At 39.0% G+C, this 144,179-nt stretch overlaps 2 protein-coding genes and 4 long non-coding RNA genes across 7 annotated transcripts; 4 read left to right on the forward strand and 2 right to left on the reverse strand.

The window, feature by feature from the left end:
- The first annotated feature begins 1,075 nt into the window (after positions 1-1,075).
- Positions 1,076-116,452, forward strand: LOC309477005 (uncharacterized protein). The gene is made up of 4 exons (XM_082140162.1): positions 1,076-1,088; positions 10,420-10,484; positions 10,704-10,872; positions 116,214-116,452. The coding sequence occupies exons 2-4, from the start codon at positions 10,470-10,472 to the stop codon at positions 116,348-116,350; spliced, it is 321 nt and encodes a 106-aa protein (XP_081996288.1). The 5' UTR covers positions 1,076-1,088; positions 10,420-10,469; the 3' UTR covers positions 116,351-116,452.
- On the reverse strand, positions 54,475-107,957 carry LOC309476997 (uncharacterized protein). Of its 2 annotated transcripts, XM_082140153.1 has the most exons (6): positions 107,808-107,957; positions 107,168-107,279; positions 105,383-105,515; positions 56,157-56,221; positions 55,757-55,937; positions 54,475-55,492 (listed from the first exon to the last, which is right to left on the reverse strand). In XM_082140153.1, exons 3-6 carry the CDS (start codon positions 105,498-105,500, stop codon positions 55,377-55,379), a joined length of 480 nt encoding a protein of 159 aa, XP_081996279.1. In that variant the 5' UTR covers positions 105,501-105,515; positions 107,168-107,279; positions 107,808-107,957; the 3' UTR covers positions 54,475-55,376. The 2 variants fall into 2 exon arrangements, 1 of the variants encoding a protein (XP_081996279.1); XR_014198450.1 differs by lacking the exons at positions 56,157-56,221; positions 105,383-105,515; positions 107,168-107,279; positions 107,808-107,957 and adding an exon at positions 56,431-56,651 and having other exon boundaries at positions 54,477-55,492.
- On the reverse strand, positions 58,410-60,247 carry LOC309477055. Its single transcript, XR_014198507.1, has 3 exons — positions 60,143-60,247; positions 59,188-59,301; positions 58,410-59,103 (listed from the first exon to the last, which is right to left on the reverse strand). It is a non-coding gene; the product is annotated as an uncharacterized lncRNA (long non-coding RNA).
- LOC309478492 lies at positions 94,787-95,111 on the forward strand. The gene is made up of 3 exons (XR_014199014.1): positions 94,787-94,820; positions 94,913-94,971; positions 95,055-95,111. It is a non-coding gene; the product is annotated as an uncharacterized lncRNA (long non-coding RNA).
- LOC309477035 lies at positions 96,521-98,999 on the forward strand. Its single transcript, XR_014198486.1, has 3 exons — positions 96,521-96,586; positions 98,056-98,224; positions 98,387-98,999. It is a non-coding gene; the product is annotated as an uncharacterized lncRNA (long non-coding RNA).
- Positions 114,987-116,174, forward strand: LOC309477026. The gene is made up of 3 exons (XR_014198475.1): positions 114,987-115,206; positions 115,357-115,452; positions 115,804-116,174. It is a non-coding gene; the product is annotated as an uncharacterized lncRNA (long non-coding RNA).
- Positions 116,453-144,179: the final 27,727 nt, after the last annotated feature.

The raw sequence follows: 144,179 nt of genomic DNA on the forward strand, positions 1-144,179 counted from the left end.
AAATAGATACTAGTACTTATTCATTAGATACAAGTACTTATTCCAATAGTGACTAGTAACTATTCTTTTGTTACTAGTACATTTTTTATTTATTTTTTGCCATTGACTTCTACGGGGATCTGTCATTCAGATATCAACTATTCAGTTCTGACTAGTGTGTATTCCAATTGTGACTAGTACGTTTTTATTAGATACTAGTAGTTATTCATTAGGTACTAGTACTTATTTTTTAGATACTAGTACTTATTAATTAGCTACTAGTACTTATTAAATAGATACTAGTACTTATAAATTAGCTACTAGTACTTATTCATTAGATACTAGTACTTATTCTTTAGATACTAGTACTTATTCTTTAGATACTAGTACCTATTAATTAGATACTAGTACTTATAAATTAGCTACTAGTACTTATTCAATAGATACTAGTACCTATTTATTAGATACTAGTATTTATTCCGAATGTTACTAGTAAGATTTTTGTATTTTACTAGTCACAACTGCGTTTTTACTCGTCTTATGTTATGACTAGTCAGAACGGCCACTGGAGAGTTCAATTAAAAATCTTACTAGTAAAATAAAAAATCGTACTAGTAACATTTGGAATAAATACTAGTATCTAATAAATAGGTACTAGTATCTATTGAATAAGTACTAGTAGCTAATTTATAAGTACTAGTATCTAATTAATAGGTACTAGTATCTAAAGAATAAGTACTAGTATCTAAAGAATAAGTACTAGTATCTAATGAATAAGTACTAGTAGCTAATTTATAAGTACTAGTATCTATTTAATAAGTACTAGTATCTAATTAATAAGCACTAGTATCTAAATAATAGGCACTAGTACCTAAAGAATAAGCACTAGTAGCTAATGAATAAGTACTAGTAGCATGAAAATAGAGACTAGTCGGTTTAAATGATTAAATGTTAAAACGGCTTGCCATAGTCAGGAATCCTTGTTCCTGTCTCTGCCACTATAAGAGCAGAGCAGACTCTGTATTCAGTGTGTTCTCCTGTATCTACTGATGACACTGGGATTCTCACTGCATGACTTTATTTTATAGTCATCTCTCTTCTTCTCACAGGTGAGGAACATGTTTCTAAATGCATAATTTAATTATTCATTCAAGCTTACTTTACTGAGGAGCTTTATTTTCGGACTGGATTATTTGCTATTTTACAATAAATACTTTGATAGCTGGTACTTGTAAATTATTGAATGTTTGTAAAATTGTAATTATTGTTTGTCTCTATTCCTTGTTTCATTGTTTAAATTAGATGTAAATCAGGAAGAAACACATGAAGACATAAAGAGTGAAAACATGAATACAGATCAGACTGTGAGTAGACTAATATCAGTCATTATATATATATATGTATGTATGTATGTATGTATAAGACTAATGCAGTGCAAAATATGAAAAGACAATGCAGAAAAGCAGAGCGCATGTGGCGGAAGACAAAACTTGTAGTCCATTATAACATCTACAAAGACAGCATCCATGCTTTCAATATGGAACTAGGCAAAGCTAGACAGACTTTCTTCTCAAATATTATAAACAGTAATTTAAACAACACACGCACTCTTTTTGCTACTGTAGAGAGACTGACAAACCCCCCAAGCCAGATTCCCAGTGAAATGCTCTCAGACAACAAGTGCAGTGAGTTTGCTTCTTTCTTCTCTGAGAAAATCAATAATATCAGAAAGGTGATCAGCACATCCTTGAGTTACGCTGGGGTCAGACAGATCAGACCACCTGAGAAAGTAGTTACTATATCTGATTTCAAAGAAATTGATGGCAACATTTTGGAAGACACCGTACAGCACCTTAAAACATCAACATGCGCTCTTGACACACTTCCCACATCATTTTTCAAAAGTGTGTTAAACAGTTTAGAAGCAGATCTTCTAGAAGTGGTAAATGCCTCACTTCTCTCTGGGAGTTTTCCAAACTCCCTGAAAACTGCAGTTGTCAAGCCCCTCCTGAAAAAGAGTAATCTGGATAAGACCATATTAAGCAACTATAGGCCGATCTCAAATCTTCCTTTCATAGGCAAGATCATTGAAAAAGTTGTCTTCAATCAGCTGAACAAATTCTTATGCTCGAACGGATACTTTGACAATTTTCAATCTGGTTTCCGACCGCACCACAGCACAGAGACAGCGCTCATAAAGATAATAAACGATATTTGCTTAAATACTGATTCAGGCAAATTATCAGTGCTGGTACTACTCGACCTCAGTGCTGCATTTGACACTGTCGATCATAACATACCACATGACAGGCTGGAAAACTGGGTGGGGCTTTCTGGGATAGTCTTAAAATGGTTCAGGTCATACTTAGATGGGAGAGGTTATTATGTGAGTATAGGAGACCATAAGTCTGAGTGGACATCCATGACATGCGGAGTCCCTCAAGGCTCAATTCTTGCGCCACTCCTGTTCAACCTGTATATGCTCCCAATGAGCCAAATAATGAGAAAGAACCAGATCTCTTACCACAGCTATGCAGACGACACACAGCTCTACTTAGCCCTATCACCTAACGATTACAGCCCCATTGACTCCCTGTGCCAATGCATCGATGAAGTCAACAGTTGGATGTGTCAAAACTTTCTTCAGTTAAACAAAGACAAAACTGAAGTCATTGCATTTGGAAACATACCTTCACTCTAGGGGTCAAACAACTAAACATCAAGTCAGGAATCTTGGTGTGACACTAGAGTCACTAGATCTTGGTATTTCTTGCTGATATGATCCTAGTGATCTGAGTGATCTGTTGGGTTTATATTCAGTGAGCATATCTGCGATATATTGAGGTCCTAGACCATTGAATGATTTATATACCGAAGGCTATATAAAGGCTAACATGTGAAGGCTATGTGATGATGTGGGGCTATTTTAATTACAAAGGCCAAGGGAACTTTATCATGATGCATAATATCCTGGATCCATGAAGTAACTGGCCTTTAAAAATAAAAAAGACCTCAGTTCTGCCAGAAAGACTCGGGAGAATAAATACTTGTAACAGTTATGCATTTATTGACAGCCCAGCAAGCAATGTATGCAATTAAGTTCTTTGGCGTAGGCCCCGTCCGTAACTCGCAATCCGAGGGTACGGATTCAGCATTTCCTGCCTGAAGAATAAGGCAGGGGCGCAGCCGACCCCCTGTGAGGTATTGGAAGGGACCATCCTGGTGGTGGTGGGGAGGTTGATGGGGAAGGGACCATCATAGGTGATGAGGAGATTAGAGGGAAGAACCCGTCTTGGTGGAGGGCAGAACCATCTTGGTGGTGGTGGGGTGGATGGTGGCGAGTGAAAGCGTCAGCATCTGCGAACTCAGACAAGTGTAAGTACGGGTCTTTTATACTTCTAGTATTAGAACGTGATTGGATAGATGAGAAGGTAGTAAGTGACGCAACAATTGAGTCTTCCTGACAGAACTTTACGCTAAGCTTTCATTTTCAGTAGTCATGTCAAAGCAATAACTAACTCAGCATACTATCATCTCAAAAATATTGCAAGAATTAGATGCTTTGTTTCCAGACAAGACTTAGAGAAACTTGTGCATGCTTTCATCACCAGCAGGGTGGATTACTGTAATGGACTCCTCACTGGCCTTCCCAAAAAGACCATAAGACAGTTGCAGCTCATACAGAACGCTGCCGCCAGGATTCTGAGCAGAACCAGAAAATATGAACATATCACACCAGTCCTCAGGTCTTTACACTGGCTCCCAGTTAAATTTAGGATTGCTTTTAAAGTATTATTACTGGTATATAAATCATTCAATGGTCTAGGACCTCAATATATCGCAGATATGCTCACTGAATATAAACCCAACAGATCACTCAGATCACTAGGATCATATCAGCTAGAAATACCCAGGGTTCACTCTAAACATGGCGAGTCCGCTTTTAGCTATTATGCTGGAACCAGCTTCCAGAGGGGATCAGGCGTGCTCCTACTGTAGTCACTTTCAAATCCAGACTCAAAACACATCTGTTTAGCTATGCATTTAATGAATGAGCACTGTGCCAATGTTAGTCCGACTGTACTGTACTGTATTATTTTTATTATTTTTATTTCTTCTATGTAAAGCACTTTGAATTGTCATTGTGTATGAAATGTGCTATATAAATAAACTTGCCTTGCCTTGCCTAATGTCAGTATAATTAAATCATGTGAAACCAAGCTTGAATTATTTTTTATGCGTTTTGCATGAAGGGCTTTAATAGCTGACACATATAACATTTTACAACTATAACATGAGTGAATCTATTATCTGAATCTATATTATCAGTTCAGTCTCTGTATTATAATTATAATAATAATAATGCGTTTATTTTATATAGCGCCTTTCAGGAAACTCAAGGTCGCTTTACAATAAAGTACAATATACACTCACCTAAAGGATTATTAGGAACACCTGTTCAATTTCTCATTAATGCAATTATCTAATCAACCAATCACATGGCAGTTGCTTCAATGCATTTAGGGGTGTGGTTCTGGTCAAGACAATCTCCTGAACTCCAAACTGAATGTCAGAATGGGAAAGAAAGGTGATTTAAGCAATTTTGAGCGTGGCATGGTTGTTGGTGCCAGACGGGCCAGTCTGAGTATTTCACAATCTGCTCAGTTACTGGGATTTTCACGCACAACCATTTCTAGGGTTTACAAAGAATGGTCTGAAAAGGGAAAAACATCCAGTATGCGGCAGTCCTGTGGGCGAAAATGCCTTGTTGATGCTAGAGGTCAGAGGAGAATGGGCCGACTGAGTCAAGCTGATAGAAGAGCAACTTTGACTGAAATAACCACTCGTTACAACCGAGGCATGCAGCAAAGCATTTGTGAAGCCACAACACGCACAACCTTGAGGCGGATGGGCTACAACAGCAGAAGACCCCACCGGGTACCACTCATCTCCGCTACAAATAGGAAAAAGAGGCTACAATTTGCACGAGCTCACCAAAATTGGACAGTTGAAGACTAGAAAATGTTGCCTGGTCTGATGAGTATCGATTTCTGTTGAGACATTCAGATGGTAGAGTCAGAATTTGGCGTAAACAGAATGAGAACATGGATCCATCATGCCTTGTTACCACTGTGCAGGCTGGTGGTGGTGGTGTAATGGTGTGGGGGATGTTTTCTTGGCACACTTTAGGCCCCTTAGTGCCAATTGGGCATCGTTTAAATGCCACGGCCTACCTGAGCATTGTTTCTGACCATGTCCATCCCTTTATGACCACCATGTACCCATCCTCTGATGGCTACTTCCAGCAGGATAATGCACCATGTCACAAAGCTTGAATCATTTCAAATTGGTTTCTTGAACATGACAATGAGTTCACTGTACTAAAATGGCCCCCACAGTCACCAGATCTCAACCCAATAGAGCATCTTTGGGATGTGGTGGAACGGGAGCTTCGTGCCCTGGAGTGCTTTGAATGTGATAAGGAATATCTTGTATTGAATACGGAAGCGTACCGGTAGCCAGTGAAGAAAGAATTGCAGTAGACAAGCCGTGAAGTGATGAAAGCGTGAACTAGGGTCTCAGCATCACTGATATTCAGAAATAGACGTAAGCGAGCGATATTGCGTAGGTGAAAGAAGGAAGACTTAGTGAGTGAGGAGATGTGTGGAAGGAAGGAAAGAGAGGAATCAAAGATTATACCAAGGTTTTTGACAGTGGTGGAGGGTTGAACCAAAACTCCAGCAATGTTAACATTGTCAACAGAAACGGGATGTAATTTGAGGTGAACTAATAAGAAGTAGATCTGTTTTATCAGTGTTGAGTTTGAGAAAATTACTGGTCATCCAAGAATTTATATGATCAATACAAGCTGATATGGAATTACTGAGGAAAGGAGCAATGGAAGTTAAAGCCATGATGACGGATGATGTTACCTAGTGGGAGCATGTAGATGATGAAGAGGAGAGGCCCAAGAACAGAACCCTGGGGAACACCGTGTGGGACAGAGGCAGGAGTGGACTTAGCCTGGCGGATAGAGATGTAATGCTGGCGACCAGACAGGTAGGAGGTAAACCAGGTGAACCAGGATAGGTCTGCTGAGTTACTTATGACAGGTGCTGGAGAGTTGGTGAGTTTATTGACTAAAGAGAAAAGTGCTTTGGGTCGAGAAGATGCATTATTAATAATAGTAGAGTAGTAACTAGAGCGTGCAGTGTTTATAGCAGATTTGTACAACTGGATATGGTCAGTGTAAGCAGTAAGGTGAACAGTCAAACCAGTTTTCTTGTAAAGGCGTTCAAGACGACGACCAGCTGTTTTTAGATTGCGAAGTGCAGGGGTAAACCAGGGAGCCGTGTGTGTAGAAGGTACAACTCTACTTATAAGAGGTGCTCCACTTTTTAAAACATCTCGTGGCACGAATGTCCCAATTCTACAAATATATTAAACATCTCCAGTTAACTGGCAGAGCATTCATTTCGTTCGTTTTTTAAATAAGAGACGATCTAGTGCTGAAATGTGTTTTTTAAATCAAGTGATCAAAGTGCTCGTTGCCACTACGATCAGTGGCACGGATACAGTGTTTTCTCGTGTGGCTCGCACACACGCCGCACTGTCTTCACTCGGACGCGCGCTTCAATCCGTTGCGTTGCGGATACTCTCTAGTCGTTCTGATGAAATCGCAAAACATAATACACACAAACGTGTCCCTGCTTGATATACAACCACTGATGAACATAATTGGTTTTGATGAGAAAAAAAAAAACTATACGTGTGCGGATTAGAACCCAGAAACTCTGACACGGTTGGCGAAGGTTCTACCACTGGACCTTTAAGGTATACATTGTTCAAAGAGGCGGATCTATGTATTTATTCACACGAAAATTCTCGGCACTGACAACATATATTAGGCTACATCTCATTAAATGACAAATTAAACCATGTAGCCTACTATTTAAATCGATTGCTGGACATGGTAATGTTATTGTACATATATCTGATTTAGCAAAGTTACGCCACTCGGCGTGTATATAAGATTAAAAAACTGAGGCCCCTCCGTATATTCACCAGGCCCACCTATTAATGACGTTCTGTAATTTAATACTGTGAAGCTGCTTTGATACAATCTGTATTGTGAAAAGCGCTATACAAATATACTTGACTTGACTTGACTTGACTTGACTTGACTTGACTTGTATCCGCCACTGGATCAGACAGTCCAATTTGAGAACCAAGCACGAAAACATTGAGTAGACCAGCAGTGCAGACCAGATCCAGTGTGTGACCTTTTGAGTGTGTAGCAAAATCGACATGTTGTACAAGATTGAAATATTCAAACACTGACAAGAGTTCACATGATTCTGCACAAACAGTATCAACATGTATGTTGAAATCACCAAGTAATACAGTGCTATGCATAAGTTTAGACACCCATGCTAAAGTTGACTAAAAAGAGGAATTAAAAAAAATCCATCCATCCATCCATCTTCGACAGCTTATCCGGGGCCGGGTCGCGGGGGCAGCAGTCTAAGCAGGGATGCCCAGACTTCCCTCTCCCTAGACACTTCCTCCAGCTCTTCCGGGGGGACACCGAGGCGTTCCCAGGCCAGCCGGGAGACATAGTCTCTCCAGCGTGTCCTAGGTCTTCCCCGGGGTCTCCTCCCGGTGGGACATGCCCGGAACACCTTCCCGGGAAGGCGTCCAGGAGGCATCCGGAAAAGATGCCCGAGCCACCTCAACTGACCCCTCTCGATGTGGAGGAGCAGCGGCTCTAATCTGAGCTCCTCCCGAGTGACCGAGCTTCTCACCCTATCTCTAAGGGATCGCCCAGCCACCCTGCGGAGAAAGCTCATTTCGGCCGCTTGTATCCGGGATCTTGTCCTTTCGGTCATGACCCACAGCTCATGACCATAGGTGAGAGTAGGAACGTAGATTGACTGGTAAATCGAGAGCTTCGCCTTGTGGCTCAGCTCCTTCTTCACCACGACAGACCGGTACAGGGACCGCATTACTGCAGAAGCTGCACCGATCCGCCTGTCAATCTCCCGTTCCATCCTTCCCTCACTCGTGAACAAGACCCCAAGATACTTGAACTCCTCCACTTGAGGCAGGAGCTCTCCACCAACCTGAAGCGGGCAAACCACCCTTTTCCGACTGAGAACCATGGCCTCGGACTTGGAGGTGCTGATTTTCATCCCAGCCGCTTCACACTCGGCTGCAAACCGTCCCAGTGCATGCTGGAGGTCCTGGTCCGATGAGGCCAACACGACAACATCATCCGCAAAGAGCAGAGATGAAATCGTGTGGTCCCCAAACCTGACCCCCTCCGGCCCCTGGCTGCGCCTAGAAATTCTGTCCATAAAAATTATGAACAGAACCGGTGACAAAGGGCAGCCCTGCCGGAGTCCAACACGCACCGGGAACAAGTCTGACTTACTGCTGGCAATACGAACCAAGCTCCTGCTCCGGTCGTACAGGGACCGGATAGCCCTTAGCAAAGGGCCCCGGACCCCATACTCCCGGAGCAAAAAATCATCTTTTGGAAATTGAACTTAATGCCTTAATTAAAAAAATTTGGAAAAAGCCAACCTTTAAGGACACCAATTTTCTTTGTGAATGAATAATGTATCGTAAATAAATAAATGTTCTTCCTTAAAATACAGGGTGCATAAGTGTGGACACCCCTATGTTAAATTCCCATAGAGGCAGGCAGATTTTTATTTTTAAAGGCCAGTTACTTCATGGATCCAGGATACTATGCATCATGATAAAGTTCCCTTGGCCTTGGGAATTAAAATAGCCCCACATCATCACATAGCCTTCACCATACCTAGAGATTGGCATGGTTTTATTTCAGTTAGCCTAATAGCTGGTTTGATTTGCATTGAGAGATGATCTTATGGAAAGTACTCCACACTTATGCACCCTGTATTTTAAGGAAGAACATTTATTTATTTACGATAGGCTTAAAGGTCCTTAAAGGTTGGATATTTCCAAAAAAATTTAATTAAGGCATTAAGTTCAATTTCCAAAAGATGATTTTTTATTCCTCTTTTTAGTCAACTTTAGCATGGGTGTCTAAACTTATGCATAGCACTGTATAACACAAGGGGATAAGGCAGAGGGTTAACAGTTCATGCAGTTCACTGAAGAAATTTGAGAAAGATTTAGGTGGACGATAGAGGAGAATCAAGAGCATTGGAGATGTACCAGAAACTTTGAGAATTAAATATTCAAAGGTTGAAGTCACATGAAAGTCAATAGTTTTGACTGGAATGCTGCTGCGGTAAACAGCAGCCAGGCCACCACCCCTTGATGTCAAACGAGGTTTGGCCAGGTAGCTGTATCCAGAGGGAGTGAGAAGATTTTGGTGGAAATAGTCATTAGGAGTTTGCCATGTTTCAGTGAGGAGCAATAAGTCGACGTTTTTCTCAGTTAGTAGCCTAGAGCACAAAGCACAGTAGCCTTATCTGTGAGAAACCGACAGTTAAACAGCGCAACTGCAGGATGAAACGCGCAGACATTGCGTGTAAGTAGATTAGTCAGAGACAGATCACAGGAAACAGTTTTTAATGAGGTAAGATTTATTCCACGGTGAGTAGACGGCAGCATAGAATAGCGGGTATCCGAGCGGTTCGACCAGATGGAAGGAATGGCTGAAGACGACGGGGAGCGCGATAAGAAATGGAGGCGACAGGAACGATGGACATAGCGCGGTCGCCTAGCAATCCCGAGCTCCGTGCAGAGCCTGTATGTAGTCGCGTCGAGGATGAGTTTTCATGTAACGCAGTTGGAGTAGCGAGTAGTTAAGCGCCATAGGTATGGCACAACAGAGTAGCCCAGAGTTAAAACTCTAAGCAGTGCAGGGACTGGGACGTTGCGTGCAGTATGCATAATTAGACCGCGGACACGTAGAAACAACACGACATCACTGGCAATTGAAGAACGCACTTCTCTTGCAATAAAGTGCAAGAAAGCAGCAACACTAATAAAAACGCAAATTTTGCACGATCAACGCAGCATGAAGACCTTATCAGAATAATTAAATGATAGGGGGTAACCTACCATTCAACAAACTGTCCACGATTGATAAGCAAAGGAGTGGAGACTCACCGGCCACCTACGTAGAAGGTACAATGGAGTAGCGCGAAGATCGGCAGATAGCAGCAGAGTAGTGTGAGTTGTGCGAGTTGAATGAGTACCAGTGATAAGTTGGGAAGTTGTCAGTGTCCGCGTTATATCCACAGTAAAATCCACAGGGAAATGACAGTAATAAAGTCCAAGCATATGTCCAGTTCAGCAAGAAAAGAGATGACACGGTAGACGCGAAACAAACAAACAAAACAAAAGTTCCAGCGTGAAGCGGCAGCCAGGCGTGCACAGCGCACTCACACAGGAAGAGGAAGAATTATGATGATAACGGGTTGTTTTCTTCATTTCCAGTCTCTGTTGATCCAGTCGGAGCTGTAAAGTGTCGTTCTGATGAATCAAATATGATCAAACATGAGGTGAGAAGAGAAAGATGTTTATGATCAGGACTCACACATAAACTCACATTTCTATATTTGTCATTTCTCATCATCATTGATTATTGTGAATATTGTAGAGTTAATCTGAGATGCTGTAATAACACTGAGCTCATGCAGATGTTGATCAGGAGTTGATCTGATGTCTCGTGATATGATGTTATATCGCTTTAATGAAACTCTGTCTGTGTGATTGAACAGATTCAAATGAAGAGGAGAAAGAAAATCAGCAGAAATCACAGATCAGCAGAAAACAAGAAGACTGAGAGAAAAATGGAGGACAGAAATGAGACACAAACCAGTGGATCACCAGAGAAAAGAGGACAGAGACTTGATAGATGTGACAGTATGGAGAAACTAAATCCAAACTGTGAGTGTTTGATTATTACTGAACTTCAGTCCTTAGTTTTACTGTCAGATTTACTGTTGTTTTCTCTCCTGTCATAAAGTGTCACATTCAGACAAATTCATCAGACTGACTTTCTGCAGTTATTAAACATTTACAGATTGTGTTTAATTGACAGAAAAGTTATTGATTAAGAACATATTAAATGAATAAATTCAAAGCAATGTATTTGATGATAATCTAATATGTATATTTCTAGTCTAATGATCCAGGCGAGCCTGTAAAGTTTGATTCTGATGTCAAAACTGAGGAGAGATTCTCATCAAACCCTTCATCATGTTCTCAAGATCATCATCATCATCATCATCATCATTGGTCTATTCACTCCTGTCTTCTGGAATCTTCTACACACTCTTCTGAACACAAACACACTCATCAAGATCTTCTTTCTCAGTCTGAACTCGCAATGTTCTCCATTAGTAATCTATAGTATTGATCTACTGTAAATATTTCACACACACTGTTTCTCTTCCTCTGATGACAGTGACTGATGAAGCTTTCTCTCTCACACACACACACACACACACACACACACACACACACACACACACACACACACACACACACACACACATACACACACACACACACACACACACACACATACACACACACACACACACATACACACACACACACACACACACACACACACACACACACACACACACACAGCTCAGTGTGTTCAGTTGATGGATCAGCATGTGTTTTGATTGTGTGAAACTGAAGAAACCTGCACTAAAACACCAGGAGAACAAGCAAACGCCACACACACACACGCACGCATGCACGCACGCACGCACGCACGCACACACACACACACACACACACACACTTTAGGACTTAAACTAGGACTTTCTGACTGTGAGGAAACAGTGTTACTCTCAGACACCCGTTAGTTTTCATGTATATAGTTGATAATTATTTACACTATATTTATTTTATATATTGTACATATTTTTAATAATAGCTAGAAGCAAGTAATATTCACCTCATATTAAAGGCAACATTATATTTGATAGTGTTTGGATGTTGTCTTTAATGCATATTGTAAAGAGTTCTGCTGGACTGACTCGAGCCAATCACCTGAGCTGGAAATGTCACATGACCGACTCTAGAGCTGCAGGAAATTACATCATGTCATCACTGATTGGCCGATGAATAAACACATCATCATATATATACTGTAATCTGAACAATACTGTATAACACTGTAAGATAATTTACTGTAATCATCTTTAATGTGTTCATTGTTTCTGCCATAATGAATATGTGCCGTTAACCACTGTAACTCATGACTGTATTATCTGTATATTTCTGATGTATGGACGTTACTTTGTCACAGTATGTATAAGCACTAAATAAACATTATTAAAATAAAACTAAACCTGTGAAATAAAGCGGCTCCAGATTGCCCTTTGACCCTGTCCTGCAGTCTCGTGTCTCCCTCTACAGGAGATCATCAGAATCACAGCAGAGTTAAAGAAGCTACAGATGAAAATGTGTTTTACAGCAACAAATGAAAACACTTCCAGATTTCAGTTCATCAGGGAATATGAAAATCAACAAGTTGTAATTTGAAGGGAATCATTATTGAAGTCAAACACAAAGATGTCAAATGTGCGTCACTATAAAATATGACTTCTGCTGTTTTGATATTATTCTGAAGGTTTGAATGGTTTGATCAGAATCAAGATCTCTTTAGTTCCAGTGAATTCTGTGACGCTTCCAGCTTTAATATCATAAAGCAGCCTGTGATTATGATGATGAGTTTATGACAGAATCACTTTTATTCTCCGCTTTCTCCATCATGTGCTTCATCTGTCGTTTCACACAGAAGATCTCTCTGTTTCTCTTTCTGATAGAGTTAGAAACAGGGAATAATTGATGTTCTTCCCAGAGACTGTGTTTCTGGATTCTTCTGTTAGCAGAAGCTGATGATGATGTTTCATATCAGGCAAATCTCCATCAGCTCCTGATTCAACAATATGACAAACTCATATCACTCATACATGCATTACAATCATGAGTCTCAGTGTAATGTGTTTTCCTCATTTAAAAGCGACTGAAAGATGTCATTTCTCTAGAAGATGAAAATAAATCAACACATTCACTCACACAGAACATACCTTAGTACTTCTTCAGATCAATATCTCCTCTGAATATCTGATGTGAGACGCAGCCGTATTGTTTCCTGAAGAGTTTCAAGAGTCTGAATGTTAAATGTAAAACTCAGATCTGATAAACTCCATCAGCTGCTCATTTAATCATCTCTGATTTATTAACACTGATTTCCATCAGCAGAACATTAGTGACTTTAACAGACGAACTGAAGCTGTTCAGAACAACAACAGATCAACACTTACTCAATACTCAATATCTACTGTTCACAAACACATCATAGTATACATTAAAGCAGAAGTTAGAAGTTCAGTCATTCACACAAAATGTAAAATCACATTATTATTTGTGAGTTGATAATGAATGACATTCAGTGAATTAAACTGAGAGAATGTCACTTGTTTAAAATAGAAATGAAGGCATTGTAAATAAATCTGTATGAGTGTGTGTTTTCTATTCCTCCTAACACACAGAATATGATCTGCAGTTTTCATCTTTGTCCACTAGATGTCAGAAGTAGATTTGAGGTGAAACTCAAAGGCCTTTAGTTTCAGGATCAGAGACAGTGAAGAGAAATCAGAGAATCTGATCTGAAGCTCAATGAGGATCATCATGTGTCCAGTGCTGGAGAGTGAACTGAGAAATATACTCTAGTAAAAGTACCATTACACTCCAGAAAATGTAGTGTGGGTGAGTAAAAAGTACTTGTTCACAAAACTACTTGAGTAAGAGTAAAAAGTAGCTTAATTTACTCATGAGTATTGAGCTGCGGATCCTTATAATAAACACTGTACACTACAATTAATAATAATAGAAAACATTGTGTACAGTGTAATTTACATTAGCTTTAGTTGTTTGTCAGAAAGATTGAAGAATACAGTATCTATCATCCATCTTTTTAAAATGCATTAAAGGAGTCATAACCTGCAATTTTCACATTTCCACGAGAATCAATGTATGTTATGATCGACTAACGATTATACACTGGCCGGGAAGCCGATATTTAAAAGTGAAGCGTTTGTTTACCTCAGGGTAAATAAACCAGCGCGCGTGCACGCCCACTCAAATACGAGATTTTGATTTCAGCTCCCTCTTGACGTCATGAGGTAGTAGGATATACCATATATGGACACCGCAGCAGGAAGCCCCCCTTCCCCTCTCCCCCTCATATTCAGTTCAGTCGAGAAAGATGGAGAAACCGAGTGCACACCGGACTTGCTCTGTGGTTGATTGCCATAAAAAACATGTAAATGTGTTTTATCTCCCAACATCGGACGAAACTATCAGGGACCAGTTGATGAAATTCATTTTTAATGACGCTGTCCCAACAACCCTTTCAACTGGCGTATCGTTATGTGTGTGCGCTAAACATAGAACATAGAAAATAGCAACAAACGTTTTTGCTCGTTACTGATGTTAATGTATGTCTCAGTCAAAATGATTGTCTTTACCATTCAGAGACATCTTGATGTAGACGTCCATCCATCGACTCTACATCTTCCCTTTCCAGCTCTGGTTCAGAGTCCGGCTCAAACATGTAGGGTTGAATCCCGTAGGTCGCGGCCGGGTCGGGTTCATTCACCACTTGCGCCATGATGTCAGTTTGTAATGATGCTGAAGTTACCTGCGTGTCAACCCCCCTCCTTCCTTCAACCAATCAACGCGCCCCTCATTTGCATTATTAAAATGAGCGTCCTAGACAGCCAAAACATCGCATTGATCTTGCGAGACAATAATGCCTTCAGAAATAAGGGTAAAAGTAGGTCTGTGTTTATTTTTTTTCCACTTTTCTTTTTTAGAAGGGCCTGAAAGACTATACTACAGCAGTAGGTATCCAATGTAATACTAGGTTATGACTCCTTTAAAACATCACAGAAGCTCAGGTGAGCGGATGCCTCAGAAGAACGAGTATCTGTAGTGAGAGGAGGACAAACAGGAGCATCTTAAAGACATCTATAATACATCTCATCACTGCAGAGAGAAACACCTTCATATCTCTGTCTAGCTGGAGCTCTACTGTACAAATACAGTATTCAAACAGCAAAAGCACAAAAGATCAATGAAAACTGTAAGACTGCAAAATTAAAGTGTGTGAGAGATTGATGATCAGCGTCACGTCTTCATGTTGGTCCTCAGGACTCGCTCCACAATGTCACGAATGACACACAACGGCTCAAAAGTGTTCACACTTGATTCTAATGATGTGATCAAACCAATATGAGCCGTCCAGAAAAGTGGGATGATAAAGTGTTCTCAGGCAACAGAGGAATATCTGTGGAAGAGTTGAACAAAGGCTCAGGCTGAAACGGATAAAGTGCTGGTTCACTATAATGAACAGAAACCCTTGGCAGTGTTTGAGACTCTTGGGCTTCAGGCTTTATTCCACATGGATCTTGATGGATGAATTATGCCATATTGATAATGAAGCTTTGGTGAATGTTTTTGCTGTCAGGAAGTTTCATCAGTATCTCTCAGGCGCATTTCGTGATTTTATGAACTACAAACTACTATTCCCAGCCAATGCCATCCTTTCACACTAGAGTTTGATCACTTAAGACTATATGTTTCCATCACCCTGTTTTCAAGCTCATTCTGAAGTATCGCATCAGAAACAAGTGATGCAAATGCCAAATTTTAGGAAAAAAAATTTAATCAGCAAAAAAAGTTTTTACGTGTTGACTTGTGTAAAAAAGAGTTAATGTGAATAATGGGAGATGGAAACGCATTTGCCGAATAAATTCTGATAACGGATAGCCGGTTCAGACTCTTCCTCTCAAGTATCTTACAATGCCAACCCTAGTATACAGACAATATATTTTACAACAATTTATAACCCTCATTTTTTATTCATAACCAGCCTTCCACTCAAACTGTGTAGAACAGTGACGGCTGCTGGTCTTTCAAAGAGGGGAAGCTCATTTTTGGCCTACATCATAAAAAAATTTCATTTATACGTAAATTCTGCTCTATGTTCCTTTTCAAGAAAATGCTCTGTGACCCTGGCGTACAACTAGGCGTCTTTTCCAGTGACTTGACCAGTGTCCTCTCAATGGCCAGCAGAGTAAGGTATATTTGTATAAATGTAATAATATAATAAAAGTATCAATAATAATATAATAAAGTATAATAATACTACTACTAATAATATATATTTTTCATTATTTTAATAATATATTTTTTTATTATTACTACTAATAATATAAAATAAAAAAAGTAATAATATAATAAAGGTATAAATGTATAATTGTGTGAAATGTATTATGAAAATTGGCTAGCAGCAATTTCGACAAGCAAATACCAAGAAATAAGTTGCAGCAGTTTGTCTTTCGACTACACTTAAGAAATCCGCGATGGGCCTGAGCTCGAACAGCTTCCGCGTCAGCGACTTTTAATTGTATGAAGTAGCTGTCAATCAACAGGAGACGCAGCCTTTCGACAAACCCTCCAATCATCACGCAGAAGCCCAGAGTCCGGGCCGCGAACTTTTTTTTCCCAGGATGGTAGGGGAAGACTCATGAATATTCATTAGGGAAGTCATCCCTGATTGGTCTGATGACCTACCCCTAACCCCGCCCCTAAACCTACCCGCCACTGGGGGTCTGATGACCTACCCCTAACCCCGCCCCTAAACCTACCCGCCACTTGGGGTCTGATGACCTACCCTAACCCCGCCCCTTAACCTACCCGTCACTGGGGTTAAGCATAGACAGTATATAAACTGGACACAGCGACCCCATTGGATTCAATGGAGAAAAGTGAAGTAAATTAGAAGCACTCACTTCCTGATGGCTGAGCGACTGCGCAGACTCACCGTGACGACGTAGATGTGACGTGAGCAACCCGTCTGTCTTCTAGTAGCTGTGCCAAGCGAAATCTGAATCATTCCCTTCTGAATCTTGCAGAGACGGAGATCGTGAGTAGGAGCTATCCATGAGCTGGAGCAGGAGAAACTTTTACTAAGTATTCTGATTAATTATTTTGTCATTTTGCCTCCACATCCCCCCGATTGCGCGCGAGCTTCTCCTCCTGTCCATACGGTAATCTCTCTACTGTGCGACAGAGAGTCGCGTGGTTATGACGCAATCGTTTGCCTACTTTTACAAAAACTGCTTCTACGGGGCCATAACGTAAGACACAAGGTAATGGAGCCTTTTATACATTTTCGTGTTTCTTTAGAAATAAATAATGGACAAATGGAGTCTTTAAACGCCTCAGATGTAAAGTTATTCGCTGTCAAAGTGACGCCAAAATGAATGGGAGTCAATGGGATGCTAACAGCAGGTGATGGTCTGATAGCCAATGGCGGCGCCCGGGGAAGCTTCAACATAATATGAAACGCTGCCCCCCTGGGGTTAAGACTAATCAGGGATGACTTCCCTAATGAATATTCATGAGTCTGCGACACACGTCCCCCCGATTGCCCGTGAGCTTCTCCTCGTGTCCATACGGTAATCTCTCGACTGTGCGACAGAGAGTCGCGTGTTATGACGCAATCGTTAGCCTATTTTGAAATATTCTGAAGCCCGGGGAAGCTTCAGTGTTATTTTAAGCCCCTTATTTTCCTATAAAGAACCACAGTTGTCCCTTATTTTCCTTTCCATAAGTTGGCAAATAGTTCTAAATCCACTGTAAAACACGGCTTCAAGGGGCTTATTATTGCTTTTATCAAACAGTTACTCCATAAAAGTATTCATTTTAATATTTATTTTATTCATAAAATAAACACCTGCAACAAAAAAAATATAACGTTATAACACATTTATTCCTCCGCCAAGCAATGTAGTTCCACAGAGGTTGCCAAGCAACACACACAGCAACAAAGAATCACAAAGGGCAGTTGCGTAATGCGTAATACTAATGTAATGCCTCACAGGTGTGTGTTTGTGCAGTCGATAGGCTTGTTCAACTTGAACTGACGCTGCACCAAGGGGGTAATCCAGTACCCAGAAAGCGTAGCATAGCTCTATGAGGGCAGCCATTGGGTAGCAAGCCATCACCTACTGTTAGCATTCCATTGACTCCCATGCATTCATTCAATCGTGGAGGGAGGCAAAATGACAAGTAATTAATCAGAATACTTAGCAAAAGTTTCTCCTGCTCCTGCTCATGGACAGCTCCTACTCACACTCTCCGTCTCTGCAAGTTTCAGAAGGGAATGATTCAGATTTCTCTGCGCAGTACGCTCAGCCATCAGGAAGTGAGAGCTTCTAATTGACTTCACTTTTCTACGTTGAATCAAATATTTTCAAAGGAAAGTAGCAAATGCCTTCCCTAAAAGTCGCTAAATGTCGCTAGATGACGTCATACGTCAATTAGCATATTCATGACGTCATCGGGTTGTACTTGCGCTCTGCCTGCCAAATGTGTTTTCTCTCTAAATTAATGCTCACATACTGTATTTAATATAATATATTATATATATTATAGATTATGCTGATCTGCACTATAAAGAGAAGCAGTTATTAAAATAATAATAATACACTTGTGGTGTAATGTGTTCAGGGTTTGAGACGAGAATGTTACGGGTTACAAAAAGGAATAAATCTGTTGAGTGTGAACACTGTGAAAGGTTGGTGTTTAAGACCAGACACACTAAAATAAAGCAGAACAAATAATAAAATACTGCACAGACTGCATAAAGGTCACGGTGATTGTGATGATTTGAGGATACAGTGACTGTATGAAATAATGACTGATAAATCAACTGATATTTAACTATTAATTTACATATATAGCCACTCTGGAGTAAACCGTGATGTCATCGTCCAGCTCAGTTCTCATATAATGGTGTCAGTGCAGGCAAGAATACAGTATGAAGAAAATGTTTGTCAATCCATAAGGGTGTTTATGAGTGTTTGTGCCAAAGATTTTTTGCCTGATAATATCTTCTACAGTAAGTTGAATGTTTAATAAATACCATTTATGGAAACCTTACACAATCTTTCTGTTTAGTGCAGATATATTTAATTTTATTTCAATGGTTGTAAATATTCAGGTAGACTTGATTTTCTCTTGCTTAAGTAACTCTGAAGTGTAGCAACTTGCCTGAGGTTTGGAAGTTTGAAACACATCTCTCCTGATAAACTGAACAGGTAACAATGACAGAAATCACACAGACACAACAGGAACTAAAACATCTGGTGGATAACAGGAATACACCTGAACCACCCCCGTTTCCGGTTTCAAGTTACATTTACCGAATGACGACGAGTCAACAGACAGAAGAGACTGTACAATGGGCAAAAAAGTGAACTGGGTGTGGAAGGGCGGCCGCTGCTGTTCCTCCCCCAACATATCCAACCCTACAACCATAGTTCGAATTATAGGGGGTACTGGGGGGTACTATACCCCCCAATGAAGACAGAAATATCAGTTTTGGGGGTGTCAGATAATTTTTCTGATATTGTAAAAAATATATAATTACAGTTACAATACAAGTCAACTCCTATTTTCACTGTAGGAACATTTTAATGTACAGCGATTTCAAACACCCCTATTGTGGACCGTACCATTTTTAACCACCGTGGCTGGCTAGAAGCAACGGAGATAGAGAACGACTTCAACTTCTCAAGCAAGTGTCAACGTTTAATGACAAAACGCTAGTTTCATAAAGTATCATTCTTTTCAACATTCCTTAGTTGTATATTCAAAAATATTTCAAATAATCTAATTTAATACAGTTATAATTTTTCAATGTAAATTATTTAATTTTATTGGTAACAGCCTAGTGTCTAATTATTTTAAATGAATATATTTATCAAATTTAAGAATTTGAAATGAAAGATGGAGCATACATTTAATAAAATTAGGGGAAAATGCCCTTTATAAAGGTACAAAAAATTATTCTGAGTGTTTTCAAACAGTGATGTAATGAAACATTGACAATTTAAGTTTGAAGGGAATAAAGCCTCTGTTTAGGCTATTAAGGACATGTAATTTTGACAAAAGAAGAACTTTTATTTTAAATAAATGTTCATTTTCAATCAGCCTACTTCAGTGTGATATGTTACCATATTATCATGCTTAACACTAAGAATTTGACTAATTGTAATGTGATCAGATGCAGATATCTAAATCAAAGAATATAGGCGGTTGGCGGGTGGATTATTTATTTTTAACAGTGGATTCGGGTGACTCAAAGTGCACCAGATTAATGAATTTATCTTTAAAATGTAGGCCTACAAATTTTTCTTCCAGGGGGGCATGCCCCCAGACCCCCCTAGAGGTACCATGCTCCACCAACAAAAAAATGTGGGAAACACATTAGTCTATATGATGATCTACAAAACAAATACACATTTAATTATCTTATTATTAAAATACATTATTATGATTTACCACCTCCGCCTCATTTTGAGCCAGGAAAAACCCTGAAATAGGCCATAGGCTTATTGTAAAGGTATTACTTTTACCAGTAATTAGAAAGGTATTTCAGTGCACTTAACTTCTAACTTTTGGGAGTTGATCAAAACAGTTCTCTTTTGGATATATAATAACAATGAGATATTCTGTAGCCTACTGATTATCAGTTTGTCGCATGTTTAGACCTTGTATGTGGCGATCACAGTGGGGATTGATATGGTAGTGGACCATGATGGTCATAGAAGAAGTGAAGGAGCAGTACCCCCCAATAATGGTAGGGTAATTCGCACTCTGCCTACAACCCAACCATATCTCACGTCAAAATTGACAAATTTGAAAGAATCACATGAGTCATACTTCCAGTATCTTTGAGCACATATTATCTCCTGTTACACTTCTGAGAGTTGGTTTTAAACCGATCTATGCGAGATCCCAGAGGAAAAATGTATTGCTCAGTGGTTGCTTTCCCAAAGCTCAGGATACTTAGTTGTGATTCTCATATATCTCTAATTTTAGTATCATCAGCATTTCAGATGTTTCTCCTAAAATCCCTTAAGAGAAATAAAAATATACACAAATGAGACATAATATTCGACAGAATAAGAGGCAGAAACTGAGACTGTGGCGGAAGAAACATCTCTTCTTTACTGCGATCTCTTTCAAGACTCCATTATAGGAGTATTTTATTGCTCAGACGTTGCTCTTTTTAAGCTTATAGGAGACTTAGTTGTGATTCTCAAATATCTCTCATTTTAGAATCAGCAGTGTCTTTAGGAGAAATAAAAGTAGGCACAAATGAGACATGAGAAAGTTCTGAGAGAAAGAAGTACAAAATGAGAATTGGCTGTGAGAAACATGGGAGATCTCTTTATTGCCTTGCAAAGGTTGCTCTTTTTTATTATTATTGTTATTTTTTATGACATTTGGGTTTTTCACCTTTAATGGACAGGACAGTATGAGGAGAGGTGAGGTGGGAACGTCCCTTTAAATGGGACTCGAACTCGTGCTGTCTATATATATATATATATATATATATATATATATATATATATAATATTGTAAATACTGAAAATATCATTTAAAAACCATTATTTCAGAATTATTATATTAAGGATTAATATAATATTATTATATTAAATATTAAGGATTATTAATTTAAATTTATATTTAATGCCTAGCATTGTATATGCAGCACATTTTCCAAACACACTAAAAACACAACTCTCCAATTACACGTGAACTGCTCTTAAACACAACTTTCCAATGAACTTTCATTGAGGCAAATAGGTTTTTTAGTATCTGACTCCAATAGAATAAACCTGACTGCATTAAAGTTGTTATTCTTTTACCTCTTATCTAAAGGTAAAAGTGTTTCTTAAAGCTGGGACAGAGATGGGTCTTGTGCATGTTGCCCACTTGGATCCCACCTAGTACCAAGTTCAATCCTACATGAAATTCATCTGGGCAATTAACATGGGTCCATTATGGAACCCGCGGACAATCCTACATGGGGCCCATTTTCAGCCCATTTCATACCCATATAGGCCCCACATACAAATGTTGGCTGGGTCAGAGCTGATAGGAGAACAGAATGTTTAAATGATGACAGTAACAGGACACCTGTGTGGTGGTAAGGAGTGAGTTGTGAGGGTGAAGGCATGGGGGGCGGGCCCAGTTGTGAGGGTGGAGGCATGTAACAGTAATAGACAGTAACAGGACACCTGTGTGGTGGTAAGGAGTGAGTTGTGAGGGTGAAGGCATGGGGGGCGGGCCCAGTTGTGAGGGTGAAGGCATGGGGGGCGGGCCCAGTTGTGAGGGTGGAGGCATGTAACAGTAATAAACAGTAACAGGACACCTGTGTGGTGGTAAGGAGTGAGTTGTGTGGGTGAAGGCATGGGGGGCGGGCCCAGTTGTGAGGGTGAAGGCATGGGGGGCGGGCCCAGTTGTGAGGGTGAAGGCATGGGGGGCGGGCCCAGTTGTGAGGGTGGAGGCATGTAACAGTAATAAACAGTAACAGGACACCTGTGTGGTGGTAAGGAGTGAGTTGTGTGGGTGAAGGCATGGGGGGCGGGCCCAGTTGTGAGGGTGGAGGCATGTAACAGTAATAGACAGTAACAGGACACCTGTGTGGTGGTAAGGATGAGAAAGACTTCGGCCTGGGTGTGTCTGATCCTTCATAAACCTGATTGGAATGCAGGAATGTTGCCCCTGTCGTTGTTGCCATGAGTCTTGTGTATCAGATAAACATTACTGTGAGGATGAAGACTGTTGTTAGGGTGTTTAATGTGTGTGTGTAAGCCTGTGTGTCAGTTTGACTCCGCCCCTCCGTTGTCAGTATAAAGAGCGGAGAAGACTCTGTATTCAGTGTATTTTCCTGTATCTACTGTTGACACTAGGACTCTCACTGCATGACTTTATCTTTATAGTCATCTCTCTTCTTCTCACAGGTTAGAAACATGTTTCTACTCATCAAAACTAGGCTACTGATTATTTTTGCACAAAATCCATCCTTATTTCTTTCCTTCAATTACTCTGTTGTAAGCTACAGGATATCTGTGCGTTTCAGTTCCAACAATGACTTTTTGACTTTTGCCTTCAAAATCAGACATGGCATACACTACAGTCAGTTCATTCTGTTTTTACCCGGACAGTGGTGTTCTGTGACTCTGCGTTAAGATGGATTTTTTTCCCGGTAGGTTTAAAACTGCTTGGGGGTCTAGGTGGGAGAGAAACATTAATTTGTGGTTTGAAAAACTATTAAATCAACAGTGATATATTTTAGTTTATGCAGTTCGCTATATATGTGTTTTGCTAGCTCTGACTACTAGTAATAGTACATGCTCCTCTGACCATCCAATCAAAGGATGTGAAAATGCCGATGTTATTGTACATCTGTTAGATGGACATGGACTTGTTGCAGTCAAATTGAAATTTGATTGGCTGATTAAATCTAACTGATTATCTGATTGGTTAAAGCAACAGTTTAATTAATTTTAAGCTACAGGCGCCCGCACTATTGATTCTGAAGGCTTCAAGGCACATTTCTGATGACTGAAATATGATTGGATAATAGCTCTAACATAAATATACACTAGCCTACTGGAACCAGCTCAACCAAGAGAAAAGCTATGAAATTAACGAGAATGTACTATAGGAAATAATTGAAAACACATTAATGGAAAAAAAATGAGTGAATCTATTATCTGAGTCTATTTCATCAGTTCAGTCTCTGTATTATGATGATAACGGGTTGTTTTCTTCATTTTCAGTCTCTGTTGATCCAGTCGGAGCTGTAAAGTGTCGTTCTGATGAATCAAATATGGTCAACAGATCATCAACAGATTCTGTCATCGACAGAAATGAGACACAAACCAGAGAATCACCAGCGAAAAGAAGACAGAGACGTGATAGATCGAGCAGTATGGAGAGAATAAAGCCACGCTGTGAGTGTTTGATTATTATGGGACTTCATTTAATCTTTCATCACATTTTAGTCTGTTTTAAATTGAGAACATAATATAAATTATGATAATCTGATATATATTTGTGATTTCTGGTCTCCTGTGATCCAGACGAGCCTGTAAAGTTTGATTCTGATGTCAAAACTGAGGAGAGATTCTCATCAAACCCTTCATCATGTTCTCAAGATCATCATCATCATCACAGACATCCATCAGCAGCTGAAGACCAGGGGCCGTATTCACAAAGCATTTTATCTTACCACTAGGAGAACTTCATCAGATTATAGACTCATGAACAGTGTATTTCTCAGATTCTCCTGATGTTACTGATAAACTTCACTGACAACAGTTTCACACCATGAACATTTGATCATCTTCATCTTCATCTTCATCACACACAGGCTCATTTCACACAATATTTTGCTCTGCTCATTTTTTTAAGACTGCAAAATTTGCATTTCTATTGCACATTTCATTCATCTTTGTTTATTTAAGATTAATGTATATTTTGTATATATTTCTGTATATATTTTTATATAAAAATTTTGTACGACAAAGCTAGACAGAAATCTGCCGTTGTATTTTGAATTCTTCAGTATATTTCATCTGGACAGTTTACATATTTAGAAATGTTTACAAATGTATACAATTACAAGCAAGTATTATTCACTTCATATTGAAGAGAGCATTAAATGTTACAGTGTTTGGCCAAATCTTGTGTTTGACTTCTTGTACTTGTGTATATTTTTTCTGGCTTTAGTCACATGATAGTTATACTGTAGTTCAGAGACTGACTGAATCTAAAGGGTCAGTGGGCCTTTAATAAAATTAATATTATGTATAATAACATAATATAGCCTGCATTCTTGCTGGAGAGATAATATACATTCTCAAATTCGGTCATAAATCCATTTCAAATAAATACACATAATAGCCTACTTCTTCCTTTATAAAAAGCATCTGAAAGATTATATTTATTTGATGATAATTATTTCTGTATGGAAGATGTTTTAGAAAATTTCAGAGATGAAAATACAAATAATGGTTAAAGAATAGAGTTTGGTTTGACTTTGATCTTCAGATGAAATAGATCAGTAATGTCATGTAACTGGAGATCAGCTGAACCTGTGACTAAACCGTTCTGTGACTATCTATGAACTGTAATCTGATTGTTTAAAGCACTTTTTTCAGGCATGTTGATCTACAGGTTTTGTAAACTCAGTGTGGAAGGCGTTGGCTGTGGATGATCAGTACATCTTTCATGTATATCACACTTTCAGTTAATAACAGAAACATTAATTATGACCCAAAACCTTGAGCTGAAACTGTCTTGCTTTAGGCCTCTATATGTATAGATTACAAAATGTAAAAATACAATAAAATGTATTTAAAACTAAATTAAAGATCATCTGTGAATACAAACGTATGTAGATTATCCTGATCATTATCAATGAACAAACTACAGTTATAGTGCAAAATACAGCAGCTAGAGTTATTACCAGATCAAGACAATGTCATCATATAACACCAGTTTACCATCTCTACACTGGGAATCTGTTACTGACTTGATTATTTGTGAAATAAGCTAATTTATAGATAAAAAAACATGTTCAACAACACAGAGAATGAAACCAGTCTAACTCACATGTGAGAGATGAACAGTTTTAGCTCCACCTTCTTCTTTCTAAAAAAAAGGGACTGTGTTCCTGACGCAATGTATTCAGTTTACATTCCTGGACTTATTTCCCAGGGTGAGAGACACAGAGAGTGTACATGTCAAAAGTCCGCCCCTCATTGCATTACAGTCAAGTGAACAGTATGCCGTGACTCCGCCCCTGTTGTCAAGTGAGACTCCGCCTTTTGTAGTAGACTCCTCTATAAGAGCAGAGCAGACTCTGTACTCAGTGTGTTCTCCTGTATCTACTGTTGACACTAGGATTCTCACTGCATGACTGTATCTTAATAGTCATCTCTCTTCTTCTCACAGGTGGGAAACATGTTTCTAAACGCATAATTTAATTATTTATTCAAGCCTACTTTACTGAGGAGCTTTATTTTCTGACTGGATTATTTGCTATTTTACCATAAATACTTTGATAGCTGCTACTAGTAAATTATTGAATGTTTGTAAAATTGTAATCATTGTTTGTCTCTATATTCCTTTTTTAAATTAGATGTAAATCAGGAAGAAACACATGAAGACATAAAGAGTGAAAACATGAATCTTGTGAAGTTCATCAGACGGAGCAGCAGGACTGAACACAGATCAGACTGTGAGGAGATCACTCATTATATATATATATATATAAGACTAATGTCAGTATAATTAAATCATGTGAAACCAATCTTGAATTATTTTTTATGTGTTTTGCATGACTTAACCTAACTTTACTAGCTGACACACACAATATTATACAACTATAACACGAGTGAATCTATGATCTGAGTCTATATCATCAGTTCAGTCTCTGTATTATAATTATGATGATAACGGGTTGTTTTCTTCATTTCCAGTCTCTGTTGATCCAGTCGGAGCTGTAAAGTGTCGTTCTGATGAATCTAATATGATCAAACATGAGGTGAGAAGAGAAAGATGTTTATGATCAGGACTCACACATAAACTCACATTTCTATATTTGTCATTTCTCCTCATCATTGATTATTGTGAATATTGTAGAGTTAATCTGAGATGCTGTAATAACACTGAGCTCATGCAGATGTTGATCAGGAGTTGATCTGATGTCTCGTGATATGATGTTATATCGCTTTAATGAAACTCTGTCTGTGTGATTGAACAGATTCAAATGAAGAGGAGAAAGAAAATCAGCAGAAATCACAGATCAGCAGAAAACAAGAAGACTGAGAGAAAAATGGAGGACAGAAATGAGACACAAACCAGTGAATCTCCAGAGGAAAGAGGACAGAGACGTGTTAGACGTGAGAGTATAGAAATAAAGCCAAATTGTGAGTGTTTGATAATTATGGGACTTTTTGAATTTAATCTTTCATCACATTTTAGTCTGTTTAAATGAGAACATAATCCAAAGCAATGAGGATAATCTGATATATATTTGTGATTTCTAGTCTCCTGTGACCCAGACGAGCCTGTAAAGTTTGATTCTGATGTCAAAACTGAGAAGAGATTCTCATCAAACCCTTCATCATGTTCTCAAGAACATCTTCATCATCATCATCATCACTGACGTCCATCAGCAACTGAAGACCTGAACATCTTCATCATCATTACTATCATCATCATCATCAACACAGACTCATGAACAGTGTATTTCTCAGAGTCTCCTGATGTTGTTCTGCTGATAAACTTCACTGAGGTCTACACGGGTCCAACAATTCGTGCCCAAACTCGAAGAGGCCCGTAATGTGCAACACCGAACCGACCCGGACCGGTCTATTATTTCAAAAGCTGGACCCGGTGTGGTGAACAAATGAGTCCGACTGAAGAGATGAGTCTGAGCTTAGGACCCAAGCAATCCGATTGGTTCAAAGCAGGTTTTATGGGTAATCGCTTTAGTGCCTGGTTACAAATCATACAAAATCACTTTATTATAGAAGACGTTTGCACTACGTTATAACGAGTCATTAATGTATTTTAACTTAGAGCTTAAGCTATAGATTGTGAAATTAAACATTTCTTGTTGTTAGTGTGTTTTTAGTTAGCTTAGATAGTAGCATAGCATACAGCTAACGTTATCTGATGATCATGCTAGCTGAGCTTTACCTGAGCTTATACTGCACTGATACTGCCTTACCGTATTCACAGCAATTCGTAATGCAATTATAAATGTGTCATTATGTTTTATTAAAAGAACCATAAAATAATGTTTATTTGTGTATATTACTATTTTTCTTATTAACAGTTTAGACATTTAAATGCATGGCAGAATGCTAGCTGTTTTGTGGGTACTTGACTAAAGAACAGTATAATAAAATTACGAAATCACAAATCTTAATGTAATCAATCAAACCCCTTAATTCATATAATAATCTTTTATTTTTATCCTGATTAATGAAAGAAATAACATTTTTAGGTATGTTTGTGTGACAAAGTTATTTGTTATTACGCAATAGGGCATAATATACAGTACTTTTCTTTATTACAAGCATGTCATTTGTGTACTAATGCATATGATTTATGTCATAATTAATTCTTAAAACAGAACATTATACAATACAATAACATTTAAAGTAATACAATTTAAAGTAACAAAACTTAATTAAATTACACAATAATTACATAATGAATTCAACTGAATTATGAGATGTAATATATTTCATTTTTATTAACACAAAACTACAAGCAAAATGCACATTGTTTTAGGACATTTATAGAGCTTTTTAAAATACACAACAACACAAAGCAGCTTTAAATAGACATACTCTAGTATATCTTTACTTTCCTAAAGTCAAATCTTTAGTTTGAAGTAAATTCATGTTGTATGCAGTCAATTCTTAAGGCCTAGATGATGCAGTCAGTTGAGATGTGCTGAGGCATGGTGGGGTCGAGGAACTCTGCAAAACGTCTCAGGTTACGACTGTAACCCTAGTTCCCTGAGAAGGGAACGAGACGATGCGTCGATGACGCTTTGGGAACGCCTCCGCGTGATTACGTCTGAAGCACGTATGTCAACTAGTCCAATGGAAAGAATGAGCGTCACGGGCGGGTGACGTCATGACCAGGAAGAGATAAAAGCACATCCGGTGCAACTCGCGTTAGCTTGTAAAGCCGAAGCAAAGTCGATCACTGGGATGCAGGAAGTATGGCAGGGCGACGCATCGTCTCGTTCCCTTCTCAGGGAACTAGGGTTACAGTCGTAACCTGAGACGTTCCCTTTCGAGGGAACTCGCGATGCGTCGATGACGCTTTGGGAACGAGAATACCCAATACGCCAGACTTACAAAATGCCAGATAACAAACTGTCGGCAAACTAAGTAAGAAGCACCTGGGAACCTGGGGCAGCTTCCAGGTCCAGGCTATAAAACCTCACAAATGTGAGAGGCGAAGACCATCCCGCCGCATCACAAACCTCCTGAAGGGAAACCCCCGATAATAAGGCTTTAGAGGCCGCCATACTCCTAGTAGAATGAGCTCTGACCGCCAAAGGGCACGGCTGGCCAGAGGACTCATATGCAAGAGAGATAGCCTCGACTATCCACTTGCTAATAGTCTGTTTAGAAGCTTGAAGACCTTTCTTAGGTGAACCAAAGCAGACAAACAACTGATCTGATCTTCTCCACTGGGCAGCTCTGTGGACATAAGTATCCAGTGCTCGCACTGGACACAAGAGATTCAGTTTTTCCTGGTCCGAAGATGCAAATGGAGGAGGATAGAAGGCCTGCAGTACAATAGGCCTCGGAATATTGGTTGGCACTTTAGGGACGTATCCCTGTTTAGGGTATAAGAATGCCTTGACCATCCCAGGTGCAAACTCAAGACAGGTGGGAGAAACCGACAGGGCCTGAAGGTCTCCGACTCTCTTTAGGGATGAAATAGCTAGAAGAAAAATGGTCTTGAATGTCAGAAACTTCTCTGAAACCGACTCTAGGGGCTCGAAGGGAGCCCCTGAAAGGCCTTCCAAAACTATTGCCAGATCCCAAGCCGGCACCCTAGTACGTGTTGCAGGCCTCAGCCTCAAGGTGCCACGAAGGAAACGTATAATCAGGGGGTCTCGTCCCAAAGACGTACTACCCACCGGGGCGTGGAAAGCCGCAATGGCCGCCACGTAGACCTTTAAGGTAGAAGGACATGAACCTGATGAAAAGCGATACTGGAGAAACTCAAGTACTGTATTAACTGAACAGTTGACTGGATCCCGCTGATGCTGGTGACACCAAGACGTGAAAACTCTCCACTTAAGTGTATATAATTTCCTCGTAGCTGGAGCTCTGGAGCTAAGAATGGTCTCAACAACCTCAGTTGAGAGACCACTCTCTATAAGTTGGGCCCCCTCAGAGGCCAAACCCATAGTTTCCAAATCTCCGGCCGGGGGTGAAATATTGTGCCCCCTGCCTGAGACAGAAGGTCTCTCCTGATTGGGATCTCCAAGGGAGGGCCGTCGAGGAGATGAATTAGGTCCGCAAACCAGATTCGACTCGGCCAACGTGGTGCTACTAGCAGTAGACTTATTCCGTCCTGGCGGACTCTCTCCAGAACTCCTGGGAGCAGAGCAACAGGGGGAAACGCGTACAGACGTAGCCTCGGCCACGTCTGCACCATAGCGTCCAGCCCCAAGGGGGCTGGCTGAGTGAGGGAAAACCAAAGTGGACAGTGCGTCGTATGCTGAGACGCAAACAGATCCACTTCTGCTCGGCCGTAGAAGTCCCATATGAGCTCCACCGCCTCGGGGTGGAGTCTCCAGTCCCCTGGCCTCAGCCCCTGCCTCGACAGGGTGTCTGCTCCTATATTCACGCTCCCTGGTATATACACTGCCCTCAGGGAGCGTAATTTGCCCAGAGACCACAGGAGGATCTGGTGCGCCAGTTTGCAGAGTGGACGCGAGCGCAGACCCCCCTGACGATTTATGTAAGAAACCACCGATGTGTTGTCTGTGCGGACAAGCACATGATGGCCCCTCAGGTCTGGAAGGAAATGCTTCAACGCATTGAAGACAGCCATCATCTCCAGGCAATTTATGTGCCACGAGAGATGATGACTCCTCCACAGACCCTGAGCTGAGCGGCCTTCCATTACCGCTCCCCAGCCGGTGAGGGAAGCATCTGTCGAGATAGCGACTCGATGGCAAAGAGCTCCCAACACCGGACCTTGGGATAGGAACCAGTGTTTCCTCCATATAACCAAGGCACGGAGACACCGCCGTGTGATCTTGATCATACGAAGTGGGTTTCCCCTCGGGGAGAACCCTCTGGTTCTGAGCCACCACTGCAAGGGTCTCATGTACAGTAGGCCAAAGGGGATCACATTGGACGCTGCTGCCATGAGACCCAACAGTCTCTCGAACTGTCTCACAGTGCGTGACTGGCCTAGCTTCAACTCTTTCGTGGCTACGAGGATAGCAGCTACACGAACGGGCGATAGTGTGGCCCGCATCGTGACTGAATCCCATACCACACCAAGGAAAGTGGTTCTCTGTAATGGAGACAGCACACTCTTCTTGGTATTGAGTCTCAACCCCAATTTCTTCATGTGAGCGAGAACGACATCTCGATGCCGAACCGCTAACTGCTCTGATTCCGCCAGAATAAGCCAGTCGTCGATATAGTTCAGAATGCGTATGCCCTGCAGCCTGAGCGGGGCCAGAGCTGCATCTACGCATTTCGTGAACGTGCGGGGTGATAGAGCTAGGCCGAATGGAAGCACCCGATATTGGTATTCTTTGCCCCCGAAAGAAAACCTCAGGAACTTCCTGTGTTGAGGGAGGATGGAGACATGGAAGTAAGCGTCCTTTAAATCTATCGTGACAAACCAGTCCTCGGATCTGATTTGAGTCACGATCTGTTTGAGTGTGAGCATCTTGAACTTGAGTTTCATGACTGCACGATTCAACAGACGAAGATCTAAAATGGGACGCAACCCCCCATCCTTTTTTGGAACAATGAAGTATCGGCTGTAAAACCCCGATTCTCTGTCGGGCGAGTACACCTGCTCTATAGCTCCTTTCGCTAAAAGAGATTCTACTTCTTGCTCCATTACCAGAGCCTGCTCGGGGTGTACTAACGTGAGTAACACCCCGTTGTAACGAGGCGGAGGAGAACCAAACTGGATTCTGTAACCTTTCTCTATTGTCTGCAGGACCCATGGAGATATATTTGTCAGATTCTTCCACTCTGTCAGAAAATCTACTAAGGGTACCAGTCTCTCGAGACTGGCCTCTGGTATTAAAGGAACAGCCACCTCGGCGACCTGAAGCATACTGGCAGGAAACAACCGAACTGACTGTTTCTGAACCCCCCTCAGAGGGCGCGAGTCTGACGCAATGTCGAGTTGACACTGAGCCGAGAGCTCGCTGGAAACCGTTGCGCCCCGAGGCACCAAGGGTGGCGGGGTTGGCAAAACGGTCCCCTGAGGACCCCGAAATGGAACGGGCACCGTATAATGAGGTGAACACCGCTCCACTCCGGCTGGGGCTGTCCTCAACGGTCTGACAGCCGTAGCGTCAGGACCTTTTTTGAGCCGAAGCCTTCTTCGCCATAAGAACGGTCCTCAGATCCGGCTTTGACTTAGAAGACTTCGGCTGAGAGTGTTGGCTCGGGCCCCACGATTTAGTAGGAGGAGCGCGAGACGCAACACTCATTTTCTGTACCACACGGTGTGAGGAGCTTGGCTGGGGATGCTCACGCCCAGCATCCCCAGGGGGATGGACTCTACGAGGGAGGAATTTTTTAAAAGCCTCTGATTGTTTCTTTGTTTCTTGAAACCTCTCAACAACTGTGTTCACCGAGTCACCGAAAAGACCAGAGGGAGAAATAGGGGCATCCAACAGAAAAGCCCGATCTTTTTCTTTTATTTCAGCTAAGTTTAGCCAAAGGTGTCTCTCAGTAGCTACGAGGGCTGCCATAGACCGCCCAATAGCGCGAGCGGTCTCCTTCGTAGCCCTGAGAGAAAGATCAGTGGCCCGACGAAGTTCTCGAATTTCGTCTGGACTAACTCCCTCACTTCTATCAATATCCCCCAACAGGTCTGCCTGATAAGCCTGGAGCACTGCCATCGTGTGCAGACAGGCTCCAGCTTGACCTGCTGCCGTATAAGCCTTACCCACTAAATTAGATGTAATTTTCAGGGGTTTATTAGGCAACACGGGCGCCTTCAGGGACGATGCTGACCCAGGAGACAGATAGCTCGCGAGCGTCTGTTCCGCCGGGGGCATCGACCCATAACCATATTCCTTCAGCCCCCTTATATCTGAATATGTATGTACTTGGGGACTGAAGAGACGTGATGAATAGGGTTTATCCCATGATCTACATAGCTCACTATGCAGATCAGGAAAAAATGGAAGGGCCCGTGATGAGGATGATAAATTTGATGATAAAAAGCGCTCGTCTAATTTGCTTTTAGGACGAGCATCTTTTTTCTCTGCTGGCCAGTCAATATTTAATTTTTCAACAGCACGAGTTATCACCTCGATAAGCTCCTCATATGCAGGGGAAAGGGATGGCGAACCCTCTTCCCTAATAATGTTTGTGTTTGTGTCACTCTCACCAACACTCAGTACATCTACCTCCTCAGAGGTAGAGCACCGAAGCATCGGGCTCTCTTCCCGGGCGGAAGAAGCCGCAGCGCGGGCTTCCGACACCGGCAAGAGAGCAATGGATCCCTCGGGTAAAGGAGGAGATAAGGCCGGGCCCGTCTCCAACCCCGCCGAGAGATCCATTTGCGAACCCCAGGTAAGCCTTCTCCGTGCTGCCTCGGCAGCAGCGGGTCCAGCGCCCTGAGGCTCGCGAGCCTGTCCATCATCCTCGAATGTGGACAAGCGGGAGCGGAGCGTGCGTAGCGGGAGACGCTCACAATGCTGACAGTCAGCCCCCTCGAAGGCTGACATAGCATGCTCCACTCCCAAACAAACTACACAAAGCTCATGTGTATCCCCACCCGTGAGATAACGAGGGCAAGGAGAAGCACAAGCTTTGAATAATTGTTTCGCCATTGATATATATATATATGAGAGACAGACAACAATAAATATTCACAGACAGTTTGACATAGAGCGCTTTGCTGAGGCACAAAAGCTAACGCGAGTTGCACCGGATGTGCTTTTATCTCTTCCTGGTCATGACGTCACCCGCCCGTGACGCTCATTCTTTCCATTGGACTAGTTGACATACGTGCTTCAGACGTAATCACGCGGAGGCGTTCCCAAAGCGTCATCGACGCATCGCGAGTTCCCTCGAAAGGGAACACACAAACATGCTGCAACACGTCACTGTACACTCGCAAAGTCTGTTGTGCTCACTCAATGTTTTTACTTTGATGGGCAAACTAGAAGGCACAACGCAGCAGACATAGTTAGCTCACTGAACCTTGTTGTCATGGACTGGCTTGAGGGAACTCTGCAAAATGACACATATTTTACACATACCTTTTATACGTCATATGCTGAACATAGATGATGCGCGATATCTTCTCAGATGCCACAGATCTTTCTGCCTGTATCACCTCGTTTTTCATAGAGGTCCATTTGTCCCTCACCTCCATTTCTGCCATGCCCTGTTTACAGATCGTTTCTGATGAAATAGAACGGTTAAGATGAAAATTTTGGACAAATGCTGCTGTCCCGAGAATTTTAGGTTTCTTTCGCTCTGTAAACGATGTGTAAACAGGGCTTTAAGTGTAAACAACTTGTCCTTTAAAGTCCGCGTGAACCGGAAGTTGCAAACGACTTTTCTCCAGTGCTGTGACGTATTTCCCAGTGAAAAGGAATATTGAACAGAGGGCAGGGTTTTACTCTAGCGCTCCTCCTCTCCATCTCTCGCTCATTACAGACTAACGGTTTGAGGGGAGTGGTTAAGCGTTTCCCAACCCAAGTCCTCAAACCTACGTCATCAGAGAAGGTCCTCCAAGGCAGAGGGGAGGGGCATTTTCAGATTTTGATTAAAGATTACAAAGTCAAAAAAAAAATTTCTGTGTTTTAACTTGCACGGATTAATTGTTCACCACAAGACTAGTAATATGCGCTAACAAAGTAAATAGGGTCCATTTTGATTTCATGCCGACTTTAACTTACTGTACAAACCAAACCCAAGTGGAGTCAGCCTTCACTGTTCTGGGAACTCAACAGTCCATTTTCCCAAAGCCCCTAGTATTTCGGAAGGCATTGCTTTTGTACAAAAGAAAAAAGAAATTAAGAAATGTACATTAGTAAATAAAGATAACAATTTTGTCATTTACAAAGCACAAAATACCATAGTATAGCCAGGTCCATCGCAAAAAATTGACTTGTTGCCAGTGGGGTCGTACACTCGAATATGATTCAACAAAGCATTCAAGACCTTTACAACATAAACAGAAATCGCTGTAACCAGAGTAACAACTGTTGAGCAAAAATAAAAAAAATGTATCCACACATACCCACAAAATCAAGTGGTTTCCCTTTTCAGGGCTCTGTCCACCAACACTTCTTGGAATAAGGACTGTGTCATTCTCATCAAGGTCCTTTAAAATATTTTTAAGTAAATAAGTAAATGTGTCCCCTGCCCCTGAAATTTATTTCATACATTTTAATTTACCTTCAGACAAGAAATGTGAGTGTCATCCACACGTTTCTTGATAGTGAAGGATCGCCACCAGAGAACGAAAGTGTGCACCTGTAAAGCACTTCCACCATGTGCTTTACAGAGCTGTGCAATCCTTGTGTCAAGAATCTAAAAGAAATAGTAGATTCCAATAAAATGTTGTTGAATAATATAAGAAGTACATATAGGAGGTTCGTGTACAAACGCCCATACAAATAAGCTGCCATTGGACGCATATGGAGGGCTCGCCCCAAAGTTTCATCCCAAAATTCCTCCAATCATGCAATCATGTCTATGTCTCAGCACCCTCTAACAGAATACAAGGTTTCGAGAATATCAGAGAAACTTTATTTTTCGGCCCACAAAATCTATAAGGTTATAGATATTTTGGGTTGAAAAATAAATTTTCTCTGATATTCTCGAAACCTTGGATTCTGTTAGAGGTGCTGAGACATAGACATGATTGCATGATTGGAGGCTCTAGAGCCTTCCAGAGCTGGGATATGGAGATCCCACAAAGCATTTATTCCATTGTGGCAAATAGAGACTCGCAGACAGTGAAATTTAGGGATGAAACTTGGCACTTTTGCAGCTTTTTGTTTGGATGTTTTCTGGAAACTTTTCTTCTGTGTCTCGAAATCTTCAACTGTGGCCTGGCATCTCCAAAACTGAATGAGTGGCCGCTTTCTGTCGGTTTCCTCACTCAAAAAATTCTCATATACATTTTCCTAGAAAAAATTATGCTTTGTAATTGTCTTACATATACAGTATTATATAATATATAACAGACTTTCATTTATTTGACATCTTACCTCTTCTAACTGTTTGCCCTAACTTGAAATGACCAATTCACTGACCTAGTTTAATGAATGAATGAGTTTCAGTGGTGCAGGGCTTGAGCTCCACACCTCTCCCTCTTATCTGTCACAGACTATAATGGACTGAATGAATAATTATTAATGAATCAACTATCGTTATTGAACGAATAAGTGTTTCGAAAAAAACTTGGTTAATTGAATAATTAGAAAATATCAGTTACTTTTGAATAAATTCAACAGAATAAATGATTCAATATCTCACTATAAAACAGTCACAAGCTCCTCCGGTCTCCTTTTACTATCACCTCTGCGGTCTCTCTCTATACACACTTCTCCTCTGCGGTCTCTCTCTATACACACTTCTCCTCTGCGGTCTCTGGATACGTCTCCCACTAAGCACTTCCCTTAAAGCAACTCTTTGTTCCATCTGTGCACCCAGCCTTGATAATGCACTCCCTCATGGCAGCTAAAGTAACTGAACAAGAATTAGGCAAGTCCCTTTCCACTCCCTCTGCTGGAACGAGCTGCTAACTCCACCTGAACTGTTGAGATCATCACATCTTTCAGAAGCAGCTGAAGCGAAACCTCTTCTGCAAGCACTCAACCACCCCACAACCCCTAAAGGGATAGTTCTTAATTTGTGTTCTGAAGATAAAATGAAAGTCTTGCGTGTTTGGAACGACATGAGGGAGAGTAATAAATGACATTTTTGGGTGAATTATCCCTTTAAATTGTAAATGTAAAAAACGTTCTTGCATCAGTATATTGAATGAATCAGTTGAATGAAAGATTCATACCCTGCGTCTCAATGTCCATACTATCCATCCTAAACAGTATGTGAGATTGGAATAAGTGTGTCCCAAAGCATATTATGTTAAAAAGTATAGCCTATGTCAGAAGTCCCCAGATGGTCTACTATTTCCGCTGGATTTCCGCAGTGTGGATCCGTGCTCACTATAAAAGCTAATATTACCCACAACTCATTGCGCTCCTCTGCCAGAAATTCCCCCCTGGCTGTTCCAGATGCCATCAGTAGATTTCAACCTTCAATACAAGCTCAAAAACAAGATAATGCAGGGAGAAACTGGAATAATAGTACAAAGGTATATTGAACAGAATTATGCAAATGAAATAGTAATATTTACAGATGGATCAAAAGAGCCAGAAAAGGGGCGCACCGGTGCTGCGGTTTACATCCCAGAGCTCAAAGTGGCAATTAAGAAGAGAGCAACAGACCATGCATCAGTATTCACAGTTGAACTCCTGGCTATCACACTTGCACTAAAATGGTTAGGGGGACAAAATAGGGCCAATGCACTTATTGCATCAGATAGCTGGGCAGCCCTCTGTAGTATCAAGACCATGAAATCATGCAGGCAAGATCTAATCATGGAGATTCATCAAATGCTGTATGACCTTCATAGCAGGGGGAGGACAGTTTGCTTTTTGTGGGTTCCTGCTCATGCAGGGGTTGAGGGTAATGAAGAGGCAGACATACTCGCAAAACAAGCACTTAGTTTACAGATAGTCAGAGCCGGACAGTAACTGAGTACATTTACTTGAGTACAGTACTTAAGTACAATTTTGAGGGATCTGTACTTTACTCGAGTATCATTTTTGGGGAGTACTCATGACTTTACTCAAGTACATTTGAGAGGCAAATATTGTACTCTTTACTCCACTACATTTCTATCCATAACTGTGAGTACCCGTTACTTCTTCTAAAAAAAAAAGAAACATTTCGGAAACCCTCTCAAATGTGATTGGATTGTGCAGATGCCACTGATTGGGACAGCCTATCAGCAATCACCTTCAGCTTTCCGCCAAAGTCAACTCCATGGTCAGATTTAGATAAGAGAAGAAACCATGGACGAAACAATGGATGAATACGCAGCAGGTCCATCCTGGGAGCGATATTTTTTTTCCCAGGATGGTAGGGGAAGACTCATGAATATTCATTAGGGAAGTCATCCCTGATTGGTCTTAACCCCAGTGACGGGTAGGTTTAGGGGCGGGGTTATGGAGGTCATAAGACCCCCAGTGACGGGTAGGTTTAGGGGTGGGGTTAGGGGTAGGTCATCAGACCAATCAGGGATGACTTCCCTAATGAATATTCATGAGTCTTCCCCTACCATCCTGGGGAAAAAAATATCGCATCCCGTGAATGTGCCAACCCGTGGCCCCACCTCGCCAGACTATTTCAATTTTCTGAACAAGTTAATGATAGTTTTCGCTTCAAGTGTTTGCTTTGTTTACCAATGTAAGCACTGTGGCAGTAGTAATGCAATATTTAGAAAATGTACTCTTGTACTCTTGATACTCAAGTACTTTTAAAAACAAGTACTTTAGTACTTTTACTTAAGTAGACATCTGACTGTAGTACTTTTACTTGTACTTGAGTAAAATTTAGCAAGGGGTATCTGTACTTTTACTCAAGTAATGAAGCTGTGTACTCTGTCCGCCTCTGCAGATAGTGAACAATATCCCACTGGGGAAAACAGAAGGGAAGGCAATTATTAAAATACAAATGCAAAAAGTTTGGCAGGAGTATTGGGATATAAATGAGACAGGAAGACACTTTTATAGCATACAAAAACAGGTGGGGAAGGGAGGAGTGGTGGGCGGAAGCAGGAAGGAGGAGGTGGTCATCACCCGGCTTAGATTAGGACACACGGAGCTTATCAGCACGTTACAAAGAATTGGGAAACATCCTACAGGGAAATGTAGATCATGTGAACAATCTGAGTCTGTACAGCATGTTCTTATGGAATGTAAGGAATATGAGAGAGAGAGGAGAGAACTAAGAGCCGCACTGCAAAAGGAAAGTGTTAGTTTCACAGTAGGAAACATGTTGCAAAGATCGGGAAACATTAGGAGGCATGTATATAAATACTTGAGGGAAACAGGGTTAATGTATAGGATTTAAGGTTTTTTTTTTTTTGTTTTTTTTTTCTCCTCTGTCATCGAATGTACCACACTCCAGTCCGGTAAGTGGCGGCAATGCACCTATAAGCTGGTGCCAGCCGCCAATCAAATCTAAAAGAAGAAGAAGAAGAAGAACTCATTGCGCTTTGGAGGAGGAACTACACACATGGTGGATTTGCACGTCTGACGGTGAGAGTTTTAGATAAATGTTTGAGTGACTAATCAAAGTTTAACCTGAAAGAAAAAATATATTTAATGTTCCGTGTTATATTTCATCTGCAATAACAATGTGGACTTTTCTAAAGATCCGTTTAACTTTAAATGCATCATTATGCATTAATTTAAGGAGAGTTCTCCGCATGAAAGACCCGTGACTGGCAGATCAACGTGCTTTGCATTTCTCTCCAATACGGTAGGAAGTAAAATTAAATTAAATGTGGAGGATTTTAACTGTGACAAGATGATTGACAGGCCAGTTTGTGTCAGGATGCGACAGAGAGCAATCGTTACAGACAGTAGCCTATGTCCCAAAGCTTGTCTACTTTTTGTTACAGTCAGTATCTACTTTTTATTCACAAAAGAGTACATACTTTTAGAGCGTAGGCCTAGTATAAGTAGGCGAATAGAGATGCAGAAATAGTCTCATTTTAAAAATAAAAAAAACCTTTGAATGTGCTTTGTGTCAGAGACAATTTCTGACTTTGTTTGTGTTCACTAGTTCAGCGTGGCGTTCTCGAGATGCCGAGAGCTAGCGTCCGCGACTAACTTCTCGACAGAGACGCGTAAATGTAGAGGTGAGCAAATGTACATAAAACTAATCAATGTTATAAAGCTCAATATGATGAAGTGTTCAGTGTGTTATGCTAATGTTGATCTCGCTCACTGCTAGTCTCACACAGACAAACTCACACATCATACATGTAGTAATTCAGCACTAGCGTTCTGTAGAATTAAATGTCCTTATTCCTTTATATCCGCGGGACTCGCGTGTGGCTTTACATTCATGATGCAGATTCAGTGTTAATTGTCTTTGTGTCATATTCAGCTTTTCGTTCTTCTAATGTCTTCAGATTCTTCTATGGTGTAATCCGTGAGTATAAAGCTCACTGTACAACATGTTTCCAGCAGATTCGTGTTCGGAAAGCTCATGTCTGATCTTTAACTCTCACCATGACAATCATAACAGATCTCAGCGTTCAGTCGAGACACATTTCTCTCTATTGCTGATTTATATCATTTGAAAGATGAACAATGTGAAAATAAACAAAGAAGCAATTTAAGTGAATAGTTATCAAGAATATATTAGTAAAGAATGTCCAGTAGACGAGTTGAGCTGAACCCAAGTGCAGATTTACTGAATCCAAAAGTGAACAGACACAAAGTAAAGAGCCGACTTGGTTTGACTTGATTTAGAAATATGAACTCATGAACATGATAAAAATTAAAACATGAACTCATGGACATATGAAAACATGAACAATGAAACATGGGGCTGTTGATACTCAAAAAGCTGCACTGAAACTCACAGTTGGACCTTCAACCCGCTGGACCCCATTGAAGATCCTGGAATGTTTTCCTCAAAAACCTTCATTTATTTTCCACTGAAGAATAAAGACATGAACATCTTGGATGACGAGGAAGAGAGGAAATTATCAGGACATTATAATTCTGGAGTGAACTAATGCTTTAAGTAGGGGCCATTTTATGCAATGCTATATTTGTCCATTGGGTGGCGCTCTCACGTGGTGTATTAGGGCACGTGTGTGTGTGTGTGTGTGTGTGTGTGTGTGTGTGTGTGTGTGTGTGTGTGTGTGTGTGTGTGTGTGTGTGTGTGTGTGTGTGTGTGTGTGTGTGTGTGTGTGTGTGTGTGTGTGTGTTGGACTGAGCTGGACATGCTGGATCTACAAGGTATGAACTGAGATTTATATTCTGTCTGTGAACTTGAAAGAATGACACCATAGGAAGTGAATTGTAAGCGATGTTTATTAACTGAAGCCCAATAAAGAAAGACACTGTTTGCATCTTACATCTGTTAGTACGCCGTCTAAACCTTCCTCACGCTATTACCAATACCAGCGGATTAAAGATGCTACAGATCTTCTGTGTGTTTTACTGAAATAACAGAGAAAATCAACCTGAGAATAAACATGATTCTGTCAGAAACACAAACTCAGTTAATTCAGATCTTGAACACTGACCAGAGGCTTTAAATGAAGCTCTAAACACAGAGTTCACTGGAACAACAGATCTAGATCCTGATGAAATGACTGAGAGCTTCAATATAACACAGAAACAGCAGGACTGATCTGATATAATGAGCCGTTTGACTTTTACATTCGACTGTAATGCTGGTAATCTCCTGCAGAGGGCGACACTGCACTGTCACAGGGCTCAAGGGACATTCTGATGTGTGTGTGTGTGTGTGTGTGTGTGTGTGTGTGTGTGTGTGTGTGTGTGTGTGTGTGTGTGTGTGTGTGTGTGTGTGTGTGTGTGTGTGTGTGTGTGTGTGTGTGTGTGTGACCTTTCATTTCTTTCATACATGTTTTTCATCACCTTAAAATCATCAAATTTGTCTAAAGTGCTTTAGATTGTTATTCCACTCCACTTCGTCTCAGAGGCAAATATTGTATGAAAAACTGACTTTTTACACATGGATATTAGATTTTTGATATGATAAAATATGAACAGTATATAATAGAAACACAAAATATAAAAAAAAAATATAAAATTGAAAATTGAAAAAATATAATATGTCTCATAGATACATAGGAAACATTGGTCCTGGAGAGCCGCTGTCCTGCAGAGTTTAGCGCTAAATGGTTTTGCATGTTACAATATTTTATGGTTAGATTTTTGAAGATGTGAGTTAATTTAATTTATTCTTCCCTCTTTCTGAGAACATGTCAGTGACTGGCAGCCGTCGCCTGAGTCCGCCCTGCAAACCTGTAAGTGGACAGTGGAAACATGCCCTGATCCCAGATGATGTCCCGCCGGCAGAGGCTTTACCAGCGTCTCTATAGTGCAGCTCATCAGATCTGCTCAGCTCAACAACAGTCGACACAAAACATCACTTATCTTGGAAAATAGTTGTAAAAATGTATGGAACAATGTATTTTCTATAATTTACAAATTAATTGACATGACAAAAATAAATGTACAGAATAATTTCTTTATTACATTTACAAGTTATAACTTTACATAAATAATTTTTTGTTTCATTTACAAATTATAATTCAGTAGATAAAAATAATGTAGGCCTATACAATTGTTTCATTTACATTAATTTTACTTCACATAACCAAAACTTTATTTCTCTACCAATCTGTCAGGAAGAGAAAACACTCTGTCCATTCTCTCTGAGATCTCCTCTCCTCTGTCTCTGAACCCTCATGTCCTCTCACTGGGCTGAGATGCGGTCGAGAGAAGAGAGAGACTCAGGAGGAGAGAAAGAGCAAACCGGACAGATTCTCTGATTTCTCTTCACTGTCTCTGATCCTGTAATATAATCTGATCAGATGAGAGTCTCTTTCTGCTTCATATGAGACACATGATGATCCTCATTGAGCTTCAGATCAGATTCTCTGATTTCTCTTCACTGTCTCTGATCCTGAAATTAAAGGTCCCGTTCTATGTGATCCCATGTTTCAAACTTTAGTTAGTGTAATGTTGTTGTTAGAGTATAAATAATATCTGTAAAATTATAAAGCTCAAAGTTCAGTGCCAAGCGAGATATTTTATTTAACAGAAGTTGACTACAAAAAACGGCTGGATTGGACTACACCCCTCTACATCCTGCTTTAATGATGTCACTAGAACCGTAACCTCCGCCCACAGGAACACAGGCGTATTGATGGCGAAATGTCAACAGACGTGGTTGATGTTTATCTATAATCGGATACCGAAAAAGTTTAATTCGAAGTTGTTAGTTTGCTCTGTCCATTTCACCACGGACTGTTTTTCTAACCTGGAATAATATCAAGCAGGCTTCTCTCAGCGTTTCATACTGACGAAGGGGACTATTTCAACTATATTCCAGCAAGCGGTAAGTAGTGATTTAATATGGAAGTAGCGATCACTCTTCTCATCGTTCGTTTCTCTTAGTAGGATGAAAATAATCTTACTTAAACTGTGATTAATATACAGAAAGCGATCAAAGAACAATCCCTTTCCAATCGCCCAAGCTGTCAATCACACAGCGCGAGTTTATCTGGACACTTGCCAAAACTCGTTATGAAATCAATGACGCTGTTCCACTGCACAACGAAGCTCTTACTGTATTTATATACTTCATGTTTGCATTGGTGAAATCATTAGTGATAGTGCAGAAACTGCGTTGCAATAAGATCTTTCACGCGATCAACAGACTGTCATCTGCTCAGTGCTCATCACTGCAACCTTTTATGTGATGGGAATAGATCTAAATACTTAAAAAACTTCTCATGATTCGTTAATCCAGATAGCTGTAATAGTAAAAACGTATAATAGCTGTAATAGTAAAAGTTTTCCAGATAGTTCCACATGTAATGCCAGATATTTCATATGCAAGCATGTCAGCCAATCACAGCAGAGGGCGTTTACACTGAAGTCTCACAGCAGACACGCCCCTTCAAACAGAGTGTTCAAACCAGGGAATGAAATCAGGCTAGGAAATATGCCTTTTATTTCTAAATTATAACAATTTTTGATCTAAAAAACATACTAACATTATAAGGGCACCCCTGGAAACATTATAAAATAATAAAAATAATCCATGGAATGGGACCTTTAAAGGCCTTTGAGTTTCACCTCAAATCTACTTCTGACATCTAGTGGACAAAGATGAAAACTGCAGATCATATTCTGTGTGTTAGGAGGAATAGAAAACACACACTCATACAGATTTATTTACAATGCCTTCATTTCTATTTTAAACAAGTGACATTCTCTCAGTTTAATTCACTGAATGTCATTCATTATCAACTCACAAATAATAATGTGATTTTACATTTTGTGTGAATGACTGAACTTCTAGCAACTTCTGCTTTAATGTATACTATGATGTGTTTGTGAACAGTAGATATTGAGTATTGAGTAAGTGTTGATCTGTTGTTGTTCTGAACAGCTTCAGTTCGTCTGTTAAAGTCACTAATGTTCTGCTGATGGAAATCAGTGTTAATAAATCAGAGATGATTAAATGAGCAGCTGATGGAGTTTATCAGATCTGAGTTTTACATTTAACATTCAGACTCTTGAAACTCTTCAGGAAACAATACGGCTGCGTCTCACATCAGATATTCAGAGGAGATATTGATCTGAAGAAGTACTAAGGTATGTTCTGTGTGAATGAATGTGTGGATTTATTTTCATCTTCTAGAGAAATGACATCTTTCAGGAGCTTTTAAATGAGGAAAACACATTATACTGAGACTCATGATTGTAATGCATGTATGAGTGATCTGAGTTTGTCATATTGTTGAATCAGGAGCTGATGGAGATTTGCCTGATATGAAACATCATCATCAGCTTCTGCTAACAGAAGAATCCAGAAACACAGTCTCTGGGAAGAACATCAATTATTCCCTGTTTCTAACTCTATCAGAAAGAGAAACAGAGAGATCTTCTGTGTGAAACGACAGATGAAGCACATGATGGAGAAAGCGGAGAATAAAAGTGATTCTGTCATAAACTCATCATCATAATCACAGGCTGCTTTATGATATTAAAGCTGGAAGCGTCACAGAATTCACTGGAACTAAAGAGATCTTGATTCTGATCAAACCATTCAAACCTTCAGAATAATATCAAAACAGCAGAAGTCATATTTTATAGTGACGCACATTTGACATCTTTGTGTTTGACTTCAATAATGATTCCCTTCAAATTACAACTTGTTGATTTTCATATTCCCTGATGAACTGAAATCTGGAAGTGTTTTCATTTGTTGCTGTAAAACACATTTTCATCTGTAGCTTCTTTAACTCTGCTGTGATTCTGATGATCTCCTGTAGAGGGAGACACGAGACTGCAGGACAGGGTCAAAGGGCAATCTGGAGCCGCTTTATTTTTATTTTCACTTTTACGTTCATTTAGTGCTTATACATACTGTGACAAAGTAACGTCCATACATCAGAAATACACAGATAATACAATCATGAGTTACAGTGGTTAACAGCACATATATATTAAGGCAGAAACAATGAACACATTAAAGATGATTACAGTATATTATCTTACAGTGTAGAAGATCTTGATGAGTGTGGAGTGAACAGGAGTGAACAGACCGATGATGATGATGTAAATGTAAATGTAAATGATGATGATGATGATGAGATCATGATGAAGGGTTTGATGAGAATCTCTCCTCAGTTTTGACATCAGAATCAAATTTTACAGGCTCGTCTGGATCACAGGAGACTAGAAATATACATATCAGATTATCCTCGTATACTTTGCTGTGAATTTATACATTTAATATGTTCTTAATCAATAACTTTTCTGTCAGTTAAATATGGAAGCAGATTAGTCTCAAATATAATTCACGCAAAAAACATGATTCACAAATGCGTAGACAATTTCACATGCATGAAACCTAATTCACGTGCACACAAAAAGCAATTCACATGCGCAAAATAAAATTGTATACTCATAAAATACATTTCACAAATGCAAAACACAATTCGTAGATATACAACTGTGCACAATAACCTTTGAATGTTTAAAACGTACGAGTGTATTCTTGCATTTGAATGTGCAAATCGTCATTCACGTACGAATCGCCTTAGATATGTGTGTGTGTGAGTGTGTGTGTGTGTGTGTGTGTGTGTGTGTGTTTTTGAGACTTTCCTGGCAGCATAACACTCCTAACACAGAGCAGTCGTACTCTACTCTTTAGCCAATCAGATTTAAGCTTATCAATCGACCAATCAGTATCACGTGAGGGCGGGCCTACCTACATGTTACGTCATCAGCTTTCGACCAGTTCATGGCTGAGCAGAGGTAAGTGCAGTTAATCGTTCATTTCTGTGTTAACTGAAGTTAAAGAAGTTAGAGATCAGTTGAAGCAATAGTTTATTAACTGCTGTTTAGTCCACCTGTGAATATAAACATTTATTTTTAGTATTGATGGATTTTCATGTCCTGTCCACCACACTTCCAACTTATGATAATGTATGTAATGACGTGCATATATAGGAGACATGTTTTAATCTGCATATATTATGTAGTTTTATTGTTTCAGATTTCCAAGACAGATGATGTATGAAGTTGCAGACAACCAGTACTGTGATCTTACCATTTCTACTGTAATTCTTTGAAAACAGTCAGGTTGCAAGCCATCCATTTTGACAGTTGTTTCAACAAGTGGTTGAAAGTGATGCATTGTTACTGTATTAATTTGTCTCCTGTGGACTATATGTACACGCTTTAGGAATAAAGCCTTGCCATGCATGCATTATTAAATGTTCTTGTAAGAATTAAAAGATTCAGACATAGTTCAATTTGATGTACACGTTTTATTAATTTGAAAGTTTCTGAATCCTTTGGGAATAAAATATATAAAATGACTTGATCATGATTAATGTTCCTGTTACATATGAAGATCATGAACTGACAGTCTAAACTGTGAAGCACAATATTCAGTACAGATAAATATACGTCTCTTCAGGAGTTGTGAGATCCAGTCAGAGTGTACTATTCTTTTAGAGTATATAAATATAAGTGCAATACATCAAGTGAAAAGTTAACAAATGAATTGTGTTCAGTTCGGTCATCAGTAGACCTCTCTGTTAGGACATATAAGATTTTGTCCTGATATTTAAAGTACTAAAACCCTATAGTACAAGAGGTGCAGACAGAGGACGTGGGAAATTAAGTGATTTGAATAGAGTTTACTGAGTAATCTTAGTCACATAATCTTAATTGCCTCTCTATGATAAGTACCTTTGTCTCATCAGCATAAAATCAGATTTGCCTATTTTACTAGGCAAAGTCAAATTAATGCTTCACAATATTGTCCTGAGATCTTAAGATGACAATAAAAAAACCTTATTTAAAAACCTTGCGATGACAATACAGCACAAAACATAAGGAAATGCATGTTGAATATATTGCTAACACTCTACAATAAGGTATAATAACTTAGTTAACATTAGTTCATGTATTAAATAACCATGAGCAATACATTTGTTGCTGTGTTTGTTAATCTTTATTAACGTTAGTTAAAAATACAGCTGTTCATTGTTAGTTTACAGTGCATTTACTAATGTTAACAAGATTTTAATGAAGTATTAGTAAATGTTAACATTAACAAAAAATAATAAAGGCTGTTCACGTGCAGTTCATTATTAGTTCATGTTAACTAATGAAACGTTTTAATAAAGTGTTACCAATTAAGACATAAATACAAAAAAAAAAAAAAGTATAAAAGAGAATTAAGAAACAACATGAATTAAGATGTTCGTGACTGCTGTCCAGATGTCACACCAAAGGAGAGTAATCCTGATAAAATGCAGGGAAACAAGTGTTAATAATAATTTAACATCATACACAAATGGCAAAAAACACTGGGTGCTCATTAAAATAGGTCTATTCACTATTTAAAGGAGTCATAACCTGGTCTTAATTTGGATACCTACTGCTGTATTATAGTCTTTAATGCCCTTCTAAAAAAGAAAAGTGACACCGCAGGTAACTTCAGCATCATTACAAACTGACATCATGGCGCAAGTTGTCAATGAACCCGACCCGGCCGCGACCTACGGGATTCAACCGTATGAGCCAGACTCTGAACCAGAGCTGGAAAGGGAAGATGTGGAGTCGATGGAAGGACGTCTACATCAAGATGTCTCTGAATGGTAAAGACAATCATTTTGACTAACGAGCTAAAACATTTGTTGCTAATTTCTCCCAAATAGGTTTACCTTTTATTTAATGTAGATTACATTAACGGAGATGTAGTCGAATTTTTTTATCAGCTTACAGTGGTTATTGAGATCAACGTTTGCTATCATGTGGTGTTTTTGCCTTGTTTCACGTTCTGGTTTTTTAGACATTTAATATTTTTCTTCTACAGACATGTAACGTGATGTTTTTCTGTAAGTTTCTTATTACTTGACTGTTTGTTTTATTTATCTATCCTTATCTATTCTATAAAAAAAATCCAACCTAAAAACAACAACAACAACAAAAAACCTATATGTACTTCTTTAATCCTATCCATTAACTCTGTGTCTTTGAGATATTTAAATAGAATATTAAACACTTTTACATTTGTTTCTTTGCTTAAACTCTGCATTGAAATCTGGTTAACTCCTATATCTCTAAGTGCTTCTATAAGTCATAGTCTGTCAATGTCATAACATTTACACTTTATTAAAACAATAAAAATTCTGAGACGTGATATTATGCTGTCTTGTTGCAGAGGTTCTGTTGGAATATTGGAAAAGATTCTAGAATTATTTAATGAAGTATGGAATAAGGGCAAAATGCCAAAGATATGGAAAAGGGCAATTATTCTTCCATTTTCTAAGCCAGGAAAAGACCCAAGCAATCCAGGGAATTAGAGGCCTATAGTGCTGACTTCACATTTAGGGAAATTAATGGAGAAAATGATAGTGGGCCGACTAAATTATATTTAGAGAAGAAATGTTTCCTTAAAGATTTCCAAACTGGTTTCAGAAAAAGTAGATCGCTTTGGTAAAATTGTATAATGAAGTGGAGAAAACATTGATTATAAAGGAGGTAATGGTGGCTGTATTTTTAGATATAGAAAAAGCATACGATATGTGGAGAGAAGGGCTATTGATCAAACTGGATAGAATGGGAATTGGTGGGAAAATGTACAATTTTATACTGGACTTCCTTTCACAGTGTACTTTTGGAGTTAGAGTAGGCTCAAACAATTCAGATGAATTTACAGTAGAGGGAATTCCTCAAGGAAGTGTAATCAGTCCCATTTTATTTAATTTGATGATTCATGATATATTTGTAAAACTAGGACACAAAAGTGAAGGGTTAATGTATGCAGATGGCTGTAATGTGGAAAAGAGGTAGAAATATTCCATACATAATAATCATGCAAAAGAGAATTAAGTCATTAGAGCAATGGGGAATTGACTGGGAATTTAAAATTTCCACACAAAAAATCAAATTGTTATGTTCTTTGCAAGAAAGAAAGTTGATGATAACCACAAACTGTTTATTTATAACCAAACTCTAAAGAAAGTCATGAAATTTAAATATTTGGATGGAAATGTCGGGTAACACTACAATACGTGTGCACTAATCTGCATTAATTCATGCTTAACTAATGCACAGATTATCATGTGTTAGTGTATTACTCATGAAGAACTAAACCATTAATTACAGTTTTTCTCAATTGCTAAAACACAATATCTGAAACCTTGCTCCATTTTCTGAAAACATTAGACACAAAACCTCATCTTCAAGCACTATTCACAAAACCTCTTTTTTTTTTACCTGTGTTCAAAATCAAACACTGCTCTCAAATCATAAACAAAGTGATCAAAATGATATATGTGACAGATGGAAATAATGTGTTTTACCAGTAAGTCATAGCAAGCATTTGAGTAAGCAGTAGAGTAACAATTAATGGGTTCATATTAAAGTAATTTTGCCATTCTCATAGTTAAATGGTATATCATATATTATGGTTAAAGTTGTTACTGTTAGTTGCAGCAGTTACAGTACAGTACTTTTCTTATGTCTTATTTTTCATGTGCAAAATGTCATTCTAACAACAGCAGCAGTAAGTGTGAACAAGAGTGTTGTAGTTACTAGAGGGCTCCAGCAGGGGGATCGTGTGAGCTACTGTATGTTACGGTGCACCTCGCTTCCTCCCTTCAGTCATTACACACACGATCTGAGGAAAGTTTGTGTCTGTGCATCTTTCATTCAACTAACATTCAGACTCTTGAAACTCTTCAGGAAACAATACGGCTGCGTCTCACATCAGATATTCAGAGGAGATATTGTTTTTAAGAAGTTATTACTTCACAACTGTTAAAGGTACGTTCTATAGACTGAGAATGTGTTGATTTATTTACATCTTAGATTGAAATTCTTACACATCTTCTGTACAGAATGTAATTTAAAATAATTTCCATTATTTTGCTGAAGTGCAACAAGGCAATATGGGATTGGATCAAATGCCACGTGTTCTTCCTCCTCATGGTGATCCCCTGCTTGAAGTCTTAAAAAGTCTTAAAAATTAACATCTGATCACACTCAACAGCAAAGACATCCTCGTATCTTACCAGAAAGAGAAATCCCAGTCTTTGATGGTGACCCATTGCAGCCTGGATCTACAAGGTATGGACTGAGATTTATATTCTGTTAACTTGAAAGAATGACACCATAGGAAGTGAAATGTAAGCGATGTTTATTAACTGAAGCTCAATAAAGAAAGACACTGTTTGCATCTTACATCTGTTAGTACGCCGTCTAAAACTTGCTCACGCTATTACCAATACCAGCGGCTTAAAGATGCTACAGATCTTCTGTGTGTTTTACTGAAATAACAGAGAAAATCAACCTGAGAATAAACATGATTCTGTCAGAAACACAAACTCAGTTAATTCAGATCTTGAACACTGACCAGAGGCTTTAAATGAAGCTCTAAACACAGAAATCACTGGAACAGCAGATCTGGATTGTGACTAAATGACTGAAAGCTTCAGTATAACACAGAAACAGCAGGACTGATCTGATATAATGAGCTGTTTGACTTTTACATTCGACATCCTTGAGTTTGACTTCAGTAATGCTTCCCTTAAAATACAATTACAGTTCCTTTAAAACTCGTTTAACTGTAATCCTGGTAATCTCCTGCAGAGGGCGACACTCCACTGTCACAGGGCTGAAGGTTAACCATTATTATTGTGTTCTGCTGGAGAAAAAGCGATACCTAGAGGCTGAGGTTGAGTATTTGTTGATAAATGGGTTAGCAGAGTCTTCTTATTCCAGCTGGGCGTCTCCGAGTATTCTGGTTAGAAAAGACAACGGCTCTCATAGATTTTGTACAGACTACAGGAAGGTAAATGCACTAACCAAACCTGATTTCTTTCCTTTGCCACGAATCGAAGATTGCATTGATCAAGTTGGGTCTGCCACTTATGTTAGCAGATTTGATTTGCTAAAGGGTTATTGGCAGATGCCTCTAACAGCTGGAGCCCAAGAGATCTCTGCATTTGTCACTCCGTCAGGCCTATTTTCCTATAAGGTTATGAGTTTTGGCCTGAGAAACGCTCCAGCTACGTTTCAACGATTAATGAATCAAGTTATTTCTGGCTTGGAAGGTTGTGCAGTTTATTTAGACGATGTAGTCGTCTATAGTGACACATGGTCAGAACATCTAAGTCGGATTAGAGCTTTGTTTGATCGTCTGGTTGCGGCGAATCTTACTGTTAACTTGAGCAAATGTGAATTTGCTAAGGCCACTGTAATCTATCTTGGCAAGGTCGTAGGTCAGGGTCATGTGTGTCCTGTTCAAGCTAAAGTGGTCAGTTCCCTACCCCTACAACTAAAAAAAAAATGTAATGAGGTTACTTGGGATGTTTGGTTTTATAGGGAGTTCTGGCAGAACTTTTCTACGGTGGCAGCTCCTCTCACCAACCTTCCTCAAGATAAGATCAGATCTGAGTGGACCTCTGTGTGTCAGCATTAGAGGACGTTAAGTCTCTTCTCACCGTGTCTCCAACTTTGGTTGCACCGAGACTGGATAAACCTTTTAAATCTCGAGTTGAGGCCAGTAATGTGGGAGCTGGAGCTGTTCAGACCTCAGAAGATGGTGTATGTGTGGTGGGGCACTTCTCTAGAAAGTTTAATGCTTCTCAACTATTCAGTTATTGAGAAAGAAGCATTAGCTCTAAATTGGTCACTAATCCATTTTGAGGTTTATGTTAGCCTGGGAAAACCCAGACAAACTTCCGGCAAATTTATTTGCTCTGCAAGTAGTCTGGCAAAGAGCTCATTCAAGCCCATTTCTAATCCGTCCAAATTGAGGCACCAATCAGAAACGTTGAGGCGGGCTTTACAAGATGACGATCGCTCTGATTGGTTTTAGGTCTATCCAATTGCGCCCAGAGGCATTTGAGCGACGTCCGTTCAACTTTTAAATGCATTATTATATTCAAATGGCAAACACATGAGGACAGTCTCCATGAAAGACCCACTGGCAGATGAACGTGCTACTACATTTCTCTCCGAAACGGTAGGAAATTAAATGAGATTTAATAGAGGATTTTAACTGTGACAAGATGATTGACAGGGCAGTTTACGTGACAGGACGCACGTGACAGATCCGTCCGAAAAAGATGACGAAGTAGTATGTCCCAAAGCTTGCCTACTTTTTTGCTACACATTAGCTACACCTTTTCTTCACAAAAAGAGTACATACTTTTATGGCGTAGTGTAACTTAGGCAAATTGGGACGCAGCATATGGCTTTACACGGTGCTTTATTATACATAAAAAAGCGTACATTACATGTAGGCCCTACTGATATTATAATACATAACCACATTATACGTCATCAATAGCGGTTCATTTCCGCGATTTGGTACGATTGCATTCAAATAAGCGGACTCGAGTACGGTTTGCGGTTCCGGTTCGGAAGACAGAGTTCACATCATCCAAATGAACCGACCTCTGACGTCATTCGAACCCCGGTGCGCACCAAAAGTGCTAGTGTGAATCTGGTTTAGTCAGTCACGTGCGCCAGGAACATACAAGATGATTTTTTACAGGAATATTACCGTTTAATGAAAACTGCTGCACGATCATAGCCTAGAAATCTAGACGCACCCTAGCGGCAGCAAAATGTATTTCGCAGCCAGGTGGGTCTAGCAACTCTCAATCAACCTTCTAGCTGCAAAAACCCAAATTGGGTCAGGCCAATCACGTCGTGTATAGAGTAGGCGGGGCGGGCTTAACATATGACGACAGAGTTGCGACGGTTACCTGCTGCTGCTTGAAAACAAAGAATGGCAGCTGCTGATGGAGAACAACGGTCTTTCGAATCGGCTTTGGCCGCGACTCTGGAGGACTTGGAGTTATTTTTTTCTTTGAGAAAAGAGCAAAGAACGGCACTGAAGTCATTCTTAAAAAAGGGAGATGTGTTTGTCGTTTTGCCGGCCAGATATGGCAAAAGTTGAATCTATCAACTAGCTCCGCTGTTGGGAAAACGCTCTGGCTGGTTGAAGCGCTGTCCTATTGCGTGCAGAGGGAATTTGAAAGACAACCGTTTTTCCCGCCCCTCGGAGTGAGCCGTGACTATGGTAAGTTTCCAGACCTAACATCTTGATGTAGGTCTGGCTTGCCAGGCTAGCACGATCATATTTCTGCTGCAACTGTTCCTCAGCAGAACTCCCTGTCAGTTACAATAACATTCAACTAGCGTTTCTGCATGCATTCATGTATAACCACGACGTTAGTCAGAGGTTTGAAGTGGTTGTTCATGTTCAATGAAAGCTGTCGCCTCATGCAGACACACACACACATCAGTTTAGTTCTCTCTGTGGCAAAGCTTGTGGTTGTAGCAGACAAGCATTATAATATCATCCTGTGAGCCAGCATTTCATTCTCATCTAATGTAGGTCATTTGTTTTATACATCCCAATCTTAAGAGACATACTGAACTTTACCGTGAGAGCAAATGTGAACAGATGCTTAAAGTTTCCATTGTTGAGATGATAAATTCAGAAGATGCAGCGCTAGTGTGTGTGTTGTGTTCTGGTGGTTCCATCAGTGTTTTCATGATGTTTTGACATCTTCACTAAATTCAGCTCACATTTCCAGACAATCTACACAGAAGTTATCGAATGGCTTTTATTTTTATAAAATAATCTTCTGTCCTGAACAGCCTCAGTTCTCACTAAAGTCACTGATGATCTGCTGATGTAATCAGGTTTGTTAATAAATCAGAGTTCAGGTTTAAACACTTTATAAGTGGTGTGAATTTAACCTGTAGATCAAAACCTGAAATGCTTTAGGAAATAAAGCATATAAACGAATATTCAGGAAAAAAGTATATGCTCTAGATCGTGACAGTGAGATTTACCTTACTGGTTATTGTTGACTTCAGCTATTTTCTATTTTTAGATCCCTTAAACTCTGCTGTGATCATGATGATCTCCTGTAGAGGGCGACACTTGTACAACACACAAAGAGTATTGACAAAGAGCAGGTTTTCAGCATTTAATATCCAAATGCAGTTAGTGATTTTGCTTTTGTGATAAATGAAAATGAATGAAATGTATGAGGCAATGCAAAAATGAAACAAACATTTTATCAAACAAAACGTGTGTCTGTTTGGGTATTAAAGGTCCCGTATTATGCCCCTTTTCACAAGATGTAAAATGAGTCTCTGATGTCCCCAGAGTGTGTATGTGAAGTTTTAGCTCAAAATACCCAACACATAATTTTTTACAGAATGTTTATATTGTCATTTTTTGGGGCTCAGAAAAACGAGCTGTTTTAGTGTGTGCCCTTTAAATGCAAATGAGCTGCTGCTGGACGACACAGGGGGCGGAGCTTCATGAGCTCGCGCTCAGTCTCTCAGGACAATCTCATCTCACGGAATGATGATAATGTCAGAAACTCTCAGTAACTTATAAGTTTAATTACGGTTATTATAACGTATTTGTCATCTGCTTGTATGTAGCCTATCCATTATTAATAGCCTACAAGTCTGCTGTCCGAATGATGATCAAACATATACTGATGAGTTTAATAAAGTTTATTGTACATCACACAAAAGATGAAGCGTCAGTTTTACTTCAGAAAATCACCGTAAGAGCTGAGTAAACACATTAAGTTATAAGAAAGTGCGCAAGTACATAAACGAATTTCAGTAGAGTTGAGGGAGCATTTTCTTTAAAAACAAAATAATTCCACCTCGTCTTCAGCGGCTGCCTCAGATTTCGGGAGTAAATAGAGAGAGCTATGTGGATTAATACATCCAGCCACACAACACCTACAACGAGGAGACATGGCTGTGAACTCATCTATGGCTGTGAATTCGATCACGGCGGGTCAAAACAAAGGTGATTGGACTCCGGGATGAAAATAACAGCGTCTCGACGACATGGCGACAAACACACTCTACAAACGCAACTCTTCCTCTTCTCCGTGGGAGCGCAACAAGACCACGCCCCCTTTTTTGTGTATTCCTGTGGGCGGAGCTTAGTCAAAAAATGTTCTAGTGACATCATTAAAGAAGGAAGTAGAGGGGTGTAGTCCATACCGGCCGTTCGATGTAGGCGACTTCTGTTAAATAAAATATCTCGCTTGGCATTGAACTTTGAGCTTTATAATTTTACAGATATTATTTATGCTCTAACAGCAACATTACACACTAACTAAAGTTTGAAACATGGGATCACGAAGAGCGGGACCTTTAATGATTGTGGTGTAAAAAAGGTTTGCAGTATCAGAGAATGTTGCACTGATTCCTAAGTGTGTTTGTGCTCAGATGATTCTGATAAAGCTTCCAGAAGACAGGAGATGAACAGACTGTAGTCTGATGATGATCAAGATGATGATGATGATGAAGATGATGATGATCAGGTCTTCAGAAGTCAATGATGATGATGATGATGATGATGTTCTTGAGAACATGATGAAGGGTTTGATGAGTATCTCTGAGTTTTGACATCAGAATCAAACTTTACAGGCTCGTCTGGATCACAGGACACTAGAAATCCCAAATATACATATATCAGATTATCATCATAGTCTATACATTGATTTAAATTTATACATTTAATATGTTCTTAATCAATAACTTTTCTGTCAATTAAACACAATCTGTAAATGTTTCATAACTGCAGAAAGTCAGTCTGATGGATTTGTCTGAATGTGACACTTTATAACAGGAGAGAAAACAACAGTAAATCTGACAGTAAAACTAAAATATGATGAAGGATTAAATTAAGTCCCATAATGATCAAACACTCACAGTGTGGCTTTATTCTTTCCATACTGCTCGATCTAACATGTACTGTCCTCCTCTCCTCTCCTCTTTCCTCTGGAGATTCACTGGTTTGTGTCTCATTTCTGTCCTCCATTTTTCTCTCAGTCTTCTTGTTTTCTGCTGATCTGTGATTTCTGCTGATTTTCTTTCTCCTCTTCATTTGAATCTGTTCAATCACACAGACAGAGTTTCATTAAAGCGATATAACATCATATCACGAGACATCAGATCAACTCCTGATCAACATCTGCATGAGCTCAGTGTTATTACAGCATCTCAGATTAACTCTACAATATTCAGAATAATCAATGATGATGACAAATGACAAATATATCAATGTGAGTTTATGTGTGAGTCCTGATAATAAACATCTTTCTCTTCTCACCTCATGTTTGATCATATTTGATTCATCAGAACGACACTTTACAGCTCCGACTGGATCAACAGAGACTGTAAATGAAGAAAACAACCCGTTATCATCATAATTATAATACAGTGACTGAACTGATGATATAGACTCAGATCATCTAACAGAGAACATGCACTTAAAATATAGAATTTAAAACATTTGTGATAAAATAGCAAATAATCCAGTCATCCATATGAAGATAAAGCTCCTCAGTAAAGATGAGAAATGAAATATGAAACATGTTTCTCGCCTGTGAGAAGAAGAGAGATGTAGAATAATCCAGAGTTTATTAAATCACACTGAATATATAAAGATAAAGTCCTTCTTCTGTAGTTTGTGATAGTCCAGATATATTCCTGTCATGCATTCATTTCTCTTGTGTTCAGATTCTGCACAATTTTTAATATATATTTATCTTTCAGTTTCACTACAATACTTTGTACACTAACATCTCTGTTCATAATTAATATCTAAAAAATACTCTTACAAAATGTTTAAAGATTATTATTATAATTACCTTGTGATGATCTGGACAGAGAGAAGCTCCAGTGTTACTGAGAGTCTGAGGAGCAAAACTGACTTTACACACTAACACGCCACACCTCCTGAAATAATTTTCCTACCACCCACACAACACCTCATATCTTTTTTACATATTCTTAGCCACACACACATCAAAGGCTCTGCGTTCACACTTGTTGTTTCAGTTCTCTGTGTTGCACATTGTTTTGGGTGTTTCTGAGGTGAATAACGCTGAAGGATCAGCCAGATCTTTAACTGTACATGATGAAGAAACACACACTGATGCAGATTGTTTACAAGAGATTCTGTGGACAGGATTATGGCCAATCAATAATATCATGTTATTCATGATTATCAACATTTATTATAAGAACATTACTGGTCATCCATATCTTTAACACACTCTGGCAACTTGGATAATATACAAATGTCATTTTGTCTGTAAGAAATATATAGCTGATCATTAATAAGCATAACAGTGGAAACTAATCTCATGTTTTGTAATAATTTTACAGACCCACATTTGACACACAATAACACTTTACACTCAAACACAAGCTCTTCTTTCTGCTCAATCTTTATCAGCAGTAAATATTTACACATCATAGTTGTAAGTTGTAAGTTGTTACTGTATTATTCAGTTTCCTGTAATAGATTTATGTATCTTGTGACAAATAACATCTCTAGGGTTTACAGAGTAAAGGAAGTGTCATGATGTGTGCTGACATTCTGTAACTGTCTTGAACCCCTAACGTACAGGAATGAGTCAATGTGATTGCAGTGCTTTTCCACAGAGACATGACACACATCTCAGTGCCACAGGAACCTCTTTAGCATGACATGTAACCTGATAATACAAACATGAAAATAAGTCTTTGCTGCTCAACAATTTTACATTTTATAGGAGTAATTGAACAAAGTTAAGGATTAAAGTAAGTCTATTAACTTTGAACACCAACTTTATTTTAACTTATCACACAGAATATTTCTCAGGCTTCATTGTCCCCAAACGACCTCTTCTGTTCTTAAATGTAAGGTTGTCATCTAGAGTTCAGCGCCACACACTCATTGACATCAGGCTGAGAAACACATTGAACCACAGTGGACTTTACAAACTCTCTGCAACCGCAGCAGAACATGAACATCAGGAACACCTGAAGGCCACGAGCCTCCTCTTTCTAAACATATTAAAGTCATGCAGAAAGATTAGAAATAAATATCCACAGTGAGTCTCAGTGAGTTTTGCTGGATGGTCGAGCGCTTCATCTCTTCTGGATAAACAGGTTTTCTCACACAAGCTTCAGAGACTTTGTTTTCTAACCATAAATGTCTTAGAAATCTCTGCAGTCCTGAATGCATTACACATTATTATTATTTTAATGCTTGGCCTCTGATTAGTCTCAGTCTTTTCTGCAGCGCATGAACAATAGTCTGATCAGAAACCTCTCAGATTTCATCAACAATATCTTCACTTCTGATCTGAAGATGAATGAATATCTTACAGGTTTGGAAGGACATGATGGAGAGTAATTACTGACAGAAACTTCATTAATGGGTGAACACACACTTTAAATAATCTGCTGTGTGAGATTAGACTGTAAGTTATACTCAGATCTGTTATTTTACTGTAAAAGATGATCTTGTGTGTGTCAGGAGAATAAAGGTCATGAGTGTAACCGGCACTGAATGAGCCGTGGAGAAAATGAGTTCAGAAAGTGTTCAGTACAAACACACAACTGATCATTTTATGCTTTTTATTTATAATAGTGTGTTTGTATCTGGACTTTTATTGCCATGATTAATTCAGTCTTTAGTTTACTGTTACAGTATATGTGTCAAAGAAATGAAAAACTTGATTTAGACAAAGAATCTTAAACAGGGAAAACACAATGACACACAATGCAGATAAAGACAGAAAACAGCAGGAGTAAATGATGCAAACATGTGTGTGTGTGTGTGTGTGTGTGTGTGTGTGTGTGTGTGTGTGTGTGTGTGTGTGTGTGTGTGTGTGTGTGTGTGTGTGTGTGTGTGTGTCAGAGAACCTCACATGAGGAGGATCATATTTAACATGGAAAACACAATATTGTCAACCAGATGAACATGCAGTATTTCACTGATAACTGACATACAGAGAATTTTAGATTCAGAACAAAAAACTATACAACTATATTAAAATATAACAGCATTTACACACTTACACTATTTACACTTATTCCAAAGCCTAATAAACGGACACAGTTGATTCTCCCGCTGGTTTGTTCTCTGATGAAGATTGAAGGTCTGGAAACATTAGTTCATCATGTTCTGTTATGAATGAAGATGCTGTCCGGATCTCCAGAGTCCAGAATACACTTTATAAAGAGACACATGCCGTGTTCATCATCATCTTCATCAATATTCACTGAAATATAAATAAAATACTGATCATCTGATCATCAGAGCTGCAGTGTATGATCTCAGAAATGATGGGCAAACATGATCTTACATTAGTTTCAGGCGTCCTCACATCATTTATTCAGATATCATGATCTCAGCTCATGTTAGATCTTCTCTGATGATTCAGATCCACTCTTTACAGGAGTGTGTGGATCCACAGAAACTGTCCATGAAGAAACATAATATTATCTTCAGTTTAAAGAGAGACAGAACACACACATACAACACTAAAACTGCACAAGATAATAATAATGATGATGATAAAGCTGATAATCTGTTGATGACAGGCAAATGAAGTTTTACTTCTGATGAGACGAGACACTGACACTGTTTTCATCTTTAATACTGTAAAGCTGCTATAAAATAATAGTGACGTGTTCAGATGCTTTTCTTCTGGTTTATTAAAACAACTTGCAGTTTCCTCATTTTTATTGTGTGTTTATTCAGTTATTGAGAGGAAAGCACAGCACATATTCACATATTCATCTACACATCACTCTCAGCAGTCTGGATGTTGTGAACTGTACAAAAGGCCCTCACTGAGTCGAGTATATAGTTTAGTAAATTAAGGTGCTATTGGTTTCTTTGCAGTTATCCGAAATCCAGAAATCCACAGTATTATCAACGTGAAACAGTATGTTAGAGGCGCTATGTATTTGTAATAATACTACACTTTACAAATTATGTATACTATATTATTTTGCATGTTCGTTTTTATTTTCAGACCATTAGTATTATATGTTCTGGCATCTGGCCATTATGTGTCCTCGCCACTGGTTTATCATATCAACCATTATTATTACAAGTCAGTTTAATGAAACTCAAGGAATTGTCATATATCAGGAGAACACAAATGAAATCATTAATCACAATATTAATCAGAGCAACTTCCATTTACAGAATTAACACAAATATGGACACATTCAATGGCATATATAGTTCAGAAACACAGATGATTCCCTCAAACATTTACTGATTGAATTATGAGTGATTGTTTTACTCACAGGTTGGTCTAAAATCATTCAAGCTGCTCCATCTGACAATCTTCATGTTTTCAGTGGTTTGTGTCTTCATCTCTCTCTCTCTCTCTCTTCATGTGTTTACTCATAGTTTCCATCTACTGGCATTTAAACATTCAAAATAAAACAAATGAAAAGAAAAACGATCAATATTAAAATGATAAATTAAACATAAAATAACCCAGTAAATTTAAATTAATAACTCCAAATCATGATAATTTTATTTGCACTATATCTATTAGTAGACATCAGATTATATATATTGTGTGTGAGATTATATATTCACGAAATTGCTTACTTAATGATGAACGTCGCGCATGATCAGAAGCCTGTAACCTGTGGCTCAGTGTTGTGTTTCAGCGGGTTAGAGAGGATCTGGCATAAAAGATCCTCGAGCGCGTCCTCGGCTCCTCCCACTCTTGCTGCTCATTGGTTTAAGGCCGAGTTTCTGAGAAAGTCGAGCGCGTCCGCGGCTCGCGGCTCCTCCCACTCAAAGAGAATCCAGTCTCATAGAAAAAAATCAAAAGTTTCAAATTCTTACACGGGTACTACCCAGTAAATAATTTTCTTGCTGAATTTAAAAAGGATTTTGATCTGAACTGTTCTTTTTGTAATACATTGGCTGAAACCCTGTTTCATTTATTTTGCCATTGTGCTCATGTAGCCTAAGACAATTTTTGAAAGATTTGTCTAGATTTATAATTGACAGCATTGACCCCACTTTTTCTTTGTTTAGAAAATGTTATATTTGGTTTTAATAATATTCCCGCAAATAAAAGGAAAGAGTATATTATATATATATATATATATATATATATATATATATATATATATATATATATATATAGCCTATATTTTTTTTTTTTTGTTTGTTTTTTTGCTAAATTCTATACATAAATGTAAGTTCAATAAAACCCTACCTTTGTTTTTGGTTCTTGAAAAAGAAATGCAATTATATATCAAGACTATCTTTCATTCCCACAAAAAGAAAGCAATTAATACTATTTCTGAATCTGATTGTGAATCATTTGATCTTTTTATATAATGTTTAGCCTCCACGATGAACAGGGACTTCTGTGAAGCTGACCACAAAACAAGATCTGGCCTGAGATTGTTGCTGATCTAGGTCCACTTGCACTTTCCAGTCCCGTGTGGCGTCCAAGAGGGAGCGAAAGAAACAAATCACACATAGAGACAGATGGACTTTAAAAATCCACCCAGTCCATATCTCATCTGAATCAGACAAAAACGCTTGAGACAACTTCACAACATGATGCCAGTTTCTTGCCTATTGTCATGCACTGATATGCACAGATCACTTATTCTATTTCTGATTCTGAAAAATTATTTAGGCCTTAAATATATGTAAAATATAAAGTCATTTATTTTTTCTAGCTGTGATTTCATAATTAGTCCCATTTGGTTTAATCTAAATATATAGCATAGTTCCTGTTTTGTTTTGTTTTTTCACTTTAACTTTATTTTTTAACATCCATTATGTCATTGACCATGTATGTTAAAAAATATATATAAGAAAAATGAACTCGTATAAAAATATTTTCACATCATTTGTTACACTGAACCTGTGTGTGATGCGCCATCGTGTGGTGAACAAGAAAACTACAGGGAAGTTTATCAAGACATAGTGCACATGTATTAATCTAAAAGTCTACATATAATCTAAAATGTTCGAAAAGTATTCATTTACATAAGACAATTTAGAGAATCGGATCTTTAGAGATGTAGTGCCACTTTCAACCACTAGATGGCAGCAGCGGACTTTATTTTAACTTTATTCAACCATAGACTGTAAAAAGATTTCAACTTTATTAAATTTAACATACTTATGATAGCAACATGAGGTATTACTGATCATTGATCACTTAGTGAAGCTTTTTTTTATACTACAAACAGTAATTTAATTTGCTTTCATTCACAGTCAGAGGAGAAACGGAGGAGACTGGAGGACAAGAACAACGCTGCTGGAAATCTGCGGTTTCAAACTTTAGTACATTGTATTAATTATCAGATAAATTATAAATCACAAATGTTCGGTCAAACTCTGAATAAACCCGATTCAGAGTTTGTAATCTAAATTATTACTTTCGTCATATCCGATTTAAAATGAAGCGTCGTAAATCTGCTCGTAAAACTCAGCTCGTGGATGATCACCTGACAAATTGTGAAGGTTATGAATTGTGTTGAGCGATATTTTCATGTAATAAATTGATGAAACCTGGTAGACACAATATGAGCAACTGAAGAATACATTATTTCAGAAATACCATATAACAAAGACATTTTGAGTTCAAGAATGTATTGTTCTATTTTTGTATGTTGATCTAACAGTTAATGATCTGAAATCTTCTCAAAGGCTGAATCTAAAGCTGTTGATCTGAGAGAGAAACAAGAACAACAGGAGAATTACAGGAGCTGCTGTTAGATGATCGTGTGTGTTTGGTATTTACTCAGATATCATCATTCCAGTGCAAGTTTATGAGGAGCATTATGTGAATGTTTGGCTAAAGAAATATGACTTTAATCTTGATTCAAACAGAGAGTGTGTGTTTCTGTGCAACAAACATAAGAACAGAGGCAAATGTGAGATGCTTTAATGTCTTCAAGTGGTTATGAGTTATAATTATTATTATAGGTAGCAGTAACAGTGACTTGGGGAATTTAGTACATTTCAAACACTTTCAGATTTTCAAATGACATAAAATAATGACACTTATTTTTAGCCAGACAAGCATCACAATTATCAGCTGATATTAATATTCTCTAAATGGCCAGATATATCAGTCTATCATTTTTTATTTCATACAGTCATTAAATACTCAAGGCATTTTGTGCACAATACTCATGGAGTACACTCAAGAAAGCCACGTTTTAAAGTCTGAGGTTACTGAAAATGAAGTAAAGTAAAGCATGAAAAAATAAATAAAGCATACATGTCCTGAATTAATGTAATTAATGTGTTCATAATCTCATGTATGGTCAATTTGAAGACTGAAGTATTTCACCGAAACATACTTTACCATAGCGACTGTTTGGGAGTTTGGCTGTGAAAACTTCACAAGTGAAAAATGAAGTTTTATTATTTTGAAATAATCAAATGTATTTGGTTGATCGTGAACGGCCGCTCGATTAGAAGAACTTCTCCATTAGAAGAGGTCTACAACAAATTCACCATTAGAACGCAAGAACAAATGCATGTGTGTCTCGAGTGTTGTGAATTAGGCGGAAAGTATTTGTAAAAAGTTCAAATGTGCATATAAATAATCTACACAATTATTAGTGAATGAGAGCGGCTGTGCAACATCAGGAGTTGTTCATGTTTTCAGCTGTTGGGGTGAAGATACAGGTCAATAAACCATTAACAATATTGCTATGTAATATGAGATACTTGTATGAAACTTTGATAAATTAATATTCAGTGACTCAAAAATATGAAATGTGAAAAATATGAAATCTAAAATGACATGAAATTATATTTATAAGCAAAAACAATGGGATTTTTTTTTTCAATCACCAATAACTTTTGGGGTTTCAGGATTTATTTTTTAACCATAATTTGTATAAAGATGATTCTCAACTATGTTATGAAAGATATAACGGAATGAATTGATAAACAATTTTACTTTATGCAATATGTGGGTATAATGGCCATACATTAATATTCCCATTCAATGCAATGTATCTATACACTGTATCTAATTAATGTGTTCTTGGAGCAACATATGAAAAAAGAAGTGTAATAATTGGAGTAATAGCAACATTGTAATAATAAAATCTAATATTTCAATTGGAATATTGATGTATAATTTATTTCCATATTCACTTGTTGTGTCTCCCAGAATGCCTGATAAACATGATTTAAGTCTTGATGTCTCTACAGTGACATATGAAATCAACGTCCTTTTCTGGAACAGAAAGTCATTTTTTGATACTTCTGATGATCTCCTGTAGAGGGAGACACGAGACTGCAGGACAGGGTCAAAGGGCAATCTGGAGCCGCTTTATTTCACGTTCTTTTTTATTTTTATTTTGACTTTTACGTTTATTTAGTGCTTATACATACTGTGACAAAGTAACGTCCATACATTAGAAATACACAGTTCACATCACATATTCATTTAGGCAGAAACAATGAACACATTAAAGATGATTACAGTATATTATCTTACAGTATTGTACAGATTACAGTATATATATGATAATGTGTTGCCTCAGAGTTATGATAATCTGAAGTCTTCATAACTCTGTGTGATCTCTAGCTACTGAGACTGAACACACACACACACACACACACACACACACACACATAGCGATGATATAAAGTCTGAACTGATGGAACGTTTTCTAAATCGTTTACATAGATGGGCCTGTTTGTGGGGTAAGCACATGTATCCGTGCAGCTTTTAGTGGACAGGAATTATTGGAACGTTGAAGTGGAAAAACAAACACTGATAAATGATACTCCACAAACATCTTCAGCTTTTAGTTTTATTGTACATAAAAATAATAATAAAAAAGGGTAAATAGTGTCAAATGAATCTAAATTAATTCTAATTTAAAATTTAAAATGTAGTTTCTTCATTCACTGTGACCTATTCCTGCACTGGATGGCCAATTTCACATGTATTTTGTGTATTTTCAAAATACAAAATACTGTATTTAAATACATTTTTCCACACAGTATTTTGTATTTGTATTTTAAATACATTTCCATGTATTTATGCCCATCTCTGTTCACAAGATACATGAATCCACACAATGGCGCATCACAGTTTCAGTGGAACGAAAGATGTGAAAATATATTTATAAAAAATTATATTTTTATACAAGTTCACTTTCCTCATATTTTATTTGAACATACATAACTCAATGACGTGATGGATCTTAAAAAAAAGTAAAATAACAGCAAGGCTATATATTTAGAGAGTGGCTTTATTCATCAAACCAACGCGCAAACTATCGCAAAACAAAGTGAACGTAATTCACAGCCGCTTAACACATATGTTAATAATAAATAATCTCTCTGAAAATGTGTTTTACAGCAACAAATGAAAACACTTCCAGATTTCAGTTCATCAGGGAATATGAAAATCAACAAGTTGTAATTTGAAGGGAATCATTATTGAAGTCAAACACAAAGATGTCAAATGTGCGTCACTATAAAATATGACTTCTGCTGTTTTGATATTATTCTGAAGGTTTGAATGGTTTGATCAGAATCAAGATCTCTTTAGTTCCAGTGAATTCTGTGACGCTTCCAGCTTTAATATCATAAAGCAGCCTGTGATTATGATGATGAGTTTATGACAGAATCACTTTTATTCTCCGCTTTCTCCATCATGTGCTTCATCTGTCGTTTCACACAGAAGATCTCTCTGTTTCTCTTTCTGATAGAGTTAGAAACAGGGAATAATTGATGTTCTTCCCAGAGACTGTGTTTCTGGATTCTTCTGTTAGCAGATGCTGATGATGATGTTTCATATCAGGCAAATCTCCATCAGCTCCTGATTCAACAATATGACAAACTCAGATCACTCATACATGCATTACAATCATGAGTCTCAGTATAATATGTTTTCCTCATTTAAAAGCTCCTGAAAGATGTAATTTCTGTAGAAGATGAAAATAAATCCACACATTCATTCACACAGAACATACCTTAGTACTTCTTCAGATCAATATCTCCTCTGAATATCTGATGTGAGACGCAGCCGTATTGTTTCCTGATGAGTTTCAAGAGTCTGAATGTTAAATGTAAAACTCAGATCTGATAAACTCCATCAGCTGCTCATTTAATCATCTCTGATTTATTAACACTGATTTCCATCAGCAGAACATTAGTGACTTTAACAGACGAACTGAAGCTGTTCAGAACAACAACAGATCAACACTTACTCAATACTCAATATCTACTGTTCACAAACACATCATAGTATACATTAAAGCAGAAGTTGCTAGAAGTTCAGTCATTCACACAAAATGTAAAATCACATTATTATTTGTGAGTTGATAATGAATGACATTCAGTGAATTAAACTGAGAGAATGTCACTTGTTTAAAATAGAAATGAAGGCATTGTAAATAAATCTGTATGAGTGTGTGTTTTCTATTCCTCCTAACACACAGAATATGATCTGCAGTTTTCATCTTTGTCCACTAGATGTCAGAAGTAGATTTGAGGTGAAACTCAAAGGCCTTTAGTTTCAGGATCAGAGACAGTGAAGAGAAATCAGAGAATCTGATCTGAAGCTCAATGAGGATCATCATGTGTCCAGTGCTGGAGAGAGAACTGAGAAATATACTCAAGGAAAAGTACAATTACACTCCAGAAAATGTGAGTGTGAGTGAGTAAAAAGTAGCTTATTTTAAAGTACTCACGAGTATTGAGCTGCGGATCCTTATAATAAACACTGTACAATTAATAAAAATAGAAAACATTGTGTACACTGTAATTTACATTAGCTTTTGTTGTTTGTCAGAAAGATTGAAGAATACAGTATCTATCATCCAACTTTTTCAAATGCATTAGAACAACACAGAAGGACTAAAGCTGGGAAGATAAAAGAGTTAATCTCAGTATACTCATCACCAATTAAATCTTATTGTTTGGGGGAAAAAATATATTGAAAATTAGTGGTAAGGCCACTGAGCCTGAGCATGCAATCATTGCACATAAAATATCAATATTCAGAACAGTGCAAAGAATTAAAAAACCTTTAGAAACTCATATGATAGTTCAGCATCACACACAGCATGAGATGGAGAGATTAAAAAGAGCCATTTTCTCTCCTAAACGGTCCCAGTTTTAGTGTTTTGATAAATAAATGAGAATCACTTATATTATCAGTTTACCTCACCTCATGCACTGGAAAGGTTAAGATAGTGAGCTAACACTGATTACACTGTAATTATATGTCATTAAAGGCAGGGTAGGCTACCTTAAACTGAGAGAATGTCACTTGTTTAAAATAGAAATGAAGAATAAATCTGAATGAGTGTGTGTTTTCTATTTAGGCTGCCTTCACAACTGTTAAAGGTACGGCCTATATACTGAGAATGTGTTGATTGATTTTCATCTTTAGATTTTTCATTTGTTCCGAATGGATATGAGTAGCTGTGTTTATTGCAGTCCTGAGAGGACTAAAGACACTCGATTTATATACTCTCTTTTTCAGAGTACTTACATTTTAATTATCTATTGGTATATAAAGACAGTTTAAACAAATTTGGGAAAAAGTTTTTTAGAAAAAACCTGCCTACCTGCCTTTAAGGGTTAAGCAACATAGTACATTAATATAGTAAGTAACTTTATTATAGTAAGTGTGATCACAGATGAGGGTTTAACTTCCTCTTAAAGTGATGATACACAGGGCAACTTTTTGAGCAATGTTGCCATCAACAGGCAACCAGATGAGACACAGGGCCCACAACTATTCCTAGGCAATGCCATTACTGTATATTACAGTGACTGTAACAAAGTGTGGCGACAGCAGATACAGTACAACACAGATCCCAGCACTGTTATATGATAAAAATGAAGCATTCTAATGAAGCCACTAGGCAAATTTAGATTAGATGAGCAGAGCTAATGCTTCATAAAGAGAACAGCTGATAGAAACTCAATTCAAAGGCATCTTTTTCTGAACTTATGCTTCTACCAGTGAGGAGTCTGTGAGGGAAAAAATATATATAAAATATTAACATGTTGTTCATTATGACACACCCATGAATAAAGCGTGGAAATGAAACAAACTGCAACTGGGGGCTATTTGCCTTTCACAATGGTCACATCAGAAGACCCATATGATGCACACTGATAGCTCAGACCACAGCATCTAGGAGTACACACTAGAGCCACTGATTTCTACACACATACACAATGAATCAGCATAACAGAACACTCACTCTGCTTCAAACTGATTGGGAGTGACTATGTCAGCGGTGGCACTACTTTGTCCCTGTAGAATAGATGAGCACCAGGTGCTCAGGAACATACTTGAAATAAAACAGGGAGTGTACACACTGTACTAGAGTATATACACTACCGTTCAAAAGTTTTGGGTAATGTTAATGTTTAATGTTTTTAAAAGAAGTCTCTTCTGCTCACCAAGGCTGCATTTATTTGATAAAAAACAATAAAAAAAACAGTCATATTGTGAAATATTATGACAATTTAAAATGACTGTTTTCTATGTGAATATATTTTAAACCGTAATGTATTCCTGTGATCAAAGCTGAAATTTTCAGCATCATTACTCCAGTCTTCAGTGTCACATGATCCTTCACAAATCACTCTAATATGATGATTTGATGATCAAGAAACATTTATGATTATTATCAATGTTAGATATCAATAGTAGACGATCCGGAGACTTCTGACATACACTTTTTAACATACAGTACTATGCTTATTTCAATTTACTTATTTCAATTTCACATACTGTTTAGGATGGATAGTATGGCCATTGAGACGCAGGGTATGAATCTTTCATTCAACTGATTCATTCAATATACTGATTCAAGAAAGTTTTTTACATTTACATTTTAAAGGGATAGTTCACCCCAAAATGTCATTACTCTCCCTCATGTCGTTCCAAACACGCAAGACTTTCATTTTATCTTCAGAACACAAATTAAAATCTAACCCTTTAAGGGTTGTGGGGTGGTTGAGTGCTTGCAGAAGAGGTTTCGCTTCAGCTGCTTCTTGAAAGATGTGAGGATCTCAACAGTTCAGCTGGAGTCGGCAGCTCGCTCGTGGAAAGTGACTTTTTGCCTAATTCTTGTTCAGTTACTTTAGCTGCCAGGAGGAAAGTGTATTATCAAGGCTGAGTGCACAGATGGAACAAAGAGTGTCCTTTAAGAGAAGTGATTAGTCAGAGACGGATCCTGCAACCAGAGCCTGCAGGGGAGAAGTGTGTAGAGAGATAGCAGAGGGAATAGTAAAAGGAGACCGGAGGAGCTTGTGATGGTTTTTATAGTGAGATTTTGAATAATTTATTCATTGAATTTATTCAAAAGTAACTGATATTTTTTAAAAGTCATTGAATTATTCAATTAAAAGGTTTTTTTCGAAACACTTATTCGTTCAATAACGATAGTTGATTCATTAATAATAATTAATTCAATCCATTATAGTCTGTTAAGACAGATATGAGGGAGAGGTGTGGAGCTCAATCCCTGCACCACTGAAATCCACTCATTCATTCATTAAACTAGTCAGTGCAATGGCCATTTCATGTTAGGGTAAACAGTTAGAAGAGGTAAGATGTCAAATAAATGAAAGTCTGTTATATATTATATAATACTGTATATGTAAGACAATTACAACGCATTATTTTTTTCTAGGAAAATGTATATGAGAATTTTGAGTGAGGATCTCATTCAGTTTTGGAGATGCCAGGCCACAGTTGAAGATTTCGAGACACAGAAGAAAAGTTTCCAGAAAATGTCCAAACAAAAAGCTGCAAAAGCGCCAAGTTTCATCCCTAAATTTCACTGTCTGCGAGTCTTTATTTTCCACAATGGAATAAATGCTTTGTGGGATCTCCATATCTCAGCTCAGGCTCTAGATCCTCCAATCATGCAGTCATGTCTATGTCTCAGCACCTCTAACAGAATACAAGGTTTCAAGAATATCCAAGAAACTTTATTTTTCGACCAAAAATATCTCGAGTTATTATAAATAAAATAAATCTTACTTTATAATAAAAATAAAGTAATAAAGTTTCTCTGATATTCTCGAAACCTTGTATTCTGTTAGAGGTGCTGAGACATGATTGCATGATTGGAGGAATTTTGGGATGAAACTCAGGCAGCTCCTCCATATGTGTCCAATGGCAGCTTATTTATATGGTCATTTGTACATGAACCTCCTATATGTACTTCTTATATTATTCAACAACATTTTATTGAAATCTGATATTTCTTTTAGATTCTTGACACAATAAGGATTGCACAGCTCTGTTTACACATGGTGGAACTGCTGTACAGGTGCACACGTTCATCTCTGCTGTCGATCCTTAAAGGGACACTCCACCCATTTGCATTAAGCTTTGCATTTTTAGAAACCCAGTCATACTATTGAATGGTCGTGCAACACTCTCTCATTTTCCCCTGAGACAGGAGAAATCCGTTATTTACCTCTTACACTTCCTCCTACAATGACGCAAAAATCGTCATTTTGCGTCATTGTAGGAGGAAGTGTAAGAGGGGGGGATTTCTGTTGAGACTACAAGCACTCGTTCCTTATCTTTCCCAGGGGGCGCGCCCCGCTCACGCTACAGACCTATTACAGATCAGTGGGTGGGACTTTACTCTCTGAAACTGAAAGCAATATCCTCCATCTTGTTTGAAGCTAAGCTAACAGACGCTGTGGAGACAGATGTACAGTTATGACAATAGCGGAGGAGAGTGCTCAATATGATATAGACTAGAGGAAGAGGATTTCGGAAGTCTGATGCTTGAATCAGGTGTTTGTGGCTACCTTTACAAGCCGCATTATAGCGAAGAGCAGCCGAGGCAGAAGACCTGCCTGCCGCGGACGAGGAGCCCGGACTGGCTCGGGTTAGGGCGGACCGGTGGCGCCGGTGATCTCACTATGCAACTACGAACCGCTACGAACACAGAGATAGAGTCCGTCTGCGGCACGATGACAATTTCTCCTGGACGAAATCTCTGAATCAGACGAGGACACGGACGTTTGTGTTGTGAACTATCCTAGTTTTGCACCGCATATGTTCTGACTGAACATCCAGGTACCATGCAATAATTCACCTTTTCGAAAGAAATACAAACGAGGAGTAATGAGTTCGCCAACTAACTAGACATTTTGTGTGAATGTGAAATGAATTTCAAGCTCTGGTGGTAGCTAGCCTTGTAGACGGAAGAGTGATTTGCGCTTTCTGGATTAGTGGGAGTGGCTTGCGGAGCTGTGCAATGTGGTGCATTGTGGGAGTTGTTGTCTTTCATACAAATGCGTCCTGAAGTTATTTTTTGTCTTTCCTCGGTCACGAAGGCACCAAATTCAAAATTTATTTTACATTTCGATTACATATATGACCCACTTATAATAAAAAACAATGTTCAAATGGGTGAAATGCCCCTTTAAGGATCAGCATTAAGAAAGTGTCTTTTAAGCTTTGATTTGAAAGTGACAACTGACGACTCTAATCTAATTGATAATGGGAGGCTATTCCATAATTTGGGGCCTGCTATTTCAAATGCTCGGTCACCTCAATGTTTCAGTCTCGATCGACGTACAGAGAGCAGTCCAAGGTTACTAGACCTAAGTGACCTGGGTAGGTTGTGGTAGTGTATTAGGTCCGATAGGTACCCCAGTGCTAGGCCGTGTAGTGATTTAAAAACAAAAATTAAGGAATGCGCATGCGCAGCGGACGGTGATGGCTGCTTAATATCGACGCTCCACCTCAGTGCCTATTTTTCGCCCTTTTTCAATCCCTACTAAGTTTTTGGCCGCATTTCATGTAAATATCTGGATCTAGTGCTATTCTAGATGGCATCTAAAAGAGATATAATCCAGTCCCCGGCGAAGAAAAAGCAGAAAGATGACGATCGCCTTCATGACGCCATTGCCGAAATGCTTGATAATCAACTGAGCGCCATAAAGCAAAGCATGACGATGATTGTTCGCGAGGAAATATCGACGATTACAGCACGACTCGACTAGCTGGAAAAAGATGTCAAATCGTTCGGCAGTAGATGTGACAAGATGCAGGCAACGGTCCGGGATGTTAAGAGAGACTCGATTGCTAACAAGTCCTGTCTGGAGGAGCTTCAGGAGAAATTACTTCTTTACGAGGATAAATCCAGACAAAATAATCTAAGGTTGGTGGGCCTAAGGGAAGGCGCTGAAGGCGGGAATGTAATTCAGTTTTTGCAGACCCATATTCCCAAGTGGATTCCGGCTCTTAAAGGGAAGATGATAGAGATAGAACGCGCGCACCGTCTGTACGCGAATGAGGATCCCTCTAGGAATAGAGCGCGCACTTTAATTTTCAAGCTTCTTCGCTACAACGATCGGCAGGCGATCCTACAGGGAGCCAGGAGTGCTTCACCTCTGAGTTTCGAAGGGTGTATCTTACGGTTCTTTCCTGACTTCAGCAAGGGAACGTCCCAAAAAAGGAAAGCTATGGCTGAAGGTCGGAAACGTCTCCAACTACTAGGGATCGAGTCATTCCTGCTCTACCCCGCGTCGGTTAAAGTACGTCACGGCCAGGAGCAACTGTTTTTCAAGACCCCTGCGGACCTGGAGCGGTACATCTCATCTCTGAGCGCTGCCACCACGGAGATGGATACCACCGCGCTATTAGATATGCCGCTGCCTGAGGATTAAATTCGGCCTTTTTGCTTTTGTTTTTTAACATCCTAAGTAGGGATATAGTTTTGATTTCGCTGTGATGGACACTCAGGTGAAAGATGCTGATGTTTGAGTAACTGTTACCCTTACAGTCCGACTGCATGGCCTCGAGTAGATTTATTTTCCAGGCAGATAAGAGGGTGCGGTTTTCCGCTCTGCAAGCTGCCGATAGTAAATTGTTTTTTTGTGTTATTGTTGTTAACTAATATTATGTTAGAACTACCAGGGTTTGCTGTTTTTGTTATTTTACGGGTTCATGGGGGTGAAATTATTAATGATGCGTTATGTTATATGGCTAACTTACCGTTGTCTTATGGGTAATTATATTGTGACAGAATGAGGGATTGTAATGTGATATCGTGGAATGTAAATGGTCTAAATTCTCCCATAAAAAGATCTAAATGCCTAGATTATTTGCACCGTAAACGAGCTGACATTGCATTAATACAAGAATCTCATCTCAAGGCTTCTGATGTTACTCGCTTTCAGAATAGCCATTTTAAAACGATAGCTTTCTCTTCGCATAATAGTGCCTCGAGAGGAGTTATTATACTCCAGAATAGGAAATTCCCGTTTCTATTAGAGAAAATAGGAGGGGACGAAAACGGGCGGTTTACTTATGCTTCTGGCTCATGGAACAATTTAAAAATAGTTCTCTTCTCAGTATATTCCCCTAATATTTACGATGTAGACTTTTTCACATCTCTTACTAAACTATTTCTTAACTTTGTAGACTACAAACTGGTTGTAGGTATGGATGCTAATGCAGTTTGTAACCCCTTAATTGATAGATCCCTTGTCGCTGTTCATGGTGATCTGGCTTCGCAGTCATTAAACGAGCTCATTGTTGATAACAACTTATGTGATATTTGGAGAGTGAAATACGGGAACTCTAGAGATTATACTTTTTACTCGGCGCGCCACAAATCGTTTTCGAGATTAGATTACATCTTGATTTCTAAATCTCTTATCCAAGGAGTAAATCACATTGATATCCTAGCTATCCTGATTTCAGATCACTCCGCTGTGATTTGTAATCTATCTCCTCCGATAATTCCCTTAAGTTCCAAAAGGTGGCATATGAATACAACTTTCTTGCAAAATGAAGATTTTTTGTCCCAGTTACGTTCTAAATTATCTCTCTTTCTTCAAGAAAACTTAAGTTTCTATTAATCCTCAAATCCTATGGGAGACGACTAAATGTTTCTTGAGAGGAAACTGCATTTCTTTTGCCTCCCATGTAAATAAATCCAGAGGGAAAGAATTAACCCAACTGGAGGCCCAGATTAAACATGTAGAGAAGGATCTTAAAAAAACCTTTACGGAAAATAAAAGCAGACTCTTGGGCAATTTAAAAACTGACCACAAGGCTATTCTATTAAAAAGGGCAGAATTTTTTATACACAGTACCAAAAAATATTACTATCTTAATGGTGAGCGGCCAGGAAAACTTATGGCTTTAAGGTTGAAACGTAATGAGGCCCTGGCCTCAATAACAGCCATTAAGGATAATGCAGATGTTCTTCACACGGCTCCAGGGGATGTAAACAGAATATTTAAGGACTTCTATGAGCTGTTATACAGATCTGAGGTGGGAGCAAATGAACAAGCTGTTAGTGAATTTCTGATAAACTTAGATCTCCCTCAATTAACTGAGGAGCAATGTGCTTTTCTCGATTCGCCAATAGTTTTAAAAGAGTTGAAGGAGGCTTTAGTGGCTATGAATAAAGGTAAAACCCCGGGTTTGGATGGGTTACCTCCGGAGCTGTATCTGGCAATATGGGATATGATTGGACCACTCCTCCTCGACTCCATAAATTTCGCTATAGATACTGGTTGTTTCCATAGAGACCAGAATACTGCTCTTATTTCCCTGCTGCTGAAAAAGGGAAAGGAACCCCTATGCTGCTCTAGTTACAGGCCGATTTCACTAATTGGTACGGATGTCAAATTATATGCCAAAGTTCTAGCCCACCGTTTGGGAACGGTTGCCAGTTTTTTAATTGCCCACGATCAGACAGGTTTCCTTAAGGAACGTTTTGCTGCGGATAACTTGCGACGTCTTTTGAACATTATTGACTCACCCGACCCGGTTAATGAACAACGTGCTATCCTCTCGCTAGATGCTGAGAAAGCCTTTGACCGGGTCGAGTGGACATATTTATGGTCTGTCTTAACCCGTTTTGGCTTTGGCCCGCGTTTTATACATATGATTCAGACCCTTTATGTTATCTCATCTGCGCGGGTCTCAACGGGTTTGTGCTGTTCGGAGGCAATCCCATTGAACCGGGGAACTAGACAGGGCTGTCCGTTATCCCCTTTACTATTCGCAATCTCATTAGAACCCTTAGCGCAGGCAATCCGACAAGACCACATTATTTCCCCGATTACTTTAGGTGACTCTAAGCATTTTATCTCTCTTTTTGCAGACGACATCCTGCTCTATATGTCTAATGTTTCCTCTTCTCTTCCTCAATGTCTTAAAATATTTAATGATTTTAGCATTATAAGTGGTTACAAAATTAATTGGGGAAAATCCGTATTAATGCCCTTGTCAGCGTCGACTATTGCTGCATTAGCATCCTCCTCGATCCCAATTAGCTCGATCCCAATCAGCAAGACATTCAAATATCTGGGAATTCAGATTTTTCCTTCACTGCAGACTATCTCTAAAGAAAATTATAGTTCTTTATTTACTTCTATCAGGCAAGATTTACAGAGATGGGATGTTATTTTAACCTCACTGCAAGGCAGAATTTCTATCATCAAAATGAATATCCTCCCTCGACTTTTATTTCTGTTCTCCATGATCCCTTTATCTCCCCATAGAACCTTCTTTAAAGAATTAGATTCCTTGATTACCAAATTCATATGGAACAAGAAGCGACCAAGAATTAAACTTTCAACACTACAGAGAAGATCCAATAAAGGAGGTTTGTCACTTCTAAACTTCCACTTGTACTTTTGGGCATGTCAGCTGCGATCTCTTAAGGTTTGGTTAAAGGATGATTCCCAGATCGCCTGGAGGGATGTGGAAGCGTCCGCTGTGCTCCCGCATCGGCTCCAGGATATTTTATTCACAGGTGTATTAAAGAAAGATGTGAAGGTTGGGAACACAATTGTGTGTAATTCTCTGAAAATCTGGCATGAGGTATGCAAATTCATGGGGTGTTCATTTAAGTTCACGTCTGAATCTCCGATCTGGCATAATAATAATTTACAATCAGATAACAGACCTTTTGTTTTTAAGTCATGGTCGGATCAAGGTGTACATACCCTGTGTGATATATTCAATAATCAGGGCTTGAGGTCCTTTCAAGATCTAAAAGAGTGTTACAATCTTCCTGGACATTCCTATTTTTTATATTTAAGGTTGAGAAGTGCTATGCGTGCTTACGGAGTGCTGTGGAACTGTAAATTGGACTCTCACCCACTGATGGACTGTGTGAATTATTCACAGGCACAAGGAGCAGTGTCATTCATTTACAACAGTCTGCTCAAGCATGGCTGTGGTAAGCTCTCTATTACCACGATATGGGAAAAGGAATTCGCTCCCCGCAAACTAAATTGGGACTTGATATGGGACACTATTCCAACAATGTCTAAAAATCTTGCCCACCAATTGATACACTTTAAATTGCTTCATAAGGCATATGCTACTCCATATGTTTTGCACAAAATGAAGCGATTACCTACCCCCTTCTGTTCACTTTGTAATTCCAATTCTGTGGGTACCTATATGCATATGTTTTATGAGTGCCAGCTTATCAGTAACTTCTGGGATGAAGTGTTTTTAAGTGTATCAGAACTATGTGATAAGGTTATCATCAAGCACCCCGGTCTATGTTTGCTGAATATTGATGAGGATCTTGATCTGACGGTTAGCCAGCGCAGGATTCTACACACTGCTCTAACTGCAGCCAAAAAGATAATTTTTAAGATCTGGCATGAGCCTACGGTCCCAGCAGCCAAACTATGGCTTATAGAAATTAAATATATTGCACTACTAGAGCTCACTACAGCGAGAATCAACAAAGCTAAACCAAAGACACTTAAGGCCTGGACTGAATTTGTTACAAAAATATCTCATATATTAACTCGTTAGCTCATATGTATTGAATGTTTCGGAGTGTTGTTAAGGAGCAGTGGAAATCCTAGAGCTGTGCTAACGTTATTTAACCCCCTAACTTATTCATCTATTTTTACTGTTATATTTTTTATTTATTTATTTTTTCTCTCAAAGCAAACCCTGGTCTTGTATATAGTTAATGGTGGTCTCATGTGGACCTTGTTCAATCTTGTAATTAATCAATAAATAAATAATCATAAAAAAAAACAAAAATTTAAATTTAAATTTTGAACTCTATTTTCTTTCTGACTGGTATCCAATTTAGAGAGGTTAGGATAGGCGTAATGTGATCGAACTTTCGACTACCAGTCAACAGCCTGGCAGCGGCATTTTGTACTAATTGAAGGCGCCCAATTGATGATTGGTTAGCTCCAAAATAAAGTGAATTACAATATTCTAGTCGTGAGGTGATAAACGCATGAATGACTATTTCGAAATTCTTAGAAGAGAGAAAAGATTTTACTTTTGCAAGACGCCGTAAGTGAAAGGAACAGGATTTAACGACAGAATTAATTTGTTGATCAAACTTAAGGCCTGAATCGAACAGGAAACCTAGATTTTTTGCTGATGAAGTAACATAAGGATTTAACTCATCAAGATCTAAAGTACCGGAGTCATAGCGATCATTTGGTCCAAACAATATTACTTCCGTTTTGTTTTCATTAAGAGCTAAAAAAATTTGTGTAAGCCATAGCTTCACTTCCTGAAAACATGCAAGAAGGACTTCTAGAGAGCTTGAGTTGTTTTATTTAAATGGAAAGTACAATTGGGTGTCGTCGGCATATAAATGAAATGACACTCCGTGTTTAGAAAAAATAGAACCCAATGGTAACAGATAAAGAGAAAATAATATCGGAGCTAGAATGGACCCCTGTGGTACACCGCAGGAAAGATGTGATGCTGAGGACGTGCAATTTTCAATGCATACAGAGAATGTTCTATTAGTTAAAAAAGACTGAAACCAATTTAAAACGGTGCCATGGATGCCTAAATTCTTCAGTTGAAAAATAAGGGTTGAGTGATCAACCATATCGAAGGCAGAGCTCAGATCTAAGAGGACCAGGGCAACAGCACTCCCAGTATATGTAGCCAGCATAATATCATTGGTAACTTTCAGTAAAGCGGATTCAGTGCTGTGCAGTTTCCTAAATCCTGACTGGAAAGTATCATATGATGAATTTGTACTCATGTAGGAATTGATTGAGAACAACCTTTTCCAGGATTTTCGAGATAAATAGAAGATTAGAGATGGGTCTGAAGTTACTTAAATCAGATGTATCGAGATTAGGTGTTTTCAATAGGGGAGTGACTGTGGCATGTTTTAGGCAATCTGGTACCGTACCAGTATTCGAACAAAAGTTGATAAAAAATAGGAAATCAGGCCCTATGATATCAATAATTTGCGTAAAAAGTGTGACGGAATAGTATCATTAGGACAAGAGGTAGGTTTTAGATGTTCAACAATGTCTTTGCAGGTAGTTAACGAAATTGGATCAAACACGCTCCAGGTAGATAGGCACCTAGGCACTTCAGGGAAAACAGGAAAGCTCTGCGTTGTTTGTGGTCTTAACCTAATTGTCTTTGTGATAAAAAAAGATGAAAAATTTTCACATAAAAAATCAGACACATCAGGGAAAGCATCAACCACATGGGTTTAAAACAGAGTCAATGGTGGAAAATAAAATTCTTGGTTTATGCTGATTTTTGGAGACAATTTCAGCAAGATATTTTGATTTGGCAGACTTGACAGCTTTTTGGAAAACATGAAGAGTTTCTTTCAAAATATCATATGACACCTGCAGTCGATCCTTGAGCCATTTACGTTCTGCTCGTCTACAATTTTGTCGGAGTGAGTGAATAGAGTCATTAACCCAAGGTGCAAATTTTTTTATAGAGCGTTTATATTTTAAAGGAGCAATGATATTAACAATGTCCAAGCAGGTATTATTGAATAAACTTAGACATGCGTCAGCGTCCGGGGATTCAGAGATCCGTTTCGTAGTTAGTAGTTCATTAGCTGCTTTATAGGCAGTGGAAAAGTCCTCACTGGCTGTGGATGAGAAATAACGAACCCAACGTGTCTGAGCAGGTTTCGTATTTGATCGACGAGATAGGGCAGTTGTAAAAGTTACGGATTTATGATCAGAAAATCCATTGTCTCTTATGTCCATATCTGTGATAGAAAATCCATGAGCAAAGACCAAGTCCAAGATGTGACCATGAACATGCGTAGGACATTGCACATATTGAGAAAAATCAAGAGAATCCAATAGATTACAAAAATCTTTGGTTAGCAGATATGAATGTTAAAATCACCAAGCAATAAAATTCGGTCATAAATTGCCACTACATTCCCCAAAAAGTTTGCAAATTCGCTCAGAAATAAATTGTTGAACTGTGGGGGCCGGTAAACAACTGCGCATAGTACTGGATTTTCCGTGTTCATTAAGGACATTTGAACCTCAAAGCTTGTGGAAGCATCTGTCGGAATGAAGCGGCCTTGAAAAGAGTTTTTAAAAACAACGGCCAAACCTCCCCCTCGACCAGAGTGTTGTGGAGAAGTAAAAAATGAGCAATTTTGGGGAACAAGTTCAGAAAAGGGACTTGAGTCCCCCAATTTAGTCCAGGTTTCCGTCATAAACTGTTTAATCATAATGAGATGATATTATTCTACTGCCAGTTCAACCATCAAACGTTCACCAGAGGCGAGTGTAGTGAGAACACAAGTGTAGTTTATCTGAACCCTGAACCACACAGACTCTCCAACAGCGGATACACAGTCAATACTAGACACAATGACACATTACACACTGCTCTTTACACACACTGAACAACTCCAGGACACAGCTAGCAACAATTTGTTAATGTGAAAATACATTGTGTTAGTTTAATTTCCCAAATAACCAGTGGAGGGTAACGACACACATTTACTCTGGATTAAAGTATAAATTTGAAGTACTTTAGATTGTTATTCGACTCATATTGTATGAAAAACTGACTTTTTACACATGGATATTAGATTTTGATATTATAAAATATGAACAGTATATAATTTGTAAATGTGTTTAATCTGTTCAGATCTGATGAGCTGCACTATAGAGACGCTGGTAAAGCCTCTGCCGGCGGGACATCATCTGGGATCAGTGCATGTTTCCACTGTCCACCAACAGGTCTGCAGGGCGGACTCAGATTCACTGACATGTTCTCAGAAAGAGGAGGAATAAAAGAAATGAACTCACATCTTCAAAAATCTAACCATAAAATATTGTAACATCAAAATCATTTAGCGCTAAACTCTGCAGGACAGCGGCCCTCCAGGACCAATGTTTGATCTATGAGACATAGGCCTATATATTTTTTCTATTTTCTATTTTGTGTTTCTATTATATACTGTTCATATTTTATAATATCAAAATCTAATATCCATGTGTAAAAAGTCAGTTTTTCATACAATATTTGCCTCTGAGATGAAGTGGAGTCGAATAACATAAAGTACTTCAAATTTAAACTTTAATCCAGAGTAAATGTGTCGTTTCATTCCTCCACTGGTTATTTGGGAAATGAAACTAACACAATGTATTGTCACATTAACAAACTGTTGCTAGCTGTGTCCCTGGAGTTGTTCAGTGTGTATAAAGAGCCCTCATGTGTCATTGTGTCTAGTATTGATTGTGTATCCGCTGTTGGTGAGTCTGTGTGGTTCAGGGTTCAGATAAACTACACTTGTGTTCCCTTTCAAGGGAACTTCGAGCTGCGTCGAGACGCGGTGGGAACGCTCTGCGTGATTGCGTCGTGAAGCACGTGTATAATCAGTCCAATGGAAAGACGAGACGTCATAGGCGGGTGACGTCATCGACCAGGAAGCTATAAAGCACCCCTGCGACAGACCGTGGCAGCTTTCTGTGCCTTCAGCAAGCGATCTGTGTATTCTGTCCTTGTCATATTTATTGTTGTCTGTCAAGTTGCAATATATATATTTATTATGGCAAAAGAGAACAAGCAAGTGTTGTGTTGTTCCCTCCCCACGTTATATCACGGGTGGGGACACACACTTCAGCTTTGTGTTGCTTGTTTGGGAGTGGAGCATGCCAACAGTCAGTTCTCGAGGGGGCTGACTGTGAGCTTTGAGAGAAGCTGTCCGTGAGGACGCTCCGCTCCCGCCGGCCGTTCTTCGAGGAGGACGGTTCGGTGCGCGCGCCCCGAGGCGCGGGTCCCGCTGCTGCCGAGGCACGGCGTCGACGCGCATCTTGGGGATCGCAAATGGTTCTAACAAACACCTGTTCGATCCACGTGCCTTATCTCGGGGAGAAGCACGCTCTGCGGTTTCTCCTCCCCGGGATGAGGCACTCATGCTGCGATTTCCAGTTCCGAGGAATTGGTATCGTTAGTGTTTTTGTTTAAAAATAAATAAATAAATAAAAGAAAATAAGGCAGATGTGTATGAGTTTTCAATAAATAAATAAACAAGTCAGCTCATAACTCTGTTGAATAAAGAGGAGCTTATAAAAGGAGGTTTTATATAATGCTGTTGCTAAGTTAAATATTACTGGCCAGCCGAACATATATATATGAGAGTGAAAGTATAAGGAAAACTCTATATCTCAGCCTCCTCGTCGGGGAGTGCCGTTTTTTCTCTATCTCCACACTGAGGTGTCGAGATCGTGGAATAAACCGGTTTCTGTTTATGTATTTTATCCCTAAACTTCTACTATAGTAATGTTATGGGTATTATGTATTATGGTATGACAGTGCCTCGGGTTAAAGAGACGCTTGCGAGCTATCTCTCTCCCGTGTTGGTGTCATAATAACCCCGACGTTACCCACCAGCCACCATAAATAATAGATAAATATTATTAGGCAGCACTGGTGGGTAAAATGTATAAGCATGGATTAATGTGAGGATGTAACAGCACTGACGCTATTTGAGAATTGCGTCGCGCAACAGATAAACTATACCGGGGAGGGACAGTTTCGAGAAATCGTTTCTCCTCGGCGTCCTCTTGGGCGACTCTCTGAGGAGGGTCGCAGCGCTGCCAGTTCGGTTGTTTCCTGCTGGTGGCCACGGAGTGTTATATTTATATATATATATATATATATATATCGTTTTTCTGATGTAAAGAAAAATTAAGATAAAATATGTCTTTTCTTCTGGACGCTCGAAGACGAAGAAATAAACTCTTCAGTGGCGTTCCAAAGGTTTCTTCCTCACCGATCTAACGTTCCTGAGACTGCTGGGCGGGAGCAGTCTCAGCATACTTAAGCTCCTCGCAGCATAGAGTGCGGTAAAACAAAGATTCGCCATTCGGGCTCATCCACAATCGATGGGGACCTGGGTGGCGGTCACAGTCTAGCCAGTTAGAGATATGCAAGATCTGAGGACTGTTTTATCTCTAAAATAGCTAAAAATGGAAGAAGCCCTGACGCCGAGGCTGCAGGCTTCTGAGGGTGGTCCCCTCCGGGGTAGGGACGGTTTTGAGAAATCGTTTCTCCTCGGCGCCCTCTGGGGTGCGACTCTCTGAGGAGGGTCGCAACGCTGGCTGTTCGGTTTTTCTGCCGGTTCGCCGTTTCAGGACACCGAGGTGTCAGCGTCCCCAAACGATCCTCTGAGGAGGGTCGTAGAGCAGTCATTTCGGTTTCCCTGCCGGTTCGCCGTTTCAGGGCGCCGAGGTGCCTGCTTTTTTCCAGCGATCCTCCGAGGAGGGTCGTCGGAACAAAGCTAGTTAGAGGTAGGCAAGATCTGAGGACTGTCGTTATCTCTATTAAAACTTAGACAAGAAGTCCTGACGCTGAGGCTATCAGGCTTCTGAAGGTTTCCCCGGGGCAGGGACGGTTTTGAGAAATCGTTTCTCCTCGGCACCCTCTGGGGTGCGACTCTCTGAGGAGGGTCGCAGCGCTGCCAGTTCGGTTGTTCCCTGCCGGTTCTCCGTTCAGGGCACCGAGGTGTCAGCGTCCCCATACGATCCTCCGAGGAGGGGCGTAGAACGGTCAGTTTGGTTGTTCCCTGCCGGTTCGCCGCTTCAGGGCACCAAAGTGACTGTTCAACCAAATCCAGAGGCCAGTCTCGAGAGACTGGTTCTCCTAGTAGAATTTCTGGCAGCGTGGAAACTACTGCCATATATTTCTCAGTGGGTCCTGCACACTTTAGAAAAGGGTTTCAGAATTCAGTTCGGTTCTCGTCCGCACAGATTTCTAGAGGTCCTCCCCACAGTGGTGGACCCCGAGCAGGCTCTGGTTATGGAGCAGGAAGTACTGACACTTCTGCAAAAGGAGCTATAGAAGGGGTTTCTGCTCCCAGCAGACAGTCAGGGTTTTACAGCCGTTACTTCATTGTTCCGAAAGAGGATGAGGGGTTGCGTCCTATTCTAGACCTGCGTCAATTAAACAGCAGGTTTCAGAATCTCAAGTTCAAAGTATGCTATACGCTAAAATGATTGTCACAGATTCAGTCCGAGGACTGGTTTGTCACAATAGACTTGAAGGACGCTTACTTATCTATCCATCCTCATATCACAGGAGGTTCCTGAGGTTTGCTTTCGGGGGCGAAGCATACCAGTATTGGGTTCTTCCCTTCGGCCTAGGTTTATCACCCCGCATCTTTACAAAATGCGTGGATGCAACTCTGGCTCCTTTGAGACTCCAGGGCATTCGCGTATTATACTTTATCTACGATTGGTTGATTTTAGCTCAGTCCGAGCAGTTGGCGGTTCGGCATCGAGATGTCGTTCTGTCTCACATAAAGAGGTTGGGGTTGTGGCTCAACGCCAAGAAGAGTGTGCTCCTCCCAGCTCAGAGGACCACTTTTCTGGGTGTTTTATGGGATTCGACAATAATGCAAGCACGTCTGTCTCCTGCACGTATTTCTGCGATTCTCACAGCCGTAAAGGGGATAAAACTAGGCCAGTCACTCACTGTGAAACAGTTTCAGAGACTGTTGGGGCTCATGGCAGCTGCGTCCAACGTAATCACTTTTGGCCTTTTGTACATGAGACCTTTGCAGTGGCTCAGGATCAAGGGGTTTTCTCCGAGGGGAAATCCATTTCGCACGATCAAGGTCACGCGGCGATGCCTTCGTGCCTTGGTCATGTGGAAGAAACCTTGGTTCCTCGCCCAGGGCCCAGTGCTGGGGGCTTCTTGTCGACGCGTAACGCTTTCGACGGATGCTTCCCTCACGGGATGGGGGGCGGTCATGAGTGGCCGCTCAGCGAAAGGTCTTTGCAGGACCATCAACGTTCTTGCCACATAAATCGGCTAGAAATGATGGCGGTATTTCGAGCTCTCAAATACTTCCTGCCAGACCTGAGAGGTCACCATGTGCTTGTCCTTCCGGACAACACACTGATGGTCTCGTATATCAGAGCAGATATCCTGTTGAGGCAGGGGCTGAGGCCCGGGGAATGGGGACTTCACCCCAAGGTGGTGGAGCTCCTTTAGGAGAACTTCGGTCAAAACTCAAGTCTACCTTTCGCATCGTTTATACAACGCATTGCCCATTTGGTTCTCCCTGATGCATCCAGCTCTGCTTGAACTGGATGCAACGTATTAGGTGTGGTTGAGGCTACACCTGTACGCATTTCCTGATATCTTTGCTCCTGGGAGTTACTCTCTTCCGGAGTTATGGATACTATGGGCTCGGCCTCTGAGGGGGCCCAGCTCATAGATTCAGGTCTCGACTGAGGTTGTGGAGACCATACTCCAGTCTAGAGCTCCCTCCACGAGAAGACTGAATATGCGTTGAAATGGAAACTGTTCTCTGCCTGGTGTGGAGAATGCCTTCTGAATCTTGCTATCTGCCCTATGGTACAGTACTTGATTTCTGCAATGAATGTTTCTTTGCTGGGTTATCTCTGAGGAGAGATCCTTATTTCATCTTCTCCGTGGTACTTGAGGCTGGGGCCTGCACGTACTTGGATTTGCACCTGGTATGGTGATAGTCTTCCTCACCCCTTGCCGGGTTGTATTCCTACTAAATTTGTGGGTCATTTGTGCTGCAGGCCTTCTGTCCTCCACCTTAATACAAGCCAGATCAGGAAGAACTTAATCTGTTTTGCCCTGTCCGGGCTCTTGGATGCTTATGTCCACAGAGCTGCAACCTGTGGCATATATATAAGAGCAGTTATTTGTCTGCTTCAGGTTACCTAAGATAGGTTGCCCTGCATCTAAACAGATAATGAGCAAGTGAGTAGTTGAGGCTATCTCACTTGCTTATGAAGCGGCCGGACAGCCTTCACCTTTGGCTGTCCCGGCCCATTCTACCAGGAGTATGGCTGCCTCTAAGGCTTTATTATCAGGAGTTTCACTCTGACATCTGTAATGCGGCAGGCAGGTCCTCACCGCATACATTTGTTAGATTTTATGACTTGGACCTAGGCTCCACTCCAGGGTCTAGGGTGCTTGTTTCCTAGTATGCGCATGGTCTTCATACAGAACAGGCATTTGTCATATGGCATCGTGGGTATAGGGTTCCCACCGCGTCTCGACGCAGCTCGAAGTTCCCTTGAAAGGGAACGTCTCAGGTTACGTATGTAACCCTGGTTCCCTGAGAGGGAACGAGACGCTGCGTCGCCTTGCCATACTCCCTGCATGCCTGTGATCGACTTGCTTCGGCTTACAGAAGCTGCCACGGTCTGTCGCAGGGGTGCTTTATAGCTTCCTGGTCGATGACGTCACCCGCCTATGACGTCTCGTCTTTCCATTGGACTGATTATACACGTGCTTCACGACGCAATCACGCAGAGCGTTCCCACCGCGTCTCGACGCAGCGTCTCGTTCCCTCTCAGGGAACCAGGGTTACATACGTAACCTGAGACGTTCTCAATACACTCGCCTCTGGGGGACGTTTGATGGTTGAACTGGCAGTAGAATAATATCATCTCATTATGACCCTTTTTTTTTAAAGCATATTGTTGCATTCGTGAAAATTTCACAGACTTTTTGCAGTTTAACAGATTTACACCATTTTAGTCTGTGAAACCGGGCAAACATATAATGCACTGAAGTGTTTACAGTTTTTACCAACTGCTTAGACACAAAATCTTTTCATGTCACGATTTTTGAAACCTCTCACTCAAAGTGTAAAACTACATGCCAAATCTTCAAAACCATAAGCTATTTCTCAGCCTTTGACTCAGTTTTCAATTGCATTAAACACTTTTTTCAAAACACTACACACAATTCTACACACACTGAAGAGCTGCCCTGTTGCCCTTTCATGCTAAAGCTCTGATTGCTAATTGTAAAACTGTGTGACTGGTGTTTGCCCATGTGAAGAGTCAGTGTGCATATTTGAATGGCAGTGTGTTCCTTGTGAAAACAAGAGATTCTCTGCATGAAAATTGTGCCAAAAGCAGAGAATTATGTGTAGTGTTTTGAAAAAAGTGTGTTTTAGATCTGCAGTTTGAGTGTAAAGCAGGAATTGTGCTTGTAGTTTAGCAGAACTGGTTCAGGGGGTTGGTGAGTTACATGTTGGTCACTGTGTCTCAAGTACCAGTATTTGTGTGTAAACAATCAAGAAAAACTGTAAACGTGTTGTGCATCGTGACACAAAGATGTCAAAAACCTGCTGATTTTACATTACAGTTTTTTTCAATTGCTTAAACAATTGCTTTTTTTCAATTTTTGAAAACAGGGCCCGGTTTTTCAAACCCCTTCACACAATTAGCACAACACTACACCAAAGTAGCACAGCACTTCAGATCATTTGCAAAATGGAACACTTTCGTCGAAACTATACAATGTCTTATAAAACATTATTTTGTTGTCATATGGTCTGATTCTGTCTGAATCAGTTAAACACTCGTGCTCAACCTAAAACACCTTTAGCATTTACACAGAGAGTGTAAACACCACATGACACCAATTGTGCAGACTAATGAAAATATTTATTTATTTTCATGTACTCAGGTCAGCCAATACTGAACATTTCAACAAAACATTTTATAGTTTTCATACAGTATTACCGAGCATGCCCTTGTACTGTAAGCTTACAGTAATACTGTTACATAAAAATACAAATCCAGTTCAGTACCGAATAAAAAAAAATAAAAAACCTAAACATCTCTCCGCCTAGCTGGATATGGCCACAGGGCCTTGTCATTTGCAAGGCAATGTGAGAAGAATCATTTGGAGTGACGAATTCACCTCCCTCAGTATTAGTCCGTGGTTTATTACATGGTCCACAATTGTTTCCAAAAACGAAAACGAATTTCGTTACACGGATTTGGTTGTCTTCCCTCTCCCTCTCCCTCTCCCTTGTTCTCTCCGGATTCCAGGGACGGACTGACAATCTGTGCGTTCTGGAAAAGTCCAGATTACCGGACACATACTAAAACATACTAAACAACATAAACACATACTATAAATAGCCCCAACTTGCCGTCGGGGTTCCAGACTTCGAATAAATGGTGTAATTTTGCGACCTTTTCAACTCGTTTCAATTTGAACTTTTGCCTCTACAAAATTACCCAACTCTCTTTGATTATACGCTGTCATTTGCGTTGCGTATGAGAAACATCAAATGGCAAACGCTCAAAAAGCGGAACAAAACTTGTTTGATCTGAGCAGCGCAGAGCAGGGGCGATTGTAGGATTTTCATTTTAGGGGTGCTCAGCCCCCAATGAAGGTATGATAAAAAAAGTTTATGAAAAAAAAAGTTAGTTTATGGTCTAATGCTCATTATTAACTAGTTACATTCATTCATCCAGTAACATGCATATGGCAGGGTTTTATAATCACTGAGGTACCGAATGTGAGGTATTTAGGGGGGTTCGGGGGCATGCTCCCCCGAGAAAATTTTGATTTCTCTGATCTACATATGTGCTTTTTTAGATGTTTTGAAGGCCAAAAAAATTGGATAACAATAGCTTTAAAACCATGTACCGGCAGCTGTTTTTTTTCTCTCCTCATCAGCATCACACTCTTTTTTCTCTTTGTTTTTATCTTGCTCTGTCTCTTCCCCTCCTAAAGCTGAACTTTTTTAATTTACTGAAGGCTACAAATTGTATTATATTAATTCTCAACATGTACACATGCATTATTAATCTTGTGCCTATGAAAACGACTTTGTTAATGTTTCTTGTCCCCTCACAATGACATAATTACACGTTATATAGGCCTATTTTCAGCTCAAAATGGCGAAATTAGACAAAAGTTTATTAGTTTTCTAATTATTTTTGTCATTCGTTTAACATTTATGACCTAAAAAACTGTCAAATATAAAATGCTTAGTTTAGCTACTTACATCTTCTTAACTCGCACTTGACCGTAAACTGAAGCGTCAGTCGTGCTGCTAAAACTCGCGCTCAGCAGCTTCTGCGAACACGCATTTGTGTAGCCTACACTTAATCACAAATGTTTAGGGGGCCGAGGCAGAAGTTTAAAAAGGGCCTAGTGACGCCTTGGTTCTCACTCTGCGAATGTTTCGCGCTGGATGACGGTCGTGCTGAGCGGTGCAGGTAGGCTACAGAGGAGAAGTAGAAGAAGAGAAGAGGATTACACCATTTGCTAAGCGGGGATGTTTTCATTTTCATCCGTAACACATAGCCTACATTTTAAACCACAAACTACAGAGTATGTTTTGGACATTATTTAACCTTGTCAAAGACGAACAACATTTTTAGAATAACAACATTTCTTACTCCAAGTTTTAGGGGTGCTGAGCTCCTTTTTAGGGGTGCTGAGCTCCTTTTTAGGGGTGCTGAAGCACCCCTAAAAAGGGGCTAGCCTCGCCCATGGCGCAGAGCATTATCAGCTCGGCCCAAAAAACAGCGATCGCGGACAAAGCAGCTGTGCGATCTCGATCACGTGAACATTATTAGACAGAGCTGCGCGATCCACTGAGAAGCATTTAAATTCAGCGCAGAATTCTCTATCTCTATTATAAACCCACAAATGACTATGTGATTTAAGCTTGTAAAAATCCAGATGAAACAGCGCTGATGTTCTCAACATATTGACGAAAAAAAAAAAAAACGAAAAGAACAGGCGAAACATTGTTCCGAGAACAAACTAGCTAGAAGACATTTCACACCAAAACTTATGAATTAACTTTAGTAAAACAAACTTTTTTGGCAGAAATGTGCCTGTATTCATATTTAAAATGCTGTTATATTAATATAGTCATGTATAAATGTATTACAGTTTTTTTCAATTGTTTACACGCAATTTTGAAAACCGGGTTCTTTTTTTCAAAACAGAATCACAATTATCCAAACACCACACTCAATTTGCATAATTCCTAGATTGTTTGCAAAATGACACACTTCAGTCAAAACATAAACACATATTTGTGAAAATGCTATTAGTTTTCATTTGACCAACACAGTCCTCAATGATCAGACACTATTGCAGCCAGTTACACACTGTGATAAATATAAAACACATTTGTAAAAAAACTAATTTTAGGAAATAGCATGTGCCAGATTTTTGGCCAGACATTGTTATGTAAGGGATAATTTAGATGACAAAAAAAAAAAAAAAAAAAAAAAAAAAAATTAGTGACATACCCACAACATTCTTCATGATTAGTTTGAGATATAGGGAGAATGTACACAAATAGGCTATAAACTTACCAAGCACTGCACAAAACTGATGCTGCAGACTGAATATTTCAAGTATTTATTTCAATACTTACAGTATTTCTTACCATAATCAGTTACAGTAATCAACCAACAATGAAATCAGTGAAACAAATAAAATCTGTAGACAAATCAAAATTACAGCTTGAAGTACATACACTTTGACTCTGAAGAAAAACTACTGTAAAAGCAAGAATACTGTAACTATTCATCATCTCTCCATCTGGCTGGATCAGGCCATAAGATTTCATCCACATCACAGGCTATGTCTTCAATGGCATAAGTCCTTCCCTACCTCTTCCTCGTCTAGGCCTCTTCCTCTACCTCCTTCTCCTCTTCCTCTACCTAGGCCTCTTCCTCTACCTCCTTCTCCTCTTCCTCTACCTAGGCCTCTTCCTCTACCTCCTTCTCCTCTTCCTCTATCTCCTTCTTCTCCTCTTCCTCTACCTCCTTCTCCTCTTCCTCTACCTGGGCCTCTTCCTCTACCTCCTTCTTCTCCTCTTCCTCTATCTCCTTCTTCTCCTCTTCCTCTATCTCCTTCTTCTCCTCTTCCTCTACCTCCTTCTTCTCCTCTTCCTCTATCTCCTTCTTCTCCTCTTCCTCTACCTCCTTCTTCTCCTCTTCCTCTATCTCCTTCTTCTCCTCTTCCTCTACCTCCTTCTTCTCCTCTTCCTCTATCTCCTTCTTCTCCTCTTCCTCTATCTCCTTCTTCTCCTCTTCCTCTACCTCCTTCTTCTCCTCTTCCTCTACCTCCTTCTTCTCCTCGTCCTCTATCTCCTTCTTCTCCTCTTCCTCTACCTCCTTCTTCTCCTCTTCCTCTACCTCCTTCTTCTCCTCTTCCTCTACCTCCTTCTTCTCCTCTTCCTCTACCTCCTTCTTCTCCTCTTCCTCTATCTCCTTCTTCTCCTCTTCCTCTACCTCCTTCTTCTCCTCTTCCTCTACCTCCTTCTTCTCCTCGTCCTCTATCTCCTTCTTCTCCTCTTCCTCTACCTGGGCCTCTTCCTCTATCTCCTTCTTCTCCTCTTCCTTTATCTCCTTCTTCTCCTTTTCCTCTACCTAGGCCTCTTCCTCTACCTCCTTCTCCTCTTCCTCTACCTCCTTCATCTCCTCTTTGAGCTCCCCCTCTCATTCTCACTCTTCTTCTTTTTCTTCTAGCTCCTTCCATCTTTGTTGAAGACAGGTGAACTCACCTGCTGCCTTTTATAGCACACCTGAATGTTGCGTTTTCAAATATATTTTCATAATTTTACAGGAATTTTTTTTTTTTTTTTTTTTTTTTTTTTTTTAACGCCTGTAAGTCTGAACCAGAATGTCAAGATATTTTATTATTTCCCATATGATGGTGAAAAGTAAAAAAGCTTCACCATGTCATGTATAATAAATATTGGAGTATAACAAATAAAAATTCCTTCTAGATTATTTTATCCCTTGAGGTAGCCCTCGCACACAAAAAGGTTGGAGACCCCTGGTATATAACTATATGTTTTATAATTACACGTTTGTGTAATTTGGGGTTTCTGTAGCCAGTGTCATTTCATTATTTGTATTTTATGGCATTGTACATTTTTTGTTTTTATTTAAAGGCTGAGGCTTCATTAATAAACACAACCCCAATAATCATCATTGGTTTTGAGATGTTACTTGCTGCGAACACCTTGTCTGATAGGCTACAGTATTGTGGCATATAGTATCAGGACATCCTGGCTATAGTGTCTGTCGCACACGGCTAGAGGCGAATGGCCGGATGATGGGCCTATTTGGGAGAAAGTCCAGGGCTGTTGTTTAGCCCTAGTCCGTCCCTGCCGGATTCCCCCTCTCATCCGCACTTTACTTTATTTTACTTTATTAGTTCACTAGTGCACTCTTAAGTTTTAATTTTACTGTGTAAGCAATTGAAAAAAACTATAATGAGTAGCACTGATAAAACTGATTCATATTACTCATAGGCTTATTACACTTTCCTTTTAATTTACACTGATTTTAGTTTTAAAAATCGTTGTATTTCCAATTCAAAACTATATTGCAATAATCAGAATCAAATGGAAATCAGTAATCAAAAAATTGGATAAAAATGTGTGTATATGAGTGTGAGTGTGTGTGTGTGTGTGTATGAGTGTTTGTGTGTGTGTGTGTGTGTGTGTGTGTGTGTGTGTGTGTGTGTGTGTGTGTGTGTGGTTTTAGTCTGCAGTGACTCTGTTTCAGAAGAATCTTTCTCTCATGTTCTTTGTTTCGTCACAGTTTTCAGACAAAATATTGTGATATTGTGTTTTGGGACATTGATGTTCTCACACAGAAAAATATGAAAATGTACAAATATAGACGTTATAGCACAGACACATATAAATGCTTCACAGTGTTTATTCTGTAGCAGCTCGATGGAGAAGAAGCTCTCTGTGCACGATGTTCTTCATCAGATCATTGATCCAGACACTAGTGAGGAGGAGGAGGAGGAGTGAAGGAGCATTAGAGGACGAATCAGAAGAAGAAGAGACCAGATACAGACCTGGAAACAACTGAAGAAAGTATAAACGGGTAGAAGCTCCTTACAATATGAGATTCTGTGAACACAGGAAGTGAAACAGGAAATAGAAGAGTGTGGCATGACTGACTGTGCACATGTGTAATTCTCAGTAGTTAGTTTTTCTCGATTCTCAGTAGTTAGTTTTTCTCGATTCTCAGTAGTTAGTTTTTCTCGATTCTCAGTTGTTAGTTTTTCTCGATTCTCAGTAGTTAGTTTTTCTCGATTGCTTAAACACATTTCTTGAAACTATGCCTCGTATTCTCAAAACTGTAAACACAAATCCATAACGTCTCACCCAATTCCCCAAACATCCTATTTTCAGGTCAAAATGAAGCTCTACACTCAAAACCATTCACTCTTGCTGAAAAACCAAACTGTGCCCTCAGACACACACACAAGCCCTCAAAATCACACACACAATCTAACCATCAGATAACACTAACCATATCAGCGATTCAGAAACGGACGCGCTCGTGCATGTCATATATATATGGGTGGATTAAGGGTGATTGGGACCAATTTTGAAGTTCCTTGCCATAAATTTAAAACATCAGTCCAACACATGATACATTTCTGTAATACTGAAGATGTTACCTAACCTTTTGGGGTAACATTTGGGTGATTGGGACAACGTTTGGGACATCTTTTCATTAATTTAGGGAAGTGTAAGCATATTTACTGTATTCTAGTTAGTTCATACTTTGATATAGTTTTATATGCAATTTTGCTTTTCCTGTTCATTATTTAGAGTCATGTTTATTTCTGTTTAACTTTATTTCTCAATGTTTATAAATCCACCCACAATTCATACAGTACAATAGAGTCATAACCTGTTCCCCTCATCTGTGAACTGAACACTATTATTATACAGTACTTTGGCCTACTGAATACTGCACAGTAGACACTTGGCTTAAGAAAGAGCATGCAAAACAATACAAGCAATATTTATTACATTTCATTCTAGACTCAATATTACACATTTTGACATTTATACACAAAATTTGTGCACAACAACTGTTTGTGTGTGTGAGTTGTAAACTGGATATGCCTGAATAAGCATTAATGAAATATGTTTCTGTGAAGCTGCTGATACACTGAGAGCAGAAACTTGTGTAGCAAATGTAAAAATAAAATGCTATAGAAACAAACAGAGGATTGCGTGACATTATTTCCTCATAATAAACAGGACTCAGGTTGTTCTTATTCTGCATCTTATCTGAAAACATCCAACCAGAACAATCAACTGAAATCTTCCTAAAGATCAATAATGATGGTTGGAGCTGTAGACATACAGTAAAACACAAAACATGTACAAAAATTATTTGTGAATGAAATACTTAAATCAAAATAAGAAAATACTACAGACTATATAAAAACGGTTAGCAGAAGATGATTTTAGTGTAGGCTATATACTGTAAATAGTTACTGTATATGAAACAAATAATGAAGTTTGGCCATTCACAGTGTCAGTATGTACTTCTCTAGGGGACAATGGACATTTTTGTGAGAAAAAAACAAACAAGAAACGTATAGATAAAAGCATTGTGCAAAGCACAGGCAATGTTCTGTCCAAACTCAAACTCATATCGCAATATCTAACTCAAACGCAACATTGTGCGATGTGTAGAAACTCAAACACAACATTGTGCGATGTGTAGAAACTCAAACTCACATTGTGCATTGCCTAACACAACCTCAGTGCCAAAAGAGGCGTGAGCTTCTGCACATCATGTTTTTGTTTTTGTTTCAAAGGTTATTAAAGCATGTCTGTCAAACTCAGCGCTAGCAGAAGTGTGGACTACACTGTTAGACTTTTCTGTAATTTCTACAGTTATTTACTTTAAATCCCCCAGTATTATACTGCTATTTCTCTTTACAGTAAATAACTGTGATTCCAATTGCATCATGGGAATTTTCTGTGACGTCTAACACCACATACAGAGACTTACTGTATTTTTTAAATTTGCTGTATACAACTGTATTTGACGTAACTGCCTCTCTGGCTGGCACCATTCCACCGTGCTTTTTATTTCCTAATTTTTGCCTTACACCACGTGTCTACAACGCTATAATAGCCAGAGGCTGTCTATATTGGACACATTGAAGCGACCGGACCTTTAAATGCAAACCTGTTTATCCCTTGTAAGAACTAGTGCGAGCGCTTGGACTCGTATCGGACTACGTCTGAAATATAACGGCCGCGGCGCATCACTACACTGTCTGGGATTTGTCGTGTCGCGTCAGACAGACATCCAGTGTAGGTAATGGGGTCTGTCTTTTGTTGGATCACGACGTTCGTGTCTGGCCCGGGGAAGAGACGGAATTCACTTCACCAAGAGAGAGAGATCAGCAAGCAAGGTAAAAAAAACAAACAAAAAAAAACATTCTGTGTATGTTGACAGGATTGTGCCCAGTTTAACGTATGTTATAACGTTAACGTTAGCCTAACGTTACTCGTCGTCAACATGGCGGTAACGAACTTTACCATGGTAAACTGAGCTAACGTTTCATTTTACACACTTTGTTAGATTATTGAATTGTCGAGTTAAAATATGCCAACGAGCAACGCGTTTACACTAACAATAAATGTGAATAAACTAATGTGAAATTCTGTTTATATCTTAATGTTGGCCTACTGATGAGAACCTTTATAGTTTTAGCATTAGTTTGCAAACTATACCATATTATAGTTTTTTTTATTTTTATGGAATTTAATATTTACTTCCATTTTTGTGTTTAAAGGCAACTGCAACAAAGCGCCAATTCGCGCCAGTGACTTAGCAAGATTCCAGAGGTAGGCCAGCCCATTTGTGATATATTTTGAGAAGTTTGCTGAAATGATTAGCATACACTATGTGAAAATTGCTTTTGAGCCACTGGTGCAGACTAGGTAGCTAACAATATCTTATAAAATCTCTATAAAATTGGCTAACTTTATATCAAATAAGTGACCTTTGCATTATGTCTAACTTTATTACACAGCAAATGAACCAATCAGAAGATGGACCATTGTCTTTGTTCAGTCTCACCAGATTAAATGTATCCAGGTAAGCACTGCAGTAAAACTCTCACTAAGACCAAATCTAGCATTCTAAACAACTTAAGTTTATATTTTTGCATTATTTTTATATTTTATTAGCCAGCGACTCTACCATTGCAGTTCCACCTGACTAGGAAGGTCCTAATATCAGCGCACAGGTGGGTTAACTACTGTAGGAAGGAGAACGATCATCACACAGTGATTTCTTGCATGTATCTTACTGTGTATTTGTCTCAAACAGGTACTCCTTCACTGCAGACAAGCTGAAATGGGCTAAAATCATCTATTTCAGTCGTTCAACTTCTTTCTATGCATCTCAGCATTTTTGGACAGAATTTAGGATTTGTAAGTATTAAAATTTAATCTGGCATAATTTAATTTAGTTCTTTTGTATGCTATTTATTGACAAAAGCTGTTTACAAATATATATTCTTAAGTTTTTGTGAAAATAATAATAAAAATTAACAAAAAAGGAGGTTAAAAATAATGTGACACTAATATTCTCTCTCTCTCTCTCTCTCTCTCTCTCTCTCTCTCTCTCTCTCTCTCTCTCTCTCTCTCTAATATATATAGTGTTGGAACCAGGATCTCCTCTGAAGGACTGAGTACTGTGTTTGTGGACACGCATACAGACCAGGGAACATTCTGATGTTGTCAATCAAGTTCTGAACAGGAACCAATCTTTGGAGAAGTTCATTTATTCACAAAGGTGGACAAAAACATTGTGTTGGCTTTTTAAAGATTATTTTGATGATGACTTTTACTCCTATGCTGTAGAAAAGATGGAGTAGACAGTCAGACATTGATAATAATAATAAATGTTTCTTGAGCATCAAAGAGACTTCTTTCAAAAACATTACGCCACTTAAATACTTCTTTTGGCCACCAGTGTACATGAATCCAACACATTTTTGGAAATAAGTGAAATTATTTTTAAGGTGGGGTTATGTGTCTTGTATTGTGAAAAGAACTGTGTTTTGTCCTGTTTTGGACATTTCCTTTTTGAATGCTTAAAAATGTATTTATATTCTGCAGTTTTATGAATGTAATGGTTGATATTTCATTATAATACTTGTATAAGCTAAACAACCAATGACTCTACATTCATTTAGTCAAATGCTAATGTTTTGTTTATGATTTTATGTATGTTTTCAAAAATGTTTGCAGTGAAGGACAGCACATAATGTGTTAATTTAACACGTTTACACATCTTTGTGCTAAACTGTCTGACATATTTACTTTGTTAAAATCATTAACACAATGAATGAGTTAAAATTAACACAAAAAATGTTGTCTCTAAACTTACCCATTAATGTGTAAAAATTTCACACATCATTTCCAGCATTGGCATGTTTATTTTGTGATATATATGAAATGTTTTAAATAAAAAAATGGTATTTTGTGATAACTTTGTCTAATTGGTTTGTATGAAAGTAGTACTTATGTAGGATAAAAATAAAATTAATCATATCAAAATTATCAAATCTAATTTATATTTAGTACAAATAAAAATAATTACAGTAGTGTACTGATTAGCTTAGTTTTTACAGTAATGCACTGTACTGATTAGCTTCGTTTTTACAGTAATGCACTGTATTACACAAAACTGAAATACGGTTTGGTACTGTAACTCTTAATTACAGTAACTTACTGGCAACAGTGTTGCCAGTAAGTTACTGTAAAAAACCCTTGAAAAGTCTAACAGTGTATGATGTTATGCTGAGATTATAATCATCTCAACTTCAAGAGTCACAGATTCCAGCTCATCTCAAGGTATTTAAACACTTCTATCTTTTTTGTAAAGAGCTTTTTTATTATTTATTTTGAGCAGTGCATGTTAGAGTACAGTATTAAGTATTATTGTGATACTGATCTGTATTGTACAAGACTAACAGGGCTTGACATTAACTTTGCCCTCCAGTCACTGTGGCTATAGTGATTTTCCAAGTTACAAGCTCTTCACTGGCCACAATTTTGACATCGATATCATGGAGAAAAACGAGATATTTTTGACATTATCTCAATTTGGCAGCCGGTAGACTATATTAGCAGCTGTTGCTTTAAGACTTGACACACTGATCCATTGTACAGTTTTATATAGCCATATAGCCTATAGTGTCAGTCAAGTCTGGAGTAAGACGCACCCACAGCAACACGTTTGTGGCACAACAAGGCAAATGTCTGTGAGCTTCACTTAACTTTACTTGGATCGATCTCCAGTAGCGGTATTAGCAACATCTGACACACATGTCGCTATACTTATGACACACACTCTCTCTCTCTCTCTCTCTCTCTCTCTCTCTCTCTCTCTCTCTCTCTCTCTCACACACTTACTTTGTGGGGACTCTCCATGGGCGTAATGATTTTTATATTGTACAAACTGTACTTTCTATCCCCTAACCCAAACCAGACCTCGAAACACACACACACACACACACACACACACACACACACACACACACACACACACACACACACACACACACACACACACACACACACACACACACACACACACACACACACACACACACTACCCTTAAACCTGCTCATCACACACAACTTTCTGCATTTTTAAAATGTAAAGTGTAATAAAATTAATTTTATTTACAAACGATAAACAATAATAACTAACACAACTACTAAATGAATATGAGTGCATAGGATGCATAAAATAAAAGTGATTGAGTTGAGTGTAGTGATGGAAGAGTTACGTTATCTCAAGGAAAGATAAACTGTTGTTTCTCTGAGACTAATAAGGTGAATAACCTAATGATGCATCACACAAATAAATGAAGGATTATTTGTTATTAACTAGCATCAGCTATATTAAGGCAAATTAGAAAATCATATACTGATAATATACAACAATGCCAAGGTCTGGAAAGGTCTGATATTTATATGTTCCTCATGGTTTAGTGAGCATCTGATGGCGGTGACGTCTTCCACTGGTTGTGCCGGCCTATTATATGCACAATACTGTATATCATCAGAACAGCCACTGTATTTAAATTATGATGATAACGAGGGTGACAAGAGAGGTGTGTTTATAATAAGGACTCTATAAATCACATCTATATTTGTCATTTGTCATCATCATTGATTATTGTGAATATTGTAGAGTTAATCTGAGATGCTGTAATAACACTGAGCTCATGCAGATGTTGATCAGGAGTTGATCTGATGTCTCGTGATATGATGTTATATCGCTTTAATGAAACTCTGTCTGTGTGATTGAACAGATTCAAATGAAGAGGAGAAAGAAAATCAGCAGAAATCACAGATCAGCAGAAAACAAGAAGACTGAGAGAAAAATGGAGGACAGAAATGAGACACAAACCAGAGAATCTCCAGAGGAAAGAGGAGAGACACGTGACAAATGTGACAGTATGAAGAGAATAAAGCCAAACTGTGAGTGTGAACTTTTACAGTTGCTTTCTAAAGACTTCTGTCATAAAGTGTCAGATTCAGACAGATTAATTAAACTGACTTTTCTGCAGTCAAAAATTATGCTTTTTGCAATTGTTGATATACAGAGATGATGATAATCTGATATATATTTGTGATTTCTAGTCTAATGATCCAGATGAGCCTGTAAAGTTTGATTCTGATGTCAAAACTGAGGAGAGATTCTCATCAAACCCTTCATCATGTTCTCAAGATCATCATCTTCATCATCATCATCTGTTCACTCTTGTCTTCCGGAATATTCTACACACTCTTCTGAACACAAACACACTCATCAAGATCTTCTTTCTCAGTCTGAACTCTCATTGTTCTCCATCAGTTATCTATAATTAGATTAAAAATCAAAATTTTTCACACACACAGTTTCTCTTCTCTGGTGGCAGTGACTGATGAAGCTTATACACACACACACACACACACACACACACACACACACACACACACACACACACACACACACACACACACACACGTTCATATATGTTCATATATGTTATTTATTTATACTATATTTTATTTTTTATATTGTACATTTTTGTAAATAATAGCTACAAGTAATATTCACCTCATATTAAAGGCAACATTACATTTTGGATGTTGTCTTTAATGCATATTGTAAAGAGTTCTGCTGTTCACAAAAAAAAAAAAAAAAAAAAAAAAACTTTTTTGTTCTGAAGATGATCGAAGGTCTTACAGGTTTGGAACTTTGGGAGAGTAATTAATGACAGAAACTTCATTTTTGGGTGAACAAACCCTGTTAAAGTCTGTCAATCATCACTACAGCGCCACCTTCAGGCTGAAGAACTCAAGAAAACTAGATCTCTGACAGAAGTGTGTGTGTGTGTGTGTGTGTGTGTGTGTGTGTGTGTGTGTGTGTGTGTGTGTGTGTGTGTGTGTGTGTGTGTGAACTAGAGATCACACTAGTTTGAGTTATGAAGACTTCAGATGATCATAACTCTGAGTCAACGCATTATCATCTATATACTGTAATCTGTACAACACTGTAAGATAATATACTGTAATCATCTTTAATGACCTCCAGACGCGCGTATACGCGTCTTAACATTGAAATCACTCACGCCAGACGCTCTATTCGCGTTTGGTGTGAATGCAGCTTTCCGTCATCTCCGTTGTTTTCTGCGAACTTCAGAAGAAAAATGCAAAAAAATAGCTGTAACTCACGCAAGACTACAGCTGACGACGGCATCTTGGAAGTTTGTGATAAACATTGGTGCATCTCCTGTGACGTAGGCGCTAGCAACGACGTAAAATGACGTGTAACGGTGTAGTAGTGGTGTCCCTTTTCTTAGGGGAATATTTTCACCCCTACGCCTTGCCCCTCTGTTTCAAGGGGCAAGGGTAAGGGGTAGGTGAAGGGGTATAACATAGAATTGGGATTGGGCCTAAGTCTGTTATACATGCTAAAATAACTGAGAAAAACAAACTACCAAACCATGTTCATTATTATCTCAGATAAATCTAAAGAGTTTTACATATTCCTTCAAGACGTTGAAGATTGTCCTGTTTTCAACATTGTAAAGTCGTAATTAGACGTTGAAGATTTACGTCTATTCAGCGTCTAATAGACAACTGTTTGCTAGCTGGGTTGGATTTTACATTTAAGAATGAATATACTAAAGAAAATAGGGAGGTTTATAAAGAGACTTGAAATCGAGAGGCCATTCTAATCTCTAAAGTGATTTGCTGATACACTGAAGTTTGAAGGTCGTTTCTGTTCTTTAAGCGTGTAGAAGAGGTCTCGATATGATCCTCAGACTGTGGAGTTTATCCTCCGTTACTGGGACACTTTCTCCTCCAGATTCACATCAGACGAGAGTCTCTTTCTGCTTCATATGAGACACATGATGATCCTCATTGAGCTTCAGATCAGATTCTCTGATTTCTCTTCACTGTCTCTGATCCTGAAACTAAAGGCCTTTGAGTTTCACCTCAAATCTACTTCTGACATCTAGTGGACAAAGATGAAAACTGCAGACAGATGCTTCTAAATTGCCTCTTTGTATTTGAATTTAAATACATGGCATATTTTACCCTTAAATACTAAATTTATTGCAATATAAATAATAAAGATATTAGAAAAAATATTTTAAATGGATCATAATTATTCCAGAAATATTATTTAGTACCATAAAATCTCAAAATACAACATTAAATAAATATATATTCTTCTTATATATGAGGAACACACATTGATTTGCTTTGTCGCTCAAATCTTCCGTCCGATGTAGACTCGTTATACGGAACAGTTGGAATCCATGAATAGTCTAGATTTATTAATAGCCTGCTTATACCCTTTTCTCTTCATTCACTCTTGGTCTGTTTAGACTCGCATTTCACAAACATGAGGGGACTCAGTCACACAAGGATTGTAATGTCTCCTGGAAAAGCTACAAGGCTGGTGCATTACAGGGAAATGTTATACAGTAGATTGAAGCAGTAAATGCTGATGACATTAGACAAAGACATGCGATGTGTTGAGGCTGTGAGCTTTCATCAGGAGTCGTGATGAAGCAGGGAAAGTGCTAATAAAGGGAGCAGTGATGAGTGGAGGTGTTCTCAATCTATTCAGGGAGAGACACTGAGGCCTGTTCACTGAGTGGACTGAGCCACACCGTAAGAGCAATCATTCAGAGGAGTTGTTTAGTTTGCTGGAATGTCTTTATTAATTGTAATGTTTCCCTGGTCAGCCTCCACAAGTTTAAAGAAGCACAAACAAAACTGTGATTGTAATCATGAGAACTGGTGCATCTGCCCAACACACAAGCTTGCCAGATTCACACAGTGAAAGCTGTTCTTGACAATTTGCCTTCCATCATTGATCTTTTTTTTTTTTTTTTCAAATGACAGTTTGTGGAATTGAGGTTTAAGCACTTGAGAAAAGTGTCGACTCTGCGGAAATGCTTCATCGCGAGGGTTAAAAACCTCACATCACAGATCTCAAGATAAAGTCGAGGTTAATGCTTCCCACTCCTCATTACAAAGTGACAAAACACTTATATTTAATTGTTTGTTGTATTTGTTGTTTTATTTAAATCTGAACATTGCTGATTGTATTTAATGAAACTAATATGTGAGTATAGATCATGTACAGTTGGAACACTTTTGCTTTTTTACATTACCACATAAAACTAGTAAGGCAGCGAGGCAAGTTTATTTATATAGCATATTACATACACAATGGTCATTCAAAAAATTGTCATAAAAGAATCACAAGTGCATAGAAAATAAGAAAAACAAAAAATAAGATATTGATTAAATGAGTATTGTATTAATGTATTAAAACAGTTAAAAAGAGGCACATAAGATAAAGTGATACAGTGCTCGTTCAGTGAATGCACAGCTAAACAGACTTTCCTCACATTCCTGTTTCAGTGCAAGAACAAGAAGCTCCTCAGATCAGGGCTCAAACATGACACAGCAAAGATGAGAAAGTTCTTCATGTGGAAATCACTTCCTAACGCTTCTTCTCACGGACTATAGAGCTTCTCACAGACTATAGAGCTTCTCACAGACTATAGAGCTTCTCACAGACTATAGAGCTTCTCACGGACTATAGAGCTTCTCACGGACTATAGAGCTTCTCACGGACTATAGAGCTTCTCACGGACTATAGAGCTTCTCACGGACTATAGAGCTTCTCACGGACTATAGAGCTTCTCACGGACTATAGAGCTTCTCACAGACTATAGAGCTTCTCACAGACTATAGAGCTTCTCACGGACTATAGAGCTTCTCACAGACTATAGAGCTTCTCACAGACTATAGAGCTTCTCACGGACTATAGAGCTTCTCACAGACTATAGAGCTTCTCACAGACTATAGAGCTTCTCACAGACTATAGAGCTTCTCACAGACTATAGAGCTTCTCACGGACTATAGAGCTTCTCACAGACTATAGAGCTTCTCACGGACTATAGAGCTTCTCACGGACTATAGAGCTTCTCACGGACTATAGAGCTTCTCACAGACTATAGAGCTTCTCACAGACTATAGAGCTTCTCACAGACTATAGAGCTTCTCACGGACTATAGAGCTTCTCACGGACTATAGAGCTTCTCACGGACTATAGAGCTTCTCACGGACTATAGAGCTTCTCACGGACTATAGAGCTTCTCACGGACTATAGAGCTTCTCACGGACTATAGAGCTTCTCACAGACTATAGAGCTTCTCACGGACTATAGAGCTTCTCACGGACTATAGAGCTTCTCACGGACTATAGAGCTTCTCACGGACTATAGAGCTTCTCACGGACTATAGAGCTTCTCACGGACTATAGAGCTTCTCACGGACTATAGAGCTTCTCACAGACTATAGAGCTTCTCACAGACTATAGAGCTTCTCACAGACTATAGAGCTTCTCACGGACTATAGAGCTTCTCACGGACTATAGAGCTTCTCACGGACTATAGAGCTTCTCACGGACTATAGAGCTTCTCACGGACTATAGAGCTTCTCACGGACTATAGAGCTTCTCACAGACTATAGAGCTTCTCACGGACTATAGAGCTTCTCACGGACTATAGAGCTTCTCACAGACTATAGAGCGCTAGAGAGATACACACGACATTTACTGGGCCATAGAAGTCCCATAGACTTTGCGATGACTTTGACGGGTCATAGCTCTGAGCGAGGATTTCGCAGAAACGTGTGATTTACCACATTTGAAGAGGCTGACAGGCTCTGTGAGAACACACCTCACAATGGGGTAAAAGTTGCACCCCTGGGGGCAGAAGCGTCCCAAAGTTGCCCTAGAGACATACTATCATGGGCCGTCCGTCGCCATATCACTATATATTTCTTGTCTATATTCTTGCATGAAAAGAGCATCTTTGTATCCTAGGATTCTCACTCCTTTATCTCTGCAAGACCTTTTCTTTATATATTCAGTGTCATTGTTCTACATCTCTCTTTTCTTCACAGGTGAGATACATGTTTCTTCACGCGTTTCATCACTCATCCCCATTCAGATATCATGATCTCAGCTCATGTTTGATCTTCTCTGATGATTCAGATCCACTCTTTACAGGAGTGTGTGGATCCACAGAAACTGTGTATGAAGAAACACAATATTATCTTCAGTTTAAAGAGGGACAGAACAAACACACACAACACTAAAACTGCACAAGATAATAATAATGATGATGATGATAAAGCTGATAATCTGTTGATGACAGGCAAATGAAGTTTTACTTCTGATGAAACGAGACACTGACACTGTTTTCATCTTTAATACTGTAAAGCTGCTATAAAATAATAGTGACGTGTTCAGATGCTTTTCTTGTGGTTTATTAAAAAAGCTTGCAGTTTTCTCATTTTTGTTGTGTGTTTATTCAGTTATTGAGAGGAAAGCGCAGCACATATTCACATATTCATCTAAACATCACTCTCAGCGGTCTGGATGTTGTGGACTGTACAAAGGGTGTTATTGGGTGTTATTGGTTTCTTTGCTGTTAAAGGACAAGTTTGGTATTTTACACTTAAAGCCCTGTTTTCAGATAGTTTCTGGTGAAATAGGACGGTTAAGATTGAAATTTGGACTCATGCTGCTGTCCCGAGTGTAATGTTCATTCCTTTTTCAATGATTACACATTGTTGTCATGAACAGCTAGCTTGTGCTAGTCATTTATTTGTTATTCCTCTTAAAACATCCGGTCACCGTGATCACCTAAAAGTCCCAGTTCCTCTCTTTAAATACACAGTAAATTATCCTCCAGCACCACCTTGTGTCTACATGGATATATTACATATTACTGAATAACATTACACCGAGAATTTTAGGTTTCTGTGGTTGCACCCCCACCCCCACAATGGCTGCATCGGTGCACTGGAACAATCCTTCATAAAACACATTAAACTTTGGTTTCCAAAGACATGAAACTCACCGAGTGGTCAGGGGTGTTCACTGATATGCTCTCTGCAAAAGCTGCTTTCCAACAGGTTTTATCGTAGTTTTTGTCCAACTCCATTGACTTGTATTGGATGTGCTGAGAGGTACGGTATTACTCCGCTGCCGGAAATGGAAATGGGGTTGTTTGTATTCTTTCTGTAGTCTTATGCAGTCGTGGTATCGTAGGCTACGCTATCCAAACATTTTTAAAAGATCAAAGCTATCTGTGTCAACTTGGAAATGGATTCCGAGACATTTGTATGGGAAGATGAGGGTTTTGAGATCGATTTTGATGGACAGGGTTACATCTTCTGCTTCTTCTGTGTATTCAATGAAATGCCAGCGGTTTGCTTGCAATTGGCAAAGGTGCATTATCGCCACCAACTGGGCTGGAGTGTCTATTATTCAAGTTCTCAATGGAAGAATGTACGGGTGTGAGGCGTTTGGAAAAATAGATCCACAGTTTTACAACGAATGGTAAAACACCTGTTGAAAAGCATCTTTTGCAGCTATTTTTGTGTGAGCATATCAGTGAACACCCCTGACCACTCGGTGAGTTTCACGTCTTTGTAAACGAAAGTTTAATGCGTTTTAGGAAGGATTGTTCCAGTGCACCTATACTCCCATTCTGGAGGTTTTGGGGAAAGCGAAATAAACCTAAAATTCTCGGGACAGGAGCATGTGTCCAAATTTTAATCTTAACCGTTCTATTTCACCAGAAACGATCTGTAAACAGGGCTTTAAGTGTAAAATACCGAACTTGTCCTTTAATAGAAATCCAGCACAACACCAGCACAGTTTTATCAGCGTGAAACAGTATGTAATAGGCGCTATGTATTTTTAATAATAGGCTACTTTACAAATTATATATACACAACAGTTATGATTATTTTGCAGTTTTGTTTTATATTCAGAGCATTAGTATTATATTCTGGCAGTTTCTCTGGCCATTATGTGTCCTCGCCACTGGTTTGCCATATCAACCATTACAAATCAGTTTAATAAAAGTTGAGGAATTATCATATATCAGGAGAACACATATGAAATCATTAATCACAATATTAATCAGAGCAACTTCCATTTGCAGAATTAACACAAATATGGACACATTCAATGGCATATATAGTTCAGAAACACAGATGATTCCCTCAAACATTTACTGATTGAATTAAGAGTGATTGTTTTACTCACACAACGGTCTTATATCATTAAAGCTGCTCCATCTGACAATCTTCACAAGCTTCATGTTTTCAGTGGTTTGTGTCTTCATCTCTCTCTCTCTCTTCATGTGTTTACTCTTGGTTTCCATCTACTGTCATTTAATCTATTAAACAAAATATAAAAAAAAACGATCAATATTAATGTGTTCTCGAGCTCTCTCGCGAAGAACTGAAGAAAGTGAAAAGTCAGCAGCGGAGTCACGTTTAGTGCAGCTCATAACCCGACTCCACCGCCTGACTATACAGTTTAGTCTACGCTTCTCTCAGATTAAAGGTCGGTTTTACTCTTTACTCTCTTTTTGTTTTGTTCTCTTTAGAGTCACTGCCGATAGTGACGTCACGAAAAAGCTCCATACCTCTTCTGTTAGGAGCCAGGCGAAAGTATAAACAAGGCTTGAGGCATGAGTATGCGCATTATGAGTTTATGAATGATCTATAGAGGGTTTTCACTACACGTCATCAATCCGGAAGTCGGCCATTTTGGAGGCACTGAATGTAAACAATGCCACTGAACTGAACGGACTCGCACATTTGGCTGATTATTGCTGCTGAAAATGGTCGTGTTTTGGTCTGTACTAATCGGTCACACCGGGAAAAAACATTTTGAGTTCTATAGACTGCCGAAAGTTAAAGAGAAGAGCGCAAAAAACTGATGAAAGATGGCGTTTGTGGTTGAGAGAGGCACAGGATCAGCTCATCAGCCACATGTGTAAATGAAGCATTGACTATGGCTAAAATGTTGACATAAAGTAGTTCACTATGGCTACATTCACACTGTCAGTCCAAATCCGATTATCTTTGTATCCGATTGGAATCTGATCTAAAATGATGTCCACACTGTGTATCGCAACTGTTCAGATCTGATTTGTGTGTCCACGCAGCTCTTTGACTATACGGCAATGATGTTGTGTTGATGGAGGGGTTTGCATTTGCAATAGAGATGTTGTCATATTTAAATTGTACAACATGGAGATGTGTATCCGCTGTGCTGTACTGTGTTGAGCTGCAGAACTGTAGGACGCTGGTATGCACAACTCTTTTTACGCGCCGGTTTCAAAATACGTTTAAAAAATAATAATTTTCTGCTCGTCCGGCACTTTGCAATGTTTAATGTTTCTTTCTTTTTTATTCTGTATAGCAGAGTAGAGCTCTTGACCCTCAGGTTGTGTTCAAAACCCTAGAACACTTTTGATGTTCCCGTTCAAAAATGACCAACCTACAAAAAATAGCTTACAAATCACTTGTTATGCTATATTATCACCCAATATTGGATTCAATATTTTTGTCAGTTTGTTTTCTTTCAATTAGGACTGGTTTTATATTTCTATTTGCATCTGATTAATCGTAGGCCTCATTTATCTGAGAGTAGACATGGTCAAAAATGGTCACAATGGCCGGCCATAATATCATAAATGCTGTTTTGTCTGACTAGACTCGGCATGTTTGGTTCATTAGATCGTAACTTTTTGTCCTTTTTGTCCTCTTTCTCTGTTGTCTCATGTGTAATTATTCTGTAGTTAGTGAAGCTCAACACATGTCCTCCATGCTGTAATGTCTCATATATTCTGACTTTGGTAATATCTGTTCAAGAGAATACAGTAGTTCAGTTTAGAGGGAAGTTTGACATCAGTTAATGATTGTTGAGCAATACAGGTTTACATTTCAGTTTCACTATAATAGAGACAATAATGTCTGGATTTAAATAATTATTAAAAATCTCTTCAGAGAACAATTAAAGATGAAGTATTTTAGTTACCTTGTGATGGAGAGACATCCAGCGCAGCGCTGAGAGATCAGACCGCTCAGACATTCAGCTTTTATACAGTATGTATTTCATGAATGTATGACAGACTCCTCCTCTTGTGGATCTGAAACAGTCACAGTCATTCACAACACAAAACACAACACTTCACCACTTCCTGTTGCTGTAAGTATTTTACTGTTATGTGTCAACAAGATTCAACAAGACATTTCCACCCGGCTATACCCAATGTTTAGATCTGTTGTGGTATTTATACAAATTAGCACATACGTAATTAGATTATGCACCGTTTGTCCATGTTAACAAACAATTAAAAAAAAACTTGTAATACATTTTTTGTTTGTCTTGATGTAAGTAATCAACTCAGTCATTTTCATGGTGATATCTAAAGGTTAAATTTTTTACCCTATTCACGTGAGAAAAATAATGAATAGGCGTATGAATAGGCGTATGAATAGGCGTATGAATATTTGGGTCTTTTTCCAAACTTTCCCCTAATGGGATTCTTCTGGGCTTTTTTTTCCTTACTCAGGACATATTGAGGATACAAAATCAGTTGAGTTTGCTTCTGTTGCAATTTGTTCATAGCCTGGCAAGCCAGACCTACATCAAGATGTTGGGTCTGGCAACTCACCATAGACACGGCTCAATCCGAGGGGCGGGATAAACGGCTGTCTTTCAGATTCCCTCTGCACGCTATAGGACAGCGCTTCAACCAACCAGAGCGTTTTCCCAACAGCGGAGCTTACGTCAGTTGATGGATTCAACTTTTGAATCTGGCCGGCAAAACTACGAACACATCTTCCTTTTTTAAGAGCTTCCTTTGCTCTTTTCTCAAAGAAAAACTTAACTCCAAGTCCTCCAGAGTCGCGCCCAAAGCCGATTCGAAAGACTGTTCTCAAGCAGCAGCTTTTCTTTGTTTTCAAGTAGCAGGAACCGTCGCAACTCTGTCGTCATTATGTTAAGCCCGCCCCGTCTACTCTATACACGACGTGATTGGCCTGACCCAATTTTGTTTTTTCCAGCTCGAAAGTCAAAGGAGAGTTGCTAGACTGCCCTGGCTGCAAAATACATTTTGCTGCCGCTAGGGTGCGTCTAGATTTCTAGGCTAGCATTAAGCTAAAATCTGATTAAAAACTTTGTTTAAAAAACAAATCCACATTTTAAATCATCTCTCAGTTAACCTTCACTCTGTCCAGTTCCATTTTTGAAATCTGTGCATGATGTCATATGTGAGTCTGTGCTTGTGCACCCCCCCCCCCCCCCCCCCCTCACGCACACCCACACCCCGAACTTCCCTATGTCCCAAATTCCGTTTTCACTAAGCTGACACAGGCAATCTTACTTCTGCATGCTCAAACTCCATCAGTGGAGAGTAGTTTCATTCAATAAACAACAATTAGAGCTCTGATGCAAAACGCATGTTGTCTTAGTCATTGTGCAAAACTGAAGTGCACTGCTGAGGTAATGATTTCCTGTTGAACGAAATAAGTTTATATTTGAGCTTCTCAAGAACTGTTACACTGTGGCTTGAAAGAAAAGTGATGGAAGGTTTGCAGAGGCACATCTCGAATCAGCTGACTTGGGCAGGTAGCCGACCTGCTAGTACTTGGAAAGGCTTTTCTTCGTACAACAGCCAAAAAAGGAGCCTACAGTTCTACTTAAATGCCAAATAAAAGGGATGCTGAACCACTAAACTGGTAATGCGGTTCTGGACTGGAAGTGATGATCCAGATTCATCTCTTGTGTTTCAGTGTCAAACATCTAGAAAGGTCATTAACAGGTTAAAAACAGAAGCACTTCTCAGACACACTTTCTCTTATTTAAACACACTTTCACACACAATATAAAGACTGAATGATGTTTATTCACATAAATATCTCAAGGATTACATACATTTGTATTCACAGCTGATCTTTAATTTTACTTTTAAATAGACCCCTTTTCAGTTGGTAAACATGGTGACGTTTTTGTGTGGGCGGAGCTTAGGTGGTGGCAGAACGATCCCTCTGGCCGCTTAACTAACGTTAGTTTGCAAGCTTTGTTTGCTTGTTTTTTAACAATGACTGGAGAAAATCTGATTTTATCTTAATGTGCAAGGTCACTCACTGTCCAGGACCGCGATTGTTATTTGCAAAAGTTCATTTTAACGGACATCCCAGATTGGCTGACCTGTACACGCTCAGTCAATGAATGGACGATCTGACAGGATTAACGTTAACGCTACCTCCGGTTGAGTGGCCTGACTTCTACACCTGCCCGATAGAGAAACCGAGGGTAAAGAGAAACTGAGGGCATATACATATTTAGATGCCTATAACTGTACTAAATGGTCACAAGACTTGTGTGGTAAAAAAAACACACATTTGACTTCATACATTAGAAGTCAGTGGACAGTTTTGGGTGAATTATCCCTAAAAAGACTTGTTTTAAAGTGCACAAAGTAGATTAGAAGAGTACTAAGTTTATATACAAATATTAACCAGAGCTTGCATGGAAATCAGAAGAGGAGTTATTTGTAATATTGTTGTGTCTTTATTGAGTCAGAGACTGTCTTGTATTCAGGAAACAGGAACATGAGTATTTTGGTGTTGATAAAGGGAACTTGAGCATTACTGACGGGACTGTGGAGGCTGGGAAACACTGGCTATAGCTTATATAGCTGATATACACTCTATTAGGACAGATGTGTTTGTAGAGGTTAATGTCAGCCACTGTTGTCAACACTACTGTAGATTACTGTACTCACCCAACGCCAATAAACTCGTTTTGAAAATGTGAACTATTGCAGTTGAAAATTTATAACCTTTTTGCAAAAAAACAAAAAACAAATCCATTAAACGTGTTGCGATCTGAGGAGCGAGCACTAATATTTTCAGTTCCATTCCTTTAAATATTTTTTATAAAATATGCGTTATATATCCGTGTGAGAGTGTTTGGACATCTTTGCCTTCTCATCTTTGGACCCTGCATTACTTAACATTTTTTATGAAACTTATTTAAACATAACATGACAAAAATTGTCCAGTGTAACTGATGTATAGATTAATATCTTCTCATTCTTTTTCTCTATCATATTTTTCAGCTCATTGTTAACTCTTCTTTCCTCATTTGTATTCTGATGACATTGAACATTTTGTATATTGTATACAAAGTTGTATGTCATAAACATGTCATCTCTGTATGTTTTGCACACAAAAAAGCAAAAAAAAAAATACAATCACAAAAGGTTGACTGAGTGATGTTTATTGACAAGCAATGATTATCGTTGCGCACAGAGTGATTATAGAGTGATGGTGAAGGGAGGACATCATTCCTCCTCTATAGTCTCGACTCCCAGAATGTTTCTATAGACCAATGATGGGATTTCTACCAGACCTGGAACATTCTTAGACTTGGTGTTCATCATATTGAGGCTCTCCTGTCACGACCAACACTCTTTACCAGTCCAATACAATCCCATATTAGAATAAGATGTGTGTGTGTGTGTGTATGTGTGTGGTATGTGTGTGTGTGTGTGCTCTTTTACTGTCAGATGATGGTCACACACACATCTGAAAGATAACATGTCTTCCACAGGTAGGTTTAGGGGATCTGTTTGTGTGTGTGTGTGTGTGTGTGTGTGTGTGTGTGTGTGTGTGCGTGTGTGTGTGTGTGTGTGTGTGTGTGTGTGTGTGTGTGTGTGTGTGTGTGTGTGTGTGTGTGTGTGTGTTTCTGTGATGGACAGGTTTAGGGGGCTGGTTAGTGTGTGTGTGAGTGAGTGAAAGTGCGTGTGTGATAACACTTTGGACTATCCATTTGCACAGTTTTTTTTGCCAGTTTTTTTTTATTGTTTTTGACTGTAAATCCTGCAGCATGTTGGTTATATAATTATCCGTTTAATTTAGGTTTAATTTACTTATCGTATTGCAAATCAAACATCACATTATTTAACAAGTTATCACATATCACAGTTTTTCTTGAATATCATGTCGCGCTGAAGGTTGATCTCTGGAAACAGTAAATAAAGTTAAAACTGAATGACTCTGACGTTATATTGACAAGTGTGTGTGTGTGTGTGTGTGTGTGTGTGTGTGTGTGTGTTTTCATTTTCTAGAAAGCAGCAGTTCCTGTCATCAAACCTGCAAGTTCTTCGTCTTCACTATCTTAAGTCACTTCTTAAACATATTTTATGTCAGACTCAGAGCTAAAACAGTCAGGAAGGGTTACAGTACACCATGACCGTGTGTATGATTTTCATACGTGATACAGCTTACAATTTACATTATTGACTAATGTATCACTGTATGTGTCGTAATAGTACAGCACGGCGCTGGCAACGGCAAGGTCAAAGGTCACGAGTCTTAGGAGTCTCTGAACACTTCACCTGCACGTCTGACACTCGTTCTGTGAATAATGATTCATTAATGAGCAGAATCAGTGTGTAAGCCACAGTGTACTGTAAACACACAGTGAAATGTGCCTTACCTCTTCTTTATGAAGTTTTTACACCAGGCCATTTCTGATGTTCACTCTGAAGCATCTCTGGGTTAAAACCACTTTATCCACAGATCCTTTCATGAGGAACATCACAAACAATCTGTCAGCAAAAGTGTTTCAGTGGTTTCCTACATGATACAGTTTTACATGAATTAATGTGTTACTGTTATTACTGTATGTGTCGTACCTCACCGTATGATGCAACAGCATGGCGCTGGCAAAGGCAAGGTCAAAGGTCACGAGTCTCACAGAGCTCTGAACTCTTCACCTGCACGTCTAACACTCGTTTTTATCATTAATTTAACTCATTAATGACCAGAATCTAGAGAGCCGGAGTAAAATGCCACAGTAAAACAGGCCAATCTTCAATGTCTTGATGGAATATGTAAAACTCTTTAAATTGATTTGAGACAATAATGAACATGGTTTGGTAGTTTGTTTTTCTCTGTTATTTTAGCATGTATAACAGACTTATCCTGTCTTAGATGATCAGCTGAAAACATGTAGTCAAACAGTCCAGCTGAAACTACTTAGTTGAAATCACGTCGTGAACCAGTCCAAGGCGGACCGACTTTTTCTTTTTTTCTTTTCAACCATATTTCAACGTTGAAAGACGTTATTCATTAACTGGGAACCGTCTCCATTGACTTTGTATTGTGTGAGGCTTCCTTCTTGTCATTTCTGACTTATAACAAAAACTAAACAATGTCTAAAAGGTGTTCAGCAAACAAGCTAAAAACCCAGATCTAAGTTTTTGTAAACTGTCGACCCCAAAAACACGAGCGTTTAAGGAGACAAAAGTGGATACAGGCGATAAGACGTGAAGCATCAGCAGGAACGAATGGGTGAATTGTGGGAAACTCAGTATGCACTAAAAATACACGTGTGCAGAAAACATTTTGTCACTAGTAAGTCAAATATCTGAATGTCAGTTTTATATATTATATTTCTGTAAGATTAGCTAACCCTGTCCCTGATTATGTTCCCTTCAGTGGGCGTAAGTCAGTTCTCAGAGTAATATGACACTGTCCCAATGGCCTGTATCCACTTTTGTGTTCTTAAATGCTCGTTTTGGGGGTTATTTCTAGGTTTTTTGCTTGTTTTCTGTACACCTCGTCACATAGCAGCTTTTAGACATTGTTTTGTTTTTTGTTATAAGTCAGAAATGTCAAGGAGAAGCTTCACACAATACAGAGTCAATGGAGAGGGTGGGATTGTTTATTTCCCCCGGTGTGGCCTAAATGTGGTCTCTATCTTAGAGATCTTAGAGAGCGATGTTGCTGATATGAAGCTCAGGTGAGCGGACGCCTCAGAAGAACGAGTATCTGTAGTGAGAGGAGGACAAACAGGAGCCATCTTATAAAGACATCTATAATACATCTCATCACTGCAGAGAGAAACACCTTCATATCTCTGTCTAGCTGGAGCTCGACTGTACAGATACAGTATTCAAGCAGCAGAAGCACAAAAGATCAATGAAAACTGTAAGACTGCAGAATCAAAGTGTGTGAGAGATTGATGATCAGCGTCACGTCTTCATGTTGGTCCTCAGGACTCGCTCCACAATGTCACGAATGACACACAACGGCTCAAACGTGTTCACACTTGATTCTAATGATGTGATCAAACCAAGAATATGAACCCGTCCAGAAAAGTTCACAGTGTCATTGTTAAAAAAGACCATGAGCATTGTGAGAACTCATGACCCCTCAACTATGAAATGCTTGAGGACAGTGAATGATAAAGTGTTCTCAGGCAACAGAGGAATATCTGTGGAAGAGTTGTAGAAAGGCTCAGGTTGAAACGGATAAAGTGCTGGTTCTCTATAATGAACAGAAACCCTTGGCAGTGTTTGAGACTCTTGGGCTTCAGGCTTTATTCCACATGGATCTTGATGGATGAATTATGCCATATTGATAATGAAGCTTTGGCGGATGTTTTTGCTGTCAGGAAGTTTCACCAGTATCTCTCAGGCACATTTCGTGATTTTTACGAACTATAAACCCTACACTGAGACTCCTGCACTATTCCCAGCCAATGCCATCCTTTCACACTAGAGTTTAATCACTTAAGACTGTATGTTTCCATCACCCTGTTTCCAAGCGCATTCTGAAGTATCACATCAGAAACAAGTGATGCAAATGGCAAATTTTAGAAAAAAAAAATTTAATTTGCAAAAAAAGTTTTTACGTTTTGACTTGTGTGAAAAAGAGTTAATGTGAATAATGGGAGATGGAAACGCATTTGCCGAATATATTCTGATAACGGATAGCCAATACTCTTCCTTTCAAATATCTTACAATGCCTACCCTAGTATACAGACAATACATTTATAACAATTTATAACCCTCATGTTTTATTCATAACCACTGACAACCTCTCCCCTCCCCTATTGTAGAAATGCTAGTATCACACAATAGAAATGCACAATGTCCCCTTACTTCAGTCTGTATAGGAACAGATAAAAGTGTTGATCTCTAGAAGGATTGTGTGAAGACAGAAGATCAGAAGGGCTGCAAAGTTATTCAAACACTTGTGAACTAATAAAGGAATGTTCAAATCGACTGTCAGCCAATGAAGAGATGCCAAGATTGGGGTTTAATGATCATGTCTTCAGGTTGTCAGGTCTGGTATTCAGGGTGTATCTCTGGCAGGGAAACTAAACTTGCTGAACATGAACAATCTCGATCCATGTTGCAGGTTTAAACACACACACACACACACACACACACACACACACACACACACACACACACACACACACACACACACACACACACACACACTGCACAGAAATACACCAGGGGTTCATGTCAGGGCTGGTAGAAGCACTGGGAGCCGATTATAGCACTTACACACGGGAGAAGTCAGAATTTCATGATATGTCACTTGTAATGACAGATGCAGACGTGTGTTCGGCTTCTTCAGAAAGCAAGACAGTATTGCACTATTGCACTATGAACAGAGTAAAGTTGAGTCTGTTAAACTGCCTCTGTTTTTATTAGTTACCTGTAGCATTACAGAATTTATTAATGAACGTATTATTAAGGTCAATATAGACTAAAAACCTCAAATAGTGTTCAGTACTCGTCTTGCAGCGACGACAGGACAGCTTACATGCTTTGTTTGAACTTTTGACATTGAACGGGTATATGTACTTTTAACACCTGAGGTGTTCAGGCTTTAATTTACACTGGTAACACTGGTGTGACTTGCGAAAACCAAATTACGTTGCCGTGAGCAGAAACCTGCAGAAACGTGAAATCCTATTCATTTCCTGATTCTTCAGATTCTTCCACCAACTCAAAATCAAAGCTACGCCTTGAACTGGAGAGGGAGAAGAATGTGTGTGTGTTTTCTGCCCCGCTCAGGTGTGTTTTCTTCACTGCTCATGTGTGTTTTCTGCCCCGGTGATCTTGACTTTGAGCTCATTGAGTCTGAGGAGAATCTCTGCAACTCTTCGCTGACTCTGGGATTCTCACTCTGGACTTTTCCTTAATATATATTCAGGGATTTTATTAACAAATCATTCCACATCTCTCTTCTTCTCACAGGTGAGATATATGTTTGGCTTCGAATAGGCTACATAATTTAATGATTAGTTTTAGCCTACTTAATTGATGAGTTTCATTTTCATATATGGATGACTGGATTATTTGCCATTTTATCATACAATGTTTTAATTGCTTAAACATTTGTCTCAGGTTTACAGTTTAGATGATGAAGAAATGCATGAAAACACAACGAGTGAAACATGAATCTTGAGAAGTTCAGACGGAGCAGCTGCAGTGAAAAAGACTGTGAGTAGATTAATATCAGTCATTCATATCATCATATTTCATCAGTCCAGATACAAACAAGGAATATATCTGGGAATCTTCTGCACATCACTAGTGTTTGTGTTAATGATGCAAATGCCATTGAATTTGTCCTTATTTGTAGATTTTACCAGTGGAAACTGGAAATGACTTTTATTCCAGAATGAATGCTGATGTTGGTGATTAATGTTGTGCTGAACAATTTCATTCTGATAAGAACAATTCTGACTAACTCAAACCTTGATCTACTTTAATGGTGTATTAAAGGCTTTAAAAGCTGAAAAACATTTTATTATAATTATGATGATAACGGGTTGTTTTCTTCATTTCCAGTCTCTGTTGATCCAGTCGGAGCTGTAAAGTGTCGTTCTGATGAATCAAATATGATCAAACATGAGGTGAGAAGAGAAAGATCTACTGAACAGATTCAAATGGAGTTTATAAATGAAATCACACATCCAGAAAACTGGAGCCTCAGAAATCACAGATCAGCAGAAAACAAGAAGACTGAGAGAAAACTGGAGGACAGAAATGAGACACAAACCAGTGAATCACCAGAGGAAAGAGGACAGAGACTTGATAGATCGAACAGTATGGAGAGAAGAAAGCCAAGATGTGAGTGTTTGATTATTACTGAACTTAATTTAATCTTTCATCACATTTTAGTCTGTTTTAAATTGAGAACATAATACCATAAACTCAGAACAATGTATATGATAATAATCTAATATGTATATTTCTAGTCTCCTGTGATCCAGACGAGCCTGTAGAGTTTGATTCTGATGTCAAAACTGAGGAGAGATTCTCATCAAACCCTTCATCATGTTCTCAAGAACACACAACATCATCATCATCATCACTGACATCCATCAGCAGCTGAAGACCTGAACATCTTCTTCTTCATCATCATCATCATCATCATCATCATCATCATCACTGACATCCATCAGCAACTGAAGACCTGAACATCTTCATCACCATCATCATCAGTCTGTTCACTCCTGGACTCTAGTCTCATATGTATTGATGATGTCTATGGTACTGACCCGATAGCTGTTTCTTTCGGACACGTTGGATACGGAGAGCCGCTGTGCTGGAGAGACTGTGCATGCGTGACAGCTCTGTCTCTGAACCCAACTTTCTTCTGGACAGCGATGCTGAGCTGATCATATGAGCACGGGTGAACCCAGCACTGAGGGGGCGAATTTAGAAAATATACGTTTATTTAATAACAAATAAAACGTACTGGAAAATGCAAATGTTAAAGGTCCCATGACATGAAATTTCAACTTTCTGGGGTTTTTTAACATTAATATGAGTTCCCCTAGCCTGTATATGGTCCCAAAGTTTCTAGAAATTTGAATCGGTGTAAATCGAGCTTTTGCTATCTTTCTCTGCCTTTGAGAAAATGGACGCTCAACCGCGCTGATCTTGAATCTCCTCTTTATGACGTTATAAGGAGAATGTTACCTCCCCTGTCTCTGCTTTGCCCGCCCAGAGAATATTTCTCGCCCAGGAGAAAATGCGATAGGAAGTAGGAATGCGCGCGCGATTTTAGTTTGTCCACGAGAGATATCATGGCTTTTGAGCGAGCGAAGCATAACAATTGCTCAATAATTTGATGTACAAATGAACATCGAATGGTCAATACAGAGCTGGGCTTCAAATTATATATTTTTTAAGTAAGTCAACTAATGATATATAAGTGTGTTGCTTTACTGTTTATGGTTACCTAGCTTGTTACACGTAGAATGTGGCTGTCACATTAGCTATGCAGTTACTTGCGCTAATGTAAAGGTAGACAGCATCAAGTTACACACAATGTAACGCGAGTGTTGTACATTTCGTTGTTATTTGGATAGCGTTTTCCTGTTGGTTATACGGCGTGCGCGATATCCGCATTTCAAGATCGCAGAGCTTGATGTAATTGTAATAAGATAAATACAGACGTTACAGATCTCTCATGAAAAGGCAACAGTAGGTTCGCATTAGCTACATGATAATAACTATAGGCTAAACTATAAAAAAAAAAACTATAAAAACTATAATATTTTAAACTAACCATTCGGAGACGTCCTGCTGAAGCCGCTGAGTTGCAACTTCTTCATCTGTTGCTTCTCCATCCGGATCAGATTCTGGGTCAAACTGAAATGCTTGAACGACTGCGTGTCTTTGTGACATTGCAATAGGCTATATCCAACATAAACATGCATGGTACCGTTGCGCCAGATGGTCATAGGCCACACCCACCCTCCACCTTGCGCCGCCTTTCTCCTCCTCATTAGTATTTAAAGCTACAGACACCGAAACGGCCCGTCTGAAGGAAGCTCATTCTGGGACTGGCTTATAGTGCCTATAATTCTGCACCGAGGCTGAATTTTTGGAAAGAGATTTCAGATACACTAAGGACCACTAAGGCCTATATTAAAGCCTACAAAAAGTAGCATGTCATGGGACCTTTAAACATTTTAACATGATGAACATGCAACAACAAGTCAAAACATGTAGGCCTAGGTCTAAATGTATTTTACTCTTTACTATTGTGTGTACACGTTAGCCTCTATTTTAAGTTTTATGAGCTGGAACCTGTTTTTGTTGATGAACACTAGTTTATTCACGTAAGACATGTACAATATAGCTACGCGTTTGCACATCAGTGCTTGTGTTGAAAACTTTGCGTGCATTTTGACGAAAAAATGACATCTCTGGCCGTTCTGTTGGTTGGTTTGTCCAGTCACAGTGTCCGGACAGTACGGCTCGGCTTTTCATCAGTCGAGCGGCAGAAGTGATTCTACTACGGTCACACTGGGTAAACGCCATGCTGTTCTAGTCAGGGGGAATACGCCCTCAGCTGTGACACAAACTACATCATTACGAGAGGACGCAAAGAACTAGTGAACCGGTTGCTTGAACCGAACTGTCCGAAGGTAACCTACCGGTGCGTGTAAAAGAACTGAACTTGGCGATCAGGAAACTCCCGAGTCTCATCCCTCTTCCTCACGCTCCTGATATCATCATCATCGGCCATCGCTGTGTTTGTTTCGCTGTAGATATTGCCCAACCCTAGAGTGTGTTTGGTGGAGGGGATTCCTTCTTATCAGGACAAACATCTTCACGGTCTGTCAGTGTCTGTTATTGCTTTTTTCTTGTACAGTATAAAAACCATTTCAATGTTGCCCCCCCCCCCCTCCCCTCCCCCTCTCTCCCCCTCTTATGTGAAATGCACCTTAGCATAATAGAGGAAGACGCTGATATCTGGATTGAACTGATGCTTGAAGAACACACTTCCACAGGAGACACGCACGATTAACAGCAGATAGGCGAGCGGTTCAAGTTCTCCTTGCAGAGTTTGATTTGACGACAGTCATGAGATCTATTGCTTGATCCAGTTATGTTGATGGATAAAAATAAAAGCAAAGTTTAAACAAGCATGTAACGAGTAATGACCACAAACGGAAGGAAAACAACAGAGTAAAAGTACCGATACGTCACTTAAAATGTACTCAACTAAAAGTAAAATTACACGATTTTTAAACTACTCAAAAAAGTACAATTTAAAAAAAGAAAAAACTACTTAATTACAGACATGAGTATTTGTAATTCGTTACTTCACACCCCTGATAACAACATACAGTTACGTGACCGAGCGACTCGAACCCGAGAGATAGACTAATCAGTTTTGTGTCCGGTACCGACTGCAGAGCTTCAGTCTTTGGGGCGGTCACGTGATGAACGAGCGACTCGAAGTCGAGAAACATGAACTAATCAGTTTTCTGTAAGCGGTATACAGACTGCATAGCTCAGTTTATGAGGATCACGGGATAAACAAACGGCTTAGATCGGGAGGTGAGGGAAACCAACAGACTGCATAGCCTGAAGACCCAGATAAGTAATAAATTCATCGTTTCGGTTTCTCATAATTTGGCCTTCTATTGCCATTTTTTTCTTATTCTAAATGTGATCAACATTTGATGTGTTTGGGGAATTTAACATGTAACATTTCAAATACATTCTGCTGAAATGAACTAAATGACTTGAACCACAAAACCAGTCACATGGGTCAATTTTATTTAAATTGAGATTTATACAACATGAAAGCTGAATAAATAAGCTTTCCATTGATGTATGGTTTGTTAGGATAGGACAATATTTGGCAGAGATACAACTATTGAACATCTGGAATCTGAGGTGCAAAGAAATCTAAACATTGATAAAATCTCCTTTAAAGTTCTTCATTTATGATCACGATTCGCTGCATTCACTCACACAAATACATGTTTTATATATTTACTGTAGATTTTTTTTTTTTTTACAAAATATCTTCTTGGAACATGATCTTTACTTAATATCCTAATGATTTTTGGCATAAAATAACAATCTATAATTTTGACCCATTGTACAGATAAACCCGTGCGACTCGAGACTGGTGACGTGATCCAGGGTCACAATCAGAATAAGGTGTGTGTTTTCTCTTTTACTGTTATATGATGGTCACACACAGCTTAAAGATAAACTTTCGTCCACAATTACAAAATGTAAAAATACATTAGAATTAAATGTATTTTAAACTAAATTAAAGATCAGCTGTGAATACAAATGTAATCCTTGAGATATTTATGTGAAGAAACATCATTCAGCCTTTGAATGATTTTGAATATTGTGAAAGTGTGTTTAAATAAGACAAAGTGTGTCTGAGAAGTGCTTCTGTTTTTAACCTGTTAATGACCTTTCTAGATGTTTGACACTGAAACACAAGAGATGAATCTGGATCATCACATCCAGTCCAGAACCGCATTATCACATGTATTTATAATCACAAAGCTCGTAGATCATTGTAAACTCACAGTTCTGATGCACAAACACACTGTAATCCCACAAGCTTGCTTCTGCCTGCACATGTCCTGACACGTCCAACATTTACGTGCTTCCCTCCATTACACACCTGACTTCTCTTCCTCTCTGGTTAACTTTATACTAATTAGACTCAAACTCCACCCGGTGTCCAACAGTGGAACTACAACACACATTCAATAGAGCACAGTGGCTCCTACAAGTATAAAGTAGACTGGCAGTCATTTGTGTTTCTGGAAACCGGTTTGCTTTGAGCTCATACTTGCAGATGTGTTCAGACATATTCACTGACAAAAAAAAAAAAAAAAAAAAAAAAAAAAACGGGGAATGTTGCAAATCTTTCCCTTAACAGAGGAGAACTGGAGAGAGAGATGAGGAGTTGAGTCAGCACTTTTACATGTTGTGTCACACAGTTTTCCTGCTAATCTTCCTCTCGACTGCAAACACGTATTTAGAAAATGCAGCTCAAATATCCAATACACCCTCATTACAACATATTTAACTAATTAAGAAAACATATAAAGATACATGTAGATATAATTAGACATAATAAATTAGCTATTTGAATTATGAGGACTCATGAAATGTCCTCATAAACCACATTTAAGTTGTAATACCAGTGTAGTACACATGTAATTATACAAATTTGTGTTCTCATAAATCACATAAACAAGAGCACACACACACACACACACACACACACACACACACACATACAGGTAAGCATGACTTATAAGGACAATTTCTTCGAACCAGAAAAAAAGGTGGTTTAGGGGGTCTATGACTTCCTTTTATGCTAGAGCTTTCAAATAAAAATGGAAATGCTTTTAAAAATCATGGCTTCAAAACTCAAACTCTATTATTTATTTACACCTTATAAAACTAGATACATTGCACCCTGATTTTTTGCTGACTTACAAGGACATGTGTCCTAGAAGACAAAAACCAGGATTATGAGGACAAATGGATTACAAGGACTATGTGATGTCACAATGACATCACAGTTCATTAACATATACAAAGAAACATGACTACACACTGCACTGCAAAGACAGATGGGTTTACTGGGACTATGACGTGTCTTTGACATGAAAGTTAACAATCACTACACAAAAACAAAGCCAGAAAGGTTTGTTTGTAGCTTTAAGGTTATTTATATGATACATGTTAAAATTGTTTGGGTTTTTTATATATATATATATATATATATATTTTCTGGGTTCAGTCCTTTTTGTTGGGTTGTTTTTACTATGGTTACTAGGTTTTGGGTCACTCACTGCCGAGTTAGCAGTTGGGTTACTTTCACTGATAGTAGTAATAGTGCACCCCCTCACAAACATATCCAGCTAATGGGTCACATAACCCAACAGTGGACTGCCAAACCAAATAAGAGAGGCCTCCTGTCCTGAGACCGTCCCTATCAAATCTTTACAGAAAGAAAACTGAAGAAACACAAGTAAGAGAATGCACCCATATCAATATCACCAAGTGTAGTGTCATAATGAATGCCTCTAATCAGCTGCCACTGCCACACTTGCTGTGGGAATCTTTGTTGATTACACTGGGATTCATGTAGAGTGATCATACCATGTTTGACTGAAAGTGAAGCCATATAATGTCAGAATGAGGAGATGACAAGGTGCAGCTGCTTTTTCTGACACTTTGCAAACACGAATATTATCACAGAGCAGGGGTGTCCCAACTGGTGTCCTGCAGAGTTCAGCTCCAGCTCGCCTCAACACTCCTGCCTGGAGGACTCTAGTATGCCTTGATTCGCTGATTTAGCTGTGTTTAGTAGGGGTTGGAGCTGAACTCTGCAGGACAGTGGCCCTCCAGGACACACTTTAGACACCCCTGGCTTTTTAGACTTTTCATTTAATTATATATATAATATTGGCAGCAATAACATTGCAAACCTTTGCATTCTACCTGTTAAGTTTGTCGTAATATTAAGTTGTATGAAGCGCTATAGAAATAAAGATGACTTGAGACGAATTTTCACATCCTATGGGTCTAACCAACTTTCCAACCAAGCTGTTCCTACAAAATAGGATATAATATAGGATATATGGAGTAACTGTATTTTCCAGACTACCAGATACAGTATAATTTGTTTTCTGTAAATCAAGATTAACCATATCCATCTACTAAACCGTTTCATCAATTTCTCCAAAATTGAATAAATTACCTCCTCAGTTGATCTGCTATGTTGCCTAATTAATATTATTTAATATAAAGCACTGACAAATAGCAGAGAAAATATACCAAATTGACTAGAAACTCAATATAAAATGCAGATCTTTTTGCAACTTGAAGTACTAAAATAAGAGGTTACTCTACAATAAAAAAACAAAAACACATTGCAAGTCTCATACCTCAAAACAACCTCAAAATGGGCACATTTGAGAAGATTCCCTCAACGCACCCCTTAATTAGAGTGTGGGTGTCTGCAGGCAGGGAGTAATGGGTGTGGAGAAAGGTCTTTATGATTCGTCACTAAAGTAGCCTGTCAGGGTGTGGGGTAGGGTTAGGGTTAGGGTTAGGGCTTAGTTTCTATTGTAGCAATTCACCTTTCTGCACGTCCATTACTCTGACCTTCACCTTAATTTAAAGAGGTTCATTCCTGTGCATCAAGCTGGTACAGTTGACCTCTTATGTACAGTATGTTCACTTATCAATGTTTGTATGTGAATGAAAGCCTGAATTCAATCGGTTAAGTCATGATGTCTCATCAGAAGACTGGATTAAACACCTCCATTCATATGGATTTGTTTTACCATTTCTTTATAAATGTTTTGAAGCATCAGAGTTTTGGTTGAACCGACTTTCAATGGAGGGACAGAAATCTCACAGATTTCATTAAAAATAGCTTCATTTGTTTTCTGAAGATGAATGAAAGTCTTACGGGTTTGGAACAACATGAGGGAGAGTAAATGACCATTTACATTTTTGAACTATCCCTGTAGTAGTGCTAAAGTATTAATTGGATTAGGGCTGGTGTCAGAAGCATGTAACTGCCTTCTTATCTTCTTTGCAGGTTTTCAACAACTTAGAACCGTAAGATTTCAATGAAACATCCTCGCTGGTAATAAAAAAACAATACCTCCCCTTCATTAAAGAGGCCTCTGAGGGGTGGCAACTAAGCAGTTGAGCAAGTAAAAAAAAACACAAAAAAAAAAACAAGTTTTAACCATGTTACGGTTTTGTATTTCATATTTAAGTGCTTTAAAACAGACAGCAATTAAGTGCTTTTGTGAACAGCAATACACTTATCTTGCCAACAATGCAGATACAACATTTAAAGGGATAGTTCACCCAAAAATGAAAATTGTCATAATTTACTCACTCTCAAGTTGTTCCAAACCTGTATGAGTTTCTTTCTTCTGCTGAACACAAAAGAAGATTGAAGAGTGAAGAATGTTGGAAACTAGACAGTTGACGGTAGCCATTGACCTCCATAGTAGGAAAAAAATAATAATATGGAAGTCAATGGCTACTGTCGACTGTTTGACTACCAACATTCTTCACTCTTCCATCTTCTTTTGTGTTCAGCAGAAGAAAAAAAACTCATACAGGTTTGGAACAACTTGAGAGCGAGTAAATTATGACAGAATGTTCATTTTTGGGTGAACTATCCCTTTGAAACTAATAATAATAATAATTTGTCAACAAGATTACATCACAGCATCAATCGACAGTGCAATTTCATGAAGTGCAAGAGATCGACAACAGCGACAAATAACAAACAAGAAAAAGATTGTATGAGGCAAAGAATCATTAGAAACCAGGAAAAATGTGTATAATGGTGTGTGCTGCAGCGATGCAAAGTCCAGTTCACAGTTATTGCATTGGTGGAAAATATGAATAATACACTAATTAAGTGAGATCAACAATAGCATATTTTGTAAACAGGGAACATGGACAAATAACAAACAAGAAAAAAATTGTATATGAGGTGAAGTATCATTAGAAACCAGGAAAAATGTGTATAATGGTGTGTGCTGCAGCGATGCAAAGTCCAGTTCACAGTTATTGCATTGGTGGAAAACGACAACAAACAACAACAAATTGGTGGTAAAAACAACAACAAATGAGAAATCAGCTACACTGAATACAGAAACTGGAACATCGCATTGGAAACCAGTCACATCAACAAAGAAGTGAAGTGTAAATAACCAAGAACAAGACAGCAAGGAGGCAACATTTAAAAATAATAAAATAAGCTAAAACAGTCTCACAAAATGTAAAAGCTTATGGCTGCATTTCATGAACAGCACTCATGCACTTTCATACTGACTTCTCCTTTTGGCTGTTATACCTCTGTTTCTCACAAAATCCCTAATGTTTTGTACTGACCGGTTTTGTAGCACATGCTCTTCAGCAGATTTGCATTGAAGACACTCAGATTTTGTGGCCAAATGGCCTTTGGCTATGTGGATTTTAAAATGCCGTATCACAGCAGCAACTTCTGCTTTTGACCATATTCTTTTCTTCCCACGATGTTCAACACTTTCAGTCACTAAAAACAAGAAAGATAAAAACAAGAAAACATTGCAATGTGAAATGTTTAATATTAAAAAAATCAGTTGGTGTTCGGGTGACTCAAAGTGCACCAGATTAATGAATTTATGTTTAAAATGTAGATTGATCAGGACATGATCAGGATTTTACCACCTCCACCTTGTTTTGAGCCAGGAAAAACCCTGCGAACCGAATCATGGGTTTGGTGTATCGTTACAGCCCTAGCTAAAATGCCTCCACATCGTGCATTAAATTCGTTAAATGCACAGCTAGCCGTGGATTATCCCTTGCTTATTTGAATTTATTGAAATATGCTGTTGCTTGTAGTTTGATTATTTTTTTCTTATTTTCTTTGTTTTTACTTGACAGTAGTCCTTTTTTCCCCTGAACATACCGAACCATGCCGAAACCGTGCCCCTAAAACTGACAAAGCCAAACCATGAATAATTTTAACTGTTACACCCCAATTTTACGGTGGCCCATTAAGAACACATAAAAAATTAAACAAGTCACAACACAACATTTGCAAGTTACTTTACTTCCTAAATGAATACGGACCCGAGTCAAAGTTGCTTTCACATTCTATAGTACTACACAACTAATCATACTAATCATACTGCCAGCTCCTACAGGCAGTCTTGGGTACAGTACCTTGGTATACTTCTCAGTCCGAACACCACTACCTTATTTTAATGGTCTAAAGAAAAATAATACATTATAATTACCTCCATTCTGGCAGGCTTCTTGTATTGATGATGACATTTCATTTTGTCTGCCAAATGAACTGCTGCCATCAGGTTCATCATCTGCATCATCTTCAGTATCGGTCAACTGGATCTGATCTGAAATCATAACGTTAATTAAGTGCAATACTCTTGTATGGAAATGTTGAGATTGGTATTGGAATAACACATATGGCACATTTTGCAATAGATATGTAAAAATACCTTCAATTTGAATCTCATCGAGTGACTTTCCCTGGATGTTTCCAAGACAACCTTTGTCCATTGCTAAAAGTAGCTTCGAGGTTTTCGCAAGCTGAATTGTCGCCTCAGGCAGTCTGTAGTGATCACGGTGGACACGTATATCGTGCCCGAGAAAGTCAGCCACCTGATCCAACTCGTTGTCTTTGAGGTTTAAAATTTGTGAAAGGGTTGCAACATGTTTCCTAAGCTGGGTTGAGCGTAGATATTCAGGTTTTTTGGCTCCACACTTTTCTGCATGAAGTCTCAAGCCGTCTTGACCTCTGTAGTAACTTGAACATTTTGGTCTAGCAAAGAGAAATATATTGGCATCCTGCACACCACATTCCGTTCTTCTGCTGACTAATAGATTCAGCGATTTCACCATTTGTGGTGTTAGGAGGACGGCCACTTTTCGTCCACGTTTGCCCCTGATTTCTACCCGAGTGAAGTGCTCACAGAGTTTCTTTTCAAACTTGGTTAATCCCAAGGACACATCAACATGGAGTGGGCTTTTGTCTCTAGCAATGAAGTTCTTCAAGTGCATTTTGGACACCTCGCCTGCACGCCTTCGATTAAAAACTATAGTCTGAACAAGAGTGGCTTTTGCAAGGTCAGCGTAACTTTGGGGAGATGCTTCTTTCTTCAGTTTGTCAAAGGCAGCCTTTGCAGACTGTTCCAGGTGAGTGTGAAGAAGTTGTACATCCTGGGTAAAAGGCAAGGTCGATGGTTTGTTGAATTTCTTCTCACTAAGTGTGTTGAGGGCAGAGTGTGATACAAGCTCACACCATTTTGTGGAGTACAATGACTTGAAAGCTTCAGTTGATTTGATCAAGCCCTCATTTTGTGTCATCAAAGCCCTACAGTGAATTATGTCAGCTATTTTCTGTAGAGAATGCCCTATTTTTAGAGCAAGACTTGGTGCTGTGTAAGAGTTGTTTTCTTCATCAAAACCAGACACTTTTTTCACAGCTGTGACAACTTTGTGAAAATTTCCAGGCTTAACAGCATCTTCAATGGTGTATAACGAATCACCACGCAAAACCAACAACACACGTGCAAGTTCCCTTAACTTCTGACAAATATACTCATATTTTGTAGTATCAGCTCCATGCTTGTTGTACAGAGCTTGTGCCAGCTGCAAAATGCCAAAGTCATTACGAACAACTGTTGTTATATCATCCTGTCTCATTGGGTCAAGAAGCTTCCAAACTCCTTGAGAAATGCTTTCAGAGAACACAGACTGAGCAGTTGTGGCCAAGCCCAAGACTTTGGGCTTTGCAGACCCACCGGAAACCTGTTCTGGCATGAAGTGGCATCTGCGAGAGTGCCGCCACAATTCTTTGCGGGAAAACATTCCTTTGCAATAGACACAGTGAATAAATTTAGACTGCTTAGAAGTTCTTTTTAATTTGATTTGCCCTGTTCCATTTTTGAGAACAACTACATTGTGCTGAAAGTTACCACGATTACGTAATTTCTCCAGAAGTCGTCGTCTTTTTACTGAACGTTTTGGAAAACTGAGAGCCTCCATCACTTCTGTTTCTGTCTTGTGTGTCTCTAGATGTCTGGCAAGTTTAGACTGAGGTTTTTGACAAACGTAACAGTAGTTTATACCATTAACACCTGCTTTGTCATCTGTTGTTTGATCTGTGGTTTTTGTTCTAGTATCAAATGCTTCAATATTCCCTGAGAGGGGACCCTGGGACAGACTAGAGACATCCACAGAACTTGCATCCGAATCAGATTCAGAGTCGCTGTCTGGTACATAATCCTTATCTTCATGCATGTCCTCATCTGATTCACTATCATCTTCTGAGCTGAAATCATGTTTATCCTAAAAATATAATACATGTTTAACTAACACAGTATTTTTTTTAAATAACAAATGTAATGGTACTTACAAAAGTAAATCTGACATACCTCAGGCAATGCTTGCTTGAGACAACCCTTGTGCCACACACCGGAACAAACTGAAAGACAACAGGCAGTTAATATAAATCAATATATCTACACTAAAACACATTTTGCTATTTTACAGTATTAGAATCATAAAAATGAATTTTTTAAGTTAATCATTAATCACTAAATAATCTTCATTAAACAATTTCATTCATTTTAAAAAGTGAGATAAAGTTAATTTGAAGGGAATGCACGCAAGTTCCTAGTTAATGATTAATATTGAGCATGATTGGTATTCAAAATTCTAAGCAAAAGCTGCTGAGTTTACAGTTCATATATCTGCAGTCCTCGTTTCGGTATAATTTTTTAATGACGAAAATAGACTATTGATACCTGCTGATTTTGGCTGTGACGATATTTCTCGTCGAGGTGAAAAGCTGTCTCGTGATATCACCATGACGGATCGTGAGGGTGAAATTAGCATAGAATATGCCACCGCTAGGTTTACATTACATCACGGTGCCCACCTCAGCACCGCCTCCACTGTTGTTATGCTTTTTTTATAGAAATAAAAAACATTGTATTCAGTTGGATAACGATTGCTTCATAAACTATTGTAAACGTATGGCTAATGTGCTCAGCCAGCACATGCTGCAGTCACACACAGTGCAGCAGGAATCAAAGTTCACGGATCACCTGACGAGAGTAAGGCAAAATGAATGACAAGACAATGGCGGATGATTCGTTGCACAACAGAGCCTAAGCGTCTGATAAATGTCTTATCTTGTTTCAAGTGTCAAGCACAGGGTATATTATTTATGTAAATGTGAAATATATATATATATATATATATATATATATATATATATATATACAGTATATATATATATGCACATGCATGTACTAGGGCTGCATGATTTGGGGAAAATGTCATTGCGATTATTGAGGTCAATATTGCGCTTGCGATATAATAAACAAATGGTTTCATGAGTCAACTTGCTTGGTTCAAGGAAAATGCACACAGATTAGTGATAATGCTGAAATGTGTATTTCTTAGCAACAACTAAATTAACAGTTTTTCAAATAATATTTATTTAATAGTTAAAATAATATTTTTTTTACTAAATTAAATAATGACATCTTTGCATTACTACAAACTTGTTATTGTCTCAATAGTACAACAGTATAAAATAAATAGAAAAATAAGAACATTTGTATGCTCATAAAAATAAAATATCTTGAACATTCTGTCCAGACGAACAGGGACATTTGAGCAGGATGTAATGTGCTTTGTAAAAACTCAGTCTGTGGATAATTTTCTGAAATCCCCCTTTGCTAACGGTGTATATGGGCTTAATGTCTCCTGCCAAGCAGTGCATTATGGAGTCTGTGATTTCTTTATATCTCTGTGAAGACTTTTCTTATATGACTTTTCTTACGTTTTTATAGGTTTTAGTTTATATATTTTATAATGTAATAATTTCACAGCTAATCTCCAAATTAATGTAGAGACAAAGTTGTATATTTTACAGTATATTTTAAATACTTGGTTCATTGGCATCTTTTTATGTATAAAGGTCAGTATCACTGATACTAATACAGCTATTGATGTCTGGATAAAAATGTATAGATGCAAAGGGTTAACTCCATATTAAACCCTACGCATCAGGAATGGGATGTAATTTAAGTTCATGTACATGTATCGGCAGACGCCCCAAAACGTTTGGCAATATAGTGTATGCAAGTATGCATGTATGTACTCACCTTTACATTTGAAACCAATCCACTTGAGAGCAGACATCCCAGATCCCAGGCATACTGTGCATTTGTCCAGGCATGACACAGTTGCATGGACCAAGTCATGTTTGTGACACTATTTAGGAAGGAAGAGGAGTGGGATAGAATGTAATTTAGCTTCTACTAACAACATATTTTTTACAACAAAAGTATATACAATTAAGAAATATTATATCAAAGTTTCTATATATTTATTTTCTATTTTGAAGATTTAAAATGAACACACTTGAATTTTCACAAACCAAAAGTATAGTGCTTGCCAAACTGTGGGCCACAGAGGTATTGACAGCAGTTGTAGCTGCTACTGTGTTGTCAGTTCTCTAACAAAACTACACAATACCTGTTCTGCTCTTGCTTCTGCCAAACAGGGTGTTGTGTCTGCAACGTCTGTATTCATCTGTAAAGGAGAGAATGAAAATAAATACCGTTGTAGACATTTGCTAGAGCTAAAGAAGCTGCTACTGTGTTGTCAGTTTAAGTTCATGCCTATTGTTTCCTACATAACTAACACACTACAATGTCCTAGTAAACCGTTCCGTCCCCACAATGCAGTGTGTTTTCAGGTTCACACAATCTCTTGCCTATTGTTTCCTACATAACTAACACACTACAATGTCCTAGTAAACCATTAAGTCCCCACAATGCAGTGTGTTTTCAGGTTCACACAATCTCTTGCCTATTGTTTCCTACATAACTAACACACTACAGTGTCCTAGTAAACCGTTCCGTCCCCACAATGCAGTGTGTTTTCAGGTTCACACAATCTCTTGCCTATTGTTTCCTACATAACTAACACACTACAATGTCCTAGTAAACCATTAAGTCCCCACAATGCAGTGTGTTTTCAGGTTCACACAATCTCGTGCCTATTGTTTCCTACATAACTAACACACTACAGTGTCCTAGTAAACCATTAAGTCCTCACAATGCAGTGTGTTTTCAGGTTCACACAATCTCTTGCCTATTGTTTCCTACATAACTAACACACTACAATGTCCTAGTAAACCATTAAGTCCCCACAATGCAGTGTGTTTTCAGGTTCACACAATCTCGTGCCTATTGTTTCCTACATAACTAACACACTACAGTGTCCTAGTAAACCATTAAGTCCTCACAATGCAGTGTGTTTTCAGGTTCACACAATCTTGTGCCTATTGTTTCCTACATAACTAACACACTACAGTGTCCTAATAAACCATTAAGTCCTCACAATGCAGTGTGTTTTCAGGTTCACACAATCTTGTGCCTATTGTTTCCTACATAACTAACACACTACAGTGTCCTAATAAACCATTAAGTCCCCACAATGCAGTGTGTTTTCAGGTTCACACAATCTCGTGCCTATTGTTTCCTACATAACTAACACACTACAGTGTCCTAATAAACCATTAAGTCCTCACAATGCAGTGTGTTTTCAGGTTCACACAATCTTGTGCCTATTGTTTCCTACATAACTAACACACTACAGTGTCCTAGTAAACCATTAAGTCCTCACAATGCAGTGTGTTTTCAGGTTCACACAATCTCTTGCCTTTTGTTTCCTACATAACTAACACACTACAGTGTCCTAGTAAACCATTAAGTCCTCACAATGCAGTGTGTTTTCAGGTTCACACAATCTCTTGCCTATTGTTTCCTACATAACTAACACACTACAGTGTCCTAGTAAACCATTAAGTCCTCACAATGCAGTGTGTTTTCAGGTTCACACAATCTCGTGCCTTTTGTTTCCTACATAACTAACACACTACAGTGTCCTAGTAAACCATTAAGTCCTCACAATGCAGTGTGTTTTCAGGTTCACACAATCTCGTGCCTATTGTTTCCTACATAACTAACACACTACAGTGTCCTAGTAAACCATTAAGTCCTCACAATGCAGTGTGTTTTCAGGTTCACACAATCTCGTGCCTTTTGTTTCCTACATAACTAACACACTACAGTGTCCTAGTAAACCATTAAGTCCTCACAATGCAGTGTGTTTTCAGGTTCACACAATCTCTTGCCTTTTGTTTCCTACATAACTAACACACTACAATGTCCTAGTAAACCATTAAGTCCTCACAATGCAGTGTGTTTTCAGGTTCACACAGTGCTTGGCTCTTCATCAAGTCTCTATATCAACTTTCTACTTTGCAGATGTATAATAAGCACACTTAACTATAATGAACATACTTTAATATAAAAAATCCACCTGGAATAAATGTTAATGTCTCTTACAAAACTACACAATACCTGTTCTGCACTTGCTTCTGCCAAACAGGGTGTTGTGTCTGCAACGTCTGTATTCATCTGTAAAGGAGAGAATGAAAATAAATACCGTTGTAGACATTTGCTGGAGCTAAAGAAGCTGCTACTGTGTCAGTTTAAGTTCATGCCTATTGTTTCCTACATAACTAACACACTACAATGTCCTAGTAAACCGTTCCGTCCCCACAATGCAGTGTGTTTTCAGGTTCACACAGTGCTTGGCTCTACATCAAGTCTCTATATCAACTTTTTACTTTGCAGTTGTATAAGCAGCACACTTAACTATAATGAATAGGGGTGTCGAAAATAAGTTTCTACGATGCAGACGAGGACGATCCGGTATCGGTTCAAGTCAAGTCAAGTCAAGTATATGTGACCAGTCACGGAAAGTAGGGACTAGGGGTGACCCCGAATAGTCGAAGATTCGATGCTTCGATAGGAGGAGCCTGATTCGACTACTGATCTCATGGTCGAATCTTCGCAGAGGTGTTATGAAACGAGGATCATGCCCCTTTGGCTATATGAGGGCGCTCAATTTCACATAGAACTAGCTTTTATGTCAATACGTTAATATTCAGCCTATTATGATAATGCTGTATATAAAAATGTGCAAAGTAATAAATATTTTTTAACGTGCGTGAATAAATCCAAACACCCCGTGACAGATTTAAGTTTCACTTTCGATCCGTGACCGACAGAGGAGCGTCTTCGCGGCAAGGATTTAAATCTTTAACAATGTCTGGGATAAGAAAATCTAAAGTGTGGATGTACACCATCAGAAAGGATATTCTCCAAGGCTGGATTTAGCATCAGGAAAACCATAATCGCACTTCTGCCGGCCAACGTTTACACGTTTCACGCATAGACTGGGTTTCACGTTAGAATGTATTTTATCCGCGCGCACAATTTGAAAAGACTCCAACGGACACAGACAGAGTGAAAGACTGGATTTGTTCTCTCGATCAGGTACAAGTGATTACAAAACTTTTCAGCCGGTTCTAATTTGATTTTTGGATGCTGTGAACATTTTTAGCTAAAAAGACTGCCTCCAGTTTAGCATTTATTGTTGTTTCTGCAGTTAAAAAGACAAAGTTGAAAATTCTGGCTACTATCGTTATTTTAATAATTTATTTATTTTTATTTTATTTATTAATCTGTCAGGGTTATCTAATCTAACTATTTGTGGCTTGTGTTTTGAATATATGTTCCCCTGCACTTTAGACATTTTGCACACATTTGCTCCTCATCCTGTGACTTGATTCTAATTTATTTCGTTTTGTATTTTTTATTTATTATAAAGGTATAGGCCTATTCTGTTCTAATTTAATTTTAGTAAATTAATTGTTTATTTTTTCGGTGCATCGATGTTGTGCTGTAGGCTGGCCTGCTCGCACAGGTAATTTAGCCGATTTAATTTGATTTGCATGTGAAATGCAAATTCTGTCTGCTGTGTGGCCTTTCTGGAGTTATTTATGTTATTTCTTAGTTTTATTGATCCAAAATGTTTTTAAACATTTTCTTCTATATCTTTGTGTGATTTTCTGTACATCGCGGCTTTGAAACGTTAAAGCCCCGCCCCCATACACATGATTCGACTATTAGTCGACTATAGGCAAGACATGACGATTCTGATTCGACTATGAAAATCCATAGTCGGGGACAGCCCTAGTAGGGACACAAGTCGGTTCTGGGGCATTTTGAGTTATTCGCATATTCTGAAAGTGTAGTATTCAAGCTTTCCAACGATGTGTAACGCATGGAAATCTGATAATATTTGGAGAAGTTGTGGCCATTTGAAGGTAGGCACTCAAAAAAACTGAAATGTAGAAATCTGCTTCTAAAGATTGGCAAGTTCTCACCCTTCTGGGAATGACAATAGGGCTCATTTACATCTCATTTAGATAAGTCATACCCCCTGTAAAGCTCCCCCGTCTCCCCCTCCCCCCTGAATGTACCAATTCTACAAATTCTCTAAATAAAACATCTCCAGTTAACTGGCAGAGCATTCATTTTGTTCGTTTTTTAAATAAGATACTAGCGCTGAAATGTGTTTTTTTTTTTTATCAAGTGATCAAAGTGCTCGTGGCCGCTGCGATCAGTGGCGCAGATACAGTGTTTACTCGTGTGGCTCGCGCACACACTGCATTGTCTTCACTCGACGCGCGCTTCAATCCATTGCGGATATCTATTCGTTCTGTTGAAATAACAAAATAATTCAAACGTTTGCGTGTCCCTGCTTGATATACAACCACTGATGAACATAATCGTTTTGATGAGAGAAAAAAAACTATACGAGAAAAAAAAAAAAACCTATACAAGGGCGGATTCGAACTCTCAACCTCTGACACGGCTGGCGAAAGCTCTACCACTGTACCATTCATATACACATTAATTATACAGGCGGATCTATGTATTGGCACTGACAACATGTATTAGGCTACATTTCATTAAACGACAAATTAAACCCCATGTAACCTACTATTTAAATCGATTGCTGGACATCGTAATGTTATTGGCGTCCATCTTCATTGAATTTTGAAATCAGATAGAGCCGGCCAGAGCGCTGCATAATAAGTAGCCACGCCGGCTTATTCAGTATGGAAATACGCACCGACAATGACACGCCCATACTGCGTGCTAGAATCTCCGAAAAACAAGCCGATTTCAACATCAAAATGTACGCTTTTAAATATACCAATACTGCTATCTCAAACATGGAGAGGCTTCTTCGTGATCTCAACTAACAGATTCTGCAAAAAAACGAAAATCACCAATTTTGAATAAAAACACTTCTTTCTCATTTTGCTCGAAAGTTGTGCTGCCGACTTGTGTCCCTGGTTTCCGTGACGGGTCACATATTTGTATAGCGCTTTTCACAATACAGATTGTATCAAAGCAGCTTCACAGTATTAAATTAAAATAATACAACAAGGTTTGTTTCTAGTGGAATTTATTGATTGATAAAATCAAATTAAATATCCCCAGAATATCCCCAACTGAGCAAGCCAAAGGCAACAGTGGCAAGGAACCTAAAAACTCCATCAAGTGACCTAATGGTGTCCTAAAACTCCATCAGGTGACCCAATGGAGAAAAAAAAACCTTGGGAGAACCCAGGCTCAGTCGGGGGCCAGTTCTCCTCTGGCGTTTATTAACTAGAGGCCGGATTGTAATTTGAACTGTAAGATTAAAAATATTATATGAATGCCTGGCTGAAGAGATGCGACTTTAATCTAGTTTTAAACTGGGAGAGCGAGTCTGAGCAACGAACACTATCAGGAAGGCTATTCCAGAGTTTTGGAGCTAAATGTGAAAATGCTCTCCCTCCTTTGGTGGATCTGGATATCCTAGGTATGACCAAAAGCCTTGAATTTAGTGATCTTAAAGAGCGCGATGGATTATAGTGCGATAGAAGATCCGTTAAATAGACTGGAGCTCAGCCGTTTAGGGCTTTATAAGTCAGTAGCAAAAAGGTTCAGTAATAGACCAACTGAATTTGCTTTAGATTTATATCAGAATTATCATTAAGGAGACAGAAACCAGGATTGGGAACATAAAAAAATGTCAAGTATATCCGCTAAAACTGAATTTACATGCAACCAGAACTTAGAGATAACTGGACACTCCCAAAACATGTGTAAAAACGTTCCAGGTGAAGCATTGTTACATATATGACAGTTGTTAGTAGGTTGTAATTTCATCTGGAATCTCTTATAAGGTGTGATGTAGGCTCTATGTATGGTTTTGAAGTGAATTAGTTGGTGAGCTAGGTTCTTAGAAGTCATACTTAAATTGCACCATATTCTCTCCCAATCTAATTTTATGTTTAAACTTCCCAACTCCCTGTTCCATATGGATTAAATTGGTAAAGCCTTGACACTGTGCTGAATCAGTGCACTATATATTAAAGAGACAGAAGATCTGCCCAGTAATGGTGCAATCCATTGTAACATGGGATGTGAGGGGAGAGGAGAGTTCCAGGGAACTCCATATGTTTTTAAGGCAGATCTTAGCTGAAGGTAAACAAAATAAGAGGACACAGGAAGTGAAAAGCGTGTTCTTAAATCTTGAATGGAGCAAAGACCTTGAGTATCATATATATCACCTAACTGCACCTAACTTTACTTTACTGCAGAGTAAAAGGAGAAGAGATTATGTCACCTGTTAGAACACTTGCTAAAGGTGAGCGCCTTGATCATTGCTATAAAATTATGTCTGAAACCAGAACGTTGCAAAACTGCCCACATATATTTCCACTCTAACCTATCGAAGGCTTTCTCTGCGTCGAGTGAAAATACGGCACAAGGATTTGGGTGTGTCTCTGCAACCTCTATAATGTGTAACAGCCTTCTCATGTTATCAGATGCATAGCGTCCCTTGATAAATCCTGTTTGATCCTCATTGACTAGAGATTTAATAACTTTTTTCCAGGCGCAGAGCGAGTACTTTGGCATATATCTTGAGATCGCTTGTAAGTAAAGATATTGGTCTAAAACTAGAGCACTCAAAAGGATCTTTTCCCTTTTTCAAGAGTAAGGTGATGAGTGCTGTTTTTTGGTCTCTATGGAAGGTCCCACTTCTGACTGCAAAATTAAATGAATTCAGCATGAGTGTGCCCACCATGTCCCATAGTTCTAGATAAAGCTCTGGAGGGAGGCCATCCAAGCCAGGCGATTTGCCTTTATTGAGACATTTTGCAGCTCTGTGTAGTTCATCCAGCTCTAATGCAGCTTCCAGATCATCTTGGTCAGTTTGCTTGAGGCAGGGAAGGTCTAGTTTGTCAAGAAAATGTTTACTGGTAGCATCATCATAAGAAATCTCTGATTTGTATAAGTTTTCATAAAATGTTAAGAATGCATTATTAATGGCCTGCGGATTAGTAGTAATTTTGCCCTCAGGTGTATTTATTGCTGGAATGTGAGCTTTTGTTTCACATTCCTTAAGCATAAGAGCCAGTAGATGACTAGGCCTCTCTGCTTCAAAATAGTACTTTTGTCTGGTTCTATGCCAGATAAATTCCGCCTTTGATACGGCCAATGTCTTGTATTCATCTTTTAAGGATGCCAGCAGTTTGGACTGATCATCTGAGAAGCTATGTTTTTGTAGGTTCTCTAATGATTCTATTTTGTTTTCAAGATTTGTGATCTGGGAAGCTTTTGTTTTAGCTCAAGTTGAGGAGAATGAAATACAGAAACCACGAATAAAACACTTTGTGGCCTCCCATAAAACTTGTGGATTAGAGCAACCCTTTGCGTTAATATCTAAAAAATCTTTTAGTTGTACTTTGTTGTGAACTAAGAAATCCAGAGTTAGTCAGTAAAGATGTGTTTAAACGCCACCTGGGGGCCTATGTCTTAATGTTGGGCAGATCGATGTTGCATAAAAGTGCAGAGTGATCAGATAGTATAATTGGTAAGATAGTAATGGACGTATGTCCTGCAATAAGGGTTGGGCTAAGAAAAATATAATCTATCCGGGAAAATGTTTTATGTCTATTGGAGAAAAATGTGTAATCTCTAGCAGTAGTATTCTGTATACGCCAAAAATCCACAAGATTTAAATCTTTGAGAAGTGACTTCAATAAGTTAGAAGAAGGATTGCCTATTGCAGTGGTTCTCAAAGTGTGGTACGCAGGCTCCGTCTAGTGGTACGCAGAGGAATCACTGAATTTCGCACGTAAGATCAAACCGGTGTGATCTTTTACTGTCTATTGTGTGATCAGTCTTGGCTGGTCCATGGAGCGTACGATACGATTACACCGGTGTAGAATGGCCAGTGCATCACGTGATCAACTGCTAAATTCAAATCGTGCTTTCGCAGTTGGCTGGCGCTGAGCCAGAGACGGACGCGCACCACTCAGGCGCTGTCAAATATCACAATTATTCAGTGTGCTAAAGAAGCTGCTACTGTGTCGTCAGTTTAACACAATCTCTTGCCTATTGTTTCCTACATAACTAACACACTACAATGTCCTAGTAAACGCTCTGTCCCCACAATGCAGTGTGTTTTCAGGTTCACACAATCTCTTGCCTATTGTTTCCTACATAACTAACACACTACAATTAGGGTTGTGCCGATGGACGATATCATCGTCCATCGTGATGGCTGACCGACATCACGATGGTGAGCCACCATCGTGATGCCACGCCCCCACCCTGTGAGACCAGCCCAGTCTCACGGCAGTTCGTGTTCGTGTGTACACCAGTGGTTGGGAACCTGGCTCGCGAGCCACACCTGGCTCTTAGGCAAAAATCATGTGGCTCGCAAGGTCTCTCACCCTTTACCAACGAACGATAAAAAAAATTAAGACGTGCGTGTTCAGTGCTGTTCGCGAGTGTCACGAGTCACCACAGCAATCAACTAACCGCTTACGTTTCTGTGGTAACCTAACAGTTACAGCTCCTGCACTGGGATTCAAGCAGCTGCTGCTTGTTTAAGGTGATGGCGAAAATCATTTTAGAACAGCAGCGAAAATGTAAAAGTAGGCTATATAAACTTGAATATATCCTTTTATTGAAACGGGTGCTTTACTGTTCAAAGAGACATTTCGAAACATTTCACCCGCTGGCCGCTGGTACTTTCACTTTTGCCGCAGAGACCCTTTATGTCCTATAAATGTGTCGTATTGTTGATAATCCGCGCAGATTTCAGCTGACGATTCTGTTTAAAGTTATTAATAATAAAACATGAATGAATGAGAAAGAGCAGGATGTGCTTTATATTGAAAAGAAATATTAAAAGCGCGATAAGTCGCGAAAGAGACCTGAATTGTACTGACAGGATGCTGTGCGCGCGCTCCGAGCGCAACACGGACAAGCATATTCTTTGTCTTCGGTTGCAAGCCTAAACGGCCAAATAAACATATAAATATTTCAAAATGCCAAGCCGAGTATTCCCGTGGCGTAAACACAGTAGAAGTAGCTACTCTCTCTCTCTCTTCGTGATGGTCAGCGCGATTCCGTAGCACCCCCCCCCCCCGACGATATCATCGTCCATCGCGATGTTTTACTGTAAACATCGTCAACTGCCAATTTAGGGGACATCGCCCAACCCTAACTACAATGTCCTAGTAAACGCTCTGTCCCCACAATGCAGTGTGTTTTCAGGTTCACACAGTGCTTGGCTCTACATCAAGTCTCTATATATCAACTTTCTACTTTGCAGATGTATAATAAGCACACTTAACTATAATGAACATACTTTAATATAAAAAATCCACCTGGAATAAATGTTAATGTCTCTTACAAAACTACACAATACCTGTTCTGCACTTGCTTCTGCCAAACAGGGTGTTGTGTCTGCAACGTCTGTATTCATCTGTAAAGGAGAGAATGAAAATAAATACCGTTGTAGACATTTGCTGGAGCTAAAGAAGCTGCTACTGTGTCATCAGTTTAACACAATCTCGTGCCTATTGTTTCCTACATAACTAACACACTACAATGTCCTAGTAAACCGTTCCGTCCCCACAATGCAGTGTGTTTTCAGGTTCACACAGTGCTTGGCTCTTCATCAAGTCTCTATATCAACTTTCTACTTTGCAGATGTATAATAAGCACACTTAACTATAATGAACATACTTTAATATGTATTCCAGGTGGATTTTTTATATTAATGTCTCTTACAAAACTACACAATACCTGTTCTGCACTTGCTTCTGCCAAACAGGGTGTTTTGTCTGCAACGTCTGTATTCATCTGTAAAGGAGAGAATGAAAATAAATACCGTTTCATGAAATCATTATCCAGAAGTTACAATATTTTTATATTAATTTGAATAGAAATATTTGTAGTGGATGCACTGCTTTTGAACACTTTCCCAGTGACATGCTGTGTTTTAATGCAAACTAGTGAGGATTGCTTGGCGCATGACAATTCTGCTTTGAATTGTGTATTAAATAGCAGAACTCGTGATCTGAGAAAATATTTTAGCACAAATAATGATCAATGATGAGCACTCGACTGATGGCTTAAGCATCAAAAACGGTATAACAAAAGACACTGAAAGACTAGCTCTGTGAATAAACGGTCCAGTGGCCGGTTTGAATAGGTCTGATGACACTAGGGCTTTGCAATTAATCATATTTTGAATTTGGCTTTCAGTGATTATGAAAAACAGATTATCGAGGTAAAATGATTATTGTGCTGCTGCTGCATTCGGTCCAGCGCACTTTCATTTCCTTCACAGTGATGCACTTTGGTTCCTCCCTAAGCTAATAACTAACACACTACAATGTCCTAGTAAACGCTCTGTCCCCACAATGCAGCAGAGTCTGACTGCTTTAGAGATGCGCGGATGAGCTCCAACGTCTCCTGAATCCGCAGCCAAAAACAAATCATCCGTCCGCCCCAATAACTCTCTCTGATTTAAGTATCCGCACCCGATGGTCAAATGACAATTATTCTGTGTTACGCGTGATTATAAATGGATGATCGTCACCTTCAACAGCGGACTCGGCGGCGGTTGATACGCGCATCTTTAATGGTAACATAATACACTGAATAATGAGCGCTGCTTTTAAATGAACATTTCTTTAAAACAAAATTTATTTGACAGATTTTCCTTTTCTTAAAGGTAGGGTAGGTAGGATTTTTATAAAAAACTTTTTTTCAAATTTGTTAAAACTGTCTTTATATACCACCACATAATTAAAATGTAAGTGCTCTGAAAAAGAGAGTATAAAAATCGAGTGACTGTAGACCTTTTAATCTGCAATAAACACAGCTCATTATTTCCATTCGGGACGAAACAATTGATTGGTTTGGGCGACTGTCACTCACTCTCGCAACCATGGCTACCACCCCTGTTGCTACTAGATCTGCCAATGTGCGCGCGCACCCATTTGATTTGAGGAGTGCAAGAGAGGCGCGGAACCTACGAAGAGTAAAATTATGGCAGAGAAAGAGCATTCAAAATTCAAAGCACCTGCATATGCAGTCAGCGAAGGCAAACAAGGCAAAAACTACTTCCTCGGACCCTGCCCGCACTCTTGAACGACCTCCTCTGCTTCGCCCTCGACCCCGGACCTGTCCTCGAACCGACGATGCGGTAATTGTCACCGGACGCCGGAGTGTAACGTTAGTCCTCATCAGAGTCAGTCAACAATGTTTTCATCATGGAAACTCTTACATGCAAAACACCGTATATTTTATGACTCTTACACGAAATTCACCTTCATCACAGTTTAACTGATGGTAATGGAAAAACGTGTATCAATGCAACCTGTTTTTAGCTTTGCCTTATAAATATAGCTCGTTACCGAATCAAACAAAATATATTTTAAACTTTACCAGTATCGATATGCTAGCTTGATAGTGAGTACTAAAAGCCATCTTATTTGTTTATATTCATAGTGATAAAGTTAGGTATTTTATTACATGTGATTCTGACATGATGTCACTGTATGTACTGCGCTCCTTCCTCTCCACTCATCTCAGGTAATAAATGCGTCTTCCAGCTGAGCCTGAGCGTTTGGCGTCGCGCGTTCATGTGTTTTGGGGGCGTGGCTTTGGAAGGAGCTCAGAAGGGAGGGGGTGGGAGTGAATGGAAATAATGAGCTGTGTTTACAACAGTCGTGAGAGGTCTACAGACACTCGATTTTTATACTCTCTTTTTCAGAGTACTTACATTTTAATTATGTATTGGTATATACAGACAGTTTAAACAAATTTGGAATGGTTTTTTTTTTTTTAAATCCTACCTACCCTGCCTTTAATGGCATAAACAAGCTTTACTCCATTGAACCTTAACCTGACTTCCCGAACAGGCGAGCACACGCACACACACGCGCACACACATCACTTTTAAAAGTAACATTTTAAATTGAGGATGCGGTGCATCGTGATATCGAATTGAACTGAATAAATGACTTGATAATCGTAATCGAACCGAACCGTGAGACCATGTCGGTTCACAGCCCTAATAATGAACATACTTTAATATAAAAAATCCACCTGGAATAAATGTTAATGTCTCTTACAAAACTACACAATACCTGTTCTGCACTTGCTTCTGCCAAACAGGGTGTTGTGTCTGCAACGTCTGTATTCATCTGTAAAGGAGAGAATGAAAATAAATACCGTTGTAGACATTTGCTAGAGCTAAAGAAGCTGCTACTGTGTCAGTTTAAGTTCATGCCTATTGTTTCCTACATAACTAACACACTACAATGTCCTAGTAAACCATTAAGTCCTCACAATGCAGTGTGTTTTCAGGTTCACACAATCTTGTGCCTATTGTTTCCTACATAACTAACACACTACAATGTCCTAGTAAACCGTTCCGTCCCCACAATGCAGTGTGTTTTCAGGTTCACACAATCTCGTGCCTATTGTTTCCTACATAACTAACACACTACAATGTCCTAGTAAACCATTAAGTCCTCACAATGCAGTGTGTTTTCAGGTTCACACAATCTCGTGCCTATTGTTTCCTACATAACTAACACACTACAATGTCCTAGTAAACCATTAAGTCCCCACAATGCAGTGTGTTTTCAGGTTCACACAATCTTGTGCCTATTGTTTCCTACATAACTAACACACTACAATGTCCTAGTAAACCGTTCCGTCCCCACAATGCAGTGTGTTTTCAGGTTCACACAGTGCTTGGCTCTACATCAAGTCTATATATCAATTTTCTACTTTGCAGATGTATAATAAGCACACTTAACTATAATGAACATACTTTAATATAAAAAATCCACCTGGAATAAATGTTAATGTCTCTTACAAAACTACACAATACCTGTTCTGCACTTGCTTCTGCCAAACAGGGTGTTGTGTCTGCAACGTCTGTATTCATCTGTAAAGGAGAGAATGAAAATAAATACCGTTGTTGACATTTGCTGGAGCTAAAGAAGCTGCAGGATAAAAACAATACCAAACGTAGATGTTTAAGTCTGGTTGTGGCAACAAACTGAAACTACGTCTTGAACACCTTTGCCTTCAATACAAAACTTGACTGTTTCTATGCTATTTTTTATACGGTCATAATGTAAAATGAACACCTGGATATTAAAATAAGCACATAAGCACAAACACTACAGTTGAATGGTTTTGTAACTTAAATTTTTTACTGTTTACATTTATTGTTGAAGTTATTCATTTAAAATATGAATTGAATAAACCTTATTTTTATTTAACTGGGTTGAAGCAACCTTATTTTGAAAATATGAACAATACTTGTTTTAGGGATATAACAAATAAGGAAAACTGAGCAAGAACACTACAACGACCGCTAAAAATCAATATCAACAAATTTTCAGACCACTGAAGCAAAGTTTGATGTAAAGGAAATCTTTCATGTTATTCATACATCCAAGCTGTGATAGTAATGGTACTCTGCAAAATAATGAATATAAAGACAAATGTGTACACAACAACATTCTTACATTGTCTAGATCAGTGGTTCCCAAACCTGTCCTGGAGGACCACCAACACTGCACGTTTTCTTTTTCTCCCTAGTCAAACACACCTGATTCAACTCATCAGCTCATTATCACATGGGTTAATGAGCTGATGAGTTGAATCAGGTGTGTTTGACTAGGGAGAAAAAGAAAACGTGCAGTGTTGGTGGTCCTCCAGGACAGGTTTGGGAACCACTGGTCTAGATTCTTTGAAAATACTGCATATTGGGAGAGAACATTCTTTACCTGGGATCTCCACGGCCATTCTGATGGTCCGTAGTTGTAGGTGACTTCTTCCCCAGGAAAAATATCCAAAATAGCAAAAAGGCACAAGTGTGGGCTGTTATTGACAGTTACAACCTTCATTTTGCAGTTAGGTTTGTTACTGTCATTTACTAGCCTTCCCAGACTTCCATCCTCCTCAGATGCATCCATGCTGCATAAAAAAGGTCCATATAATTATAAATAAAATGACAAATAGTAGAACATGACAATGATGTTTGAAGATGAACATGTACAAACTTCATCTTCTGGAGAAAGAAACAAAAACAAAAAAATTAGAGATGCACCAATTACAATTTTCAAGGCCGATTCCAATTTCTCATTGAGCCTGACCTGCCGATTTTAGCCAATTCCTGTTTTGTTTTGTTTTTATAAACCACCATATACTTTTACCAAAACTGAATAATAAAAACAAGTTTGAATGGGTAAAAAATGTTTTTTTTAAATCTTCATTTTCTTTTCTGACATAGCCTACTCCAGTTCTTGGTAAAACACACTAGACATACAAATTCTTTTCATTTTTGGGCACTTTTTGTGTGAAATCATATTTATTTTGTCCATCAAAAGTGTGCTTTTACTTTAATTGAGCGTGAGAAGCGCAGCACAAATAGACTCGGCGCCGAAACCCCACTTCACTGCTGCTCCTGCTCACGGTGTGAATGCACTCATTGATTAACATGCACGCCGAAAATGTCAGACTGATCACATGAAAATCGGCCAAATCCGGTTACCAGCCGAT

This window comes from Leuciscus leuciscus (assembly GCF_965113295.1).
Source record: "Leuciscus leuciscus genome assembly, chromosome: 16".
NCBI classification, from domain to species: Eukaryota; Metazoa; Chordata; class Actinopteri; order Cypriniformes; family Leuciscidae; genus Leuciscus; species Leuciscus leuciscus.

Excerpts from the sequence above, each read along its gene's own strand:
- LOC309477005 (XM_082140162.1), top strand. Across the intron at positions 10,873-116,213 it reads GGAGAAACTAAATCCAAACT|TCTCCTGTGATCCAGACGAG; the intron begins GTGAGTGTTTGA and ends GTATATTTCTAG.
- LOC309476997 (XM_082140153.1), bottom strand. The coding sequence starts at position 105,500 with ATGGAAACCAAGAGTAAACACATGAAGAGAGAGAGAGAGATGAAGACA. Across the intron at positions 55,938-56,156 it reads CAAATATGATCAAACATGAG|ATTCAAATGAAGAGGAGAAA; the intron begins GTGAGAAGAGAA and ends GTGATTGAACAG. Across the intron at positions 55,493-55,756 it reads GGAAAGAATAAAGCCACACT|TGTCCTGTGATCCAGACGAG; the intron begins GTGAGTGTTTGA and ends TGGGATTTCTAG.